The 144,179-nt window shown below is 38.9% G+C and overlaps 2 long non-coding RNA genes across 4 annotated transcripts; both read left to right on the top strand.

The window, feature by feature from the left end:
* The first annotated feature begins 36,900 nt into the window (after positions 1–36,900).
* LOC146437845 (uncharacterized) lies at positions 36,901–38,358 on the top strand. Its single transcript, XR_014851989.1, has 3 exons — positions 36,901–37,012; positions 37,303–37,458; positions 37,577–38,358. It is a non-coding gene; the product is annotated as an uncharacterized LOC146437845 (long non-coding RNA).
* A 45,501-nt stretch (positions 38,359–83,859) lies between these two features.
* Positions 83,860–141,752, top strand: LOC146437844 (uncharacterized). 3 transcript variants are annotated; one of them, XR_014851561.1, is made up of 3 exons: positions 83,860–84,224; positions 139,984–140,122; positions 141,313–141,752. It is a non-coding gene; the product is annotated as an uncharacterized LOC146437844 (long non-coding RNA). The 3 variants fall into 3 exon arrangements; XR_014851560.1 differs by lacking the exon at positions 83,860–84,224 and adding an exon at positions 138,358–138,416; XR_014851562.1 differs by lacking the exon at positions 83,860–84,224 and adding an exon at positions 138,384–138,475.
* The last annotated feature ends 2,427 nt before the right edge of the window (positions 141,753–144,179 follow it).

Raw genomic sequence — 144,179 nt, 5'->3', positions numbered from 1 at the left:
TCTTGGTTAAGTTGGTAAATGCACCTGCCACCTTATCCATTTATTAATGATTTCCTTCTGAAAATCCTGTGGATTTTTCATTACTGTCAGCATATGGAAATGGACTGATTCCTATTGCAGTTACCTTGTCTTTTTAATGGAGTGATTGAATTACAGTTTACTTTGGCTTTAAGTAGATTTTCTTTTTTCACATAACAGAAAATTCTTTTTTTCTGGGGCAATATGAGATTGCTTTTGTCTTTTTCCCTTTTGTTGAATTAGCAATTAAAACTTCATCATCCACAAAGCCTAGATCTTCAAAATCTATTGTTGCTGTGGAATGGAATACCTGTATCATATCTCTGTATTTCTAATATTAAAGTTAGTGGCAATACCAAACATGATAACATAATTATTTAATATCAATCCACATGATTAACCATTCCTTCAAGCCTATGTTGATCTCTGCGAGCTCCACTGTAATGATGGCGATAGTTTATGTTGGAACATAATAACAATTCAAGATGTTCTGTACTGGTTTGTGATAGAAGATCTCCATGTGTTGAGGAAATCTATGAAGTTTGTGCTGGGTGGTAAAAACAGTATTTGATGCTCTCTTTGATGTTTATACTGAGGGTAAAAATCTGTCCAACACATGAGATGCAGCTTGTTCTTGCTTTACTTCAGCTGTAAAAGAAAGAAAGAAAGGTGCTTAAAAGGACTATGTCCATAGTTTTGCTCACCTCAATCACTGTTACACAAAGTCACACTCATGTAAAATATTTCTTTTCATATCTCAATTTCAGGTGCTGTTATACCAAAGGTTTTTCTTGGTCCCATATAATTCCCCTATGTTCTTCACTTTTGCAAACTTCAGCTGTTTGTAGGTCTTCTAATTTTCACTCTGTGATGCTATGTATTTAATGTTTAGCTCTGGGAATGTAATCTTGTTTGTAAAGTGTCCTGTGATGCTTGCTGAGTTAGTCCTTGAAACGTAACACTTTCTGCCTTTTTTCTCTGTGTTAAAGTTTTTCTCTGTTTATTCTTGACAACACTTCCAGAGAGTGTAAACTGGCTTACTGTGACTTTATTAAGCTGATAGGGTGATTTACTATTACTTCTTTCAGCAATCATTTCAACCTCTTAGGCAGTATTATCCACATACTTCCTCCCGCCTCCTACCTCCATTTTGTGCTGCCCCCTCCATTGTCTGGGAGCCAGCTGCAACTCTATCATGCCTGTGATACTGCTATGTGAAAAAGACTGTGACATATTCATGATGCCTTTTTGTGATGGACTGGAGTGACACAATATCTGAAATCTGCTCTTCAGTTTAATTTGAAATTGCTGCTCTAATGGCTGAGATTTCAAAGCAAGGGCCGTTTTGCCAGGCTTTCCATGCTCTCATTTTGAGGATGGCTAAGTTTGTTTGTAACACTCATCTTTATTTTCCACATCCCCACCCTTTATTCAAAAATAGGTTATAAAATGCACAGTTTTTTGAAATTAAAATATAATTTATTTACTTTCTTGATTGAAGTTATTGCATTGAAAGGATAGCCACATTTTTTTGTTGCGTTCCCACAAAAGGCTGTGACAGATAATCTTGTGTAGAATACTGGCAGTACTTTTGTGGTAGTGTTGTTTGTTTAATTGAAATTGAGATGCCTGCAGTTCAGGAGTTAGATCTACAAGGCAGGGGACAGGAAAGCCATTTTATTAAATTTCAGACAAATAGTTTGCCTAGTACAAAATACAGAAAGGCAAGAAGACACAGGAGGCAATCTGGTGCTCAACATTGCTGTTAGAAATGTTCCGTAGGGTAAGGATGCCTGGATTTTCTTCTGCGTTGAAACCTGGCAAATGGCTATAGCCCACGAGTCTGAGTTAGAATGCTTTCATTTGGAATTTGTTTTAGAAATAGAGTAAGACTTCAGGGATGTGGAAAGGTGTTTGTCTGCAACATTGTTTCCCACATTTTCTTAAGAGGCCATGTTACTTGGCTAATAGCTACAGTCTGGCTTGCAAGGAAGATTAAAAACTCTTTATACCTCTTTTGACTTGTCAGTCATTCTACAATACATAAGTAAAACATTACTAGGCAGAATCATTATATACATGACATTTTAAGTGTATGACACTAAAGATTAAAAACGTCCAGCCTTATATATCATCATCATAAAAATATGTATCCTGTCTTGACAGATCTCTTGTAAGATAAAAGTGAGCATTTTAAAGGGGTTCAATGAAGTTCTAATATGCATTGTCAAATATGTTTTTGTGCTGAGAAATGACAGTTCATGTCTTTTATTATTCATGTAGATGTACCTTAGTTCCTCAAGGTTTCTTTCTGAAGATAAAATTGGTTTAGCAATACAATATAAATGGAATATTAGAGTATTTTAGGACTCATAAAGAACAGGTGAGATTCATGGGAGGTAACCTTCCCTGTCTTCACAGTGAGATTATTGTATGAAAATAGTAAACAAGTCATCCCAAGTTAAAACCCTCAGAAAAATAGATGAAGAAATAATTAGTTGATCTATTTGCAGTTTCCTAACAGGTAATTGACTAGAAAGAACAAACGTGGAATTTTCAAGATAAATCCTATTAAAGCAGTCTAATTTTCATATCTGACAGGATTCCTTGTGTAGATTAGAAACAGCATGTCACATTCACCTTAAAAACACGTTTGAGGTTTTCTCAGATGACATTCAGCTAAACAAATGAGTACAAGTTGGTGTAGATTAAATTACTCCCATGTGAATCCAGATTTTCTGGAAAGTAATATTCTATGCATCAAAGACTCCAAACAAAATGGAAAAATACACCAAGTGGAGTTCTGCAGGAATCTCTCCTGCGTTGATTATTGCTCATATTTTCATTACTAATTTGAATGATGGAATAGAATATTATATTGAAGTTCCTGTGGAGAAAATAATCTTAGATTTCATAATTTCATACCAGAATTAACAGTTAATGCTAGAATTTTAAAGTATCTTGATCAATTGCAGCAAAGTTCTTAAGTACTTAAAAGTACAATTCACTCATGGTATGTAAAACCCACTGCACTGAGGGAGGGAGAATCAGAGACTGTGTTTTTATGAGATCAAATATTGAATTATTGGTATTCTGTAGCTAAGACATAAACATAGAGCAGGTCTCAGAGTGAACCTGTTGGACATTTTAAAGAACAGGTTAGAAAAACAAGTATGGGAGATGGTTTATGTCTATCTGATGCTGCCTCCTGGCAATGGGGTGGATCAGAGAGCCTCCCAAATTCCCAATTTGCTATCAAATGAACCTGGTAAAACTGGCAGGAGTCAAGGGTGTAAGGATCTGAGTCTGATCTAGTGTCCTTCAGCTGTCTTGGGTGAGTGTCTGCTGTACTCGACTTTAATTGAGCTATGAGTAAAACACCATGTGGGGGACTTTCAGAAAATCTCGGTGTCTGTCTAATTTTCCCTGAACACAAGTTGTATAATGCCCACTGCAATTTTCTGACCTTGAGATAAAAGAAACACTTTTGAAAATCTCACTCTATTTTAGTGATCACATTAATTTCTTTTATGGATCCACATCACTGAATGTATCGATAATCCATGGTTTCTGCATCCATGACTTGATGTTGGTACCAGCAGGGATGACTTCCATTATTCTGCAGGATGCTGGTTGCTACTCTTTGTTCTGAAGGGTGTTGACATATGAATTAATTTCCCTCTATTCTTTTCTTTCTTTAATGGCATACACAGCTAATTCTTTTGCTTCTCACTTCAAAGCTGCATGCTTTCTGACTGTGCAAAGATCTGCTGATGGCAGTACTCTTGAAATGTTGCTTGTCTTGGTGGGAACAGGAGGTAAGGATACATTTTAATTTCTCAGGTTACCTTAGAGCCAGCGCTCTTGTAGAAAGGTTCTATTTCTGTATTGGCAGCTCATAAAACCACAGCAAAGCAGAGGAGAAAAGTTTGGGACAGGACTCCAGTGCACCCAGAATTTAGAGGTGGCTTTGTGATCCACTTTTCCTGTGGTGAAGCTCTCCCCTAAAACATGAAAAGATCACTGAACTACAAAATGCACCTTTTCTGTGCTGAGCAAGTTTATCTGCTCTGAGGGGGTGACACTCCTGTCTCTCCTTGACACCCAGAGACAGCAGGCAGTACAATGGGAACAGGGAGCTTTTCTCCCAGCTGCTCAGCCTTTCAAAGGAACGCAGCATAAAACAGATCCATCCCCTCCAGCACCTTTCAAGGATCCTTGTACCAATTTGTACAAGCCTCACTGAACATTTACCATTCAAAGTGGACTCAAAGCATCACACCCACTGCCCCAGATTCCTTTGAAACTGTCATAGCTCTGAAGTCATGCAGCCAACAGACTGGGAACACTGTCATAGGCATTATTTTCTCAACCTATGAATTAAAATTTCTGTGAATCTCTGCTGTCTTTCCTAAATTGTTTGACTTTACACAAGCCTGACTTCTGTCATGTATGTAGAAACAATTCAGCAAAAATTGCTGGACTTAGCTTTTTAGGTGGAAAAGTCCTTCTGAATTACCCATAACATTTCAGTCTTGCAGTGCCCTTCTGAAGCTGGAGGTGTGATTCACGTTGCTCTGAATCTGGAAATACCCATAATGTACGCATATGCATTCAAGTGAAAAACTGCATATTTTTGACAACTGCAGCCTTTCCTATTAAGAATTTATAAGATAAACACCTCTGTATTTGGAATCTAACCTCCCTTTCTCCCTCCTTGAAGAGGTCAGACCTTAGAACATGTGTGCAGTGAAATATCTAATATTTACAGGAGTACTTACAGATGTTTGTATTATAACATGAGCCCTAATAATTGAGTTCATACCAACAGATGATGTCAAAAGTCATATCCTATGATGGGGAAGGGGGAGGATTGCACAGAAGTGCTGAAGGATCCTGCATTCCCTCTCCTCCTAGACAAGCAGTACCTCCAGATGAGCACCACCACCTTTGCATAGGTTCCTTTGCACTCAGTGCCATATTAAGGGGTGCAAAATACATTCTCACGTTCCCTTTCTTCTGAGTTCCACTTGCTTCCGTGGAGAATGTGTGGGTGTCTGCTGATAATTTTGTGTGCTGGCGGCCCATGAACGTTCTTACTGACATGTGTCTTCTGAAACCTTTAGTTCGGTGGGACTGAGCCTGTCAGTTCAAAGGTAGAACGAAAAGTTTGACAGGAAGCAGAAAAATTGGAAGCAAAAATCAGTCAGGAGTATTTTCAATTCCAAAAGTCCAGTTGAAGTGTCTGCACTAAGTGGAACAATTTTTTTTTTTGTTTTGTAAATTAGGTTAGAGATATTTTAATTTGAAAAGGTGAAAGAATTTTAAAATCAAAGCTCTATTGTTGTGTGACTCAGATATTGAGCTAATGTGTAGCTTTTGAAGTAATTTTATTAAAAAAACTATCAGATCTATTCACTTTTTACACGAGTCATTCCATTTGGGGCACATGGGAAAATTTAGGAATAGGAGTAGCAAATTGTAGTACATAGTGGGAAGAAGAGTCATAATACCTGAGTTTAAAAGGCCAGTCTGTTCTGATAGTATTTTTACAATTTTAATGGGAAGGATCACAGCTAAGTACCAGTACACCAGGACTCTGTGTCCAAGGAAGAAACAGGGCCATGGCTGTGGCACATGATGTGGAATTTCAGGCTACACCAGTTAGCACTGTCAGTAGCCTAAAGCTTCCATTGCCCTCTTGCAAAGGACTGGTGATCAAATCCATCCCAGGACTGCATGGGGATGTTCTCCTCTGAAAAAAAAAGCCAGGATTTTTTCTTCTAGCAATAGTGTTTCTACGCTTTCCTGTGAGAAACTTGAAAGAAAGAAAAATAAAAAAAATTCTGACGCAAGCTACAGTGGAACTATAGTGAGTTTATGTCCCATGGTACTTTGCACGCAAAAGTTCTGTTTTCCATTTTAAGACAGGTGATTGCCAGTTGTGTTGTAGAGTCTAGCTGTGAACTTTGGCTTTGCTTTGGCCTAGACGTGTGGCATCTAGCTTGTTTCAGCACAGAATATGTAAAGCATTCAGCTCTATAAATCTCCAGTCTCTGAGGAGCCATCTTTCCATATCTGACATTAATGAGGCACACCTGCACAGTGTTTGACTATGGCACAGATCTCTGTGTCATTCCATGCATCATAGCTGTTTGATTCCAGCAATGCACTGCAACTAAGACAATAAAAAAGGGAACAGTTTGCTCATTAGGAATGCAAAAGTTTCAGTGTTTTGGCTTTCATTCTTCGTAACATCTGTTGAACAGCACTAGGTTTGATCAATGTCTAAATGTCTACATACACATTTATGAAAACAATAATGCAGTTTAAGTTTCCTCTTCAGTATTGTGAGAGGAGAGGGGGAAGTGCATAATTTCACATGTGGTCTGAAACCTGGTGAAAAGAGATGCTGTGTCAACTTTCTGCATTTTGTTTGAATTAAAAACAATACATTATCCCTGTTTAATTAACCAAGTAAAACACTAAGTTGTTTGAGTGAACATATGTCCATGTGAGAAACGAATTCGGAAGGGTCAAAGACAAATTTAAGATACACAGGATGAAGAAAGGAACACAGGACCTACAGAGCCAGCTGGTATCTATAACATCACCTGCTTTCTGTTAGGGTGAATCTTCTATCCTAATGCCTGGCTTTAGACTTCTATTTGGGCAGAAATGCTTTTGTACAGAGCAGAGTGATTCTGCTCTGGACCTTGCAGAATCGGAGACCAGGCAAACATTTCCAAATTTGGGAGACTGAAAACTGGACCAAACATCCTCAACAGTGAAGGCAAAACTGGGTTAGAGCTTCACAACAGTGCAAGCAGAGAGAGAGAGAGAGAGAGAAAGAGAGATAACTAGTAAAGAATTTGCATGGGTAAGAAACCAGAGATGTTTTAAGGCATTGTGACAGGCTGTGTAGTTACTTTTTCCCCCCTTCCTGTCTTCGTGAAATTATGTAGCCTTCCCTGGCCCTTGCATCCATGCTCTTGTTTTAAGGGCTTCCAAAATCTGTTTTAATCACCTGAATTCCCTTTTCTCCACTATGCTTCATTCCTCCTACTCTGCAGAGTTTTCTGTGTGCCTGTGGGAATGAGGGAAGGCCAGAGAGCCACAAGTGCTTCTGCTAATTGAAGAAGGGAGGCAGAAGGGAAAATCAACTCTTGCTACTACCTCTTACTGCAGTAATTGTTGTCCCATAGGAAATAGCTCCCTCATGTTATGATATCCATAGCATCAGCTCTGGTTTCCTGAAGCTCTGATGCACATAAAGTGAGGAACAGAGCTGCAGACTTTGCCTTCCTCAGCAGCATTGCCCAGGATAACTGCAAAAGTACTGCCAAAAAGGACCATATTTTGGGGGAAAAAAAATCTTTGTCATTGGCTTTGATTCAGTCAGAAGAAGGAAAAAGGTAGGGCTCCATGGAACAGAGAAGCACAAGTGCCCGTTTGCTTTGAAAGACTGCTATTGTGTGGAATGTAGCTCTTACAGGAATGACTCCATCAAGGAGTTCATTAAAATAATTAATTTATGGAAGTGTGTTGGTGAACCAAAGACTTTGTTGCTCTGTATCAAGGATGTCTGAATTCAGTGGAGTAACATCCTGTGCACTCACAGGTTGATGAGATCACAGATTAGAAACCCACTTGACCCTTAATACAGAGCAATGTAAAGGAAGGAAAACCTGGCTTCTTCAGAATTACAGTGGAATTTACCTAGGTGGGAAGAATTTAGCTCTTAGAAGCTCATGCTAGTAACTTTTGGGTTACTGTCTCTACTTGGTCGTTTCGCTGCAAATTATATAATTGCTTATTTTTAGTTGTTTATGTTTGAGTAGTTTGCATACACTTTTATTAATTAGGATATGAACAATTTTGAGGCTTTTTTGCTCTGTACTGAGACTCCTTCAATATCAACCTCTCCGTGTAGATGCAATGTATATCCTAAATACATATCCTAAATATAATACTGTGAAGGCTTAAAGAATTTTTGATTTTATTGGTGCAGAAACGCGTTTTAATAGATTTGTTCTAGTTTTGCATGTAGCAGTTCAAAGTATCTTACTATTAGCTGTGAGTTTTCTGTTTTTTTGTCATGAATGTATCTATTCATTAAAAAATTCACCAAAAAAAAAAAAAAGGAAAGAACAGGATGCCTAAAACTGCTACTGCTAGAGAGAGGCAAGGATGACTATTTGTTTTGTATAAAACTCCTGTAAGTATTTCTACAGGGAAATAGAAAATAAATGACATTTTTGTAGAAAAATGGATAACATGCTGAAGTGGAAATGTAAATGTCAATGTAGGCTGTTGCTTTTTGCTTATCAATGTGTTCTACTTAGAGAAAGAAATAAAGAAATCCCAGGCTGTGTGAACCGTCAGGGAATTGCTGTAGCAGTGGATTGCTTTTGAAGAATAATTTAAGCTGACTCTGGAACGCAGCATGCTCTCCTTTTGTTACTGTATAGTTATCCTTGCCTACCCACCTCTTCCCAACATGATTTAAATGGTTGCTGTCAATTCCAACAAATTCTTTTATATGTTTGTGCTCCAGTTGTATTTTTTTCCAAAGTCAAACAGCCTCTGTTGCCCTTTTAGTAAGTGTTTTAACTATTGTGAAATTAGGGGTAGAGACTCTTTGTCTCTTTAAGATTCTCATCTACCAGACAAGTCCCTTCCTGAAAGTTTCTGACTCCTTTTGCACTTTGGACCACTTGATTTGCACAAAATGAATAGGAAACACAAAGAGCTGACTCAACACAATAATGGTATCCTCCTGACTTTTAAAAAATAATATTTTGCCTCTTAAGCTGGATATGTGGGAGGCAGTCATCTTCAGGAGGTAATGAAGTGAATAATATGTCAAATGCTTTGAAATGCAGTACTTTTTGTTTACTCCCATAGCTTTCTTATATCACAATATTTCATATCAGTTTAAAGAAAAAGTTGAAGAAATACTTCTGAAAAGTTCTCCTTCCTTTTGTGTTACACAAAATTGTTTGTCAACAGTGACAGTCCCCATTACCTTTTGGTGAACTTGAAGCCAGTGAAATGTTTGCCGTGAAACAAATATCCAAGAGACCACATAAATCCAGCAACAAAACAGATTATAATCAGGCAGCAGACCATGTGGCACAACCCATATCTCTACTCCAGTAACTATTTGCAACTTCTGCAACACTCAAGAGACTGCTGCTATGTTACAGCCTCTCTTTCCTGGTAATGTGAGCCACAGAATTCAAATCAGAAAATTAATTACATTACAGAACACCTATAAAAACTCTGCTTTAGTCAAGGGTCTGTGAGAGGAATTTGTCCAGCCCTGGTGACCTGACAAGTCTTGATGAGGGATTATTTTCAGTATTCAGCTCAAAAGGCAGCAAAAGTGGGTTTGGAAGCTGGCCATTGCCAATAAATATAGCTGATAAAGTGAAGCTACAAATCAAGGGACAGAAATATCTGCTGTATATGATTACATCTCTCTGTCAGCAAAATTCTGAGGATTATTCAGCAAAATAATGCCTAACTGCTAGATACATTTGGGGACATGCTTTTAAATGCAATGTGTCCATTGGAACTAGAATTCTATTTTATCCAGTTTCGTCGTTTTGCTTTAGGCAACAGTGAAAACTGGTATAGCGTTCATGTATTTATCACACATTAACACTGTAATTAGTGGAATTAACGTTAATTTGTACTGTAGCTTTTCCCATCTGCTGAACTTCAGTTAAAGTGGGCTTGCCTGTGTAGCACTGAAGATGGTGCCTGGAATTCCAAACATAGCAACCCTGGTGGGAATAGCTGAATTTCTCTTTGATTTCAACTCTCCTGTTTTAAATAACAATTTTCTACTGTAATCTATGTGGAGCATTCTCTCAGCATGGTAAAAGTATTAGCAATTAAATATCTGTAGAGTTCTGTTTAAGAACCAACAGAAGATCAGCAGCATGACTTTAATCTCCTCTCAAGATTTCATATATCTGACCTTCAGAAATTCCTTTCCTTTTTTTTTCTCATATCATGCAACTGATTTTATTTTGCATTCATTTTCCTCCTGAAACTTAATGAGTATTGTATCACTGGGATTGAAAGAGGGCTTATAATCAAGATAAATCAGTTTAAAATATGTTTTAAAAAACTGTTTCTCTTCAGAAATACATCATGCATAAAAGAGGCTTATAAAATAGCAAATTAAATACATTGGGGTAATTAACAAAGTAAAATTAAATTACATTATGTTCAGATTCATATGTCAGTAAAAGGTTTTGCCAATTCATTTCCTCACTTAAATTTAACTTTGTCGTCTCAGCTCATTTATTAAATTCTGTTTTTTCTGGCATCTGCTAGCTAAGAACATAGATCTCAACAATAGCATTTTCAGGAAAACCTCTTGCTCTCATGTCACTGACTGCAAAAATACTTACACTGTATTTGGATTTTTTCAAGGTGGGTTTTTTAACTCCCAAGACATTGAAAGAAACTTTCATGGATGCCATTTCCCAAAATGATTGAATCTGATTAAAGAAAATGGACTGTTAAAATATCTCCATCCTTTAAGTCACATGTAAGATCATCAAAGGGTTTGACTTTTGCTTTATTACTTAAGAAGGATATTTGGTAATATATTTCTATTGTTCAATTTATTTTGTAAACATTCCATGAATCTGCTTTTGACACAAATGATGTGATAAGTTGTACCCTGCCTGTATCCTCATACTCCCTCTTACTTTGAGTGTTTTTGAACTCCCAAAGGGCTTTTAAAGATGTTATCTCAGTGACCTTAGTACCAACCAAATTCTTATTTTCACAGTGCACTACCCAGTCCTGTCATGACTATACTATCACATGGCAATACCAGGGAAAAATAATTTAATTTTTTTCGTTTTCCACAAAAAGAGTAGATAAGTGCTCCAATTTGTATAATAAAAAAATATCATAAGAAGATACCAGAGTCCTTGCAGGAAGGGCATTGCCACTCTTTGAAATCTCCTGCAGTTAAAGGAGACTTTTTACCTTTTTGTTGTAAATGAAAGCTGTTAAAAATACATAAAATTAAAAATCTCCTTATATATAATAAGATATATAAGAGTGTGTAGTCTCAGGATAAGAGGGCATGGCTTCAAACTGAAAGAGAATAGGTTTAGATTGGACATTAAGAAGATATTAAGAATATTAAGAATTTTTTACTGTGAGGATTTTAAGAATTCTTTACTGTGAGGGTGGTGAGCCCCTGGCACAGGTTGCCCAGGGAAGCTGTGGATGCTCCATCCCTGGAATGTCCAAGGCCAGGCTGGGTAGAGCTCTGAGCAACCTGATCTGGTGAAGGTGTCTCTGCCCATGGCAGAGGGGTTGGAACTAAATGATCTTTACCATCCCTTCCAATCCACACCATTCTATGGTTCTATGACTCTATAATATCTACTATAATAACATATACATAATAATACATGTATGTAATATTATATACAAATGCTTCAGTGATTATACAGATATGGTTTATACAGGGTCTGTGCTGTTTGTTTCTGTGTGGCTGTATCAGTAGCTCAGTCAATTCATCTGATCCTATGGAGAAAACAGATGAAAGATTCTTCAGAGTAGGAAAATGCAGATGGCCCAAGCAGAGGGATTTAGGAACAGTTGACACAAACAGATTTCCAGGGTGAAAAAGCACCCTGTTCTGATCCTTCAGTTCTCACTCATGAATATATTTGCTTTGAAGAAAATAGGGATAGTTTGTAAGACTAAGAAATATTTGAATGAATAAAAACCCTGTGATTTTACTGGAGAAATTGTAGGAATAGGCAGCTGTAATACAGGATTAGAGATTTTATGTAGTCATCAGTGAGGCTGAAATTTATTGAAGGAGGTAAATCTGATGTATGAGTTGGGTTACCAGAACACAGCCTGTATGTGCCTCCAAAATTCTCAGTCTGTCTGACATCAACTAAGTATCGGTGTATTTATGCTGATTTAGTTAAACCGAGGATATGTCCTTCTCCTTTGAGTTGCTGCCTAAGTTCCTATACTTGCTAAAATGCTCCATTCTCCTTGCACCCCCTTTCTTTGCTCCCTGCCTGACAAAGCTCTTTTTGCTGTCAGCTGCAGTGTCTCTACATCTTGGTTTGCACCAAGGAAAAACTTTAATGTTTTGCTCCTCTGGGAACTTTAAATGGTCTCATAGTATTTTTACCTATGCAATACTGCAAGGAGTAATTATTCATATTTTCCCCCTCAAATGTTGCCTAGAGGGATGTTGCTTTGCACAGTTTATAAACAGAAGTAAAGCCAAAACCTCAGCAAGCAAATGGTTTCCACTTATTTGTATGTGAAAGCTTAATGTATTTTAATATGGAAATCTTAATTTGATACTTCAACAGACAGAAAATTTGTTATTAAGTAGACCCAAAATAACAGCCTGATGAATATGAAGTTCCTTGGGAATCTTATTTTCTGTAACTTTTGGGGTGTGGTTATTTTAAGAAGCTGATGGAAGTTGCACTTATCCTGAAGTAGAATTCAGTCCTAAAATTTAGCAATTTGTCCAAAATTTAGAAATTATAGTGGTGTAGTTAGGAAAAAACAAATTCTTCTTCCAGCGTGATCCGTATGAGTAAACTTCTGAAACTTGTCTGTCTTGTTTACCTTTTCTGTAATCAAACTTTATGATACTTCAGCCATTTTTAGAAGTTGCTCTTACTGGCTGTAGAAAGTTTTGCACCAGAAAAGCAGTTAAAAAATGAAGAAGTCTTTTAGTACAGCTTAGACTAACAATAGTTTATATTTTCATGATGATACTGAAACACTATATTCCCATTTGGCACACTTCCCTATTTACTCTTCCTGTCTTGGCTCGGTAGCTGGTCCTTGTTACTCTGCATAACTTTTCTTGCTTTCACAGCAGCAAGGATGTGAAATACACTTTATTTTTCTGTTTAGTAAATATTTAGGTTGTTTTAGAACACAAACAGATAAGACTCCAGAGCTGATGCTCCACCTGTTGGTGAAAATATAAACATTAAAATGCGCTTAGAAATCGACATAAAAGAATTAGACTTTGTTTTAGACGAGAACTCAGATTAATTTGGACCCAACAACAGAAGGACAGAAAAAATTTTTAAGGCTGTTGGCTCGAGTTTCACTTACATAGGGAGGGGTCACTCCCCCCTCCCCACAATGTGCATATCCACTTGTCCTTTTTCTTCTTCAGTGCATTCAAAAGAGCTGATTGCTCAAGAGGTGTTCCATGAATCTAGAAGCCTGGAAAACTATTGGGATGAATCTCCTGTGCTGCACAGCCACAACAGGATGTTCAGCTCTATAATTTTAAACGTAACTTCTCTATTGCCCAGAAATGCACCAAGATTGAAGATTCAGCGAACCAGTCAAAACTGCACTGGAAGATCCCACAAGATTAAGTAGTTTTTAAGCAACTCCTGTAAACTCCTACTGTCCTTCAAATGTAAAAACAAGGGTTTGTATTTTCTACCTGAGCTCTTGTCTGCAGTAGGTAAAGACTGGTGAGGTTGTTTTGCCAACTAACTTCACCTTTGTGATTAGAAGCAGAACTGCTGCAAGAAAAGGAGACTTTACTGCTACTGAGTTTTCTGACATATGCTAATGAATATCCATCTGCCTAACCCCCAAACACAGGAGTTACTTGGATTTGATTTACATGTATGTGTTGGAGTAGATTAAGCAGCACCTCCTAGAGCAGATATGTTCATAAATTCTTCTGTGTCCTAGAGAATATTTTACTCAGTCCTGTGTTTGTTCTAGATCGAAATTTTAAGAATGCTCACCCTTGGGAAGAAAAGGGGGTATATGGGCAGAAAAAGAGGAGCAAACCACAAAATGACATCCTTGTTTATTCAGGAAATGATCTTTCATTGCCAGTTAAAACAGACTTAAAACCCCACTGCTCCAAGTAGCTCTCCCAACTGAATTAGTCTCATTGATATCCCCTATTTTTTACTGATAAGAAAATTAACCTGAAGGCTACTTCAGATGACTATGATTTTCATGTTATTATAATTCAAATCTTCCATTTGCTCTGCTCACAAACAGCAATGATTTAAGTGAAACCACTGAAAAATAAGATCTTTTGCGTAAGCATTAGAAATTACAGGAAAAAATGTTTTCTGCAAATAGTTTTCTGTCATGACACAGGACTTCCAAGGGTGGACCCATTTCCTTTCATTCTTCTACATTTCTCTGTACATGAGCCATACATTTGGTACGGTGAACATTCTAGGTGACCTCAAGGACTTTCATGTCACAGATAAAGGTGTTTTACACCTCTTTGAGTTAGAATAACCCACTGGGACAACCTCTTGCTATTTTCTCTAATGATTCCTGAGACTTAAAGAGAGGTTCCCCTTCCCTGGCAAGTGCCATTTTTAGAGTAAAGCTGAACTGATGGGAAAAGGATGATACCTTTAACTTTTCAATATGCCTTTCCACAGCTTGTCTAACCAGATGCAGCGTGATAAACTTGGCTTTGTGGTACCATCAGAAAAGTCTTTCCTTGAGGCATCATAAGTAAGAGTTATAAATACAATACCTAAAGCTGCACAGACCTAACAATCCAAAAGGAGCATTTTGAAATTAGTGAGCACCAACATATTCTTACTCTGCACCTCACCCCATCCAGTTTCCGGATCATAGCATCAGTTCCAGCAGTAAAGGTGTTGATATTGGTAGTGTGAGCAGATCCGAGTTCAGCAGCAGAAAGCAGTTTGTACTAAGCAAGAAATAATTCTTATTTATTTATTTTACAAAGCCAGTCTTCAGAGAGGAACTACATGTCTTCTTGTCCATGTGTGGTAGTAATGCATGTTTTTGCTTCAACTGACATTGGCAAATGGGGACAGGTTAATTGGCGAAGCTGTGCTAATTAGCTGTGCTAAGGTGATGATTTTCAGCTGAGGAACTGGAAATTTTGGATAATTATGATGCTGATAATCAGCAGCAACAACAACAACAACAATGACAGAGAATGTAAAAACCACCACAAAGCTTTCAGGACAGAAAATGGAATTGATCTCTCTCTGTCACATATTATGGTTTGGAATATGTGCAAAGCAGAGATTTTTTACCTGATCCTTTTAAAATTTAATTTAATTTAATTTTTTTATTTTTAAAGGCTGTTTTAATTTTTACAGCCAGAGGGAGTCAAATAGACCCTTTTGTGGGTGTGGCCTGACATTGTTTTCTGTGGCTTAAAACAAAGCAGTGAAAGACATTCCCTTTTGCTAATTTTCCAGTGCGTTTCTGGAAACTCAGACCATGAAGTTTGCCTCAAGAAATTGGTTCAATGTGGCTAAGACCCTTGTTTACTTGTTCTCAATTAAGTAAGCCTTAATAAGCTGTTCCATTTGCACACAGATTGCCCAGAGAGGGTATTTTTGCTCTCTTTGGGTAACTTTGGCAGTAATATATTAAACCATTGTTTTATAGTTCAAGGGTAAAACTGTATTTGAACTGAAAGATATTTAGAAAATATGTATTTTTAATTCCAGTTCTGCTTTGTTTTACAACTAGTTTCTTAGTCCCATTGAAGAATGAGTGTTACCTTTGTTACTTCTGGACACATTAGAAAAAATTAAATGGAATGTTTATTGGACCTTTAGTATAAACTGTTTGAGATCCCTAAGCAAGCGATCTGTTCTCAGTGAGTCTTTCTGCTGCACCATTCTTGGGAGTAGACATTGAATGAATTGCCTTTGACGTTGGTGATATCTGTTTATCCTTGAATTAGTTCTGCTACTTTGGATTTCCTTCTTGTACCACCAGTGTGCCAGTGGTGATCAAGCAGCAGCATTTCTGCAGCTCAGCTCATATCCTTTATCAGAATATTTTACTCTTCTGTCTGCAGTGGCACACTTACAATGCAGATGTTGGTTCGGTCATGACTGGCATTCATGCCGTGACTGGCAGCTGGCATTAATGGAGCAAGGCATTAAAATATCCATCTGCTTTTGATTGCTTGCAGGGTGTTCTTCATCTGAACTGGGGAATAGTCTCTGATTTTTAGTTTTGAATTGTCCATTTGCTGCTGTAGGGGAAGCTGCCATTCCTGAGTGAAACCTGGAGTCAGCCTGTGAGGAACCATGAAAGAGATGAGGGATGGACAAATGGAAGGAGTAAATAATTTCCTTCTCCTTGCAACACAGGGCAAAAATCCCCTGCAAATTAACTCATCCCAGTGTGTATTAGCTGTAGTGCAGGTAAGATGACAGTGATGGGGCCCAAAATCAGTAGCAGTGACTGAAGATCTGTGCACAACACAGCCTCACACCTGGCCCCTAGCAGGTATCACTCCAGGAGCTCCTGGAAGGAATTAGTCCTTTGTCTTGGCTACAGCAGAATTCATTTGGGAAGTCTCTCTTCACTTTCCTTCCCAGATGGTTCCTTATGTTCAGTGTAGAGGATTTATTCCCTCTCCTCGCTTCTGTGTCATGCCAATGTGGTGTTTATGTTATCAAACCAAGTTAGCTGCTGAGAACTTTATCTAAGCTGTGGTTTGCTTTTCAGCTTGTTGTGATGTCTGGGATTGGTGGAGATAAAACATGGGCTTTATTTTCTAGACTGCATTTTACACGGCTGACATTTGGCAGTCTGGATCTGCATACTTAATTGTCTAGCTCTTAAAATTATCTTTGTTAAGAGAGCATTTAAGAATGGTGGCTTGATGGCTAAGAGATTTCTTTGCAGAATAGTCACAACCCAGCCTTTTTTTTTTTTTTTTTGTTGTTCCTAAAATGAAGTAATAGGGATGCTGTAGGACCACGAGAGGGCACTCTGGCTCTTTGAGTGCTCCTCATTAAACTTCTACTGCTAAAGACTGCAAAAGAGGATAAAGTCTTCATAACAAAAATGCTGATTTACTTATAATAGAAAACATTACAAACAGTTACATATTTTCTAGTTTATCAATAGTCTTTTCACAATCTATATATTAATTATGCACAGAGATGATATCACTGGTTCTGGAATGCATTCATAAAACATGTAAAATGGGAAGATGCACCATGGATCTTTCCTGACAGTTACTTTTTGGATTTGAAAGCAAATGAATTTTCCAGTATATGTATTTTGCTTGACACTGTCAGGCTGATAATTATACCAAGTAAAATGCACTTAGAAACGACAGTTTGAGCTTGTTTTGTTTCGTTTAAAGACATCTAACAGTAAGCACTCGTGATTACTTCACTCAAAACAGCCCAAGTTGACAGAGAATGGTGTTTAGTACTTGCCTCTGTGTGTACTTGGCCACTATGATTTTTAGAGAAGTAGTGTGTTAATTGAGAGATCTGAAATCAACACAGAAAATGTTCATCCTGGGGATTTTCTACCTCTGTGTGAATAGGAGTGACTTTTGACTGAGCTAGTGAACTGCTGAACACTGATCACTGCTTCTCCTAATGGAAAGGTTACTGTAATAATGAACCTTTGGTAGCCTTTCTCAGTCAGCCACATTCTTTCATCTGTTTTTAGAATTGGTATGAACCCTTCTGCAGAGATTCTGCTAACAGTGCTTTCCTTCTGTGACTTACACCTTACCAGATTCCCCAATAACAAAACTTCTGACTCCTTTTCACTCTTTTGTGGTTCCAATGCCACTCAGTCCTTCCAGTGAAGGCAGCTGATTGTTTGGAGTTAACCAAACAATAAAAAAATGTCCCCATCTCATGTGCCTTTGACCACTGACACTTAAGAAGCAATTGTAATAAGATCACCACAATCTCAACCCCAAAAGTTGCAGAGCTGTAGGGCATTACAAGTTTTGTTAGGCTGTTCCTGGCTTTCAGCAGAGCATTGCCCACATGACAAACAAAGATGGTCCTGGTAAGAAAACCCCGCTTGTGTGCACGCAGACTTAGCTGCTCTTAGTGAGGCTCTGACAGGCAGAAGGCTCTCAGGCAGTTTCTGACTCAGCCCCAGATCCCATCTTTTGCAGATTATAGGCTCTCTTCCTGGCCAGTCACCAAGAAATGCTTCCCTACAAGCCTGATTCCTATTACTAGCACAGGGGGGCAGAGCCCAGCACACTGCATTAACCCATCCTTGGCTGGAGGTTGGTTTGCATATTCTATCATCTTGCTTTATTTTCTTTCAAAACTTCTGATTAGAAGTATGTGCCTCTCTGTCTTCATATGTATTGAATGGGTACAGCCAAATTACAGGAAGTTTTTTTTTTAATTGGTTTGAAAACACAGAAGATCACAGTTTTTGACAGTGGCAGAAAGTTAGAATAGCAGTTGTTGAAGAACTGGTTAAAATACATTGTCAGGGCCTCAAGTTCACAAAACACTGAGTAGGAACTGTGGGGTTGAGGGGAAGGTTTGTTTTCATGGCCTGTGGAGGGTTGGCAGTTTGAAGTTATTCCCTTTGCATAAATATGGCAACATTTGTAAGCTACTCCAGATCACTTGCTGGAATGTAAAGTCAGCAAAATTCTGCACTTCAGAAAATGATTGTACAGCAGGACTCCTGTAGAGGAAGTATTTTGTGTCTCACTAAGACAATGTGTTCAGCTGTTTAGTTGCTTTAATGGAGTTCCTTAAGGCATGAATTGTGGTGAATTTCCTCACTTTCTGTTTCTTCCTCAAACAAGAGTCTGTGTCCTGAGCTCCTTCTCCTTATTGTCATGGCTGGGCCACGCACACTGTGGGGAAGGTTGTTATTTCACAGGATGATTTACTGTATTTACCAATTTGGAGAAATCATGCTTCCATCTCAAATTTCCTCTCCTCCCTAGTATTCACTGGCAGCCAGAAGTCATGGTCAAGACTTGAATTCAAAACTCAGCTGCAAATTAAAGATCAGAGGCAACCGAGTAGCTGGTATATAAAGTGGTGTCCGAAGCACCGAGCAAGACACCAAACCAGCTACCGTGCTAAGCACAGAGCTGCCCACCACTGGCATGGGGAGAAGATAAGGACAGGGCGAATGCGATATTTGAACTTCCATATGGTTCAAGGAGGTTTCGCCCCCCACTTGAGACCTTCACTCAGGGCTGTTGCCTTTGAGGGTGAAACTTGGTACATTCCTTGTTTGTGGCACCTGGCCAGGATATATGGAGACTGCTGCAGTTCCTTTGTCTGCCCGTGAGGATTCAAACTTCTCACCCACATGCTTCAGTTCTTTTCTGTGTCCCAGGCCTGTTCCTGTCTATTATTCAACAACTGTTTCGTGCAAAATACAGAAGACCATCTGGTAACAAATGCATTCTCTTTTTTAGCTCTGCTAATTATGCCAGATGCCTTCCATGGATTCTCCAAACCACAGTAGTTTTAGTTCTCAAAAATGTTGATGATACATAAAGATAGCAGAAAGTAATATAATGTGGTAAATTGCTTTTTGGAGCGATTTCATGGAATATAAAATACTTAAAGATATAAAATGTAACAAAAACATGTGTCAGACAAATGAGAACGCAGGAAATCTGAGGTAATTTCCCTTTGGGATACTGAAAATGTTATGGGCTATGCGGCTGCTGAGCTCCCCAGGAGACTAAAGTGGCATTTGTGGAACCGCTTCTTGGTGCTCCCTTAATTCACACTACATTGTCTTTTTTAAAGTTGGACACCCTTGTTTTTTTCCTCCAAGACTAGGTGAAATAAGCCTGTAAAATATTTTTTTTTGAGGGGTAATGTCCTGTCCAATATTTGAAAGGCTGGCTGTGAGGGAAGTTCCAATTGATACGTATTTGACTCACACTTGAGAACTCAGATATTCTGGTAACTAGGTCACTTTGGCATCAGTCTTCTGAAACTGCGACAGTTTTTGTGGCTTCTCTGTTGAGTTTCACACTCAACAACTTATATCCTGCTTATACATGCCAAACATCTGCGCTTATTACTTTCCTTTGTGTTATTTTGAAAATCTCCCAGTTCTTGACATTCGAATGGGTAGCTGAGAACCTGGTGAGGTCAGTTAGTGTTCTAAGCATTGGATAAGGACTTTTGACAAGAAATAGTCCTGGCCACTGTTAGTTCAGGTTCACAGATATTGAAAGTCTAGTGTTTTGCAGAATTTTAAGGAGTGTAAACAACCTCAGGGTTATAGCTAAGCTACTGAAATCAGCAGCAAATACTGGCTGCTGCTTTGGGGCTACTGAAGACTGAGTTGTTTTTTCCTACTTCAGTTCCTGGCTGATATGGAAGACACAAAATAACATGAGATGAAGATCACCAAGCAGCTGAACTAAATCTGTATATTTAGAGGATTATCCAAAATCAAAATGCTTAAATTAGACTTTCAAAAGTTACCTGTTCCATGTGTACCTTTTCCTCCTTCCTTTCTTTCATTGCAGGAAGAAAGGAGTGTTGTCTTAGTCATCTGTAGTCAGAACACAATTATGCTGACAATCCTGGGAGATAAATATATCTGAGGACCTCTGGAAAAGGGTTTGAAGCAATGCATTCTTCTTAGGAAGAGAAGTATTGTCAAAGACCATCAGTGAAATGTGTAGATATCTCTGTAAGACTTCCAAATTTCAGCAAAATTGTTAGACCCTGAATAATGGTAGATTCAGGCTTTGCCAAAATGCAGCTGGGCAAATCTGTTACTTCCCATATGGAAAGCAACTGTTCAAGCAAGTTATATAATTATACATTATAACATTGCTTCTGTCCAAAACCTAGGGCTGCTGCAGACGTAAGCCAAGATTTTTTTCTTTTCTTGCTATAACTAGATTATATTTTTTTTGGTGTGCGTGTGTTATTCAATTAAAGCCATAAGGGAGTAAACAATTCCATTCTTTTCTCTTTCCACCCTCACCATTCCCATATCTGATGATTTACCATTCACTATTCTGGAACATGAGTTGGCAGTTTTGGCCTTGCTGCTGTATGTTGGTTTCCTGGACTGAGGCTAATGAAGCAATAAGCGTTTTCCTGGTGTAGCAAGCCTGATTTCCCCACTCTGCACTTCCAAATGTGGATGCTGAAGTTGATATCATAACTTCAAGAAGTCAACGTGAATTAAGGAAAACAATCTGGGAAACAAACAGATCTTCCTCTCATTTTGCATAAAAAGCTGTAACAGTGTTGAATGCTTGTCTTTTGAGCCCTCAACAAATATTTGCCTTACGCAGCAGAGGTCCACATTAAAAACTAATATCCCCAAAAATGGGGGGAAAAATCCTGTATTTTGAAGAATATTAGCCTAATTAACTTGGAACTCTACTAGATGTGGTAACCTGAGAAGGTAGTTGGGGCTGCAAGACCTATTCACTCTTGCCAAGATATCTATGCTGTTTTTTTAGATGGTGATGGCTGAGAGACCAAAGGACATCTGGATTTTATGTCAACAGATAACTTGCACTTTACCACAGCAGTTTTACATAAACTTTGATCTGGTGTAATTATGACCTGGGTTAAGCCTAACTCAGCAAAAAGCTGTGCATGTTTAACCTGGATCACAGGTAGATTTGGGATCAATCCGAGTAATTGCACTGCAGCCCAAAGACTTGTGCTGGCCTGAGGGATGGAGCAGTGCAGGAGGAGACCTTCCACATCAGGTCCAATTTATGACGGTTTAAAATGCTTTGTAGCCTTCAGATTTACTGTGTTTCCCTGTGATATATTTCCAAAAGAAATAAAATATATTGGGTACGGAGCTGAGAGGTAAAAAAGTGAGCAAAATGGTTTAAGACATTGTGGCAGTACTGTGCTGATTTAAGGTACCAATTTTGCTGCAGGAAACTTGGAAATTGTTTATCACTGGTAACAACACTACTGAATCAAGACATGGCCTCTAATGCATTTGGAATGTGCTAATAATAATAATAATAATAATAATAATAATAATACTAAAAAAGGAATTTATTTACTAAAAAGGAGTAAAATAAATAGAATTGCTTCTTATATGTGAATGGTTGAGGTTGTTCTCCTGTCACTAAGAAGGTAAATGTTGGGCTGTGGTGTGGATGTGTGAGCTACCTGGGGAGCTGTATCAAGGAAATGTGAGGAGCTAGCCACAGCAATTGTTTTCAGCTGGAGGTGGATGTAGTCATTTTCTCCTGACAGAGATGTTACTGGGCACATTTGCTCTGAACAGCTGGGGACAGCTGGAATTCCAAAGGCAATGCTTTGAGATTTGGTGCCTGTGTTTGTCCTAAGACCCGTGTCAGGGCATTACCAAAGTACACGGCCTGTTCATGGTGTAACGTGGTGGTTCTGTCTGTGGAGCAGGGACTGTTTTCCTCTGCTGCTCTTCTGTGGGGTTTTTCCTGAGCTTTGGCCAGCTTGGTCTGTGGGAATTCCACAGTTCCTAGCTGCAGGTCTAATCCTCATTCCAGGTTAGGATGATGAGATAGGGAATCACATCACCTTCTCCTCACCTCCGGTCTGGCTTCCCAGGCGAGTAAGGAGGTACACTGAGCCCTGGGCATCTCTCTGAGGGGCTGGGGAAGTCATGGAGGGTTAGGGACACGGGGAATGCTGCAGGACATGGCTGCACCACTGCTGGAACATGGGCAAGCACACCAGCCCTGCTCCTCTTCAGGGTGCCCCAGAGCTACCAAGAACACAGCTGTAGAAAACACCCGTGAAGAACCACATAGCATCATTTGCCTTTCTTCACCCAGAAAAACCCAAATGGGTAAGCCTAAGGAGGAATTAGTGAAGGGTTTATTTACCATCAGAAATAGAGAAATGAGTGTGTTTAGGATTTTTGTGAAAACTCCTGTCTTCTCAAATAAGCTCTTGGTTTCAATATTATTGCTGGGTTTTTGTGAGGCACAGTTTCCCTCAATTTAAACCACTGTTTTTCATAGGAAATTTAATTAAAAAACATGTATGTCTTACTAAATGGAAGCCTGTACTACAAAAACAGTGGAGGTTTTCTGAAGCCAGTGCTTGTCTGGTTCTGGCATTAGCAAAGGAATTGCTTTTAAGGGAGTTCTCATCTTATGAGAGCAAAACAGAACCAGGATCTAAAATCTTAAGATTTGTTTTAGAACCCCATGATTATTTTCTAAGTTGAATCTTAATAGAAAAATGACATCTCAGACTTACAACAAGCTCTGAAAATTATTTATCTTTAAGAATATTTCAGGTTTTATTCTCACTTTTTGTTTGTTATATGGCTACAAACCAATTCCTGATGTTGTGTATGAATTTTAATCTATTGGACACTTCCTGGGATGCTTCCCACCTTGACTCTTGTACTTGACATCAGCTTACGGATATTATGTGGCTTTTGAACTTTTCTTATGAAAGAAGAATAAAATAACTTCTATATATTTGCATTTACATTTTTCCCTCAAACAGCAAAGCCTTTTTAAATTTTGTTTTAGAAGTAAAATATATGTTCCTTTAAAGAAAATTCCATGGTATTTGAAATAAAATGTATAAAAGTACCTGATTTCCCAGCTGCTTAACAGTCCTGAAGGTCAGTTATGAAAAACTTTTTCCAGTAGCCAAGTCCATGAACAGTTTATTTTCAAGCCTCTGAGTTATTCTCTGAGCATTAATCACTTTTAATAAAAATAAAACCTCTTTTTAATTGTTGGAACTACATTTTTTCAATTTTATTCACTTAAGTAAGTGGAAGGCTCCCATGGTTCTCACCCGTGCTGGTTCTTATTTTTCTTTAAAGCAAACTTGGACACTTTAAAAGGGCCACTGTTTAATAAATTAGGATTTTTATTAAATGACTTCACAAAATGTTAAGTTTTCATAATTTTTAAACCTGCTGTTGAAAAAGAGAGGTGCTAGTGGAAAATGAAGCTGGCTTAGCACAGACCATCAGCTGGTCATGGTAGGCTGGGTGGGACACTGACCAAACTGTCTTGCTGCCATCATAGCCTACTTAGAGGCTCTTACTCCTGAAGGAATCTCCTGGAGTTCCCTCTCATCCTTCAGCTCCTGTGAAAGGTGCCCATTCCTGAAACTCTGCTTAGTGAAACCTCATTAGATGTTCTGACACTTCTAATTCCTAGACTTCTCTGTTACTGTTGTCACAGCAGAGCTTAAGCTCTCACTGAACCAGTGAGTTTAACATGGACTTCCCATTCTTCTGCAAATTGCTGGATCTTTCAACAAGTACTTTAAAAATGTTCTGATCATTATTTCCTTCTTCTCTTCTCCCCAGGCTTTGTTGAAAACTTCTGTTTAATAGAGGCCACAGTGCTGCCCAGTACTGCATCTTCCTGATGGTCTTGTCTCTGTAAGTTCCCGGTATGTGTTCCTTCAGGTTTTTTCAAGTTTGAAATTAGATACATTTATAGTTGTAAATCGTTCTATTGCTTACCTGAATCTGTTACGATAATTCATTTTCCAGTTGAAAACCCCAGAGTTATGGGGATATGACTGGAATTGTATTGTCTGGAAATCAGTGCAGAGCAGAAATGACAGTGCAGTACCTTATGGAAATGAAATATTACATGGAATCTGTCTATGCAACAGTGAAATAAGAACAAGGAAAGAGTCTTGAGAGCAAGGAAGTAGGGAGCCCTGAAGAAGAGACCATCTAGAAAGAGGAGTTTGGGCACTCAAAAGGAGTGGGGTATGATAATTTCATTTCCATGGCAATCTGTATCATAAACAGTTGTGTTTAAGTAACTGTTTCTCAGTTCCCCTGACATTATGCATCCTCTCCAACTATTGCTTCATATAGTTTTTGTTATTAGCAGAACAGAAATTGTATAACTATTGTACAACTTTAACATCATCAGAAATCTGTGTTGCTCAACATAAATTCATTCTCAGCATCCCAGACTACAGTGTGTGATGAAAGATCTGATCTGTCTGGGGAATCCAAAACATGGGAAAATAAATAGGGACTCTAAAACTCCTTAAAACATGAACAGCTTTTCAAAATCATCATTTGGGTCTGATTTTTTTCACCTAACCATTTTCTTTGTGGTTTAATTTTTTTTTTTTTGACATTCTATTCCATGTGTGTGTCTGTGTGCAGAAATACAGAAAGTATCTTCAACTCCTTTTCCCTCCTCTTCCCTATTGTGCTCTTGCAGCTGTAAAGCTGAAACTGGTTATTATGCAATTTATTCCTTCTTTGACACTTAAAAAAAATTATTTAATACAGTTCTAGAGGAATTTCCTCTGCTAAATAGCAACAATAATTTTGTGTTAAAGACTTCCTTATTTCTGAAGTTCTAAGTGTTTTTTATTACCAAGCTTTTCAAGGTCTGAAAAGTTAGTTTAAAAATCCTGAAAGATTTCAATGTAAACATTCAGCTCCAGAAGCAAGGGTTGTGTGCAAAACACTAAATTTTGGTTGCAAGTTTCACAGGAATATTTGTACTGTATTTAGTAGCTAAAGCCTGAACACTTCATTGCTTTTGTACCTCAAAAAATACAGGGAATTTGAGCTTTAGAGGTTTTTAGCTACTGATTAGCTTGAAGTTTGGTGAAGAAATAGAAGAGGGAGAGAATTTCATCCACCAAAAAGTACAAAGACAAAACCAAAGAATACCAAGGCATTTCAAAATTAAATCCACCTAATTTTTTGGATGTCAGATTCTAGTTCTAAGAGGAAAATCATTATAGTGGTTTTACAGGTAGGGGCGTAAAGTTTTTTAGGACTTTGTGTGATTGTTTCCAAAAGGGAAATAAAATAATAAATTAAAACTATGAACTGCATTAAAAAACCAGACAATGAAAAAACCTCTATGTTCTCTTGGTTATTTTTTTTACCCCCCTCTCCCAATATATCACACAGTTTCCTTTCTTGGTAAAAGTTTCTTCTGTATCCCTTTTCTGTGGCAGTTTATCTTCATACTATGAGATCAGATGTCAAACATTGTTTGGAATGCCAAGATAAATGGTCTTCCTGCCCTTTATTGATGAATTCATCACTACGACTGAGAACAGCCAATGTGCACATCATTTAACTATTTAGTTCTAATATTGATGGAATATAAATGAAAAGCTAGAGACAATGCTGAGGAGGAGAATATTTGTGAAACAAAGCCAGGAAATTTAGAAGAAAGACACTAGCATTCCTCTTTTTATATTTTATCCAAAAATATTCAACTGGATAAATATTGCTCAGGATATAGCACCAGACTTTATAAATGTGCTGTTACTGAACTTTTGGGTAGCATTACTTAGTTTGATTAATAGCTAAAACCACCATGTTCTATTTGTAGTTAAATTGCTATTATGTATCATAAAGTCATGCAATCAAAATTCTTTGCAGATTGTAATTAATTCCCAAAATGACCTTGTAAAAAAGATAGCAGTATCCTGTCCATCAAGAAAATGACTGGTTTTATGAATGGGAAAAGTTCCTCTAGGGGATTTTTTAAAGCAGAAGATTCTGGAGTGCACCAAAGAGTGTAGATCTTGAACTCCAGGTACACAAGTTATCACTCCAGGTACACAAGTTATCAGACCTTCTCTGGCGTGGTGGCAGCACTGACTGAAGTTTGAAATGAAGAACTGATTTTGAATTCATCTACGCAGAGTGCATGTTTTGCCTGGTGCCTGCTTGTTATATGAGCACCTGCCATATGGTCGTGGGATAACTGTGGGATAATGCTGTGTGAATATATGGTTCTTCTCCTATTCTGCTTTCCAAATGTTTTGCAAGAAGCCATACAGAATCTATACATTGCTGGCTTAGTGACGAAAGGTCCTGTTCAGAAGTGCAGGAAACATATCAGAAATAGAAAAAAATACTTGGCAGGCTTGGTAAAATTCTCATTTATAGGTACGGTAAGAAAGTCCACTGCAAGATTTGCCTGCAACTGATGATATGGAACTTTTGCCCCTTCATCAGTCAAACAGATGCATGACAGAGCTGTTTCTTTAATCAGTTTAAAGTTTATTTTATGCAGAGCAACCTGACAGACCGTTGGAATGACTCCAAGTATGTATGTGAGTTTAGTTTGTGTTTCTGATGCAAACATATCAAAAGTATCAGAAAATTAGATAATCAGGAGCTGCACCAAGGGCAGCTCATCCAACCTGTGCAGACATGAGAATACTGACCCTCTGTTCTGCAGACCAGGGCTGTGAATGTGAGGGTCATAGGGCTTCAAAATCTGAGACCACTATTTTCCAGGCATCTGATAAATTGCAGGGAATTGCAGTACACAATGAGTTACTATGGTTTAGTGAATACACGCTGTAAGAAATCTGGGCATTTCTCCATTGCAGATCTGTTTGGCTTAGAGCCTCTGGATGGAGCATAACCTCCCTCTTCCCCTTCCTTCCAAATCAACTCAGGTCAATGCTTTCTTTGTGGAGGTTAAATTGCACGGTTTAGTTACCTCCCCTTAAGTGAAGGTGGTTTTAGATGCAAACAAAAGGAAAAGCTATAAAACACAATGAAGAGAAAATATGAAGCACATTGTTCATCTTAAAAACATTTTTAATATGTAAACAATGCGGAGGCTGTTGTGAATAGTGTTTGCAAATCTGACAGTTCACCTCGGGGGTCCCAGACTCTTCCCGGGTTTCCTGCTAAAACATGAATGGATTTGAAAGGGGTTCTTTGAGTTCTTAGCATATAATGGTCTATTGCATCAAATTTCTATTTGGTGAGATGCTCTGATGCTCTGGTGCTCAGAGCAAGTCCCACACCTGGTGGCTTAGCTGTGCTGAAGTGGGGGAGTTGGTGATTTTTAAGGACTCCACAACAAGGCGTCTTTTCAGTCTTACTGAACTGCTGTATATGTAAAGGACTTTTGAAATTTGTCACTTTCAGTATGCAATGTTTTCCTAAAATGGCTAATGACACCTTCAACAGCCTTTCCTTTTGCTGTGAATTCCCAGGACTTTGCCCTTTATGAGAATTGGTTGTGATTCGTGATCTTTTCCAAGCAGCACATATGCTGGGAAGGAAGAGAGAGTAGGAAGCGGAATAAGCCTGTTCTATAGGTTATGGTTTGTAGCAGGTCTCTGTTTCCAGAGACTGGTGGTAGTCTTAACTCTTCAGTTGCGTTTCAGATAGATTTTCTGTCCTTCACGTGTTTCTGTCTTGCCAGTTCCAGTTCTATATGTCTCCAGGGGTGGTGACTCCACTGCTTCCTTGGGCAGCCCATTCCAGTGCTTGATAACCCATTGACATGGAAAAGAATTGAGGTGTTGAAAAAGAGGGATCAAATGTGGAAACAGATAAAACCCCTCCATTTTCCAAGCCCTTTAAGCAATACTGCTTCTTAGAGGGTATTAGTCAAATATTTTTTTCTGTGCAATCCATCTTTTTCAAACGTCTGCATAACCATTTGGGGACTTACTTTTTAGGAGAGTGACCATTACAGTGGTGTTAGGGACAACTGAATAGTCAGTGGAATTGAACAGAACTCATCATACCCTCATAAAAGTCTTACTCTCATCAAAGGCTCCCCTGACCATCCCCAGAGGAACCTGAGGGAAGACTACAACCATTCTGTCATCTGGGCTTCCACCCCAATGAAGGGATTAATTATCCACTGGGGACATCCATCTCATTTCTAAAGAGAGAAGTCACTGGAGCACAGCCCAGAATTTGGGCCAGTATATCTATTTAGACATAAACATTTACACAGAGATGAAAAGGCAAAACTCATTCCTTCTGTCAGACCACTGAAGTCCATGGAAATACAAAGGGATTCAACAGATCTGAGGGTTGCACTGGGGAGAGGAAAAGCTACCAAATCTGAAGATGAAAGTAAAAAGCCTCCCTGGACTTCCTTTTTAGATGTTTCCTTTACTCTTTCAAGACTCCTTAAATCATTCTCTTTTGTGGCTAGCTCAATCAGAAATAGCTGTGCTTACCATTTTTGTTCCAACCAAAGTATTTGAAGGAACTCCCTTTAGCCATATTGTCTGGTGAATGGGTTATTTTGGTGACAGAAATATCCTATTTTCCAAGTCAGAAATTTAAGAGGTTGCTGAGAAATCATCATCAACTAAATAGGCTCCAGTTGTACTGTTCTGCTGCTGGTAAGTTTGTTCATAGTATCTGTAGGAGTGGATGGATCTCATTTGTTAGTCAGTGGGGCAGAAGTGGGAATGATTTTCTGCAGGAAAAAGCAGTATAGGAAAGAAAATCCTATGTTAGATTGTTCACACAATAGCTCTGTCTTCTGCGTTTGGAAAGTAGGACTGGTCTTCTTCTCTCTCTTGTCAAAGGCATAAGAACTGGCTGGGTTAACTATTGCCAAATCTGAAGATCAGAGAAGATCCACTAAAGGCAAAAATAGTGGACAAGACCTGGAACCCATTACTTCTTTGAATGCTAGATGAAAGCAAATGGCATTGCCATAATTAGGTTGGGAGGCTATATCATACTTTATTTAATGGCAGTCAACTATGAATCCTATTTTCGTATGATCTGAAATCTCCCAGGGGCTAGATCATGGACTGGCATAGATCAGAAAAAGCAGAGTTGTATGTTTTCTGTTCATGGCTTATAGTTTGGAATTTCTGTTTAAAGTGCAAATTTGGCTTCTCCTAAATGCAGAAAATTTTGGATGACAAGTTTGAAGAATGCTGGAAATTTGGTAGTCTTTTTCATGCTCAAATACAGTAGAAAACTTGAAAGAACTTTTTCAGAAAGTGGAATGTAATACCTTAGAAGTAGCAGGTAAACATATGTTCCTTGATTCATACCATGGTCTGACTGCAGTGTATATAACCATTTAAAATCAGAGGTAATATTGCTGGATCATAAATCCTGTTCTTGAGTATTATGTGTGTAACTCCAATTGACGTCAATGGAAGACAGAATCTGAACCACTCTACCAGACATGTAAGAAGGAGAAATGAATAATGAAATGAAAATAATGTCTCCTTGAGTTGGCTGTAGATCTCTCCCTAAACCATGTGTCTCTTGAAATGATTTGTATGAGCTATTAAGGCGTTTTGTGGATTACAAAACCACTAAAGAAGGAGACCAAAATAGTCAGAGGTGGGGATTCGGAGTTCATCTGCCCAACCTGACATGTGGATTTGTTTCTCAGTTGTAGAAGAATCCACAGAAATCTATACATTGGAGGAAAGTACTGCAGAAGTTCCTGTTGGACAGCTATCAGTTGAACCAGTCCAAATCACGGATTCCCTCCAACTCTTAAGGGCTTGTTAACCAGACAGTCTCCTCACCTCAGTCCTTCTCAAGTTTGATCTCCCAAGCTGAGTATCAGGTTATACCTGTGAGCCAGGTTCTGTCTGTGCTCTAGCGAAATCCAAGCTCCATTGCTTTCTACTGGCACAACAAATGTCTGTTGTCAGCTACAGATATTTTTATACCTAAGCCATTGTATATGCAGCTCACATTTAAGCCTGAGAAAAAGTGGATCAAATGCTTTATGGACTTACACACTGGTGTTGAGCATCAAAAATTCATGTAAATTTGGATAATTAACAGTCCAGTACAGGCAAAGATTAAAATACTCCTATATCTTTGCCATTTCGATTTTCATTCACATTCTGAATAATTCAGCTGGTTTTCTGCAAAAATTAGAAGTTTAGGAGTATATAGTTGCACAACTTGTCTTAGGCAAACACTTAAAATTTTGTGCCTGATCTACCTAAATACACAAAATCATTTCAGAATCACTTACTGGGACATGGATGTGCCAAATGGAAAACAAACCTGTAACTTTTCTATATCTCATCACCTCTCAATTAATTTTTTCAAGTAATCCTTGTGAAGCTCCAGCACTTAAAGCCAAGTCTTACATAACTGGTGTCTCCAGCAGATCAATCCAATAAATGTGAGATATTTGAGGGCATCAGGAATTGCAAGTGTGCAATTCAATAGTGCAAACCAGTGCTGTGCAGGCTTGTTGTGCTCAACATTCTCATCAGAAATCCTTTAAATTATTATGATTAAACTATATAACCATTGTGACAGCTTTGATCCAGTTGCCTAGGCAAAACCCAAAGCAAAACATGAACTGAGGGACATCTCAGCTTCTGGGAAAGGAGATGATCTATCACAGTTGTTCCCTGAATAGAACAGACATTTAGCTATAGGTTTGAAAAGATTTGAAACACGAGGGGTATCGGCTGCTTTACGTTTCCAACCCTTGAGACAATTTCATGCTTCTCTGCCTGCAAGATTCTGGATGCACATCTGAGCACTCTGTCTGGAAGTTCTGAGGCTCTTTACAACCCTGAGAACTTAGAGAATAAAGGAAGGAAACAACATATATTTCTTGAATGAAGTGGCTAAACAGCACTTGTGAGTCATGATATGAAAGGAAATAATTTGAATTAGGTGAGATGTGCATGGCAGCGTAACGGAAAGAGAGTCTCCTCATTTTCATCAGCTAATAATCAAAACATTTTGACACAACTTCCAAAGGAAGCCAAAAGTATGGAAATAGTTATTCAGAGAAGAATACAGCAAAATGATGTATCTGCTTGTATTTTGCATCTTAAGGTAAACTGCACTTTTTTGTTTCCAGATGGATATCCCAGGCAAATATATTGACCCAGAAAAAAAGAAAGCAAGACCTCTGAGTGATGTAAACAATCTTATATGTAGAAATATATATTTTTTTCAGTTACATACTTAAGTTACCATATTAATTCCACTGCTTAACAATTGTGCTGTGCAACTGAAGAGCAGAAGAAATGTTCTTGTTGCTTACATAAAGAAGCTTTTTTAAAAGTCAAAAAGTGCATGACTTCTTTGATGTAATATTTGGCAGCCACTTCGACCTTCTTTCTGCTACAGGGTTTCAATGTCAATGGTAACATTGTGCAAATAACAGATTTTAAATATGAATTAGTTTTTTATTCGAAGCAGTGCCACCTGCCAAGTCTGAGGTTTAAAAAATCCCAGACATAATTTTTTATCTGCGTAAAAAGAAAGCATCTTAAACTATATTGTGATCTAGTAACTTAGAAGATTTCAGAATCCTATTTTGTCATACTTGGCAAAGGTCTCTCCAGACTCAGACCAAACAAAGAGAACTGCTGTGAAAAAACTTTTCCCAAAATTATGAATTAGAATCGGATTTTTATAAATACACACAATCATACGAATGTTGTATTATTGCTATTTTCTTATTCATAACTATTCATAATTTTTCATAAGTTTTGCTTGTTCATCATTCACTTGTTTGCAAAAACATTTGCTAAATGAATATGGACTTTGAATGGAGGAGGACAGACGGATTATGTGTTACTGCTGATTCAAAACGACACACTGCAGACAAAATACTGTCAGTGCAAAGTTACATTTCATATTCCTCCAAGGAACTGAACACAGCCCTCAAAGCTAAAGTTCAGTTGATTTTATTGCCAGTCCATATAATATGCCTAGTGGTTGCTGAGTCCACACCTTTTCTCTTCCTAAATTGTGGGCCATATTAAGAAATACTTTGGTACATGTCAGATATCTGCGATAAAATGCAAACATCTAGGTGCTGCAACAGCCTTGTATTAATATTGTAAATCATGGGAATGAAGAAAATGTGGTAATGAAGAGCAAGGGATCTCTTCTTTTTGCAGCACATCAGATCTCATTTTCTTATGAAGTTACCTGAATCAGCAAATGGGACACAAAAGTCCTTTATGCACAGAGCAGAAATGACACGGCAATCAAAATACTGGTACGGAACTAGAGATTTCAAAGAGTCTAACAGGAGATCGTATGAACACATAAGAAGGCAATTAGAAATTATAAGGCATGATAAAATATAGAAAGAAAGTACACAATAGGTAACACGAAGGCATTCTGCAAACACATTAAGAGGAAGAGCAAGGACAGATCTGGTCCACTGCTCAAAGAGGAAGAAAAGATAAAAATAGATGCCACCAGGATGGTTGAAGAATTAATGAATTTTTGCTTCAGTCTTCACTAAGAGTTTTCAGGTTAGAGAAGGAAGGAAGAAAGAAAAAAAGGAAAAAATGGCTGGTAATCAAATTAGTTCAATTTTCAAATCATCTGTGAGTGCCGGACTTCCTCCATGAGTACTTAGGTAGCTCGATGAGAAATGTCAGCATGAACAGTGGTTGGCTCTGAGAGCTTGCAGAAGGATGAGTGGGGTCCAGAAAACTTCTGAAAGGCCATGACAGTTCATAAACTTGTGAATTGCTGCTGACTTCTCTGCTTTATTCCCAGCTGGAAAGGGCATTCCAACATCTCTCAGGGCTCTTTTTTTAGAAAGCTTTCCCCCTCTTTTGCAAATAAAGTGGGTTTTGGTTTCCAGCCAGCCCTTCTCACTGCCTTTGGAATAACCCAGTTGCACTTGCCCAGTTGAGCCTGATGGGAGTCAACTGCACCTCATTATCTCTGCTCAGAAAAATTCACCAAATTCTAGGTTATTGTTTGTCTTGGCAGAGGGTGATTTTGTAAGAGCAGGGGCATGACAGCCCCAATCCTGAGGACACCAACCCTCATGTACAGTCAGTCATGTTTCAAAGGTGCTAAAGAAAATAATTAAAATTTATTTGAAATGATTGGTAGAGAGCATGCAGATTTGCTTCCCAAGAACTCTGCCATTTGGCTGTTTCCCTGCAATAAACAGTACATTTATCTGTGAAAACAATATGTAGGATAAAAAACATAATATGATTTATTTTGCTTCATTTCCACAAAGCAAAATCCCACCTACTTAACGTATTCCTCTTGATACTTCAGGAATGCCCTGTGCATACATTAATTAACATGGAGGAGGATTATTTGCAGTTTGTCACTTCTTCAGTATATCCTGATAACTTAGAGTTACAGTAGATTTATAAGATATGTTTTTTAATATCCTTTACTTCTGACTTTTGGTTTGCTTGAACCAGCTGTGCACCTGCTTGTGGTAAAATTGAGCTGTATTTCTTTTCCTTTCCTGGGGTGCATTAGGAAGAGCACTGCCAGCAGGTGTAGGGAGGTGATCCCACCCCTCTACTCAGTCCTGGTGACACGCCTGGAGTGCTGTGTCCAGTTCTGGACTCCTCAGCACAAGAGAGGCATGGAGCTCCTGGAGCAGGCCCAGAGGAGGGATACAAAGATGATTTAGGGACTGGAGCATCTCACTTGGAAGGAAAGGCTGAGAGAACTGGGGCTGTTCAGCCCTTTAGAAGAGACAGCTGAGAGGCAGCCTCACCAATGTCTGTCAGTAACTGAAGGGAGGGCAGCAAGAGGACAAACCAGGCTCTGCTCTGTGGTGCCAGGCAGTAGGACATGAGGCAAGGGGCAGAAACTGATGCACAGGAAGTTCCACCTGAATGTGAGGAAGAACTTCTTTGCTGTGCAGGTGACTGAGCACTGGACAGGTTGTACAGAGAGGGTGTGGAATCTCCCTCACTAGAGATATCCCAGAATCATCTGGACTCAATCCTGTGGCATGTGCTCTGGGTTAACCCTGCCTGGGCAGGGAGGTTGGATCAGATGACCCACGATGGTCCCTTCCAACCTGACCCATTCTGTGATTCTGTGAAAAGTGATGGCATTTTTGGTACAATACATAATTAATATATTTTATCAGTGCAAAAAATTACCATTATGGTTAATAAATATCTGCAGCTAAACTAAATAACTTGAAATGTGTATGTAACCTGTAAAACTCATCATTGCGTATGTACAAAATTAATAATTCAGAAAAGGATGATCTGTAATCAATAGCAATATCAAATAGAGAAAAAATAATGTTGTGCTTTGGGGTACAAGGCAGGCACCGGCTGGTGGCTGGCTCTTCTAGGGATGGTTTGGATCAGGCTTGATTGAATTTCTGATAAGAGGTTTTAGGGATAAAACTGCATTTGGGATGAAACTGATGGTCAAACCACACATGGTTTTCCAGTTCCTTTTGTCCTTTTCCTTCCTGACATTTTAAAAGATTATTTTCCTATCTATATATTTGGGGTCATCTGCTCATTGAAGTTTTTCTTCCCTGCTTATTCTGGATGTTGACAGTCCATTAAACTATCCTTCTGTTGCCTTTCACATGGAGAGGGTTGGCTGTTGAGCAGCTGCTGTAGCCAAAATGGGGAAGAGGTGGTGGAATTAGCCCAGTCTTAATAATTTAGGGAGGAAAAAAGGAGATAGTAAGGAAAGTGCCATTACAGCAGTATTTCTTATCTATTCTAATTGACTTTTGAATACATGATCTTAAAAATGCTGAAAAACAGAATTGATATTACTATTTTTTACTTTGATCCTAAATAGTTCAAACCAAAAATATAGGAATTGCTGTTAGCTGCATGTCATTAATAAAATTTCCACATCCTGTGTCCAAAAAACCCCCAATCTACTTTAGAATAAACAAAATAGAAATATTTACAATTCCTATTTATCACATTTTGGTGATATGCTTTGACAATGTTACTACATTTTGCTTATCATTCCTTGAATAGAACATCTATTTTACTTTTTGATTATGTTTGCTCTCTAGCTCAGAATAAATTAGCTCTGAGGTGGTACTACCTGATTTAACCTCTATAAAGCAGGTTTAATATGTCTTTTTCTCAAATGCCTTGATTGCAGATGTGTGCAGAATAAAAACTTTAGTTCATGTGTCCTTTTAAAATGTGTTTATTCTGCTCTTGTAGTGGATTCTGTCTGTGTTACGTAGTTCTGGAGCAGGAGTTCTAAATACCTGCAGATTTGCTCTAATGGAGCATTCCAATACTTTAAAAATGGATTTTAGTAGCTTGTTTTTTGATACTGACTGTATTATGCCTCTGAGCCCTTTGAATAGGTGTATCCTATGAGTGTTTATTACTGTAAGCCTTGTGCAAACTGGGATGCTTTTAATAGCTTCATTAATGATGTAGATGAAGGGATTGAGTGCAGCATGAGAACCTGTGTCTGGTGGAAGGTGTCCCTGCCCACAGCAGGGGGGGGTTAAAAAAAGGTGCTCTTCAAGGTCCTTTCCAACCCAAACCATTCCATGATTCTATTATTATTTGAGCCAGATATTGGTGAGATATTATTTCTGATAATTCAGTGAGGTGAGTCTGTGTGTGGAGAGGGATAGATGAAAAAAGTAAAAAATAAAGCACATGTTTAACCAGGACATATTTAGTCAACAGTAGAGTTGCTTCAGGTTTTTTTGGCCACCATGTACCTAAACTGCTCTTCAGCAAAGGAACCTGGGTTGCTTGATGGCTTCTCCTGTTGAGATGGTTAAAGATCTTGTTTAAAATGATCCATTTCTTTTTGTCGCTTGATTTAAAGGTTGACTTTGGCTCCAGAATTAGTCCCATGTGTTTTGAAATCTGAGCCTGAAGGCTGGTTGAAAGCCCATGTAAATCTGGTACCAGGTTGCTCACCTTTGACAAGGAGAGGCCACAGAGTGCAGTAAACAACGCTGAAATGTGCCTGTGTGTGACAGGAGTCACTGTACTGTAACTCTAAGTTATGAGACTCAGTGACAAGCAATGTGGTCTACACTGAGTGTGCCTAATCTTATTTTTTCCCTAAAATGGCTCTTTAAACTTACAACTTCACTGTTCATAAATAACATACACATTCTTAATCTAAGCAGAGGCAAATGCATGATACATGGCATATGTTATATTACACATAGCTCTTTTACTGCTGCTGTTAATGTTGCCCAATAAGTATTTATAAGACAGTCTAATAATGGGAAACATTTTTCATTAGTCTAAACACTTGCTTTTTAAACAATTGATGTTCCAGTCCTTAATGTTTTACCCTCTCCTTTTCTGGTGGTTAGTAGGCACTAGCCACCTAAATGGAATCGTGTCTATTTACTTTAGGATAACACTGGTAGATGTTTTTCTTGTCATTAGAGCATGAGTATTTCATTTTTTATCTGATGTAATAAAAGTACCAGTATAAGTAGTAGTAGCTTTTAATTATGAGCACTTTTTGTTTTATTGATATATAAGAAGTAATTTAGGGAACTGTTCTATGCAAGTTAAGAAGAAAATTAAAGCAAGAAGAAAATGAAGAATCACAACAATGCTTGCCTTTGTTGTAAGGTTTGTGACATCATTCTCCAGAAGAGAGTGAAAGAGTGTCACAGCAGCCTGAGCTCTCTTGTTTAACTGTGCAATTCAATGCCAGTGACAAATTTCAGAGAGTAACATGGAGATCCCTGGAGATTACTGGAGGACAGGTGATGGCTTCTGTTGTAAAATTTCTCTATAAAATAATTTTATTAGCTTTTTAGAGACAAGCTCAAGACCTTGTTCTTCTTGATTCCCATTGTTCCTAGGGAATGATTTTTGATTTGTATTCATCCAGTGGAAAGAGTAAGAATTCAGAAAACAGCACAATAGAAGGGGTTGAATGATCTTATGACAGAATTTGTAATTTCCTCATCTGAATGAAATCAGAGCAGGGTAAAATTTATCTTGTTCCTGTTCCTAGAAAGAGCAATATTGAAGACTTATTTTTGTCTTTAAGACATGGATACAACGAAAGGGGAACACCTCTGGTGAGACAGGGGCTAGAGAAGCAGCATTTCTGGACAAGAATTATTAGTGCACACAGATACTTGTAACAATTATGATAGACAAAAAGGATATGATAAATATGATACCAAAGAACACTGCTGTAAAGGTAAACCATCAGCCCATCTGTTACAGAATCACATTCTAAGTGCCAACAAATACTCTTTCTTTCAGTTAATGAATCTTAAATTTCTTTGGTTTGATTTTTCTTTTGCATCATTTTATAGTTGAGTCCATGTCTTCTCAACCAGAGCTAATTTGGAGACACCTGTTTTGAAGACCACATTTGAGGAAAAAGTCCAGATACACAATAAAGCAGACAAACCTTTTCCAAAATGAGAATAAAATAAACTAGTTCCCTCTGTGTAGTTCTTCAAGGGTGAAATCTACCCTGACCTGAGGTCTTAAGTGGGATTTAAGTGCTGTCTGAGCCGTGAACTAATATGTTAGAGAGGTGAAGGGGAGGTTTTTGGGTTTTTTTTTCTTTTTCCTACACAAAAAGAAAGCAAAAGAAGCAGTGTGTTATAATTATTGCAAATGCCCAGAGGATACCACGTCTTTGAAAAGGCCAAGATGAAGATGCCCTCTGCTGATATCTTTTATAACTATTGTAAAGTATCTCTATTAGTAAATGTATTAGTTTAGCCAGAGAAAACTTCCAAGAAAAATTGGAATAAAATATATAGCTAGTTGGCAATGGGGTTACTGAGATACTTGCTAGGAAATATGTCCCTGTATGATAGAGCCTGGCTGAACTTATTCCAGAAGAAAGAAGAGTGGACTACCTCACTGAACTATGGTCTGAACAAATCAACCACAGATGTCTCCGTGTGTATTAAAATCTAAAAAGTACAGTGAAGCAAACAAATGATTCCCCTAAATGTCATCTCAGATAACTTTTTCTTCAAGCTAAAAGCAGAAGAACAAAGCAACTGTCATAAAGTAATGAACAGAACTTAAGTTCAAAGTGACATAGAAAAAGAGAGACTGTCATGGACCAAAGCGGGAGTATTAATAACATGCCAGAAGGAAATCTATTCTTAGCCCTCATCTAAAAAAAAAAAAAAAAAAAAAGACAGAAAGGGGTTCCAGTTCTGACCAGCACTGAAAATAAGATGAGAAATGTGAAATCTGTGGAAAGAAGTTTTAAACCCAAATGCTGGCTTTAAATTTAGTAATGGGCTGAAGAACTCAAAACAATGAATTGCAGTGTGCTTTGTAGCTGCTTATTTTCACCAAGCTGTGTAGGTAAACGTCTCTGATTTCACCACACTTAATTTTCAAAGACCCCAGAGCCCCCTGTTTAATTTAGCAGACTTACAGGTTTGGAATCATATCTCATATAAAATATCTCCATGGAGCTTGGCAGGAGATGCAGAAAAATGTTCAAAACCAGACGTTATTCTTCTGAAATCAATAGTTATACTCACCAATGAATTGCATTGCTCAAGATAATATTTTTCTCAACATGGAGGAAATAAGAATCACAAAGATATTTTTTGTTGATCTATATTTAATTTAACAACTTGGCACCCCAAAGACCTTCGTAAATAGATGCTGATAAATAAATCAGGGGCTGATCCAAGCACTACTGAGAGGAATAGAAAGACTCTTGTTTTGTTTGACAGTGTTTGGATCAGTTTCTAAACCTTTTTCAGAAGTGAGATTCTTATTGTCACATTAAAATTCACACCAAAAAAATCTGGTTTTATGAAACCAGCATGTCTTTGATACATATATTCATGGTACTATTTTTAATTGGTTGATGGTGTTTCAGAAGTTGTGAGTGATGAATCAGATGCTGCACTGTTAAAAAACACAAGTCTGCTGAATCTGATATTTTTATTGGGTCAGGCAGGTAATGATGTGGAAATATTTAGCATGTAAGATGAAATTTTGAGCATTGACCTGACTCATAATTTAGGTTCCAGTTTTATTCAGTTTATGTGCTTGCAGGAGTTGTAAATGTCCAGAGTACAGGCCACTGGAAGAGCTTTTCAGTCTGCAGCGCCTTGAGTTTGAAGATGGAGTTGGAGCAGCACACCAAAGGCAGGCAGTTCTATGATGGGGCTGCTGTGGCAGCAGGGGCATCTCCAGGCCCCCTCAAGTCTCATAGCCCTCCAAGCAGAGGAGAATGGAACTCCAGAGGGACAGGACTTGTCTCTTCGGAAGGCTAAGATTGGATGCATGGCCAGAGAATAAGGGCCGAGAGAGAAGGAGCACAGGTAGTCAGCTGAGACAGGTCTGAGGAAATGTGTCAGAGAAGGGACACAAACTCACAGAGTGGACCAAAGTCTCTGTAGGCTCTTGAGAGGAATTCTTGATAGAGCAATGCACCCTGGAGGTCAAGCTCGCAAGGATCTTTGGAGTCCGATAGCAGCCCTGGCCAACAGGCAGGAATAGTCCTCAATCCTGGGTAGGCCTGCTTGAGGCTGCCCAGCAAGGGCAGAGATGTGCCCCAGGGCTTGGTGGCAGCAGCTGCTGCAGCAAGAGCCCCTGGCCCAGGAGGGAGCTGGCGCCACACACAGAGCCCTGCAGGAAGGATGGAGCAGCCTGGAGCTGCAGGGAGTTCTAGTGGCCCAAGGGCAGGACCTGGCACTTGGTCCTGCTGATGGTCCTGGGGCTGCTCTCAGCCCAGCCAGGCAGCCTGGCCAGGCTGTGCAGAGCCTGTGCAGAGCCTTTGCAGCCTGCAGCAAGCCCCACTCCCAGCCCACTTGGTGTCCTCCCCACTTTGCTCACGGCAGACTCGAGCCCCTCCTGCAGACCATCAAGAGAGAGATTCAACAGCACCAGGCCCTGCTGCACTTATCCCTGATGAACACCACTGGAGACTGGACACCAACGAGAAGGATGGAGAGAGGGATGCAGCACCTGGATTGCCCAGCATGGCCTGGACCCAGCAAGGAGCCACTTCTGGAGGCAGCCTAGAGGGCTTCCCTGATGCCACAGTGTCCTGCAAGCACCGTCTGTGGCCACCCAGACAGCTCCCAGGGCCTCTGGGGTTCCCCTTGGCACAGTGCAGACAGGGATCGAATCCAAGCTTCCTTGGAAGATGGAGGCAGGAGAATATTGCCCACTGTCTTCTTTCCAGCTGCCCTCCATACTCTTGCAAATACTGCTGGTACACTCAGGCTCTCCACTCCAGAACATCTGGAGCTCCCATGCAAACCCATCAATCACTGTGTCCCCTTTCAGATGGAATATTACGAAAATGATGCACCAATTTGTAGAAAATGTGAACTTTATTAACTTCACTACTCTCAAAATCTACAGCTAGGGATGACTAGGAGACTGCAGGGAGAAAAGTTTATGCCTTAAAAACACCAGCTTCTGGAACTGGAACACAAAGGGAAACTTGAACCTGCAGAAAAGGTGGCAGGGATTCCTACGACTAGGAATGGGGATTTGTCTGAGGCCTAAGCTGGGTAATGTCGCAGTGCCCTGGCTGAGCACTGCTCACACTTCCCCCATGGCAATCTGCACGCAGAGTGCTGCACTGGAGCTGGAGAGTCAACGCTGAGGGGAGGCTTGTAGTCTCCTCCTCTTCCAGATGCCCCCTTTGGCTGCTGTCTTGGCTATGTGCAGAGAGCAGTGGCACAGGCACAGCTGCATCAGGTCTCAGTTGTGCCTCAGTAGCTGCAGCAGCTCCCTGGGGCAGCCATGTTCCCGGGAGCAGCACAGCTCTGCATAGGCCAAGGGGCCCTGGCGCTTTCCTGCAAGACAAAGCACAGGAATCCTGATGGAAGGGGCAGAGGGACAGAGTGGGGCTGAGGCCTCTCGGGCTGCCTTTGGGCTCTCTGCGAGACACTCAGGCCTGGCTGGGCTGCCCTGGGCAGAGGCTACAGCAAGAAGAGCTCTGGCTGCCTCTGCCTGGTGGTGTCCCTGGGGTTCAGCCCCTGAGCCTGATTCCTGCCCAGAGGCTCAGTCCCCCTCTGCCACAGGGCTTTGGCCAAAGGGCTGCCCAAGAGGCCCAGCAGCCTCGGGATCTGCGCAGCTCTGCTCCTCCTTGGGGGCTCTCAGGGCTCACCAGACACCTGCTTGGCTCAAGGCCTTGGTGGCTCCCAGCTCCCAGCACTCTCCTGCTTGCTTGACCACCCTCCCTCACCTCTCTCCAGCATCTTTGCAGCCAAGGACACTGCTCTAATTTTAGGCCATTCCAAGGGTCTGCTTTCTTTCTTTGTACATATCCATTAAAGAAGAGAGCATTGGTTCAGGAAAGAACTCCTTACTGGAATGGACGATTTGTCCAAGACTAAATGTCAATAAATAGACCAGGAAAAAGATAGTGGCTGGAAAGAGAAGAGGATTCATAATGTCTGATGTACAGGGTTCTGGAAGAGCTTTTCAGACAGCAGTGTCACGAGTTTTAGGATAGAGTTGTGGCAGCGCACCACAGGCAGTGCTGTGATGGGCCTGCTGCCACAGCAATGTCAAGAAAATGTGAACTTTAATAACTTTACTCCTCTCAAAATTTAGAACTAGGGTGTGAGAAGTCTACAGGATGAGAATCTTATGCTTACAAAAAGGTTCAGCTTTTTGGAACTTGAACACTAAGGAAAACTTCATTGGGGGAAAAGGTGGCTGGGAATCCTATGGCTAGGAATGGGGGTCTTCACTAATGCCTATGATGGGGGATGTCACAGTGCCTGGCTGAGCACTGGTCACACATCCCCTGTGATGACTGCTACCATAAGGTAACAGAGAAGTGCTTTAATTTGCTCTAACTCTTTCCCTTTAACCTCCTTTTCACCATAAAGTTCTTGCATGGAATTTCATGAATAAAATCACAAAAGAATGGACTTCATTGTCACATCTGATATGCTGTCTTTGAGCCCAATTTATTTTAAATGACCTGGAAAAAAATCTGTGGTTGGCTGCATAACCACATTAATTGTAAAGTTAGGAGATTCTAGCAAAAATAGAGGATGAATATCATTCAAACAGTATCCTTTTACATTAAACAGAATTGTGGGAAGGATGAATTTTGTTCCTGTTTTTTTGTAAGATTCAGGGGAAGAATCTTAAAGTACACTTATCCAATATAAGTATTGATTAAATTTTCTTTTTTTTTCTTGCATCCTGACTAAATGAGCTAAATTGGATAATATTTTAATTCTTCAGGCCGATTAATGTAGTTATATGAGAGATGTTTTTTGGTCTTTATCTTATTTTTAGGGTTTTTTTTTTAAATACTGAATTAATAGCTTTAAAGAATAAAGGAGTTGTGAAAAAAATAGATGGTTTTTATAATAGTAAATAGCCTTTGTTTTGAAATACAAAGAAACCCAATATGACAAGCCTTCTAGTTACCGATTTGTTCCAATATCCATCTGTCCATCATGAAAGACAATCTGCACAGGTACCTCAAGCACTGTATAACAGAACATCTAAGATTTCTACTCCTGGATTAATATTTTTGGCTTTGGGAGGCATAATGCAACCATCCCCTTATTGTCTATTAATCCCAGAAAGAGCTGGCAAACTTTCCTAACGTCATAATGGAAAGCTGTCGGTTATGATTGTGTTTCAAATTAGGTGATGCCTAACAATGAGGTAATCTCTCAAGCACTGGAATTCCAAACAGTCCCAGAGCTTGTGGGAAAAGTTCCTCTTAATGAGGCAACATTTCCAACACTTGTCTGTGTGCAGGAAGTCCATCTAGCATTTGTGCCAGCATCCAGAGGTTCCAAATACAGCTGTATGTTATAGCATCTGGTTTTAAGTACAAGTAACAATTGTGTTTTAAATATTGTCCCAGACTGATTATATCCTGTGCATCTATATTGCTGTGCTGCTAGCCTGACCAAAAACAGCTACCAGTGCTGAATTGCTTGCCAAATATCCACATACCTATCCATGTGATATTTGTTAAATGCCAAGGCAGGTGCTACCACGATACCTTTCCACTTGTGAAGCTCCTGCGTGCTTTGGAGGCCGTATGAACTGGTTGATGTCAGAATTTGTTCCTGCCCTTGTGAAAATTTCCCCTCAATATTTTCAAATTTGATGTGGTTTCAGCTGTAAATAGGGAGGTTTTCTTTCTGAATTATGGGTAAATGAAATGCTCTAAAAATGTCTTCAGCAAACTGATAAATGGACAAAACAATATTACAGACTTATCTTTATATGCACTCAGGAAACAGGCTATCAAGCCAAATTCCCACTGCCACTGCCTTTTGAAGATTCATGTTATAAAGCTGAAGGGTGCAGAAATCACCCTTAAACTCACACAAGAAATGTAATTAAATTTGTTACATCTGCTGTTCAACAGGTTTACTTGTTATGCTCCATCATCTTTAATCAAAACAACTGGTTAAGTTTAAATATAATCAGTCATGATCCCTGGACTGATTTTAAGAGCCCAAATACTATCTGACTGACTGAGAGGCAATGTAATTTGAATTTTAGAAAGTCCTTAACTCCTTGATCCTTCTTTTGTAGTCAAGACAAAGAAACATGAATTCAGGGGTTTTTTTGACTACCAAGGGGATAAAAGGCTTATTGAAAAAATAGGAATTCTAGCTTCTTTTCATTAATTTCAGGCCAAGCACAATGCAAGAGCTGTTGCTGGTCATTTTTTCCTTTAGAAAATGGAGTGGGATATAGGATTTGGTGAGTAGAATTGAGGCAGAAATCCTGTTCAGTGGTGAAGGTAGGCACACTGTAATTTGGTAAAGTGCAACTAGTTTCACTTGCTTTCATGCTTGTGGGCATGAAACAATGAGGTATTTTTGCAAAGAATGAGCAAATTCTCCTAAAATAAAAGAACATCTTGGATAACAAAGGTTTTACTAGGCAATTTTTATCATAGCCACTCACTGAGCCCTTCACTTGGCCTATATTAGAGCAGTCTTATGCTGTGCTAACTTGTGCAAGTTGTTAAATACTCCTTGGAGATAAGGAGTCATTGGGATTTTCTGGATTGAAGGAAACTTTGGCCACTTTTACTTTCCTTTGATTGTACACTACTCCACCCTAAAACACTGATGAGCCTCTTGTGCCTGGTTATGTTGACTGTAAGACCTTTTATGTCAAGCAGTTACAAAATTGTCATAATGTAACCCCAAATTGGGGCTATTTCACTGAGATAATCTGTGATAATTGACATAACACCTGCTTGCTCTCAGTAGAGTCAACACTTGCATAAGGTTCCAATTACTTCAGAATTTGGCCTCAAGTTTCTGGGAAAGTGGTGACTATGTATAGGCTGCTGTACATTTGTTCATTGCCCGTGTACCTGAAATATATTAAAATGTGTTTTTCTTGAAAATCACATTGGAAAGTATTGGTGACTCCTTTTTTGACTATTGTAGGCTGGAGAGACCTGTGAGGGAGATACTGTGGAGGAGGCCAGCAGAGAGAACTACAATGAGGTTTGCTCAGAGAATGGATGATGCATGGGCTTTGGCTCTGCACTTCTTGAGGGATCAGGATTAAAAGTTGCTTGGGGAAGCTCATTACTGTTTTAAAGTTGCCAGCTCTGTGGGTTTCCTGTGGAATTGGACTAGTTTTTAGCAACAGCTGTGGCTAATTTTCGGGAGCAAGAGGTAGCCATTTGGAGGACTTTTTAAAATGCTGGCAGAGGGCTCTGTCTCTCTAGTTGGTGCAGTGATTTCCACTGTAAATTCTGATAATATCTCCGAGGGTTGATTAGAGGTGGTGAGCCAGGACTGGGCATCAGCAAGCCAGTGCTTGTTTCTTCAGTCATGAGCACAGGAAGCTCTTCAAGGACAGTGTTTCCAAGTGCCAGTGACAAGCGCAGATGTTTGTCTGAAGTGCTGAGGGATTTTATAAAGTCCTCTAGACAGTTAGTGGAGTCCCACTGAAATGAAGTGAGACTTTAATGCTTAGCTTGCAAGTGTTACTAGCCAGATGGGGGTACTTTAGAGTCCCAGGCTCTAAAGGCATAAAAGCATTTACCACTACAGGTAAGGGGTCTCACTGCTAACAGAAGATGACAATTAACCCTAGTAAATAGGGACTCTAGCCTCACTGAGGATTTTTGGTCATCTGAGATTGACTACAAGAACCATTACAGTACAGCAGTGTGTGTATGGTGAACAATTGGTGCAAATCTGAGGCAGTAAAAGGAGTGCTAGACTTGTTCTTTGTTGAAATGGCAGACAGTGGATTCCTTCTGCACCAGAGTGAAAATAACATGGCAGGACAGGATAGAAGAAATGTGTCTGGAAATTGTTCTCTTCTTTGTGGCTCACAGTAGCACTTCCACGTGTAGTCTCAGTGAGGAAACACAAAAAAGTGGAATAGCATTCAGGATTTCCTAAATGTGACTGTTGAGTGAAAGCAACAACAGTAAGCACAGCTGTAAATAACTGTCTACAAGCTTGCCCTGTGCAGGCAATTAGATTTTGGGGAACACAGAAACACTTCTGTATCCTTTCTTCTCAAGTCTTGAAAAAGAAATTTGTTTTCAGTGGCATTCCTATTCCCATAGCGCTGGGTTTCCCTGACAATTCATCCAATCTTGCTCTCCCTAGGGGTGCTCATAGAAAAATCTTCTTTAAAAACAGTACGAGCAAGTACTTGCAGGTAAAGAATCCTGTAAGTCCATTGGTAGTGCATAGTCTTCATGGTATAAACTGCATCTGTGATCACAGCACTGACAGAAAACTACAAACCAAGAGATGCTGGAATGTTTTATAAAGGCTGAGACACTGGCTGCACATACAAGAGATGAAATTGTTGAGGTCTCTTGATTAAAGTTTGTGCTCTTGCTGCATGATTTAATGAAGTAAAAATAAGTCTGTCTAAAACTTGACAGAAATAATAGTGATGTGGTGCAAAATAACTTTCCAAAGTACAATGGAAATAAATATAAATTGAATTAGGAAGGAAAGGAAAAGAAAATGTTTCCCCAGCAGAGATAAAGCGCACCATTCTAGGGGTTATTTTCACATACTTCTGGCTGTTAAGTTTAATTTTCTTTGGCAGCTTTATCTAGTCCCTTCTGTAAAGCCTGCTAGAAGAAGTTCCTGTGCAGTGTGTATGTTTGAAGTCTAGTGAGGCATCTTGAGACAGTTTGGCTGCCATGTGACAATATTTCAGACTGGTCTTTGAAGAATTCCAGAGTGTTATATAAATAAAGGTGTCAAGACACTTTGGAGAGCCTGCAAAAATAAATCAGTGAGCATTTTGAGACGTTCTCATCCATGATGTCTCTGACTTCATACCTAGCAGAAGCAAAGGTCCTCCTTTTCTCTCTGTTTCCAGTTTAAGTTTGTTTGTATGTCCTAAGAAATAAAGGAAAATACTTTTATATTTCTGAGACAAACCAGTCTCTCCTTGATTCCTTAGCTGTGACCTGGGAGATAACTATGCAAATACCTCTTCTCTTTTGTTTTATAATCCTTTATAATGCCTGTAGTCTCACTGTTAGAAAATAAAAGAAGTAAAGGCATGATTTTACTCTCAACAGACAAGCTTCTCTCTTTCTCTCCCTGAGTTTCTCTGGATGCGAGATTTTTAATGAGAACACTGTTTATGAAGAAGAGTTTTCTAGAAAGGTTTGTGTAACACAGTGAATTTGATCTTCAGTCCAAAATGTCAGGTGGAGCCTTACTGACAAGAAGCTCTCCAGCTGAGAACTTGCTGCCAATTCCCTCTTCTTTATATTCCACGGCCAAGGCCTGGGCTAGGCTGGTCACAGACCACAGTAAGTGTGTGTGTGGGGAGTGAGGTTTGTCATCCAGACATCTGAGGCAATTCCATCATTGTCTGGCTCACTACTAGTCTGGCTTTTCATTTGTCCTTCCCACCCCCCCCAAAGTTGTTTTTATGTGAAAATAAATTTTATCTTTCTGCTACAGCTGTAGTGATACTAGGATGGGGTGGTATCAACAATCAGTTGGATGATTTTCATGGAACAGGAAGCTGATATGGTTAAAAGGGCTATAAAAATAGGAACTGGCAGCTGACAAAGAAGTTTGGTATGCTTTTCATGCACTGAATAACTCACCTGTACCTCCACCAGCCTTGTCACTGCACCTTCATGGCATACTTAGGGGTAGCTTGCTGCAGGTCCTGCTTAAATCCAGCCCTATTTGCAGAGAAGATTTGCTCATGGGTGGGGCAACTCTCCTATATATATATATATATATATACATATATCCTCTCTATAGATGGAGTCAGTTTTGCAAGCCAATCTGCTGCTCCCTAATCCCTCAATTGTACTGGTTGAGCTACTGCATTTTTCCTTCCGCTTTCCAAATGATTTACCCAAGAGACATGTATGGGCCCAGTACACTGATGAGTGAGGACAGGGCAGATGGAAAGATGTAATTCAGTGGGAGGCTGCCCGACTTCTTTCACATACCACCAAATCACCAAAAGTTTCTTTCCTTCTGCCAAGCACTTCCCCCTCAACCATGCTTTCTTTCCTACATGTGTATTTTGTTTCAGTCTGTTGACATTATTACCAAAGAGCCGTTCAGTCTCTGCAGATCGCCCTGGATCCGCATTAAAAATATAAAAGGTATGTTCAGTTAAAGTTAAGCAGCACTGTGCCTAGTGAAAATGAATAGAGTGAATCATCCTCTGAAAGGTTTGAAGACACAGTATGAGAATCCTTTGACATGATTGTTTTACCATGTGTGTAAAAGGAAGGAAAACCAACACCACACTGAAGCCTGATGCGAGGAATTTCTGTTAAATCAATAACATGTTTATATTTAAATCTCTTGCAGAAGTGGCTGAATTTTCTTATGGTTTTATGATGTTCAAAAGAATGTAATTGTTAATTAGATGGTACTGTGGCATGAGGAGGAGGGAAATTTTTCTGAGTGGGATCACTTCCATTTTATAGCATTCTTCAAAAAACATTATTCCTGAGTCTGCTGTATGGGCAGTCTGGTTTCCTCATTAGGAAACTACTCAAAGGTAGTATCTTCATATCTATTTGCATCTGTATATATACATATATACCCCTTGTATCTATATACGTCTCTCTTGATCCTGTTATTTATAATAATAACATTAATGTTCATTAAAAGGATTTGTTAATAATAGTTCCTTACAAGTTTCTATGAGGTAAACAAAGGAGGAGGAATAAGATGATTTTATAGGAATGGAAAATGATTCAGTGCTCAAGAGATCTATTGTTATTGTCACCCCAAGTATGATTTGCATGTGGATTTACTATTTTACAAACACATTAAAAGAGGTGAAAGTTGTCTGGCTTCAAAAATGCTGGTAGCCTACTCATTGGCATTAGGTCATATCCAAGGTTCTCCAGATTGTTTGTTTAGGAATCATTGTTTCAGTTTTTTAGGATGTTGTTATTTCAAGCTTCAGTTCCTTGCTGTAAATATTTTGAATACAGATTCCTGTTGAGACTATGGCACCATTATCTTCAGCTTGTAAGTGCAAAACTTTCATGAATTCATTTTTTTGGATACTGCAGACTCCCTTCTGTGTGTGCTCCGCAATTTCAGAATAGTTTTGGTATTTGTATGTGAATGCAAAGACACTGAATGCTAGTGGTCATTTCTTCAGTCTCCTTGAAAGAGTGCTGAGCAGCTGTAAAATGCCAATTATGCTTCTTAAGCATCCCACCAAGCTCTGGGGAGAAGCCTGGAAATGAAATTTCATTAGTGATGTATGAGTCATTAGAATTATTGTGCTGTAGGTCATAGTTGTGAAAGAATTTTTTAAATTTCTACCATAGAGGGCATTTACTGATGCTTCTTTCTCAGTGAGCTCTAAATTCTCTTAAGATTCTCTTTAGATTCTCCCATGAGAATTTAGGAAACAGATTTGTAGGACAACTACTGTAAAATTCTGTGACCTTTTTTTGACTGAACAAAAATATCTCTTCTTGGAATTGCTGACTTATTCTTGGTGGCAGACTTAGCAGTTTAGGAACATACCCTCTACTTTCCTGCATAACCAGAAAGTTATAGGTGTATAAGTTGTTGAACTATGCTATTAAGCAGGAAATGCTTTTCCTGTAATACAGGCTTGCCATTTTTTCACAGATTAATGACCATCATGTAATCAAGATTGCTGTATTTTTTTTTCTCTTGGTTTTCTTGCTTTTTCTTGGTGTCTTATACTACATGTGCAATTTCTGCATTACTTTTGTAATGTGGAATTGACACAGAACAGAAGGCTAAATAAGATGTGTGATTATATTTTGATAAACCTGAATAAAAATATTTGTCAGATACTTATATTGTATATATGCTCTACTTTTCTACTTCTACAGACAAAGATTCATATAGCTGTAAATTTGATTTTACGAATGTGAAGGGAATTATGCTTTCAAAATATTTTGAGGATCATAAATCTTTCTGAGCTTGTTGCTAAATTAGGCTGGTGTTTACATATTATTTTTAATGACTTATCTCTTTTCATCATTTAGATCTACTCAGTCACCCCTTTGGTAATAAATTCTTCAGTCTCAGGAGTACTGCATGATTTTAATTCATACACTTCCATTTGATAATTAGTTATCCCTTACTGATGTGGAACATCAGCTTTCAAAATTACTTCAGGAAAAATGAAAAACTCACAATGAATTCAATAATGTAATGACCTATTTGTTTCCCAGCATTTTCTATGTTCCTGAACCAAATGTTCAAACTATTGCATCTTGACGTTCATACCTCTAATGGCTACACTTTACTGTGATCGTAAACTGAAAGTGAAAATGCCTTAGTGTATTCACAAATCTTTTCTTTTAAGAAAATAGCAGAACATGCAATCATTTAGAAAAGAGAACAAACTGTGTTGAGCTTGAAACCCTACACCTCCTAAATTGGGAAAATTTTCACTCAGTGTGCAAGTTTTGCCACTCAGGCCCATCTTTAAACATCATAAAACTTTACTGTCATTCACTTTTATGACACAATTATGAATGAAAAAGCAGGGATTTAATGGTAGGTAAGGAAAATGGTTTCCCAGACTCTGTTATCAATGACAAAACACTCAGAGAAGGCAGTAAAAGCAAGGAGCCAGTAGGTAAAGTTGAGGTGTGATGACATTTGGGAATATGGATCTGGCCTAACATAGGGAACAGGAGATAGCAAGAAATGGTGCCTCTTCCTTTGTGCTGAAAGAGGAAGCTGGAGTAATTGACATGGTTTCCTTGGAAAGACTTAAATCTATTCTGCAGTATCGATTGTTTTTAAAGATAGAGTCTCCATTGGATGGTGGCTGATGGGCTCTCACTTTCCATCCCACCACAGGCAACATCAGGGGTCTTCTGAGTAGCAGCTCTACTGAAAGCAGACTGAGGAACAGGAAAACTGAGGAGACCAAGAAAATTAGAAGAACTTGTTGAAAATATACTCATAGTAGTATTTTATACAAAGTATTTATTATATTTGTATAAGGATGTGTTTTATTACCTCATAAAATTCAGTCCCATGGATAATTTGAGCAATTAAACTGACTCAGCCCAGTGTCTTTGTTAGCATTGTAATAGCAAAAAACTTATTTCCACAGATGTTTCAAAAAACCCACAGAGGCTGCATGACTGAAACATTAACATATTATTCTAATAATATGATGCTCCTCTGTCTGACTCAAGAGCTTTTAACTTTAATGCTTTCCAAGTTATTGAATCACCAAAAAGGGTTTTTTGTTCATACTTTCACACTGGCGCTTTTTCTTTTAGAATGAAGTAGTGATATAATGAATAAATTACATCCTGATGAAAGCCTATCATTGGACACTTCATCCCAGGACTGTGACGGCACATGGCAAAGTAAACATTTCCCAACAATGTGCTATCTGTATGAAGGACAGGGACCTAGGGGGTGGGCTGAAGTGACATTTGATACAAGGAGGAATGAAAAAGCCCGGCTGGACAAGCAAATAAATTGTTACAGGAGCTGGAGACCAACTCATACCTTCTGGGTGGGGACTGATGAGGGTCTCCTTATGGATGGATCTGTGGTTTAGATTATTTTTAGGAAAATGAGGACTTTAAATGGAGCGCTTGCATGAGGCCACCTTGCTGTGTTATCTAGGAGGTAATTCAAGCTGACAGTCAGTCCCTTGGCTGCAGTGGGCATCCTTGCTCAAGATAAACACAAGGAAAAGGTTTGGTTGCTGGGCTTTTGCTGATTCCAGGCGCAGCTCCTAGTCCCCAGAGGAGAGTTTTCGACAGGCACGGTGGGAGTTCTCGAAGCTGCGTATCCTGCAGCACTGATTTGATTCAGATACATCTGTAACACTTATTGTAGCTGATGAAGAATTATTCCTGCTGCCAAGATAATTTCAGCCAGTGTGATGAGGGCTGATGAAGGAGGTGTGAACTGGGAAATCTTACTTGAGTTGGAAATCTTGCAAGATTCTAATGACTGTGAGGTTGGGGTGCCTCACAGCTTTCACACCTGGTGCCAGATATTTGGTTTTGCATTTGCCAGTGAGCGGGCTGCAGCCAAGATTTTCCTAATAATTTCTTTTTATTTTCACAAAGACCACCCATAACTTCTGCTCAGGGAGAAAAAGATTTTTGCTAGTAACAGTTTTGTTAGCATTATATTTTCCATATATTTCAAAGGCCAACCAGCTTGTCTCTTTCTTGGTATTTTGTGGTGCACTAGGGGCTGCCTGGGCACTACTACATTCTTTTTGAGAAGTTCAAAATCTGTTCTGTTATTTTGCCCAAAAAAACTGGTGGATATGTGCCTATTTCGAGAATTTGTGTCTGTGAGCAAAAGATTTTCAGTTGAGCAGATGAGACAGTTTCATGTGCAGGTGCTTAAAAATATCATAAATGCAAAATTTAGGAATTGAAACTCTGGAAAATGTCAACCTCCAGCGATATACATAGGATACTATAAAGAAAAAGGTAAGTTTTAGCGACAGGACAGGACAAGACAGAATGGCTTCCAACTGGCAGAGCGTAGGTTTAGATTAAATACATGGAGAAATTCTTTACTGTGAGGGTGGTGAGGCCCAGGCACAGGTTGCTCAGAGGGAAGAGGTGGATGCCCCATCCCTGGCAGTGTTCAAGGCCAGGTGGGATGGAGATTTGAGCAATCTGGGCTGGTGGAAGAGGAGATCATAACTAGATGGTCCTTAAGGTGCCTTCCAACCCAGGCCATTCCATGATTCTCCAAAATCTCCTGTTTCTACTCATGATAGAGCAGGCTTTTAGTTATTTCTCTGAAAGGCTGAGCAGTAATGGGTATTCTATGACTATTTCTAACTTTTTAGAGACGTCGAGTTAGAACTTGAGCATTGCCTCATAGTCACTCTTTCCCCTATAGTTGTTTGATCCTGATTAGAGAATTAGATTATGAATCTTAAAAGTAGTGAAAAAAAATATACTAAGCCCATGTCAGTGAAAATAGTCTACTAGAATGGCAGTTTACTGTCAAGCAATTGCATTGTTTGTTGATAGTTTATATGATTAGCATGAAACCAAACAAATTTAATCTCTGAACATGCATCAGTATTCAACCTGTCTGGGCATTCTCTTTGAGACAGCAGATTATGACTTAAATGAAGTTTTATTCCTGGTGATAAATTTCATACAAAGAAAATACTTTTTCTCTCACAGGTTGCCATAATCTCCTTTCAGAGGAAGGATGCTCAGATACTCTGTGATTAGGTACTAACTCATCTGGTAGGCCTTAAGCTTAAAACACTCTGAAATTGCAGTATTTTTTTTCTCAGAATGAAGAGGAAATTGTTGTCTTATTTTTTTTCAAAATCAATGATGCTTCAAATGATCATTAATGAAAAATATAACTTTTACATGTTTGTTTTTTTGTGTTCAGCAGGTCCATTACTAGCTGTCTGGGTTTATTCAGATTATCTTCATGGAATAAAATGGATGTCATAGCAGTGAGGGGTTACAGGGATAGTTATGGTCCATAGTCAGAGGAGAGGTTGCTAAGATGCGTGATTAAGTTATTGGGAATGCTGGATCTAATCTAGAGGCTCACATGCCAAGGGAAGGGAAGACTATTGTTGGATATTGCCATGAAGGTCACATAAAAATTAAATTTGTATTTTGCAAATCCTCTTGTGACGGTATGATTCTTAACTTACTGACGGGAAATGGAGACGCCGAGCAGGCAGATCGTGTACCTGCTTTGTGATTTCTAAATTAGCAGTGACATTTTAATAAATGGTTGTGATTCAATAGCAGACACCCTACAAGTGAGAAGATTTGCCTTTATTTCTTGTCAAAGAAAGACACTACACTAACATAACTGAAGGGTGTTAGACACTCAGCTGAAGTACCTTATGTCCTGTGCAGCCAGAAAACTGCCTTTGGTTTGCTTTGAGCCAGTGCTCTGGACCAGATAACTACTGTAAAGGTACCAGGGCTGGGTATAGCTGCTATTTAGCAAACAAAATATTCTACTGGATCCATTTTCTTATTCCTTCATTTGTTAGAAGCAGACAGATTTAATTTTCGTGTACTTTCTGTCAGAAATTATCACTCCTAATTTACTACTCAGGAAGTGAAAAGGCAAACCCCAGACCCACACAAACCTGTGTAACTGCCTGGCCAGTGAAACGTAGAGCTATTACTCAACATGTTGAATAACAAACCCCATTTAAAGCTTAGTTGACCAATTCTATCAGGAGTTGCTTAGATAATATATTGAAAGTGAAAAAATATAATAAGGTTTTATAGTTTGCAGAGAAATATGTGTTATAAAGAGATTTTGTTTGTTCCTTGAGGCTGTCTTGGATTTACACTGAGATGGACATAGCTGACTATGGTGTCAGTTTATTGTTGAGGTTATAGGAGGAGATAAACCTGTCTATCAAATTTTCTGGAATATAACTGTATGGGGAAGAAGTGAAAGGTTCTCTTGATAGTCCTGCATACCTCCTCTCTCTCTCTGAGTCACTGTAAATGCTCTTGCCACATCACACTGGCCTTGTTGCTTCTTGTCAGTTTTGAAAATGAAAAAATATTTTTTATTAGTGGTGCTGATATGCACAAGAAGAGAAGTACCCACAGATCAGCACAGTATAAGTAAATAAGTTACAGCATTTTCCTTTCACAAACGCTTGATTTGTGAAGAGGAGGTAAAACCCTCACAGTGGGGAAATATTTACCAGTTTACAGGCTTTGTACCAACCCTGCCAATCACTAGACCCACACAAAGCTGCTTGTGGTAACTTGATGTAAATCTAATCTCTGTTACCTTCCCCTCAGTATCTCTTTGTTCCTTTCTCTTCCTCTTCTAAGTCTCTTTGCATGCTGTCTGGACTGTGATGATTTCATGACATGAAGTTGCAATTTCTGCCGTTTTCAGAGGTTGTGACTCTTGCTGAGTCCTCGTGGCTGCTCTTCAAAGTGCTATCAAAGCTCTCTTGGCTGGATGGCCTAAACAGTCTGATCCTCTGAGATTAGCAAACATCAGTCATTATTCTTCATCAGCGTATGTCCCCATAAATGGGGCTTCCTCAGTGAGGCTGGGACTCCACACTAAAAATGCACTGAGCTTCTTTCAGAGTCCCTGCCCCTGTCACCTCATTTCTGTGTCTTTGTGTAGTATGTGTTCCCTCAATTGTGCCAATTTAACTTCAGTCCTCTAAAGGGAAGGTCAGTTTTTACGCCAAGCTAAAAAATATTCCAGTGTCCAAAGGAGTAATCTTGCTGTCTCTGAGGCCCTTATCTGACCTCTTCCTTTTAAGTCAGGATCAGAAAACACACTGTCTCAATCTAAAGCTGTCCAATCCCTATTTTGGGTACTTATGTCTGACTTTCAAAAATGCCGAGTGTGCTACAGATCCTGGTTAAATTCAGATGCAGTGGGGCCTGGCTGTGGTGTGTAAGGAGCCACCTAGAAAGAGAAAAACCACAGACACAGCTTTGGGTTATTTAAAACTCTTTTCTTGGCTGAGCAACAGTATTGCTGAATATGCCAAGACCTGTTAATTTATACCTACTCTTCTCATCTGTTAAAGCAATAGGAATAACAGAAAATGTTAGATTCCTATGGTCACTAGACATTAATTTTTCACCCTGGCTGGATGTTAACCCTGGCACCAGCAACCTCACCCAGTGCAAGAGCAATCCAAGTGCCCTGCTACCCTGAGAGGGTTACTGAGAGGGTTTATCTGTAATGTGCAATCCCAGCCAGCGGATATGTTTGCATTAGTAATGATCTTTCTTCTTGGACCTTCCCCTCCTGCTCTCTCCTAGCCGTCCACCCTTCAGGAGATCTCTAATGTTTCAGAGACTGAAAGGGTTATTACTAGAAGACAGGTTGAGGTCGACAAGATAAATGAAGTAAAACTGACAGAAATCTAGCTGTAAGAAAATCCTGCTGTGTGTTTTTTGTTGTTTGGGCATTTTAAATCTCATGTTGGTACAGTTTATACTTCAGCATGATTCAAGTTTATACTCTTACATCTCAAGAGTACAGAAATGTTAACAAAATAAGGGCTTGTGTTCTATTTGGCCTCTATATTCAAGGATCTTGAAGAAAAAAAACCCCTATTTTTTTACAAAGAGAACATTCTTCAGAAGCAAACACACCTTTAAACCTAGCCTTCTTCTCTGGGGTTTTCACTGGAAACATTTAGTCTAAATGTCATTTGTGTGGCAATCTGTGCAGCTCCTTAACTGGCACCGGGACAGACAGGGCTGTGGTGGTGCAGTGTGGCTTCGTTGTAGCAGCCACATGAGGCTTGAAACCCTGCGGGGTAGGAAGAGCAGCATGAAGTATTTTAGACTAGAGATGAACATACAATTTTTAAATAGGTTTGGGGTTAGGTTCTTGTTTTCTTTCTTACTATGAAACTCTTAATGGCTTCATTCATTGAAATTCCAATTGCTTTAGGAACATTTTCCACGCTGACTTTTCATGATGCATTAGAAAAGGATATATTTAGAGGTTATTTTTGGGACTGAAAGAGTTAAAAAAGTGTCCTGAGCTATTAGTTCCCAATGTTTAACTCTGTAAATAACCCTCTCTTCCCTGTTCCTGTAAAATTATGTGGTTTTTAAATTACAAAATTATGAACTCATAACATTTTGAGTATTTAAATGCTAGGAAGTGTCATAGTTGAGAGATGGCAGAGCTTTAATTTGTTTCTCTGCTGAGCAGCCATTATAGTGCTGTTTTTAATTATACTGTCACATATGTTGGTCATCTTATTGTTTAATTTTGGGTCCCTGTTCCAAAATGAGAGGTCAAGAGATCTTTGGAGCCAAATGCCTTGCCACGAGATTTCATGCAAAACATTTGATGTAAGTTAAATGGATGTTTACAATGAAGCATCTAAAGGAGCTTCATTAGAAGGCATTTCCTAGCCTAGGAGAGGTGTAAGATGGGAGTTGACCACACCTGAAAAACATGGGCTAAACTCTTTTCCTAGCAGGCTGGTGATGTAGTCATTCTGTCTTGCTAATACATTGACAGTACCCTACATGCATGAGGAGAACAAAAAAAAGGAAACCACCAATGTTAATTATTTATCCCCCGCCCCCAGAAAACTGGGTCATAGCAAGTATTTCTGAAGAAATTCCTTGCTTATAGAAAGTGTGAGTCAGTGCCAAAAACTCTGCAGGGCAAGGCAATTTTCATGAGCAGTTGTTTGTAAAAATGAGCAAAAAAATGTTTAAAATCTGTTTTAGGAGAGTAGCGTAAAATCATTATTTATTTTATTTAGCAAACCTAATGCAGAGGAAATGGAAAGACCTTGATAGATACTGTTTTCTTTTCTTGCTTGCTTTTTACCCCCAGTACCCTCTTTCTTGGCCATTGTGAAAACTACTCAGTGTATGCGTACCATGCAGAAATTTGCCTTTCTGACATCAAAGGGTCTGGTTCTGCTGCTCAGGCCATCTATGAGATTATACCGACCAGAACATAGCAGGCACATGCCAGACACTTGACCCTGCTAGGCAGTCCCAGGCCAGGCTGGATTTAAACCCAACTCACAGTATTTAAACACTGCTGTTCGCAGCCAGCATGCAGCCGAACAAATGCGCATTGTTGTCACAATTGGAACCACATGCTGAGTAATGGAACAGAGGTGCAACTTTCCCGAGAATGTGTGGACAGTTGGAAATGGGAATGTATTTTTTCATTTATGTCTGCGCGTCTCAGGGCTCCCTTACTTTGTTTTCTTAGTGAAACTCAGGCAGATCAGACACGTAGGATTAATGGAGCTGGGCACTGACAGACCAGCTCTGTTCCAGCGGCAGTGACTGTGGAAGAATTGGATCTGGACCCTCTAAACCAGTCCTCCAAGAGTAAGATTTCAGCTACCACGACTGGTCGCCAAGGACTATTTTATTTTAACCCATGTCAAATCTGAGCTTACCTATGGGGCTAAACCACAGCCTGCTGAGCCAAGTGTATCTGAATGCAAACTCATTTCACTGGCTGTTTGTTACTGCTTGGAAAATTCAGCCACATACGGGATGGAGCAAGCTCCACCAACCTAAACTTTTCAAGCTTCATCACATGTGAAACACTGCATACTGCTTCCTCCCAGCTTGCAGCCAGTGCATCAGTTCCTGTTAGAAAATGAAATGAAGGCAGGATAAAAGCATTTGGACAATGCTCTCAAGCACATGGCTGATTCTTGGGGTTGTCCTGGGCAGGGCCAGGAGTTGGTCTTTGTTTGGCCAGGATCCTTGTGTGCTCCTTCCAACTTGGGATATTTTGTGATTGTCTGATTTTATAATAAAAATATGCAATTTTCTCTTTGGGATAAACAAGGTGAAATGATGGATTTAATGCTTTGACTGCCCTTCACCCTGTAAACCAAAGGGGCTTGTGAGTGGTATAAATTTATATTTAATGGGATATGTCCACTTGGTGACCTTAAGTCCATAGTCATCTATTTCTTGGCATTAGTAACCAAATCAGGGTTCTTCTGAATTGAGATAACTTCTTTCGACAAAAAAACCCACTTCTAAACATCTTTTCCTTTGTGGGTAATGCAAATACAATAACAGTGATCACAGCTGAAATGGGGAATAGACAGTGAGGAGGTTTTCCTTAAATCTGTTGATGTATACTCTAAGTAGGAAGCAAGTCGAACAGAAAAGAAAGCAAGAGAGAAGCAGCATTTGTAATGTTCTTGACATTAATTGCATGTATTGGAGCTGCCCATGGTGTGGCCAAAGCAGGCAGGGTGAGTATTCTTGGGATGTATTTTCTCTCACGGAGGCAACAATACAAACTATTGAAACTGTTGTCTGTGTGCTTGTGCCTTCATAGAATATTTCTGTTATTCCATTGTCTCTGGACTTGTAAAAGCATACATGCACCTAGTGATTAGTACTAATGGACTTGGTTTCTTGATCTCAGATCTCATGTGTGAGTCACACTTAGGTTTTTTATTCTCCTAATTTTGATTTTATAGGTTTTTGTGTGCCTGATCAGCCATTCATTTGCCGTTATGTTTGGTACTATTAAATGAAAAATTCCTATAGAAAAAAAGGGAGAAATGCTGAAGTGGCCTCATGGAAACATTCTAAATAAACCACCACTACAGGTTTGCAGCCTACATATTTCTTTACCCTTAAGCCCACACCCATGGGTAGGAAGTGAGGCCAAGCTAACTACAGGGGAGGCCAAGCTACTGTACTTCTTACTTGCCAAGATGAGGAATGGAAGGAATGAGGCTGGTTGCAGCTTTTTAACTGTGGGTTTTTTCCCTTTGTTTTTGTCTTTGCTTCTGGTTCCAGAAGCTGCTGAGAGAAAGATGAGCTATCCTCAAAATGCTTATTTGCTTTTTCCGGACTTTGCTCGTTAGCTGCTGGGCTGAATTCCTGGGGCTCTGCCATCGGGTAGGAAGAATAATATGTGGAGACAGCAATTATTTGTCAAGTACTGGCTGTGTACTTGGCATGCTAGAAAGCATGGATAGGAAAGCTTTACCTATTCTGGAGAGCTACAGTTTAAGTTACGGACCAAAGTATGAAGACAAATTGCACAGGAAGCTACCACAGATATTTTAGAAATCCTTTAACTTGGTGTTTTCAAGGAAGAGTTAAGGTTTGCATGAAGAGAGGACAGGTCTTTATGTACTGAGGCTGTGTATTTGCTCACTAGACAGGCCTGGTTGCAGCAGTTTAAAATTAAGAGAGGGCAGTTCTGAAGCATTTAGGCAACTAGGAGAATGTGAGACTAGTGGAGAAACAACTCCACTTTTACCTTCGCCATGGATAAACAACCCAGGAATTAGAAAGCAAGGCTTAACTGTCACACAATATGAATTGAGTTGTTGAGAAGAGGTGCAATAAGTGAGAAGATTGTGACAGGACTCAGAAGGAAGACAATGATCAGAACACTTAACTGTTTTTTAATCAGATGAGAATTAAATTTTCCAAAATCAAAATCCCTCTTTTCCTTTTTCTCCCATCTCCTCCCCTTCCGTCCCCTTTCATGCACTAAATGATTCTGGTGGAACTGTGCTGTAGGTACAGCATATTGTGATTAAATGCTCTGTAATGCGCCCTGAGATACAGTGGACAAAAAAGTATAAATGGAATGCCAGTTGCATAAAATAAATCTGAATTCTTGCTGCACCATGGTGAGGCAGCTCAGTTACAGCTTCGACCACCCATGAATGCTCAGCACACAGCAGGGGCACTTTTGGACTTGCATCTCACCTATTATCTTGGTAGTAGGGTATGAATCTCTTTGAATGTGAAAGCCTGGTTTTGTTTAAGTGAAGAACATAAGAAAAGGCTCTTTCCTTATTTTTTTTTTCCCTTGAGCAGATGAAAGGTGGATAGAAGTGACCATAAATTTTAGGAAGGAAAGAAGTGGAAAAAGGCTAATGCTTGCTGAGCAGGAATTTTATTTTCCCAGCCATGCTACCCAAATGTTAAGATTGCCCTGTACAAAAGTGTCACTGCTTGGTCTATATAAATTCACTGTCAGAACAAAGGACACTTTCTGGAAGGGAAACAAGACTGTATTATACCATTCAGCAACAAACAGAAGAAAGAGAATAGCTACTTCCTGCCAACATTCATACTCCAAAGATGTATGCATGAGGTGGTAGGTGAGCATTCAGTTCTTGCTACAGTTGGCTCTTGGCGGTGACTTATCCATCTTGTGGGTAAACTCTATAAAAGACTCAGAGACACAAAAAAGGGAGGCTGGCAGGTTAGCTCTAGGAGGGTGATAATGACAATGACTGCAGGGGTCACCTGGAAGCAACTGAGCAGAGCCAGTGTGGCTGTTGTGACAGCATGCTAAGATTGCTGGGAAAATGGGAATATGCCTCTAGGTCCCACTAAACCAGCTAAGCTAGGAACCATGTGCTGGTCCACACCGACTCCATTCTCCAGTCTATATTAGCTCCACATTCATTGATTGCAGTTACTCTGACTTCTTTCTGTAAGGCTTTTTTTTTGAATGGAAATTCCATTGATTATTTACCCACCCCTTCAGGCCTTCTTTGCTTTCCCAGCAGGAGGACTGTTCTTGCAATCAGTACAGGGGTTTTGATTTCCCCAACACCGTGATACTACAAGTTCCTTGCTGTGATGTCACCTCTGGTCACAGCAGCTGATTGCCTGCCCTGCACTGACTCTGCTAATTGAACATGTGCTGTAGTGACTTTACATTCTTGCTGTACTCTGAGTTGTAGTGCTGCAAGGTACTGCTGTGGATATTTGCTGTGGAGAGTTGAACGGATGGGACTGTATGTGGGAATTATTTCACTGCTCCCTCTCTTGCCCATCTGCTGATGCTGAGGTTTCTCTTATGCTCATCCTGAGAGATTAATGCTGAACATATCATCATCCCCACATTTAAATGAACTGTTTCCTGAGGATTTGAAATGCCTTGGCCTAAAGTAATTTAATGAGAACAATAATTGCCTCATTTCCCACCACATAAGATCCCAATCCTCTTCTTGGCACAGGTATGGCATGTAGCAAATGCTTCTATAGAAGACTTAAACCATTCTGCTATTTGAAGCCCTGTCATTGCTGGCTGTCTATTGCTGGAATAATTAAAAAATTTCTTAGTAAAATGTGTTTGACCAGAGTGTAATTTGATACACTGCCTAGTCTACACTGTTGAAAATGGATGAGGTTTCATCCTTCCAGCTAGAAGAATAAGACCTGACAGTCTTTAGCTGCTTTGTGGATGCTGCACAAACTGTCAGGAATGTCCTCCTTTGCTGTGTGAATTACAGGCTGTGTGACTTGGAAAGTTGCTTCTGTTTCATTGGTTAGGTCCTTTCATCTCAGGCAGCTGACTGTGGTTGTCAATACCATTTACCTCCTGTGCTCTTTTTCTTGTGATGCCAGTTTGGCCTCTTTATTTTCTTCATTTTTAGCTGCCTCCCATTTTCTCATTTCTGGCCTTTAATTTCATCTGTGATAACACAGAAATATTAATTCTATTTCTTTGTGCTATTTCAGCTTGAGACCAACTTCTGGCACCATCAAGGACATGGAGAGTTTTTACTTTCCCCTGCAGCACATGTGGTAAGCCTCTCCCCTTTTCACAACATTGTTTCAATCTTTATTACTATTTTATGTCCCATGGGACTTTTGAAATATAGTTGTTGCCTTGCTTGATGCCCAAGAGCTCTCTTGGCCATCAGTGCTCACCCCACAGACACATTTTCCCTGTAAACTCCCTTTTCCAGAGGACTCAAGCAGAGCCTGTCACTTGCAGAGACACAGAACCTTGTGCATGTATGGGAACACACAGAGCTTGGTGGTCACCTTGCAAACATCTAAGACACAAATTTTCAGGGTGGCCATTCCCAAGGAGAGGAATGCTTTACGGCTCAACCCTCCTTGGAATAACTCCTAACAAAAATTAAGCTACAAGTCAGTAAGTATTTATTTACAAACCCTAAACAGATGGCACACATGTATACTCATTTGAACAGAAGGGAATGAAGAAAACCCCAACATATTCTCCAAGCAGCATTTAATTCAGATTTGATGGTTTCCTTTACTCCGTATGACTCAACTGACAAGTTGGCAAATGCCTGGCAGCATTTATAACTGAGGCCTCTGTTTTCACTAAGTCTTTAAGTCTTCAGGTTACACTCACTGAGTGGAGCCTGAAGCAGGCGGATTCCTTTTCCGTGTTTGGTCCCTGTACACCTTTTGAATCATTTCAATGGAAAAGATTTTCCCCTGACCTGCTAATTTATCATTCATTAACTCAAGCAAGAAAGGTTTTGTCGTTCTTCCCAACAAGCCATTTCTTGCTGCCTTATGCTTTGGAGGTGCCAATTCCTCTTGTTCATCACTTGGACACTTCTTAATTGCCCAGCCAGGTAAAAATCTTTTCCATACTGATGTTGTTAACTCTTGAGGGTGTGACTCTGCTCCCTGATGCATGCTAGAGCTTGGCATATCCAAATCCCAGACACAATAATTTTCACTTAATTTGATGGCCATATTTTGTAGACTACTACAGTTGTAATTGATTCAAACAACTTGTTACTGGCCCTTTTTGAGGTCAAGCCCAAAGGTAATCAATAACTCAGTAGTATTAATAGATGTGAGGTGCCTTGCCTACTTCCTCTAAATTTAGGAACACTAACAAATTCCTGTCCTTCCCCCCCCCGCCCCCCTTTTAACATACTAATAACCGCTTTTCTGCTAACTCTCTTTCCTTTCTTGCACTCACTTCTTTATTCTCTCTTCTTCCCTATTTCCTGTCTTACTTCTTTTTCCTAATCTATCCCTGCTGTCAGACTCTGATTCATGTGATTCATGATCTCTGCGAGATGTAGCTGCATTGGCTGGGGAGATGTGAGGGAGGCCACCTCTTGAGCCACAATGCCTAACTCCAACAGGGACTGTGACTCGGAGCTCTCTGCTGCTGTGGTTCACTCTCACATGGTAATGTAAACTGGAGCTGATGGCAACTCCATTAACGTGACAGCCTGAAGTGCCTCAGCTGAGGAGTAGATGTACCACCTGTTCTGCTGCTGTGGTGGGGATTGCAGCCTCTGGCAGAGTCAAGGAATAGGTAACCATGCATCATCCTCCCTCTCCTCTATGAGCTGCTAGAGCATGAGAGGCAGGGTCCTTGGACTCTCCATTCTTTCTTTCAAAAATTGATTCTACAGCCTCTTCAAAATGATCATTACTTGCACAATCTCATGGTCCCGGAGCACTGACTAAAAAAGTCCAGTCTCACCTGAAGCCACCCTACCTGAGCATGGGAAAAATAAATCCATTGGCCAGTCTACTGCTTTGTACTTCCAGGGATGGAAAATAAAACCAAGCAGTGTTGCCACGTAGTGGAGCTGCAGGAGTGGGTGAGCCAAATGTGCAGTGTCAGGGACAATAACAAGACCTGATGGGGTCTTCAGAGAGACCCTTTAGTGAGTCTCAACCCTCCAGCTGCACAGCAGGAGAGGCAGCTGGAGACTGAGGTCTTGTGGGGAATGAGGGACCTCGGAAGGAGGTGACCTGAGCAAGAGAAGGCTCAAGTTGTTCATCTGCCTGTGGATCCAACTGCAGGATGGTTATGATGCCCTGGGAGCCGACATGAATATGTCTATTTGATTTTCTTATGCATGGAATCTGCCATTTTCCTTCTGAATCTTTCTGTGTGTAACAGAGAGGTGGGGCAAAAAATTGAAAAGAAAATTTGAACATTTTAATTTTGTTCCTTTGCATGTGTTAAGGTGCATTTTCCTAGGTATGATTTGTACAAATAGGCTGCTGTGGTTTTAATTTTGTTCTGAATTAAACCGGAAGTAAATGGTATCTGAGTTTATTTTGTACTTTGTTATGTGTGGGGGCAAATAGAAGGAGACTATTTAGGATACGGTTGATGTTCAGCATGCTTCATTTTTTGTAATTGTTTTGTTTTCTAAAATTTTCTCCTTGCTCTTATCTATCATTATTTCTGATACTTTGGCAGAAAAATGAGATGGTTCAGCTCCCCGTTTATGCAGTCAGAGACACATCTGAGTATTTTATTTTCTAAAGAAGAAGAAAAAAAGAGAAAGTACCAAGAATTAAGTTCAGATGACAGATGTTTATGTGGCTAAACTCTCAGTTTGGTTTAAATAACATAGCGAGGAGTAGGAAGGAATGTAACCTTTTAAGCTTTTCTTTGTTTACAGATACGAGGAGAGAGAACAGTAAATAAGTCCGAGTTACAGTATGCCTTTAAAAAATCACATGATATATCACCACCATATGGAAGCTTGCATGCCCTTTCCCATAGGGATATGCCACCGAGAAGGGATTTATAGGCTGCTAGCTCATAATGCAGTAATATTTACAATGGGTTACCAACTTTGCCTGTAACTGTTGCTAAAATTCCCTCTGGAACAGCACCCATGTCTAGCCAAGGGTGGCACTGGTCCTGCTGCTTGATTTTCATTCAGCATCTCAGTCCTTACACAGTTTGCTGAGCACAGGACTCCAGTAGCACAGGGATACGCAAGGAATCATGGTACTCCTCTGAAATATTTATTTCATATTTCCTTCGATAAGTAAATTGGAAAAAGGATGAAGTAAATACTCCATATTTACTTCAATGGCTGTTTCTGGGAAACATGAACCATAAACAGATCTGTATTGTCAGCACTATAAGGAAACAAGGTGAGGTGAGACTGCATGCAGGCCTTGGCTGTTAGATAATGAATATAATCTAAAGGCAGGTGTTTGGAGTGCACTTTTGTAGGGAAAATAAACTTTCTAGGTCTGCTCTAGCATTTGATTTGAGATTGAAATGTCAGTGCTCACCAGCAGTGAGGTAAGATACTTAGTGTCACTGCATTTTGGGAACAGCTGATTTTGACAAATTGATCACTGCTACTTGTCAGGAAAGTTTTCAGAAATTGGTTGAGGAGCCAAGAGCAGATCTATTGTTTTCATGGTGTAAAGTCCTCATTATTTAGTTATTTTTACTTGGTTTTTACACGGTGAAGCCATGTCTTCGATTACAGGAAATGGTTCTTTTGCTATCAAGCTTTCAAATTGCAATTCTAGTTTTTAGCTAAAAAAATTATCTCTGATAAAGAACATGCAATGGTTTAAAGGAAAACCAAGGATGCAAATCCGAACTGCAACAGCTGAAACTTGAAACAAAAGCATGGCTATAACAGTTCAAATAAGTTGTTGATGCAATGCACGTATAGTAATTCAGCTTTGTGAAATAAATGATAATAAATTATGTCCCAGATTTCCTGTGATGTGGGCTTTATACAAGCTATCAATGGGATGTAAGGTTCAAGTCTGAGTTTTATTAAAGGGATTGATAAAGGAACAAAGTGAGCATGTTACACAGCAGATGGGTTTAGCCACCTCCTAAGGTCATTAGCATCTAATGCTATAAACAAAACCTTGTGACTGTGAACTTTTGTGGTTCTAATGATTTTATGTGCCATGTAGGCTGCTACATGAACAAATTAATATAATCTTGGTTTTTTATCAATCAGGTGTGAGTTTAGAAGCCAGGTTTGCAGAGGGAGGTAATAGCTGGAGGGATAAAGTAGGAAAAGCAGCCAAGTGTGAGAGGTCAGAGACTTTTCATTTATAGCTGAAAGCTTTTCACATTCACAGTGTTTGTACAAGTGTTCTTGTACAATACGAAGCCCTCTCTAGAGAACATGATTCCTAGCTTTCTAATGAGAATTTCAATTTCAATTTTAAAAATGAAAAATAAAATTGAATTCTAATTTCAATTTTTAAATAATTTGGCTAAATTTACATTGGACTTCTTTCATGGTGATGATGATTTCTACCATGGTGAAAAGGCTGCTTGAGCCAAGTTATGATTTTGTGGGTGTGGGAACCATACTCTAGAAGCAGAGGTTTGTACCTGACTCCATTTGAGCTACCTTTTTGATAGGGTATAGGATCTACCTTTTGGATTGCAATTCAACACTTTTTTTTCCTGTACTTAGAGTTGCTACTCTTACTGCTTTCCATACCACACATGCTCTACAGGCAGATATTGATAACTAACATTCTCAGCTTTTAACTCTTTTTGCATTTTAGGTTTGGTGATGATTTACTATCTAAGTGGTGGTAACACTTGTGAGGGCTAGAAAAATTTCTTGCAGGTAACTTCTGGAAATGGGACAGGGAAAGGGGGAGAGTTCCTTCTGAGCTGCTTCAGAAGGAAAATGGAGATAAAGATCATCTCATTCACACATGGGAGAAAAGCAGGGAAGGAGGACTTCAGTGCACAGAGAGGGCTTTAAATGGTCATTTGAGGTAGATGTGTATACAGATGAAATTGAAAAGAAATCACATGTGTAATATTTATTTTATATAGAGTAAGGCAAATTAATCAGCAACAAAATAACCTAGATGACTGCTATATTGTATATATATATGCTTCAAGCCTATAACTCTTGATGAAGCTCTTTTGACTCCATGGATAAAATTCCACAATGTGCTTGGTGGCAGCGGGACAGAAAAGTGTGATGGCAGCACAGTGAATTGCTTTATATGGCAGAAAATAAAACTCTGGCTGGAGAGGGGATTTTCAGAGCATCATGCCAGTGTATTTCTGTGATCCAGAGCCCCAGTTTAGCCATCAAAGGTAATTCCTGATAGCATTTCTGCTATTGCTGATACCTATACTTGCCAGCAAGGGCCCAGGACACTATCATATAATTTTCCCCAATGAAGAAAAGCCTGTGAAAAGTTAGATAGAGGTGTGTGATCAGTGGTTGGGTTTTATTGATTATTATGGCATATGAGCATTCATGGGGCCAGATCCATGGCAGCGTTTTTCTTGGCAGGGTTAAGGCTTAATGTAAATGAGCCTGTAATTTGGTTTGGGACACACATTAAACAATTCAGTTCAATAACTAAAGAGTCTGAAGTCTATCACTTCAGCACACCTTTAAAAAAAAAATTGATTTTCCTTGCAATAACCCTCCACCCCAATTCTGTAACCTTGGTAGTTCTTTTTCTCCTGTATTAAACAGATCTGGTTTTCACTGCCCACAGTCCCTAAACAATTTGACCATTAGAACTTATTTCCTAGACTCATTATATGAAGGTATTCATTGGTTCTCTAAAATACAAAACAACTCTGCACTCTGTGAAGCCATCTTTGCCTTACTGATTGGTTTCTTTAAGGAGAGTGTTTCTGTACTTGTTCTATGGTATTATAACCTAGAAGCCTTGAAGACTCTGGAGGGAGTGAAGAGGACCCTCAGCTGCCACTATTTTCTCATCTCCATCTACAATGAGGATTTGTAGTATTGTTCTGTTCTTCTAGGCTCTAGTAAGAGAAAATCAAATGAGAAAATCTGGAAGGAGATTTGCTTTTATTATCAGTTTGTTTAATTTAACTGTACTTTTCCAGGGCTTTTGGGAAATTTCATTCCTACAGTCTATGTGGCTGGTTAGTCTCAAACTCAGTCCAGACAGCCAGGAATGCATGTTTTGTCATCCTTCCTGCCAGTTCATGGTATTTGTAAAGCACTCCTCACAAGATTCCATGAGTAATACTTTCTTTCAGATTTTCAGTCTCTCTTGGACTTGACCTGTGGTGCTGTTTTTATACAGTGTTAGTAACCTCTGTTTTGCTAAGATAGGCAAATAATTTGCATGAGCACAGAGGTGTGTGTTTTCCTCAGAACTCCTAATTCAATTTGCATGGTGGAGCTTAGCTTGGATTTAGATGCTTAACTTGTGTGGAATTACAAAATCTTTCCTTAAAAAAATTAACTTCACAACTGTACTTATCATCAGAGATTGTCAGTAAAGTCTGACAGTTTTGACTTCTCCGAAGTGAGCCTTGTTTGAGTTCGTCTGTGGATGCAGTGAAATTGAGGTGGCAATCCTGGATTTGCCTGGTTGCAAGGCTGTACTTCCATGAGATGGTCAATCTCTTTCCAGGGCAGTCCTCTTAGAGTAGGTTTTCTTGTTTGTTTGTTTTTGTTTTCAAAAGCTTCTTGATGCAAGGCTTCAGACTGCTAAAATTCTAACTTTCCCAGCTACCTTTAAGGGCTAACTTTTATCTTGAAAAAAATTTTTCTTGATCAACTATATTTCACTACTCACAGACAGCATAAACAATGACCTGAATAACGTGAAGTGATTGCAGGATGAATGTAAACAGGAGAATACACTCATTTGCTATATGGGTTATTAGATACTTAGAACTACTATCAACGTGTACTTACAAAAATAACTTATTTTCTTTATCTTTTGAGGTTCTGTGCTTCTGTGAGACTTTCCATAGATATTTCCTGGATGTACCTTAGAATTACAACCATAACTTTCATGGGGGAGTAAATTATAGACAGTTTACTGACAAGGCAGTTGCTTTTATTGAGTAGGACACATGCAAACAATATTATTATCTGTACTTATATGTGCTAGATAGTGTTTAGTGATGTCATCAATTAAGTAATGCAAGTGGTTAGTAGTGGATTATACAAATGTATGGTTTTATTGTTTTAATTTTATAGCTGATAAGATTATGGACCTTCAAATGGTGATAAATGGCTCTTAGTACCTCTGGAAATGTGAATGTTCTTTTTACTTGTGAAAAATACAGTGTTCTGTACAGTAAAAGCCTAACTGAAGTAAACTAGTTAAGCACATTCGGTACCTCCAAGATTCTGAAGGTGCTGACTAAACAGAGCTACACAGCGTCTATGAGTGCAGGCAGTGCCTTTGGTAATTTGCCAAAAGTGTGAAGTTAGTAATTCCCACTAGGATTTCTAGAATTTCTCAGTGTGGCTTTCTCGGTTATATTGCATCTAGGGTTTTTTTTCCTAAATGAGAGGCTGGCCACCACTTAAATGTTAGTGTGCTGCAAAACTGATCCAAAATCCTGGATTTGGCTTTATTGTACTCTTAACTGCCATTGGACAGCATTTTTATCTTGGAGAAGTTGCTTTGGTTCAACAGAAGCTTGATTATAGCAGCAAATCTTTGAATGTTGCCTATATCAGTTAAGTTTTGGTAGAGGAGGTCAGTCCTGATTGTATCGATGGTTGATATTTCTCTGTTTACAGCACAGCTTTTAAGTAAAAAATAGTTTTAGATGATGATGAATTTCCTGAGTAGTTGTACAGCTTTCAGTGTTTTTATTCATCACACACATTTTCACTGAACTCTGGTAGGGACCAGGAATTAAAGGTCAGAAGGCCATGAAGGCTCTTCAAGCTCAGATTGCCTTCACTGTCTTTGCTTGTACCAACATGAGGCCCTAGCACCCATGAAATCTCTCTTCTCTCCTGCATCAAGCTTTGAGTGAGCTTTTCCTGACTTACAGGTCTTCTACTTCCCCTTTTACTCTCTGTTCTGTGTATGGGAATGTCTCAGTTCCTAAACATTTTTCTTCATTATGTTTGGCTGTAATATGAGAGAAAAGTATAATTTTGTATATCTCTCAGCTGAGATAAACCCATTTATCTTGAAAAATATTGTGTATTAAGACAATGATGAGCAGCAGTGCTACCCTGCAAATTACTTCTCACATTCATTCTCTCAAAATTATCTTGAAACCCTCCTTTAAAGGATTCTTTTGTCAATGATAGGAAATACTCTAAGTTTTTCTGTCTTTTCTACAGGACATCTCTATTTCCTTGGAGCTTTCCTGAAGCTGAGTCAGGTAATGACAATTTACTTTTACTTTGACGCAGTCTTTTCATGTTGGTCTATCTGCCTCCCAGAAATGAGTGGGTTTGTGGGTAAGCATTCCAAGCATAAGCATTCTGTCTCTTTCCAATCATCTGTAAGGTATGGTTCAGAAAAATCCTCTATGTTATGTTGTTTATCAAATAACCTGTTGTACAATGGGGACAACGGTGTCAGGTATGTTGGATTTCTTGATAACCATGAACAAAAAGCCATAGTATAAATTCAAAACTATGGATAAGTATGTATATTGGATAAAGATACTCTTTATTTCAGAATATACATAGCTTTTTTATGAGAAAATGGTAAAAAAGGAGGTTTTCCTTTTGCCTTGGTTAGTATAGAAGTGAAATTGGTAGTTATGAGTGGAGGGATATATGGAAAGATAAACTGTCTTGTTTAAGTGGTGATGGATTTCAAGTTTTTGCTTGAAAATTTTCCTCAAGACTATCACAGTGACTAAATGCCATCAAACCACAACAATTCTGAACCTGTTGCCTTCCCCTTCAGGAATACACTGAGAAAACAGGTATGTTCCCATTCTTGCTGTTGAAACTAGTGGTTAGCTGTTGCCATTCCTTTTCCTCCTGTTCATACCAGCAGAATTCAATATTTTTCTGTCATATAGAAGCTGGAAATAAATCTGACATGTAAAATCCCTTCCCTGCCAAAGTCCAATCTGAAAAAAACCCCTCTGAGCAGACACTAATTAGATGACAAATTTAGAAGCCCAACAGAACGTATAATCTAGTAAAGACAGATTAACTCAGTCTTTGATGCTGCCTAAGAGTCAGTGGACAGACACCTGTGAGGTGTGGCATCCTGCCTGCATTACCTGCTTTTATTGGTCTAGGTGAGAAAGGAAATGTGTCATTGTACCCTAAGAAAGTACCTTTCACAGTATTCATTTTACAATAAAAATGTGCAAAGCACCATATATTTTTCCCTCAGGTTGTGAATGGAAACTTGTTTTATTGTTTGTAATGGTTATGTTCTTGGAGAGTGACCTAGTTCCCATGGATGGCTCTAGGAGTGAATGGTGTTTTAAGAGGCAAGCTTCTTCCTTATTATTCTACTTCTAAAAGGTATCACAATGGATTCAAGGCAGTAAAAATCCTTTTGTGATCAGGTTTTACTGTAGATTAGCTGCACAGGCCTCTTTACTCATTCAAGACTCATGACTCCAGTGAGTCATGCCTTTGTTATCCTTGCTTTTTCACAGTTGGATTCTTTGTCTCTTCCGTGTTACTTCTTCATTTCTTAATCCATCTGCTTATTTTTTTCTTTAAGTTTTAGTTTTGATCTGCACATTTTAAAATTATTTCATTTTGATTTATCCAAAGGGTCGAATGGAAAAACTCTTATTTTTGTGGGATAGATTAAGTATGCAAATGGTTAACAAATCACTTAATTTATGCTCATAGGACTATCTAGGGGCAGAGAGCAGAGCATACAGTCTCAATAATGAGCAAATTGTCCAAAAAAATCCATTGACATGTTGTTTTTAAAGAGAAAATAATTATGGAAAGAATGACTTTCCTTGCTGATCTCATTCTGCCAAAGTTCAGCCTAGGGTTAAAAACTGTCTCATTTGGTTAGTGGTGTGTTTGGTAATAACAGTTCTGTCTGATACTCAGTTTCTATGGAGAGATGTTTGCTTTCGTTTGATAACTCACTTTGTGTTTAAGTCAGATTGTCTGAAAAAAGTTGGGAACTTTTGTCCTGCCCAGGGATATCTGTGGTGAGCTTCACCAGTAAGTGACGGGATCCCCTCTATTAACCAGTACATCTACACTGGAGTCTGCAAGCAGCTTCTCATAGTGACCCTTAGGGATTTCTACTCTAATATTAACCATCAAAGAAAAAAAAAAAGAAAATCAGGCATAAAGGAACATTTCATCCAAATGAGTTTGTTTTCCTAGTCTTTTGAATGGATTCATGATTTAAACTGTTTAGCAGATTGACTTGCTTAAGAAATACGACTGGTTTCTAGCTCACACATAGGATTTTATGAAGTGATTGATCACAGCTGCCAATCGCCAAGGTCGGTGGGATGTTCTGTCTTGGCAGTCCCCATAGAATGTGCATGTGAAAAGGTGGGGGTGAGGGGAGTGATGGTGGAGGGGGTGAACAGATCTCAGTTCAGTTAATGTGATTTAAAAAGTATCCTAAATGCAAATGTGTGTGCTTTATTAAGACAAACTTTATGTGTTGGTCAGGATTTTTCGATATCTTGGGGGTTTTTTTGTATGTGTTTATTCTGTTAAGTTTTCAAAATAAAAATCAGAAGCCTGGTCTAAGAATGGGAGCAGTGACTGTTGTGTGCATTTTTTTTCCAGTGTTATTCCTAAGTGAAATAGTCATTTAACTTTTGTGATTTGTCAGCTTCTATAGGGAAGCTGGTGGGAGGCAAGAAACCAGGGATTTAATCTTGCTCTTGCTCAACTCAAAGGGAGTTTACCATTAATTTCTGTTGGAGAACAATCATGCCTTAAGTCAGCAGATGAAATAAATAATGCTTAAGTCTTCAGCGTGCTATTAATTCATGATTATTTTTCTTGTCATTCAGTGGGTAGGCGACTGGCAGACCAGATGTTTTATTCCCAAACATAGCTGAGGACCTGCAGCAAAAAACTCGAGTGACTACTCTGTGATCACATTTACCCCCATAAAACAGAGAAAATAATTTCATCTGATCCTCATACTCAGAAAAAGAGCTTGCAGAAGACATGGGTGTTTGGGAATGTTGCAAGATGGAATGGGAATGCCTAGTTTTGAAGGGTTATGTTGTGGCCTAGGCATATTTAATCATTGGAAGGGCAGAAAAATAAGGAAGATACAGACATAGATATTTGAAGTATGTTTGACCTTTGCTAGTGTGAAAATGTGCTCCTTAGGTGGTGTGGAAAACTGTTAATATGACCAGTCTGATAAAATATCTGGGATTTCAGCAATGACTCTCTCATAGGGACACTATGAGTTATTCAATAAAACATGGTGCACCCATTTAGTTTACAGCAATTTATGAAATGAGGTTGCAAACCTCTCTCTGAATTTGTTCCAAGGTTAAATGGACAGAATTTTTTTGTCCTTTGCCTGGAATCCTTTGATACAACCAGAGCAAGGTGTTCTATGAGAACTTTGGTGTTTTCTGCTCAGTTCTGTGTAAGGTAGTTAGGTGAATGCATTGTGTCTTGCATTGATGCTTAAAATGTTATTTATAAGGATGTTTAAAATGGGGAAGTGTTGGGGAAGAATGAGTTCATAGAGACTTTGTCTCCTGAGATGAGTGAGTGATGGAACAAATGTTCATTACAGTTTGCTGATGATTTTATGGTAGTATTTGTAACTCTATATGTCTAACTATGCCCTTTTCACTGACAACGTCAAGAAACTTGACGTGATATTCAGGGATTTGAGCCATGTTTGTCATTCTCATGGCCTCATCCATTGCTATTTGAAACAAGAGTACATCAGTAGGCTTCGCTGTAAGAATGGAAAAGTCAAATGAAGCAGTGACAAAACTATAAAGTAATTTTTTGCTGTTTACAGTATTTTCTTGAACTGGGAGATGCTTGTACTGTGGTTTGAAGACTCCTCAGACTCCTCATATGTTTGGTCTCAGTAAATCCTGCAGGAACCAGGATCAAAAACTTTAGGAAACTCCCTATACACTTAGAAAACTCCCAGTATTTAACAGTTATTAAAGCCCATTGAGTTCCCAGAATTAAAACACTCCCAGCAAAATAAATTTTATTAGAAACAGAGCTTCTTGTAATTCTGGCCTTAAACTGACAGTCTTGGTGGAATGTACATAGGGCTAGGAACTGGCCAACATGAAAAAATCCCAAACATTTGATATACCACAATTTTACAGTAGCTAAGAACATGCCTGTGTGTTTATACAAAAAAATGGGATAAAGGAGAAGGAGTATCCCAGGCTCTTACTCCTGTTTTCTGGGCATAAATGGGGATAGAAGTATGGCAGTTGTGTATCATTGCTAAAATAACAGCAAAGGCATAAAGTTAAGGAAGTTTTATCTTTGTTCTGAGATGATTCAGTAAAGACAATTTTTTTTCTATGACCAGTGAGATGTTGAATGGTTATGCCACTAAGAACCAGCCCTTGCAGCTTTGTGAGCACCTGAATTTTCTGTAACCCTTCCTAGCTGACTCTGATCATAACTACATGAAATTACTTTTTGCCTAGAGCTGCTGTTTATTTTTCAAAGAGCAGACAACCCTCCCTATGTGAACCATACAGTTATTCAACAGAATTTACTCTGAAGGGAGAGCAGTAGAACCCCTGAAGGAAAAGGGAAGTTTTAAGTGGTCAGGATGGAAGCACATGATATATGTGGGCCTTGTTCTATAGGGACTCCACACCAGCCTGCCAAAATTAGGCAGGAAATGGAAACAGAGAAGAGAAACTCTTGGCTTCTGAGTGAGACTCGAGGTTTAAGTCATAGACAAGCCATGGATACCCTCTAAATCTTTCTGGAAATTGGATGTGATAGAACAGAGCTCTTGGTCAGTGGAAAGCCCTTGTCTAGAGTCATGTGACGTTTTATCTGAAAGGCTTGTCTAAAATACTGATGTTTTTCCAGTCCCAAGCTGAACTGTAGAAATGTTGCTTAGTTGATGTTATTGAAACCTAGAGGAAAAGCTGTTTTACAGACACCTTAGAAGATAATATTCTAAGATATTTGTCCTTTTGATGGCTTGTTCTGAAACTCCTGCTCCTCGTTAACACAAGACACAGTGTGCCTGGAGATCTGTCAAAGACAAGGGTCTGCCTTAGCTGGGAAATAGTGTGAATCCATCATGTGCGTGTACAGGCTTAAAAAGCAAAGTAGGAAAAGAAAGCCAAGACTCAAATTAGTTGTCTGTTAGTGATTTGAGAGCCACAGTATTTAAGAAAAGAAATATGTGAGCTGATTTTCATGAAACCAGCTACCCTGACAGATTGACCAATGCAGTGTGACATGAGAATGCTGTCTCCCAATACTTCTATTTAGGAAAATAAGTTTTAATTCTCAATTGACAGTCAGCGTTCCCATGAAACCTGTCAGTTGAAGAATGAGAATTTTTTTTAAAATTCCCCCAAGAGAAATGTTAAGGAGTCTCCGTGTTGGATCTGCAGGGCTGTGTGGTACTACTGCCTAGAATATTCTGTTTTACTGACTAGCCTAAGTGTATATTTCTGTTTATTTTTGGGCAACATATCCTTTGTTGGTGACATATTACAGTTTCTGTGTGGAGGAAGGAAATAAAATAGCAGAGTTCCTGAATCCTACGGTACCAGTATCATACAGTGTAACCTGTCATTTGATGTATTGCTCACTTTCAGCAGGTCTGGATAAATGGCAAGATCTGTGTAAAACTTACAGCAGTGTGCTGTCATATATCCAGGGCAGATCCTGTAACAGAAAAACACATTGTAATTTGACAAATGAAAAGAGAGTAGCCAAATAATATGCAACATAATTTCAGTATATGAAACCAAGTATATAATACAAAGGCTTAAAGGGTTCAGTAATTTTTCTAACTTCCTTTAGAGATTTTTTTGATGCCTCATTATTCTTCTGAAAGAACATGAAATGACCGATTTGTGTTCTGAAATTAAAAAAAACTTCTTAGATTAGTGACCTTTGCACTCATTAAGTATTTCCTTAGCAACTGTTTGGTACATTTTGAATCTTGGGGAGTTTGACCTACCAAGGACATTATAGTACCCTACCAAAGAAAAGCCTCCTCAAGTATTTATACATGGTGCAAAACAATTCTACTGCTAAATGCCAGTATTTGTCTATTCCATTCTCCAGACCTAGCAGAAAAGGCTGTTCTTAACCTGTGGGTGCTAGCATAAGTTTACTTGTGGTTTTACTACCATCGAGTAAAATCGTAGTGAAGAGAAGGGATATTTGCTGACTAGGAGAAGAAAACATGGAAGTATTTGCTTTGATTTATATCTACAAGTTTGAATTAGAATGATAACTTTAGTATCCCTGAAGATGAGGCCTTGGGAAAAAAGCTTACTGTCTTACGGAAATGATTTTTTAGTTTAGAGTAACTTGATCTAATTCTGTATAGTTAATTCACTTCCTGTTCAGTGTGTAGAGTGGAAGAAAGTATGAGTTCTTATTACCAGATAGGTCAGAATTATCTTTCTGTCTGGTATCCTCTCTGAACTCACAGAGTTTTTATGTTGGAAAAGACCGTTAAGATTGCTGAGTCCAGCAGTTAACCCAGCACAAGTCTGTCATTAAACCATGCCCCTAAGTGCCATATCTACATGTCTTTTAAACACCTTTAGGGTTCCACCACCTCCCTGGGCAGTAATTCCAATGTTTGATAACCCTTTCAGTGAAGAAGTTTTTACCAATATCCAATTTAAACCTCTCCTAGTGTAACTTGAGACCATTTCCTCTTGTCACTTGTTACTTTGGAGAAGAGACCAACCCCCACCTGGCTACACCCTCCTTTCAGGGAGTTGTAGAGAATGATGAGCTCTCCCCTGAGCCTCCTTTTCTCCAGGCTGAGCTCCCCAGCTCCCTCAGCTGCTCCTCACAGGACTTGTGCTCCACACACTTCCCCAGCCTTGTTGCCCTTCTCTGGACATGCTCCAGCACCTCAATGTCCTTCCTGGATTGAGGGGCCCAGGACTGGACACAGCACTTGAGGTGTGGCCTCAACCACATTGTTATAGACTAAATATATGTCCTTCCTAATGAAGGATTTTGTGTGCATCTGGAGTCTGCTGCGTCTCAAATCAATCAGTAACAGGCTGTGTTTTCCATGAATTTTAATTACAAGAATAATTACACTGATGTTGTGTCTTTTGATGTGTTGCATTATAAGAGAACAACTCCAAAGGGACCTGGCTTGTTCATATAATGCTGCAGTAATGCAAAAGACTATTGTACAGCTAAAGCAGTAACGTGCTTGCTTTATTTAACATCTGCTGTACTTCATATGGGATTCATTCAACTGATGCCAGCTCTTTCAACTTGTCACTCTCTTGAAGATGCTTTAAAAGATAAAGAAAAATGAAGTTTTTATGAACATACCCATCCAGAAACCGAGGCAACAAAACTTCACATATTCTTACTGTTTCTTTCCTTGGGTAAAGTGGTAATATTATCTGTTCCCAGAGATTCTGATGGGAATAGGGAGGAGCTAATAATGTAGGGTATGAAGTGCCACATGTATGTGAAGGTGTGAAGGGAAAGGTAGTATCTCATGTTAAATCAACTGATATAATTGCAGAAAATGTCAGAAGAAGAAAGCTCGTCAGCCTTCCTTATTACTTGTAGTTTGGTCTAATCAAAGACATTATCTCTTCACACAAATGTTGCTTTCTGTTTTCTCTCTGACTTGTGGCAATGCCACCACTGTGGCTACACAGTGCAATGACAAATGCATAAACTTAGTTTGATTCATTACTTGCAAAGTCACTTCTAGTGTCCTCATGCATTTCTTATTTCTTACACAAGCACCCCTGTGCTTGTTGAAATCTGATAGCAAAAATCAGTTAAGCAGGAACTCAGCTGAGATCAGAACATGAAAGAGGCATATAAATATACTTGTCTTGTACAAGGAAAAGACGAATGTACTGCTCTTTTTTTTCCCTAAATAAAAGCAACCTGTACTTGTCGCATACAACCTTGTAGCCATTTGACAGAGCTGCTGCTTTTGCACCCCAAGTTTTGACTCTGAGGCTCTGAAGTTCTTATCAGCCCCCACACCTTGTAGATAGTTTTAAAAATCTCAGTACAGAACATCTTCCCTTAATTTGAACTTGCTGTTGAAGAAGTATTAAAAAAGGCAGCTTTATGCAAGTGTAAGGTTTTGTTTTCATTTCTCTGGATTGAACTGTACATAGCTAGAATTGTGATTTAAATTAATCTAGTGCATCTCAGACCCGCCAGAAAGAGGAGAAATATAGATTTCAAACTAGAAATATCCCTCTTAAGATAAATTTTCAATTATAAAAAATTCTTCCTGATATTCAAAGCACACATTTTATTCAAGTACACAACAGTGGTAGTGTCTGACTGCTGAGTTTGCATTTTGAATGTAAAAGCTCTGATTCTCATTTACAATTATGGCAGATGTAGAAGCATCCAAGAAACATGGAGATGACAACCCCAAGCAAAAGGATTCCGTCATCCTATGCTGTGTCTCCTACCACTTCCTAATATTTATCTCTGTGTGCTCTGTTACTTACTAATGACATGGTCTGAATACATTTTTCTGTGGAACATCCTTCTGTGTTGCCCAGGAGCAAACAGGGATAAGTATCCTTCCCAGATACCCTTTCTGTTCCATTTGATTTCCTTGCATTGACCTGTAGCTGGACAGCTTGTACGATGTCTGTTGAATTAAGAAAGCAACCCACATTAAGCACATGAAGACTGCTTAATTTAGTTATTACATGCTATTCTTTAGGTAGGTAGCAAGTTTTGTGGTTTTATGAAATCTCCATGAGGAAAGTGATTTCTCCTAAGTTTTGCTTCCAAGGTAGCCATACAAAAATAACTTAGGATAGCAAATTCAGAATGAAGTCATAAAATACTTTAACTTTCTACAACTGCCAATGAAAACAAGAACTGTAAACATCATTTCTCTGACCTACTGTCTTGCAGGCAATCTTACCCAAATTTACTAAAGTTACTTCAGAATAAAGCAATTACACTTGGTGAAGCACACATGGAATGTGAGCCTCCTGGATCTGGATCAGAGTTTGCCTATCTCATAGCCTTCCCCTACTCTCCCTCCATCCCTGGCACACATACCCAAAGAGCTGCTCACTGCTTTGCAAATAACTTTGAAAAATAAAATACGACAATTAACAATGAAAATTACCGTGTAGCATTTTGTTTAAGACCAGGAACTGTGTGTCTTACCCCATGAGGCCTAAAAACCACTATGGCTATGCCAGGCTTTCTGCTGGTGGTGTTTTAGCTGTCCCTTGTACCTGTGTCTGACAACAACAATACCACAATCACAAAGTGCAACACCTGTGTGCCTAAACCTTTCCTCGCTGACACCAAAGAATGTGGCAGTTGTGATGCATTAGGCTTTCCCTTGAAAAGGTTAAGGCACAATAATGAGATGGCTGCATGGGAAAGCTTGGAGAGGTAATCCATCAAATCTGTGTTTTAGTCTGTTCATGCTTGTAACTAAGGAGCTGAGACTAAAGGGACAGGGGAAAAAAGATGGTGGGTCATAACTTTTCTGTGTCTTCTTTTTAATCATAGGTTAAAGTCACTGGATTAGAAGACTGACCTCCAGGCAGGGGAGAACAGAGAAACTCCTACGCACAGCCTCAAGACTCATATCCTCATGTTTTCCTTTTCCCTGAAGCTTTGGAAGTGTTTTACTGTGAGGCTTACAGCAGTACACACTGCTGCTTCTTTCCCAGCCCGACTCCTGTTCAGTTCCTCTAACATTCAGCGGTTGCTCTTGCTCTTTTTCTTCATCCCCGTTTCATTTTTCTCCTGACTTTCATATTGCCATTTACCTTTGTTTCTGCTAAGGTACACCAAATGCTAATAATACTATTTTATCTCCAGTACAGGTCAGTGGGACAATGAGCTCTGATTATCATATTCCATATTATTTCTCTTTGTGAGACAACATTTTCGTGCAGATTTTGTACTATATTCCAGTCAAATACATTTAAATAATTACTGTTGAAATCTCAATTTACCCTTCTATCCCCTCAGAAAATATATTGAATATGTTTGGGTAATTAAATATTTTATCAATGTATTTTTATCTACTTTTGATGCAGCATTCTATAATAAAGGGAAGTATATTGTACAACAGAAACCAAAGTATTACAAAAAATAAGAATTAGTACTTGAGGAAGTAAGACTTGAGGAATCTTGACATACAAAGAATGTCAAGCAAAAGACTTGTACATAGGTTGAAGAAATCTTATATGGCATGAGGGGCTGAGAAACTTGTGATTTCATTTGATCTACACTGGTGTTGGCAAGAGCTCTTGCAAAAATTACATGTCCATTTAAAAATTATTTTGTCCTTACTGGAATCCAGTTCTTGGTGGTTTTCCTAGATGGATTGTGGTTGCTGTGTAAAACTTTCAATAGCACAGTCTAATCAATACCATCAGGGTCAACATACTTTCCTTATGCCTCCTGTGATCCAACTGAGGTTTGAGATTATTAAAGGGTACGTTTTTTTGGAAACAACTTGATATTTATTTTCTGAACTTCCATGTGATATGGAGCCTTCTGAGCTACATTAACATTTCCATTTCATTGATCATTGTGACCTAAGATGGGCAGGTCCTTATGTAATTTCCCAATATTTTTCCCTTTTTTTCCCCTTCTCAAGTACTTGATCTGGGAAAGTAGATGCACATAAACCGCTTCCCTGTTAATGAAGATCAGCCTACTTTCTCAAGGGAGTGTAACAAATTCAAACTAAACTTGATTTTTCATCTTTTCCACTATTAGGACTTTTTTGGGTAACTTCTAACTATGTTCCACACTGATACTCTATGTACACAGTTGCTGCCTAGGAACATTTTTTTTTAATGCATATCTGGAAAAAAGATGTTGTGCACTCCTAATTCCAAACATAAACCAAAATTTTCAGATGGCACAGTGGTTTTATGAAGGAAAAGAACAGTGGTTTTATTAGGGAAAAAAGTACTTGGAAAGCACAATCCTCAGTGTGTGGGTGGGGCAGAGTAAATTTGATAGATAGGAAGTGATCTTGGAATGTTCCTTGCAAGCAACATTTCCTAAGTTTGTCTGTCTTAGGGATGGCAGTCCCCATAAGCCATAGGGGCCCTTTAATGCCATTTCATGGTAGAGTTCATGTCCAATGCAGAAGAGTTAGGAGTTCCCAGGTTTGGTGACATGATGTAGTATAATTTAAGAGATAAAATTGAAGTTCCAGCACAAGCCACATATGCAGGCAGAGAGCAAAACATTTTTGAAACACAAATGGTTTTGGGGATAATGAGCAATAACATCATTTTTGCTGTAGATGCTTCTTTATGGTTCTTAATCTGTACCATTTCTTGCAAATAGGGATGAATTATTAATATTTTTCATAAATATATTCCCCAAAACTCACTGAAACAGCTCTAAGGCTTGATTGCAACATGAAGTTAATGGAGAACTTGGAATTGAGAACCTGGCCCTTTTCTGTGTTATAATACCATTTTCAATTATATGGTAGCATATTATTTTTATTATCAACTGCTTCTTCAGTTAATTCACTTATAAAGTGCTCTTTGTGTGGTGTCCTTTCTGTAAATTCAGTAATCTTTCTCCAGACTGTTTTTACATCTTCCCAAATTTATTTATGTGCACCTCCCTCAGTCACCCTCTCAACTTATAAGTTTTAATTAGATCAAAGCTAAAGTCAGCAATACATGCATGGCCTCATGTTAACTTATGTATTAATTGTCAGTTTTAATTTTTCTGACAGCTACTTTGCTGTTGAGCATATTTTCATTGAAGAATTCAGCAATGTCTAAACCCTTTGATGCACAGTCCTGTGCATCCTCATTTAGTTTCATTCATTTCAACATATATATTCACTTGTCTCTCTAGAATGAATGATGATGTTTTTCACATCTTCTTTTTTAGCTCTTTTAGAAACTTTTGAGTTTTTGAATTTTATTTCAGTTTTTCAAATCACATATCAAGTTTGAAACAATTAATTTTGCTTGCTTACATGTTATAGTCAAATAACCTACTTGTCAAATTTTTGGTTGGGGCATCCAAGTATTAAAGCCCATCTGTGCTGCGGTTACCTTTTATCCTGTGATTTTATGCTAACACCAACTAATTTGGACTTTTGAAGTTTATTAAAAGGATCTGAAAACCACCAAGTTGTATCTTGGAATAAGTAATTCTAAAGAACTTGGTACCATGTAAAGCTTATCAGGAACTGTTTCCCACAACAAAGAATTTTGCATGTTATCCATGCTTCCAGGGCCTCTTGCTGTGTGTTGAGTGTTTTGACTACAACAAGAAATAAAGAAAAGAAAATTTATCTCCCTCACATTTGGGAACTGTATGAGAGTGTCTACAGAGAGTTCAGGGAAAGCCTGTAGCTTTGTTAACTCTTTTAGTTCATGGGAGAGGATCTGAGCTGGTACAACATAATTGTGATGAAAATGTTATCTCAAAGGACAGGTTGCTCTCAACCTAATTTCTTTACTCAGACCACTCTTCCTTTAACTCCTCTGTCTTAACATTTGAACAAAACCATTCTCTGAATGCTTTTGGACTCCTAAAATAAAAGACTACTTAGAAAAGTCTGTAAGGTGATTTTCCAAGCACGTGTACCAGAACCATAAGCGTTGGTACTTCTCTGCCTGTAGGAAAATAGAAAAGAAGTGTATGAATTATGTTTGCAAGTTAAACTAAGGAAGAAAGGATTTAAGAAAAATGAGTAGTAAAAAAACCAAACCAAAACAAAAACCTGAAAAAAATTAGAGGAAAATCTTTTACTGGGTCTCTATGATTTTCAGACATTTATGGAATTATATAAATGCAGGTTTTCATGATTCAGAGAAAGATTTTGGTGCACAAAAAAGATCCAGTCAGAGGGGAAATGCAGAACAGGAGTTATGACTTCCATTGAGACAAACCACCAGTATCACTCACAAGTATTTAGCTTCCTTGATGGCAAGGCTGAAATAAATCTCCATAGTGGTTTTTCCTTATGTGGAAAAATGTCCTAGTATACTTAATGAAGCTGACTTCAAAAGAAGTAGCTATGGCCTCACCATGTAAATATTTGCTGTTTGGGCAGTTCCTCTTAAAAGAGTAAGCTTCATGTCATGACTTCCAGTGCTCTATTGTTTTCCACAACTTTCTGTACTCTGCTTCATTTTGTTTAAGTGCACAAATGCCATTTACAACAGGTCATGATTGCTGATGCAGTTTTGATTTTGAGTAGGGCAAGAATGTTCTTACTCCATTCCTACTCCTCTTATTCAGCCCTTGAACAGAAAAAAAATCCACCAGGACAAGTCAGTCACAACGGAGACCTGGTTATGTTTACACTTTGACCTAGGAATAGCATCATGCTTGTGCTCCAGCTTCTCTAGCATCCAAACATTCAAGCCTTCCTCAGATGCAGGTTTTAGATAAACTCTGAGGCAGGAGGGAAAAGAATACCTGAGAGCCTTGGATAGACCTGGTAAAGCACCATGTGATGTGGTGTGGGGAAACAGCAACAGGCTGTGCTTGCTTCAGCCTAACCCAGGGTATTACACTGCAGCACAGAGTTCACATGGAGCAGTCACATCTGGAGTGCCCACAAGCAATGAAGGAGTAGAGGGCAAGTGGAAAGTGTCCTTTCTTGACACTGTGAATGCAGGGAGAGGCTTAGAGGGCATCTCATGCCATAGTCTGCTTTCTGGGCTGTGCTCCCACACAGCATGTAAATGAGGCCAGAGTTCTCGAGTGTTTTTCTGGGACTAAGGAAATGAATATGTGTGTGTATATACATGTATGTGTGTGTTTATGTAGATTTGAATACAAATACTGAGTTAAATGTCTTCTTCATATTAGTAGAGCAGCTTTGCCTGCCTTGTTCATGATGTTCCTATATAACTTTGTGTGCAACAAGGATGGGAGGAGATTATAGTATTACAGCCCTGGGAAGCATCCTGAGAGCTTGCCAAGCAGAAGAGCAGTTGTTTAATATTACCTCTGTTTAGAAACAATTATATCCAGGAAAATGCAATTCAGATCAGACCCTTCTAGAGCTTCTCAAGTTCTCTGTTAACTGTTTCAAAGCCAGTTGATGTGTTTGTCATCATTTGCTATTGTACTGTTGCCATCACTGTGCTGGTGCTGGGCAAAATACCAAAATTTGGGGGCGAGGGGGGGATGGTCAAGGAAAAGGTCAAGTGAAATGTGATATGATTTGGGTACTCAAACTTTCAGTCCCTCTAATTTCAAGCTTTAGTGATTAGGTTGTTCTGTGGAACCAGCAGGTCACATTGAGCAGGAAAGTTTGAGTGATGAGACGGAGGCAGGACTCAGCTGGGGTTACCTGGGAGATGACAGCACAGGTGAGATCCCTTAATCCACTCTGGTGGAGCAGAAGGACCAATCAGCTGGTGATAAAAGGGAACAGGGCAGGGGTTTTGGGAGGAAGGGTAAGTTTTACTCCTGAGGGTTATTTTGTGTTTCTAAAATGGATTAAGAGTGACAGAAACTGCCTGCCTACTTGCTTGCAGTGTTTTTCTTCAATTTATCCATTGCTTTGGCAGTTTTCTGCTGTGCATGAATCAAATGTTTACAAGAAAAATTGTTGTTCAAAGTTGACACTTGCATAAGAAGGTAAGTCTTGGAGTAGTCCATTTTTCTATTTATATATGTGGAAGGGTGATTCTTGCATGTGTTTTTGGGAATTCAGTCTGAATCATCTGGTTGTAAAATATGAGGATGATTGAGAAAGTACACTGGGAGATTTGCAGGTTTAAATTACCATGTTTTAAAACCAGAGATAATGAAATATGTGATAGGCTTATATAAGAATATTTTTCTAGATAACTATAAAAACAATTATAGAGTTGTTCCCAGTTTCTACTAATTTGTAAAGAGTTATTTAAATATTGTTAAATTATTACCACTGTTGTCAATTAACTCCAGTAGCACTGGTCTATCCCCTCCCTTCTGAAGGAAGAAAAATGCTCAAAAATGCTGCACTGGTAGGGAGCTGAAACAGTTATTTGCTGTGTGGGGGTAAAAGGAAGATGGGAGTCTCTGAGCTTTTAATTTCTAGGTCTGTTACCAGCATTGCATAGGAAAATGTCAGCTCAAAATTGAAATGTAGTAGCTGGAAGTCATAGATCCTAATTGTGGAACATGTAGCTGAGCAAGCAGTGTGCCTCACCCATGTGAAGTCTTAGGGAATTAAAAGCTCCAAAGTATTTTCTAGAAATCAGTTACTTCCTTTGGAACAGAAAAAAGAAAAAGGAGGAGGAAGAATCTTAGTGCTCCATTGTATCTTGTGGATAGATGACACAGTGATATACGAGACCAGCCCTGCTTTTGCTATTATAAATTCCCAGCAGTGGCAGGGAGCTGGAATGTGCTCTCCACAAGGCAGGCAGTCTGCCCACACTTGAGGCTAGGAAGGATTGGGCCCAGAATAGTGTTTTTGCTATAAGAACTTCTGCAGTTCTCTTCGGCTAAAAATATTTTTCTTTATGCAGAAAAAAAATTGTAAATAAAATTTAAGCTGAGCTACAGTAAAAAAGTGTGCCTTTAAAGATGATCCAATGACCTTATTGCTTTAAATTTAAGATGATGAGAAGACTTTAGGTGGAAAGATTTTGATTGATGATTCAAGGTGTGTGTGAGTAGGGTAAGTCATAAAGAATCAGAAAGGAGTAAAGAAGGAAAATACAAAAAGGAAATGAAAGGTGAGATTTGGCAGATATTTTTGGGAGCAATGGAAGAAACAGAACTTGGAGATGAAGAGGATGGAAGGAAAGGAAAAATGGATTGCAAAGAAAGGAAAAACAAGCCAAACCAAAAAACCATGAAAGGTTCATAAGCTTCTCTGGTGCAAGTAACAAAATTGAGATCCTAACTGCATAGAAACACTCTTAATATATGGCATGGGGTGTGGAATTGGGATGCTGGAAGTGGAACTGACTGTCCTAAGAATCATCCTGTATAAATGCTTTCATCCTCACTGGGAAATTTAGATTTTTCTTGTCTATTTTGTTCTTGCTATTTTTTTAGATTTTGTCTATTTTACATCACTCAAATGTTATTTTGGTTTATGTGTGGCTCATCGGATTTTTCCACTGCTTATATCATTTACAATTGTCACTGAAGATGGCTAGGTATAGTCTAGTAATGTTGGTGGAGAGCCTAGGAAAATACAACTTGACTCTAAAATACCCATTTTTTTTTTCTGAAATAAAAAAGCTTTAAGGAAATGGTGAATAATGGAATAAATCATGAGCTATAACAAGACTCTTTTACTGTCAAAGTCCCCATTAGACACACATACCACTAACAAGATTGGTAAATTAAGAACTGTGTAAACTGAGATGCTGCTTTCCTTTAGTGGAAAAGAAAGATATGCACTGAAGCCAGCTTGACATTGGCAATGCACAGTGCATCGTGTAACAATTATTATACTCAAAGCCCCACTACAAAAATCTAGTTTGGTTAATCTGTCATGTGGAGTGACCAGCTGTGCTCCAACAGCCCTTGCCTTAAAAGGGAAGCATGTGGGAAGATGCTTTGCTGTTATTTCAGGCTAGTGTTTCAAGGAGGGATGTAAAATGGTGCCAGGCTAGATTTTGGTAAATCTTCTTCATAAAATAAAATGTGGGATAGTGTTGTGTGGTGGGTGGTTTATTTATTTTTTTTTTTTAAATTTATTTATTTATGTTTTCAGCAAGCAGTCATTCAAGAGCCCCAGGTTTTCTGGGGTAGTACTCTTCCGTACTAGGCTGTTAGGAGCCAAATCCTTGCCCAAGCCTCCCTTTTGGTTTGGGAAGCCCAAACTGTTGAGTGTCAAGTCTGGGGACTACCTGTGATCCAGCAGTACCTCCCAGGGAGCAGTGTTGCTTCCAGTGCTGTGTCCTTTCATCTTTGATGTCTCTGTTGTGGATGAATTCCCTTCCTTCCGAAGTGTGGTCTCTGAAACCTACTTTGACAAAGAAGTTTTGTAGGAGCTGAGCAAAATCGGGTTTGGTTTGAACTTTCCGAACTTCTGAAACAACTTTAAACTATTTCATTTTTATCACTTATCTAGAGGGTGTATATCTTAAAATCTGTCATGAAATTTCAGGGACAAATGCTATAGATTTATGTCCCAGTCTTCCACCCATCTCTTTGAAAATGAAATCCTAACTTGTTTTCATCTCAGCGTATTGTTCACATTTAATGAGCATAAAACTACAGTCTAAGAGTAATTCATTATTAACAGTTATGGTCAGCGACTGGTATGGAATTTTGTAATATTTTTTTGGTATGTAGGGTGATGGTTGTTATGGTGCTAGAGATAGTCTGTGATTCAATCCAGAGTTAATTAATGATGACCAATAACACAAGTGTTTTCTGTTTCGTGTACCACTGTAGCAGATTGGTGGGATGGTCTTGGGAAGAGGGTAAGGCAAGAGGAAGTCCTGCCCTTAATTTCAAAATCTGAGCCTTGTTGTGCTGACAACTGACTCTCACCTCCACATCTATAGTTTAATGGATTTGTACTGTACAAGGGCAGATGCTTTTGGCATGAGAAAAGGAGAACTATTTCCCAGGGGCAGGACCAAGACCTGTGAAGTTCTCCAGCTGATCTATCTCTTGAACTGGGCCCTTGCCCTAAGACAAACAAGGCAATGTGTTAGGAACAAAAAAGAATTGTTTTGATCAAAGAGAGGGAATTTAACATAGCAGGTGCCTGCCATGTTGTGTAGAGAACTGTTGGAAGATGTTCAGATACTTGGATGATGAAAGGAAGGAATGCCAGATAAAGAATAGCTGGGTGACTTAAAGCTTGTTATGGGGTCAGTTTATGAAGAGGATTTTCTTGAATATAAAAATCTTGATAAATAAAGAAATATTTTAGTGCAGTTCTGTGGGATGGACTTAAAATATGAATAGTCAGCATGTTGGCAGAAAAACTGGAAAAACTGAGCTATATGTTGATAGAAGGTATAGTCAAATCCTCAGAACAACTAACTTTTTTTTCCTGTTTGATTTATTCAACTTTAAAGTGTAAGTTTTTAGGAACCACACTTTATTTGATGAGATTTATACCTCAAATAACTTCATTTCAAGGCAAACACATAGCTGCACAGCAGAGGTCAGGAATCTCCCACCTAAATAACTGAGTGGTCTTGCAAGTAAGATCTCCTCTCTGCTGCACACGTCTGTGCTAATGGTGCTGTTTGGCTGAGTTCAAAAGGAGATCATCAGGGAATATTGAACAACCTCATGTAGATGAAAAATGGTGTGTTAAAATAGGGCTAAAAGAATAGAGAAATGTCAAAAAGGTAGGAGAGTTCTTGGAAATTTTAGGAGACTCTTGGAAGAAGTTGAGGATCACAATCTCTGAGGAATATAAAGAGGGGAGAGGATGGAGTTGCAGGAGGAACCAGGAAATGGCATCTCTAAAAGGTTTTAGTCCAGAAAGTTATTGTATATACATTGTACTGGGTAGGCTCTTTGCTACTCTCCACCCTGGATGGACATTGACTTGGAGCTGACTGAGGGTGGGAAGATGACTGGGAATGTGGAGTGAGAGGAGACGATTTAAGGTCTGCTTGTAACTCTCCTTAATCCATGCTTTCGCTGATCATTGCAGTATGAAATCCTGGTACTGTTGATGCTTTGGTTCAAACAGCAGAAATGTGCACAGTGTAAGATAGGCACATCCAGAGCTTTATACAAATAAAATAATCTATCTTGGTTTTTTTTTTTTGCATATTCGATGCTTATTTTCTCCAGCTAGTTTTGTTTTTTGATCTCACTGAATGAAGCTAAAAGATGATAAATATGCAGAGGGAAAAATGAAGTAAGAACACCAGGAAAGTGAGCAGAATAGGAGAGGTTTACTTGTCTGAAGAATTTTCTGCTCATTAAAGTAAAATGAATTGCTTGATCTTATTTTCCCTAAGCCTAGTTCTATTTCCACTGGAATTGGTAAGAGGTTTTTCTGAGTAGCATGTGAGAATGAAGCACACTGTTTGCAGAAGCACCATTTATCATTTACTGCAATTTGAGTATCAGAGACCACTGTTCTGTATCCGAGTGAAAGTAAATGGATTAACACTTGCTGAGCTTAAAGCCTACATCCTTTAACCTTATTATGCCAAAATGCATGTAGTTTTTGCATGCATGCATGTAGCATGGACTTATAAATCCAGTTGTGATTTTCTGTGTGCTTGTTGTGTGGGTACATCATCATGTTAGCCATGTTATAATGATAACTCAAATGATAGTGCTGCTTCTGGTAACAAATATTCCTGTAGAAGAAAGATGCAGGCTTTTATAATTACAATGCAGAAGAGCAATTTCTGAGTTCACTAGGGAAAGTTGTAATTAGCTTAACCAGCCATCAAGGTTAACTTGACAGAAGTCTGTAGAAAAGCAATCTAAAGGAATATATTGGAAGTCAGTGACTTCAGAGATCTTGTTCCAGGGATAAAAATTCTATCTTCAGGTGAATATCTCTGAATTCCCCTTCAGCATCCCTATGGGAAAAATTTATTCCCATACTTTAAACTATTAACCTCTCTCCTATTTTTAAAGACCTAGGGTGGCTGAGTTTATAAGGGAAGAAGAAACAGTTAGGAAAACAAGAGGAGCTTATTTTTCCAATGTAACAAAAAATTAGTACTGTTGTCTGCAGTTTTACCAAAGGCTCTCATGTGTCTGTTTATGTGAGATTCTCCAAACTTTTGTGGTTTCAGTGGAACAAAAAAGGACCCGAGATTTTCAGATTTCTTTCAGCCAAAGAACACGATAGACATCCACAGGGGCAGGGGAGCAAGCCATGAAAAATAAGCTTCTGTGAGGCTTGGAAGCCTGACATAATTTTTCCCTGTCAGAACCTTTGGGCTTAATTCTGCTTTGCCTTGCACCCAGTAGAATTCCATTGATTTTTTTTTTTTTTTTTTAGTTCAGATGCTTCCGGTGTGAGCCACATGAGAGTGTGGCCATTTACTTTCAAGTTAGCAGTAGGTTTGAAATACTCAGTACTGAAGAAACTGGAGATACTATGATTATGAATGTGGGTGTTACTGATACTCCAGGAAGAGCTACATTTCATCAAGTCTGCTTAGGGAATAAGAGAATGAACTCCATTACTTCTAGGAAAATGCCAGATGTTGTCATAATATGTCACAAACTTCTGTCACTGAAATGTTTAACAACAGTACTAATGTGTGGTATTATGCTGATGTTGAACAAATAACTAGCTGTCAGCCTCCATATCCTCAGCAAACTTTTATGTCTGTGTGTCTGCCTAACCATTAGAGTTATTAAATTTTTTTTTTTTAAAAAGGACGCGGAAATAGGAACTTGCCGAGGAAGCACAGGTTACAGTGTTCTCCTCGTTTGAATCAGCAGGGTGGAATTCAGAAAACCAGAACAAGGAAGGAAATCCTTGAAATCCTTTTTATGGGGGAATGGAAGGACATCAGCATGCCTGTTCAAAAGTTACTGCTCTGTGTGTGTATATACATACATATACACAAGTAGCTCCAGAAGATTACAAATACTGGTTATGTAAAAAGTTCCCCCCTACTTTCATGGTGAGAAAAAACGGCCATCATCATTGCAATTTCAAGTTATGTAATTTGATCATTTGAAAGATTGCAAAATGGGCAAGGAAGATGCATCCATTTTTCTTGCAGAAGAAAATTGACCATAACCTCATAAGTGGAATATAGGACATTTAAGGCTGTATGTGTTGTAATACTGGCACATAGAATATATTCTAAGTACTTGGACAGAGAATTATTAGGAATTGCAAAAGAAATTCCCTCCTTTTTATTATTGGTGCTACAGCCATGATGCTGAGGGTTGCTCTTACCCAACTGAATTTTCTACTCTTGAGGATTGAATACTTGCATAGAAAAGTAGTGCTGTTTATTTAGCTAGTTTAGGTGAATATCTTAATTTGTAAAGACATTTTTGGAAGGTGGTACATTTTGCCATACTGAGGATTTTTGGCAGGGAACTTTGTATAAACACTACAAATGTAGTGGTTATACCAAGGAGGTGTTCTTGCTATGGCATCACCCAAATCAAGGACTCACGATTTGATCTCAAGACCTAGATCTGTGAAAATACTTAGATTCAATACTTATCTTGAAATTACTGGGAACTGCTTCTTTATTCCTTTGTGCAGCTCGTCCTAACAGAATGGTAGAAAGAAAAGAAGAATTAAAGATGAGGCAAAAGGAGAACATGGGAAGTGAACTGGGGAGGAGGCTCAAATCCCCACTTTCCCTGAAACCCTGGCAGCTCTTCACTGTCACAGGACCATGATTACTCTGTTGTGGGCTGGATACTTCACAGCTCATCGTCGTTAACTTTTGTCAGATAATGTTGGCTGTGCTGATCTAGCTCTCTTACACTGCTTCATGCACCTTCCAGCATGTTGACATTTGTCTTAAACCTTTTCTGTAAGACCCTCAGAGCAGTCTTTCCTGCTTTTAGCTTCTCACATAGAATCTGAGGCAGTGCAACCATTTTTATGTGCCCAAAATGCTGAACATCACAACCAGTGAAGTAAAAAGATTTGGGCCTTTTGTTCAGCATTAGGGATACAAGTTAGTGATCTCAGATGAAAGTTAACTTTTTTTACAAATTCCAAGATTTGTTGCCTATAGCTGAAGAGCCAAACCCCATTTTAAGGCCTAATTGTAATTTAAGTAGTTCAATCCTGCTGACATGCTTGTGTGGATAGCAATCATATTAATGGTTGCTTTCATGAATCATTTGCATCTAGGAAAACTCCTCGTGTGGGAATTTTGTATTGTAAATAAATTATATAGTCTTATCCAAAATAACTTGGTTAATCCTATCTTAGGTTATAGGAGAAATACTGTTCACTTGGGGAAAGCAAAATGATCACAGAAATAGAATCAAGGTAAACTTAAACCAGGATCATATTACTAGTTGGTTTTGGCTCGAGAATTGTAATTTCAGGAAAACAAAGGAGAGACAACCTTGGACCCTTACTAGATAATTGACAAATCTCAGTAAGTGATATTTTTATTTGAGTCAATATAATTTGAGAAAATTGCTTTGCACATGTCTCCCTGGAGATGATTTCTTTACACTGCATTCCCCTTTGACTTTAATGTAAAAAACTCGGTAGATTGAAGCTAAGCAGATAACACTCAGACTAGATGGGCTACTTGAATGTTTTGGGAATTACAGCGAGGTGCATCTGAGGTGCTTGGGAAGTGTTTTACTTGTGATAAAGCCAAGGTTCCCTGTTATTGCCAAGAAAGATTTGCAGTTGTAGATTTATTCTCTTTTTTTCATGTTTTTAAGCTTTCCAGAATGCACATTTTAATCCCTTTTGGTAAAGTTTCAGAGAGCTGGTAAAACATTTGAACTTCCGCTTTTCTTGATTTGCCAGGCTTCACTTCCAAATTAATGTGGTGAGCTCATTGGCATTGCTGATTTCACATTAGTCCATTCTTTCTTTTATTTATTTTTTTTTTTTTTTGGGTTTTTTTTTCCTTTTTTTTGTGAGGAAGAAATAGTTTTTTAATATGTATTATGGGTTGGGCTTCCTCCCCGCCCCCATGTTATTTTAGGCTGGTTAGTTTTTAATTGTGGTTTCCTTGTTTCTGCTGTGAGGTTTGTTAAGCAATGTTTCATGAAAAACAGTAGTGTATCAAGACTCTTAATGGAACCCTTGTTCCCTGTACAGATGTCTGCAATGCTATTTCTCCATGTCTAATGCATAGCAAAATATTCCACAATTTAAATATTTTGATCTGGATATGCTCGGTACCCTGTATATTCAGAAACAATCCTGCCATACTTCTGGCTCTTCCTTGAATCTGGTCACCTACGATTTTTTAGGCCTCTCTGTCAGATTGGAAGATGCTGGGGAGAAGAGTGTAGTGAATATAATGCCACTTCTCAAAAGAGTCCTCTGTCAGCTCTCAATTTAGGGAATTTTAGAGGATGTTGACCCAAGCAAAACAACTAATTTTCTCTTGTGAAGATTGTCTTGTTTCTGTATGGTGCTGGCAGAGGGAAAGGGTCTGGAGCCAAGTATGGGTATCCTGAAGCAAATCCCCCACCAAAACCCTCTATGTTTGGGAAACTTTCTCCAAAACAAAAATTTTAGAGAAATCCTCACATCACGTTTTTTCAGAAGTTTTACTTCTGCCACAAAAACCTAACATTTCCATTGAGAAAAGTGTTTTTTTAGTGAAGGTGACAACAGCAATAGTACAAATGGAACTTGAAGAACTTTGCTGTCTTGGAAAAGTTCCAGCCTTGTATGATTTTATGATTTGCTTCCTGTTGCTCAGCAGGAACTCATCTCAGATACCAGGCTTTTGGAAAATGTGCTGCTCCCACTATGGTTGGTTTATCTAATTTCTTATAACATTGAGATGATGTTTCACTTAAGACCTTCACAACCAGGAAAAGCAAAGCTGGGTTGACTATATGATAGTGGAAGGCAGTGGTGTGAAGTCCCTTATAACAGCTATGGCAGGATATTACTTTGAAAGTAATACCTTCTTCCCCCTACATGCTACAAGTGACCATCTAGTGAATGTTTCTATAGCAGTTCTGCTATTACCGCCAATTGTCTTGATCTTCTCTGTGTTTCTGAGCCCAGTCTGACCGAGCTGGGCGATTTGGAGAAATAAAGATTGCTAGTTATTGACACACTCACCATCAGGCATAGTTGATCTTGTCACTTCACTCCTTTTCTGTTGCTTCTCTTACAAATACTCTTCATGTTGTTCTGTACGCTAGAAATTTTTATCTAATCCTGTATGCTATCTATTTTCCTGATTTATCTTTCACGTTTGTCCTTAAAACTCTTCAAATTGCGCACTCTTGCACTTCAATCCAGTTCTAGGGATTAAACAGGTTTACTTTGTTTAAAAATATAAAATTCCTGACAATTAAAAATTTTCCATCAAAAAGTTGCTTTATTTTCCCCCTGGACTTCTAGCTGGAAAACAAATATTTTTTTCTTGGACTAAGGTTTGAATTAGAGGGAACTGTTGAGTTTGAACCAATAAAAATTTGTTGGTTTGCCTGATTTGATACATAAATTCAGTGCCTTTGTGGGACTGTAGTTTGGAACCTGCATCCACCATTGTTCTCCTCGAGTTTAGGGACCACGGAGAAGAATACAGGCATGGGGTTCTTCACTGAAACTTGCCTATCCAGGGCAAAAGAGAATTCCCCTCAAGTGAGAATTCAAACTGCCCTTTTTACAGGGACTCTGAGGATTTGTCAGCACACTATCTGTGTTTCTGTTCCCAGCTGGTGAATTCTTCATTTTTTCTTCTGGAATTCACCAACAGCTTTTGAACATTAATAGGTTTCTGGATTTTAGTCAGGAGGCAGTTAACTTCCCAAGTATTTCCTCCCCACTTTTATAGTTTCTGAAAGAACCTTCTACTCCTCTTTCACCACACTGAAGACAAACGGTTTTGTGGCGTACTTGAACAATACGGGACCTTCCAGGATGAGGAGCTCTATTTGCCAGGAAGTCTGGCATGGAGGACACAGCTGTAGGTCCATTTTTTGGGTTCAGCACTTTCAACCACAAAACCGGCAGTCAATTGCTGCAGCATTGAGCCTTAAGCCACATTTACCCTGACGAAGGGGAGCACTGTCCAGCTGGATAGTCCATGCTTTCAGCTCAGAAAAGAGGAGGAGTCTGCAGCAGGACAAAGGTTGAAACTGGTGGGAAAAGCAGGAAGTAGTTGTTGCAGCCTGGGCTATTAGTGGCTCTTCTGACAAGACAGTGCACAGGGGCTGGACCAGGAAGAGGGCAGTTATGAAGAATTATATATGGAAAGATTATTTGGCTTGACTTGTCCCGTGTCTTTTTCCTTACCCAGATGCTTTGACAGGAATGTGTGTGCTGCTTGCATTCCAATTGCACTGACTGCTAGGAGATAGTGTTGGTTTTTTCTTTTAAAGTGGTGTTTCCGCAACCGTGGAATTTCCTCTCTGGCATATAAACATTTTAAAAAAAAATTTATTTTTCATATATTTATATGCATATTCTTCGTCGGGTTTAGCCCTTACCTCACTGAAGTGTGATTTTGAAAGCTTCTCTTCTCTTGTCCATCTTGCCATGAGCCAGGTAATCAGAGCCTTGCCAGTATTACAGTGTCAGTAACAAGCTGTAAGCAGTAGATGGCACAGGAGAGGTACGAAAGAACCACTTACAAGTTTCTGCCTGTATCTTTAAGCAGTTTAAGAATACAAATAACCAAATTAGGAAGGTTTGTATCTAGCCTGTAGAGTGGCTGTTATGCTTGTTAACTTGATCTTTTATCCTAGATTAACTGAAGTCTTTGAATTGTAAGCATAATACCTTTTCACGGTGGGATATTTTGAAAATGAGTTTTCTCTTTACGTTGTACCATCTGCTAAGTGAAAACTAGACACTGCATATGCATGGAATAAAAGTTACAGGAATCATATGCTTATGCACTTTTTATCCATCATGACTTTCCCAAAGAGTACATGCTGAATTCTTGTAGCTGTTGTGTCAGGAAACAAATCTCAGGAGCATAAAATTTACACTATTTTCTTGCTTTGTAGCTCCCAAGGTTATGATCAAAAGCTTTTCTCAGTTCGTGTGCCATGGAACGTATGTCCCAGGAAGTTAATAGGTATTTGCTAAGGACGCAAATGCTTGTTTAATTTCCTTTGATTGGGGAGTGAAAAGTTACAGTGTAAACAAGGCTCCAGGTACTGGCCTAACGATCACAAAAATACCTCCATCTGTTTCTCACACCAGATTTCTTTTTTTTTCTTCTCCTTTTCATTTGTGTGGGGGAACGTCCTGGAAGGGAGAGGCCACAAAGGGAGCATGGTCTGTCAGTTTGTGTAAGGTCAGGAGCAGGGAACTCATCTCAGTTCTGCTTTTGACCTGATGTGTGACCTTGGGCAAACCGCGTTTCCTCTGTGGGCTTTGCTCCTGCTTGCTGTTCACTGTGTGTCATTCAAAATTGTGTAAAATGCTGTTCTGATTTGATACCCTATTTAGCCACTCACTGTGTTGCATAGATGTAGAGAAAAGTCAAATCCTATTTGCGTTCTCTCGTTCATATCTTGTGAGGATGATTTCTTGCTACTGTTGGTGCAGCCTTAGTACATGGAAAAAAAGAGGGTTCTTTTGTCTCTCAATGCACAAGATAAAAAACCCTTAGAATGCAGGAAGCTTTCTCATCTCCCACTGTGCTTTTAAGGTTAAACAGGTCTAAGTTGTTCTATATTATAAGAGGCAAAAAGGACCTTAAATTTCTCAGATATTTACAGCAAAAATAGTATTTTATGAGTGCGAGAGAATACAGAAACAAGGCACAGCATTTCCAATTTCTTGTTTAAAAAAAGAAACTTAAAAAACCTCAGCCTCAAATCAACAAAACCAAAACATCTTCCCACTATATACTAGCAGAGGAATCATGGAAGGGATGGAGAGATTTCCAGATTTTACAGAGGTTTAAAATGGGCTCTATTTTCTTCTGTCAGTGGAATACTCAGACTGATCTGAGCGTCTGTTTACCATTAACTGCTGTGGCTCTGCGATTCCTACCTCCCACCAGGACTTCCACGAAAAATAAGATGATGCTCTTGGCCAAACAAAATTCCATGGTGGAGGAGGGGGAAAGTAAACAATTAGCAACAGTGTAGGGCACCACCAGTATTAAAGAAAAATATAAACAGTAATGGAAAAAAATGCCCTGAAATACTGTGTAAGAGCAAATCAGTTGTTCACAAACAAAACACAACCAAAAAACCCAAACCCCAAACAAAAAAAAAAACCCAGCAGATGGAAAGTGCTGTCCTGTCTGAGAGAATCTGTCTGGTCACACAAGCACTCACCTACCCCATGCTGGCTGAGAGAGGCTCATTTCCTTGCTTCCTTACGTGTTGTCCTGCTTCCATATGGCTCATGTTTTGGAGTGTGAGCCTTGGCCATATTGCCATATTTGGTGGAAAACCAGCTGATTTGGAACATGGTAGATGTTTTGATTATGTCAAAATACTTGTAACAACTGATATGCTGTGACACTGGTTTCTACATAATTGCATTTATAGCATCAAGTGACCAAGCATGTTTTGATAAAAGACTTTTCAGAATGAACTTTGTACAGTAGATTGACACCTTTTATTCCAGGTCCATTTCTGGGTTTTTTTTTTTTTTTTTGGAACACTGGGAAGAATAAAAGAAGCTAGATGAGAACAACCCTTAGACTTCTATTTTAGTCATGATGGAGTATTAGGAAAAATACACAGAATTGAATTCCTCAATGAGATTGACTGATGATATAAGTTCTTTGGTTTTCCTTATATGTTATTTAACCAAGACTCAAGGGAGATAGTTGGCCAAGTTCAATCACTTAAAACCTTCCCAAGTGTACCAAAGTTAAAAAAACAGCACGTTAAACACTTCTGGTCAAAATGCTGTGACTGTAGCCTCTTCTTGGATGTCTATAGTCTATTATAAATGGATTTTTCTCTTGTGTCTTGTAGCTTTAATGCTGATTTGGTAGTTTTATCCTGAAATAAATTCATTAAAAGAGTGTCCTAAGAGCCAGCCCTGCTTTCATGCACCTAGATATTATTCCTCTGCTTCCCTGCATGCTACATCTATTCCCATTTATGTAATGCGCCCACATAACCATTAATAGCCTAGGCTCAATATCTGGATTCTGGAAAATTCAGATTGACTCAACCTATCAGCTCCAAAGGCGAATAGTGGGCAAGTGAGACCTGTGTTTCTACTGTTTCTATTTTGTCCCTACAGCCCATTAGCAAACCTCAAAGCAATTTGAAACCTATAAGGAGCTTCACCTGACTTGTATGTGGCGACACAAATTGAGATGGTGCCCATTACCTGTGATGGCTGTGGAAGTGTAGAGCACAGTTCTCTTGGCTCTGCTAATTCAGTGATGGAGGTTCTCAGCCTGGGACTGACAGTGCAGGGTCAGACCAAGAATTCACCCATCTGTGAACTGTGCTGTTCCTGACTAGCTTTTATGTGCCATTAAGGAATGACAAAATAATTTCTGTCCCCACCTGCCTGGCTTCAACAAACTTCTGCTTAGCCACTATTTAACAACTTAGAGACCTGTCTGGTTCTTTGTGTTTCATAACTACCCACAGACCAACTCTCTGTGAATTTCTTGTCTCCCTTTTGAGTCTATTTATGTACTTGGCTTTTTCCACCGTCCTGTGGCAGTGAGTTCCACAGTTTATGTTGCCTGAAAATTGTTTTCTTCTTTTTGCTTTGAACCAGGTATGTGATAATTGCATAAATGCCCCCCAGTTCTCATTTAATGAGGACAAAGTAAGTATTTGCATCCTATGAATTTCTCTACACCACTTTTACAGACTTGTGACATGATCCAGTAAAGAGCTGCGTGTATTCCATATTGAGTCCTTACCTTTTATAGCCTCTCCTCTGACAGGCAAAGACGTTTCATATCTATGATTCACAAGACCACACTTTTCTGTGCTTTTTGGACTAGATGAAATAACCAAAGTGACTTCAGGTCCTACTTGGTGATTAGGAATGGCTTAGAGCCCTTTATTAAGGGCATGTGCATTAATTTGCACTTCTCTACCATGCGGCTCAGGATTGTGAGGTTTTTTTTCCTGTCAGTCTTCTCAGTTAGCTTTAGTTCTAGAAAATACTTTGGTTAATATACTTGTCAGTAATGTGAAAACTCAGTGTTTTTTTTCCCTCATGGCTACTGTATTGAGCAATTAAAATCCCAATTGCTCCCACAAGGAAGCCCTACAGTTCACTTGTCACGAAATATAAGCATTATACCTATTGTTTATCCTTAGTGTTTAATACACAATCACTCTGAAAGAGTACCTTCTCTCTAGTTCCATTGTCTTTGGTGCAAGGTTTGTTTAAAAAAAAGGGTGTTTTTTTTGTTTTGTTTTGTTTCTTTCTGGAAACTAAAAATTATATCTACTGTGTGATCCTTGCATATATATTCATGTGTCCTTGAAAAAACTCTCGATTTTATTGTGAACATTCCACAATATATCACATTCCTTGATTTTTTCTTTATTACAGTTTCCATACATATAGTGTAGAAGTCAGACTTAGTAGCCTGTAAGTAATAATTTTTCCCTGTTCTGTTACTGAAGATCAATGTTCTTGAATTCTTGATTGAGCTTGTATGGTACAGGTTTGGAAAAGGAAAGACCCACTTTACCAGATCAATATAATTCAGATTTGAAATGGGGGAAAATTTGTTATGGTTTCAAAGGTAGTTTGTGTTTTCTCAATCCTGCTCTCTTGGGTTCAGTAGCAAACTTCATCCCAACTTTCATCAAAAGCAGCAGTATTAGAACTATCAAGCTATTTCACCAAAGCCACTGATGTTACTACTTGAAAAGTGTTGTGGTACAGAGGGACTGATGTGTTCATCAGAGCCCAAAAATGAAGATAGTTCTTGGACTAATTTTAAATAAAAGCAACACTTTTTTGATGCAATGATTTTTGAATAAGGACAGGTAAGCTAGAAAGTTACAATGTTCTATCTGCTCACATACTTGTGAGTATGGAAAATACCAGGGATGCTAATAGAAGTGGAACACATAAAAATGATTTTTTTTCTTCTAAGTTGAAGAAGCAATTTGCTTTTGCTTGTCCTCCATTTGGCTGTAGATGAGAGGCATTGCTAAAAACGCTTCATTATCTGTGAGCTAGTAAAGCTTTTCTTTCATCAAATAACACTCACTTGATGGCGGAAAAAATATTTCCCTACTTTGAAGAAGATGGCAACACACTGTCATATGGCTTTGGGAAGTGACAGTGCTGACATAATGGGTTTTTCTTTGTGTAACTTACTTTCTTTAGCAGGAGCAGCATTTGAAACAAATAGTTCTGGGTTTGTATATATGGATGAATTCAGCTCTTTGGATGTCAAGTGAGAGGCAGCAGTTTAGGGGTATTATCCAGAGGTGCTACAAATATGCAGAGTACATTGATTTAGAGTGGTTTTGGAGGCTAGACAAGTAAAATGATTCTGGCAAGAGTGAGTGTCATGAGGCATGGGGGAACAAGAAGTTCTGAAATGTGTGCTTTGCAGTATGGCTGTTTACTACACTGGCTATAGCCAAGACACTTCAGTCAGATGCTAGTCAGGCCTTTTTCTTGGCCATCCTCGTTCTTGCTCTCCGCCCTTGTATTCACGTATAATCAGAAAGTTTTATTCCAGATTTGTAATGAGTTCATTAAGTTCCTGTTCTGGAGCCTTATACCTGTCATCACATAACAAGTTGCTCAATTAAAAATGTTTACTAAGGCATGTGGAAGTGTAGAAGGATCTAAATGTACCAGACTTCTCTTTCAAGAGCTGATTGTCTAAGAGGAAAGAGCCATTATTTTTTCTTGAAAATCACCCCCCCACCCAACCAACAACAAAACAGACAAAACAAAGCAAAAAACCACAAACAAAATGAAAAAAAATCCACTTGGGCTGTTCTTTTGATGACAAAAGCACTTTTGGTGTTTGCTCAATCGGCAGCACAAAAGATTGATACTCACTTTGTCTTCCACTTAGGTTTTCTACTTGAAAATGTAGAGGCGCTGGAGATACATAAGGCAGTCCTGAACCATCTAATATATTGTGGCATACATATTTTTTTGATCACCAGATTATTAGGGAGAAATAAAACTGTTACAACAACTAAATATCTCGGCAGAAAGCTTCTGAAGTTTCTGTGTCTTTTCCTCAGTGCTGGAGTTTCTTAATCTCGTAACTCCTAAAAAGCAGTGTATGCTTAGAACGTGTCAAGTCCAAACTTATCTTCATGTAACAGAATCCTGTGACATCCCTACTCTGAGAATACTTTGTTCTGATCACATGAAAGTGCATAGAAATGAAAGGTTTGTACTGATTTGTCTGTTGTTGTTGCTAGTTAAGACAACTATTTACTTTCTTGTCTCATGTAGGTATAAGTAGGTGTTAAGGTTTCACCCGGGTCTTGAAGGCACACTCTGTAATGTCTGTGGCCAAACTGAGGAGGGATGGAAATTCTAAAATCCATCTGCAATCTGACTTTCAAGGTTGGGCAAACAAAGGTTTATCATCGTAGAGGGATGGTTTGAATAAACAGAAGGAAAACAAAGCAGTCCAATAAGAGCAAAAAATGTCACTAACCTTTGAATCGAAAATGAGCAAGTCCAGTTATTGTGTTACCTCTCAAAGAATTGCCTTCCTGACTTATCCTGCCCCGCTTTGCTTTTTAGTCTAGCCAGCTTCCTATGGAGGAGCAACCTTCTCTCCTTCCTCTTGGCTGAATCCCTGTTGAAGGCTTTCAGCTGGAGATCCTGGGGTTTTTGGAATTAATATACTCAACATGGCTAGTCAGAGTACCTAATGACTTTCTGCCTGAAACCAGCATGGCCTTAGTTTTGGATCTCATCTCTTTAGGCAGGAGAGCACTGCTCAGATCTCTGGAGGGGGCTTGCCTAGCCAAGATGAACACTTCTGCAGCTGATGGGGAAGATAAGCACATGTGTAGCTCAGGATGTTGTATGTACATATGGATGGGGTATATATGTTTAGCTGCCACTGCAGAAAGGGAAATGTAGGGAGCAGCATTCTCAGTCTTGGTCGTTCATGAAACAGATTTTCAGGGAAAGTATATAAAATAACTCCATTTTCTGACCTAGTTTGAGTTAGCAGGAGCAGACTTGCTTAATTATTATGAGTTTGGAAGCATCCCTATCCTGTGTTACTCATTGTGACAAAAACCCTCTACATTCTCTGACAAAGTCTAATTATATTAGAAAGTCAGATTTTAGTTTAAAGAGAAGGAGATCTTATGCCTGCTTTATGCCTCCTGTTGTTTGTATATAGTAATAATATTTGATCTTTTCATCTAGGTTTATATTTGTTTTCACTGCTAACTGAAGGGAGATTGTTTTAACAATTGTGTTCAGAATGCCTGTATAAAAATTGCAGGGAGAATGATCTGTGCCTAGAGGGTTTATGCCAATATTAAGTGACAATTCCAACAATTTTAGTTTTGTGTGTTGAGGCTGATAAGCTGGTGGAGTAAACTTTTTTTCACTTAAGGCTTGAGCTCAAAGGAAGGAGAACTGCATAAATTACATGCAGCTTCACTGTTCTCTGTTAAGAGTTGGTAAGAGCTTTTTCTCTTCCTTCTCTTGGAGATTCAGCACTTCTCTACTACTCCTTTCTTTGTGATTGTGGTGGTAGAGTCTTTCCTCCTGCATTTAATTTAGCTGATGGCACAGTGTGTCCTGATAAATGGTGAAGACTGCTATTGACTGTTGGTTTTGATTTCCTGAGAGGATGAGCCTCCAGTTTAGGTACTTAGTTCTTTCTGTTCTTTTTCTCACCCAGCCAATTAACATGGAAGCTGTGTGGGAACTGGAACATCCATACTGTGGAAATTTTAATGTTTCCAACTAATTTTTCTTCGCAAAACTGAGCTCAGGATGTCTGCCAAGAAGACTACCCCCTTGGGAGCTTGCCTGTGGGTGGGCTGGCTAGTCTTTTGGATATGGCTTTCATGGAAAGATTTTTGACAATATCAGTTCCTGTACAAGTTTGTTTCTACAAATCAGCATTTTTCTACTGGAATAAAAAAATTCTGTCTAGAATTTTTGATCAGCCTTAATGAAAAAGAAACATCAAAGGGAAACTGAGGTATTTTATGACCTCACCTGACAATGCCCTCTAAATGTGGAGTAAAATAGCCTGTATCTGAATGGTCCAACTGGCAGGCTGTAAGCCTAACACTGCCTGTAGGCTGATTTCTTCTGAATCAGCTGCCAAGGCAGATAACTGGAGAAAGTGCCTTCCTTGCCCTCATTTGGTGTAGGAGAATATGTTGCTGTAGGTAAAAAAATAAAAGAGGAGGAGTGAAAAGAGGAGACTGAGTTCCCTTTTGCTCACCCAGATCACCAGCTGCTGTGTAGAGCATTAGTCTTGGCAAGGTTTCTTGTGTAAAATGGCGAAATGGTCCCTGATGCCATTTTCTTTTCCCTACAATTCTGCTGCTAGGGAGGGAATAGCTCTGCCTCTCGGAGGAGTTCTCTGGCCTTCAGGGTGGAGGTGTGTCCTTTAGCGTCTGGTCACGCTGTTCCCCATTGTCTTACAAAGGGGCTGTGAAATTCCTTTTTCCGCTGTCAGTCCTTGGAACTGACATGGAGATGCCTTGGAACTGGCTCCACCATCAAAAGGCTGGGCCATCCTGCAGTTTCCCAATCCTAGTAGCAGTGCTGCAGGCTCTTTCGTTCTCCTGCTGGCAGGTAAAAGCTAGTAAGGCAGCAAAAAGCTTCTATTTCTAAGGTTATAAGAAATGAGTGTGGAAAGAAATGACAATTTTTAAAACCAATAGGTTAAAAGAAACTTTTGAATCCGTCATAGATCGGAATACTAAGTGAAAGAATAGAAGTAGTTTGATTACAATTAAATCTGTCAAAAAAACCTGCTTGTATTTTGACTTTATGTTTTTTATTTTTTTGTTATGGTCAATTTGTATTTAAGAACTTTCAGCACCGGAAGAACAGTAACTGGACATAAACTCTCCCCTTTCTTGTTAAATAAACATAAATTGCATGTTTCTTTGACTTCCATAGCCTTATAATAAATTACTAGCTTGTGAAGGATTGGGTCCAATGTATCCTTCATCAATGAAATCTCCACAAGTGCCCCAAACCATAATATATTTTCATGCTGTTGCGCTTGGACCAAGTCAAGCTGTGCTGGTAAAGCTGTCTTTGGCTGCGTGCAAGCCTCATAATCCATAGGTTATGGCTCTGCCAAGTCTAATGGGACTTGGGCACAGCATGAAAACATACTGTTCCAGCAAATGCCTGGCTGGAAGAAGGGAACCCAGCTCCACAGGTCCTGCCCAGTAAACATTTGGAGCAGATTGCAGCACCCTTTTATCACTGCGTTAGTGAGAAGCATCAGGAGCTCTCAAGAACTCATTAATTACTTTTTTCTGTGCATAGTGTTTTGGCATTTTGAGTACAGCTAATTACAAGCAGATCTTAATCTTGGAGTTTTTTTCCTTGTAATTAATTATTTCTTCATTATCTTTAAAGTATTTGACTAAGCAGTTTACATCCTGCTCTCACTTCTTTAGCAGATGTCTTGAGAAAACAGATGTTTCTGTTTTTAAGAGAGGAAGGTTCATCCTTTTCTAGACGGAAGAAAGCTCTGCAGTTTAATTTTTAGCATGGAAAATGTAAGGGAAACAAGCACATTGGGTTTTTTGTGCTAAGCTAAAAATTTAACACTAATACTGTGACTGGAATATATGTATATAAATACATATATAAACCCCATTTTCCAGAAATATATATTTACCTTATATATGCATACATAAAATATATATGGTATATTAAAAATATATACCTTGAGGTTTTTCACCTGCTGAGTTCTTAAATATTTTGACTAGGGTTTTGAAAAGACACATAGGTGTTTGTTAATCTAGTCTCACTGAAGCTGGTGGCAGGCTTGACGCTTTAACATCTCTGAATCTAGTAATTTGTTTGGAATCTTCAAGTGTTGTTTAGACAATGTTAGACCATGTGCCTGGTGAATGCTATTTTATTCTTTGCTTGATATTGAAGGTGAAAGAGTTAACTTTTAAAGAAGATTTTCTTTAAAAATGTTGCCTACAAATAATTCCTGATCTTATTATTTAAAACTGCTTTTACTGACAAATTAGCTTCTGTGGCCAAAAGATAACTTAGGTTAGTCCTTAATAGATATTTGGAGATAATCTTTGTTAATTAGGATTTATTAGCCTTTAGCCAGACTCCAGCTCTTGATTTATCTAAGGTAATTAAGCTCTTTTAAATCTGTCTGACTAATCAAGAGCAGCAGTTCTACTTAAAGCTGCAGTTCTTCCTAAGTGGAATGAATGGGCAGTTAGTCTACCTTTGGATTTCTGGATTGAATCCAATAAATTGAAATTCACTTGTGTAGATTTTTTGTGTTTGGATAACAAAGGCATCAGATGTGCCATGATAAGGTCTGTTTCCATATGCCCCATTTTGTGAGGCTATGAAAATACTATGGATTAGTCCAGTCACTGACCTGACACATAGTGAAAATATTTTCATTAAAACCATCCTATTGCAACAAGGAGTAAAGATTATCCAGATCTGAAAACCAAGCAACAGTTGACTGCAGCGTGTTGGGCCATGGTGAATGAGAATGATGGGTGTTTTCTTGTATTCCCTAACGAAACAAACCTTAGGTTGCTGCCTTTTGTCAAACGCAGGATGAAATGTACTTAAACACTGACAGTATTCCCTTCTGGCATACATGTTGTACAAACATTTTACAAGCTTGGGTGTTAGCTGTGATTCAGGTGCTCAGTGGTACACATGGTAACTCCTCCTTTGACCTCAAACTCAATAGGAATAACATGTTTAAATGCCTCAGTAGCTTTTGCGTTTACCTTTTGAAGTTTAGAGGGGTTTTGGTTATACTGTTCACAGATCAGTTTCAGTGGGATATCTGGAGACAAATCCACTTCAATTTTGTCTTCAAATTGTCAAGAGACAAAAGGCTTCTTGGCCTCATGTAGAATCTACAGGAAGTTCCTTTGCCTGATGTAAGATCACAGGGATTGTCACTAGCAATGGCCTCACCTCTAGGAAAAAGTGTATGGTTGTTTTATGTTGTGAGTGATCTTTCCTGCAGGCAGGACATGCTCTAGCAGGGGTTAGCACTGTTCAGCTCCCATTTTCTCTATTCCCTTCTCTTCTGCAGGCGTTTGAGTATGATTAAAGACTTCTTAGTTGTGCATGTTTCTCATGCCATACTCTTCTATGCAAGTGTGTCAGAAGAGAATTTAGTCAGTGGTACAATGGAACTGGATACTCTGGTTTCATGCATTGTTTTGGTTTTGCCTGTTCCATTGTGAAATGTTTTCCAGGCTTTTGATTTAAAAAACACTTGGAAAGGGATGAAGCAGGGAGTTGGTATTTAGAAAATCTCCTATTAGATTGTGCTTATAGAGTATTATTAAGGAAATAATAATTTTGAGAAATTGCTTTGCTACTCTCTGAGAGCCAGGCCTTGACATAAGGTTTGCAGTCACCTGGACAGCAGTCCCTTGTCCTCAGGCCCTCTTTAAAATGGGAAGGTGGGTGTATGCAGTCCTGTTGGATGAGGCTGTGGATACCATGCGTGACCCCAGGTACTTTGTTGGGTTGGGAATGATCTGATGAGGCCTGCAGCTCTCAGAATGCTCTGGGAAGAATCTGTCTAAAAGGTTAGAGAGGATTGCTGCCAGCACAGAGGGAGAGTGCTCCTCAGAAGGGATGTGTGCACACAGATGTTTGGCTCTCACTGAAAGTTCACTTGATTTAGTATTGAAATGTGGTGTTAATAAACTGAGCAGTTTTAGCTGATGTGTTGGCCAACTGGTGGCTTAATATGATCCTAATTAGCAAGGTCCATTGTCAGATAAATGTGGCTAGGTTTACTCTAATGTATTAGCTCTATCATCTAAGAACAGAGGAATCTTTTCCTGACTCAGAGAAATCTTTTCTCTGAGCTTGCCTCAAATTAAAGTGCTTTATGTGGGTCTGTGCTGGTTGGTGCTGTCCTTAAATACAGTGGAAAAAGACATGGCATGATCCACATGAAGATCTTGTGCCTGTTTTTACTATAACCCCTCTCTAAAGCAATTTGAGAAGATTCCTCTGTCTTTCCAGACCTTCAGCTGGAAATGTTGCCAGGTCATTTTGTTAGTTGCTATTATCATTATCTAAAAATGAATGAAGAGGAATGAAAGAGTTGTGAAGAACGTACTGGCACCGTGAAATTGTGGCTTAGGTTTACATGTAATTTCAGTAAATCCTATAAAGCTAAAAGAAGGACGTTTTAAAATTGTTTATTCTTAAAAGCTGACTGACTAATTAAAAAAAAAAAACAACTTATTTTTTTTGCTCCATGTTGTGGCTGAAGGTGTTTGATTTCCCAAAATAAGCACTGAGGCTGCTTGTCCACTAGTGGTCTCAGGTCCTGTTGCTGATGTTTTTTCCTTATGTGCTACAGGAATGTTTTCTGGTTTTAGTTGCAAAATAAATTGAGAGGATTTTTTAATAGTTTTAAATCAATTAAACATTCTCTCTAGATTTTTATGGACTAGGTTGTATTCCTTTATTGGCTCTTAAGCCTGGTATTTCTTTGCTGACTCCTTGGAGCCCAAGGGAGCATAGAATTTTTTTCCCTTAAGCAACCATTTCAAGAAGGCAGGAGACTAGACGATGTGGAAAGCAAACCCTGTATTTACTCAGCATTGCAAATTGTCGTTCCTTATTGTTTGAGAGAATGTGGCTAACACTGTGTTCATTATAGACTTACCTTTTGTCCCCTCCTTCCATTTTTATTGGCATCTGCAATGTTAGTATTTCAGATATGTTTTGCAGAACTCTGACTTAAGAGTTGAAAAAAAACTTTAAATTTTTCATGCCTTTTTTATTTGGGGAAAAAGCATGAGAAATTGACAGGGTACTCAGCTCAAGTTCAGGAAATGGAACAGGAGACCTGAATCCTGGAGTTTATATTCTCATTCAGGACAAAACTTCTACAGCTGAGGTCAGTTTCTCTAGTTAAACACTACAGTCATACTCATCTTGCCTTCTGTTCTGCCATGCAGATTAACTCTCTTACTGTGGTTATGTCCCCTACATTAATGTCCCCTACATTAATGACTGAAAGAAATTGAGAGATATTGGAATACCCTCATATATGAGTCTTTGTGTGGTAGCTTTGGAAACCACCCAGAACAGAAGCAGAGTGTTTCCACCTGAACCCTAGATACTGTGATACATGAAATCAAACTAATATTGACAAAAAATCAGCCTTCACTTGGTATTTTTATTTTGTGCCTAAGGACTTGTACATGACTGAATGCAATCCAGGCAATGTAAAGCTGGTCCATGGACCCATCCATCATTTCCTTGATAGCTTATTGCAGGAATTTATAGATGCTTGTTGCCTGCCTTTTCTTTGTGTTAATCTTGCCAGTTGATATTTGTGTCTTCAATACAGATACTTTGAAGGACTGAATATTCCCATGAAATGAAGGGGGATCCTTCCAAATCTAGGCTTCACATACCTGAATAAAGATTATATTGATCATCCAGTGCCTTTTGTGTGGGGAAACACAGGAATCAGAGTTGCTGCTCTTGCTCTCACATACTTCATGAGTAATAACTTGAATAAGAGATAATTAGAAGCTCCAAAGTAATATGAATGCCAAAGAGGTGCTAGAAACAGAGAATGACATAGAGTGACTCAAAGCTGGAAGTGTCTTGTGTTTTAAAATGTGGTTTTCCTGGGAAAAAAGCCACCAAAGAATCAGTTCTGAAGGATACAGTTATGGTTAAAGTTCATGGCTTTTAATATTTTTTTAAAATTTTCAATATTTTACCTCAGGAAAAGAACCCCAACCTTAATCTCAAGGTTCTGTGTCTCTCCTGAGCTGGAAATGTAAAAACATTATTCTTATACTGGAATCAAGATCTAAGTCCATGATTCTTCTCCCAGAGAGAAGCTGCACGTTCATTTATTTCTGAGGAAATCAACAATCCATCAAACTGTATTTCATTAAATTAGAAAACCCATTCTTTGAGTTCCTGTTGCAATTTGATATGGCAGCACAAACCTGTCAAAGTTAACATCTGTTTCAGTTGCTTTCAAAAGTGTCTTGCTTTTCATCAGAAAATCTAGGGAAATTAGTCTAAACAAACCTAACCTTGTTTGTTTATTCATTGACATAAATCACAGTTTTATTTCTGTTGAAGATATCCTTTATGAAGTAGGGGAAAATGCAATTTTTTCACCTTAGAAAACTGAGTTTTCATCTTTGCTCCAAGAGACATTTTGAAAGGCTGTGCTGCCCATCCATATGTTATATAATAAATAGAATTACTCTGATTGGGAGCATTTCTTGTCATGCTATTAATACTGCTTGTTGCAGCTAGCATTAGATGGTGCAGAGGTTATACCTCGAAGTTGACTGTAGAGAAGTTTTTCTTCTTTGTTTATGTTTTGGGATGTGTTGTTGGTTGAGGTTTTTGTTTCGTTCTTGGCTAGGTTCACAATAACGCTTGAGACCAACAGAATTGCATAAGGAAGTGAGTAGAGAAAAGGAACCCACAGTACTTGGCTCGAGCCACCTTACTCAAGTCTGTACCCATTACATCCAGACACATAACAGTGTCTGATATGTAAGGAATAAATAAATTGATAAACCAAAGCCACACTTTGGAAAAGCATTTTAAAAATATGGGAGTTGATCTCTCAGGTTTTGTTAGTTTTGTATATATTACCTCATTAACTGTAAACATTCTGATTCCCTTCTGTGAAATTCTGGTGAAATTCCAGTTAAACTGTTTTAATTATTTTGGCTTCCTGTATAATTAACAGCAGTTTTCATAAAAAGATCAAACCTTATAATAGCGTGAAACAATGATATGAAGGTATTGGTCAACATGTAACTCAAGTATGTACTTGTGGGCTGAGGAGAAAGGAATTTTAGTAAAACTGCATTTCTAATTAAGAGTTTTTATTTGTTTATAAGATGTTGTAGTATTTACCCACAATATCACTAAATGTAGCCCAAAAAGTACCTGTGTAGTGTTTGCATTGTGGTGCATGGGGCTCTGGGTGGGAAATTATGTTTTGGCTGGCTGCTATTACTCAGACCTCATGACCTAATACTAATAAATGCTCCTCCTTCTAGTTTTTTTGATGCAAATACGTAGTTTTAAAAAAATATTCTGCCAACCCCAGAACTAACTAAAAAAAAGAGCAAGGCAAAAAATTAATGAATATAACACTGCCTGGCATATAACTCTGCCTAGTTTGGGTAGAATGGCAAAAGAACCCCTAAGTCTGTTGTGACAGATGTTCAGGGAAAAGAAATTTACCAGCAGCTTTTTTTTTTTGCTAACCTAAACTGGGATTATACAAGTAAGATAAGATTTATCTCTACTAACTGCTTGATTTACCACTTAAACCTATTTAAAGATTTTTGAAGATTTATGAAGATTTAAGAAAAATAACCCCAAACCCCACAACAAATACCATCTCAAAACCCCAGAGCCTAACCCAGACATTTCATTATTGCCCTGGTAGACATAATACAGCATAGCTGCGCCACTAACTCCTGAGACGCCCTTGGAGGATCTGTGGCCTCAGCCTAAAAAGCTTGGGAGAGAGCTGATGCTGCTGCACATGTCCTCACAAGGTTCTGCTCAACCCATTCTCTTTTATTGCAACAAAATGAGCAGAGCGCTCAGTCGCAGACAATTAATGTAGAATTAATGCACAATCCTATTATAACATGGTTAACCTTTACTAGATCTCTTAATTTAGTTTAAATCAGCCTCAATCTGCATTTAGATCAAAATAATTCTTATTTGAGAGAGGTAATGAGGAAGAACATCTTATGTTTGGTAAGATACAGTAACGCCAGTAAGCGTACACTGGAGTGTGTTTCTCTTGCTGTGACTACTCTGTAAATAAGTACTCTCACAATAATTTTCCTGCTTTTTTTTTTAGTTGAATAATATATGCACAGCACTTCAAGATCTTATGAGAAATGTACTTCCGGGGTCTGGTTCTGGGCTGGACCTCCTGAAGACCTTTAAAGGCATCTGAGTATGTCCATTTATGTTGCTAGCCATATGCACTTTATTAAAGTTAGGGTTGCTTTCCAGAGACTCATAGACTCTCAAGGAGTTGGAAGGAACCTTAGAGATCATCTAGTCCCAACCTGTGCCCCACCCCACCATGGGCATCATCTACTAGACCAGATTACTCAAGGCTTTATCCAGCCTGGGTTTGAACACTGCCTGGATTGGGGCACCCACAAGCTCCCTGAGCAGCCTGTTCCAGTGTCTCCCCACCCTCACAGTAAAAAATTTCTTCCTAATATCTAACCTAAATTTCTCCTCTTTCAGTTTGTACCCATTACTCCTTGTCCCATCACTACAGCTCCTGATGAAGAGTCCCTCTCCCAGTTTTCCATAGCCCCTTCAGAGACTGGAAGGTTACTCTGAGGTCTCCACTCAATCTTTTCCAGCTTTCTCAGCCTGTCCTCCTAGGGCAGATGCCTCAGTCCTCATCAACTGTGTGGCCCTCATCTGGACTTGCTTCAAGAGTTCTGTGTCCTTATGCAGGGGACACTGGAACTGTACAGAGTGCTCCAGGTGGGGCCTATCAGAGCATGATTTCCCCTTTATGAAGCCATATTGGCTGCTACCAATCACCTCTTCATTTTCCATGTGCATTAGCATGGCTTCCAGGAGAATCTGCTGCATGATTTTGCCTGGCACAGAGGTAAGACTGGCTGGTCTGTAGTTCCCTGGATCTTCCTATTTCCCTTTTCTAAAAGTAGAGGTTATATTTCCCCTTTTCCAACTGTCAGGAACTTCACCTGACAGCCAAGATTTTTCAGAAATTATGGATAGTGGCTTAGCAAATTTGCCATTTCCTTCAGGACCTGCAGAGGAATCTTATCAGGTCCCATGGACTTGTGCACATTCAGGTTCCTTAGATGGTCTCAGACCTCATCCTCTCCCACAGCAGGCTCAGGGTCTTCATCCTCGCAGTCCCTGCATTTGCCTTTCCCAACTTGCATGGCATTGCTGAGTCCTCATCCTTCTCCAGGCAGAGTTCCATACTCTCCAGCTGGTCTTTGACACAGGGGGCTATACCCCCTTCAGGTTTCCCTTGCCCCTCTTTCCTGAAAAGCCTAAATCCTTCCATTCCAATGCTCCAGTCACAGGAGCCACCCCACCATATCTCTGTGATGCCAATGACATCATACTGACGCAGGAGTCTCTAGTTGCCTACTTTTCCCAGTGATGTGTTTGTGTATAGGCATCAGAGAATAGGAATGGTCAGGGTGGTGTTGGATGAACAAAGAATTCATCCAGTCTTTGAGGCAGTCATTCACTGAGCTGTGTGAGTATGTATGTCTACAGGACTCCTCCAAAACAGCTGTGTAGAGTCCTGTATCCTGTAGCAAGAATCTTGTTCTTGGTTGAAGTTGTATTGCTGAGTGTGCCCTGGATAAAATATCGAGCCAATAGGGAGAAAAGTGATTTCAAAATAGGCTAAAAGTGGTGGTTTTTTTCTTTTTTGGGGTTTTTTTTTTTTTTTTTTTTTTTGAGAGTCAATGGTCGGTAGTCTGGTCATCAAGCCCAAAATGTTAGTATCTCAGAATGAACAGGAGAAATTTGAGCAGATAGTCTCTAGAGATGGAGAATGTAACAGGTGGTTACATTCTCCATCTCTAGAGGTTACATTCTCCTGCCCCCTTTGAATTTCATAGGGATATACATCTACTGGGGCTAATTATCAAATAGTTGGTGCTGTCTTCCTGCTGCAGAGAGCTGAGGCAGAGATGGGGAGCTCCCTTTTGGGGGTTCCCTAGCTTTGGGGTTTTACCATAATCTTGGCTTGCGTAACAGCCATGTGAGCAGACTGGAGAAGATCAGGCTGATGAGGATTTTTTCAAGCGGTGTTACATTCTGTGCCCTTTTTTGTGCTTCCCATGACAATAAAGCTGTCTGCTCTCACTGTCCAGAAATACTAACACAGAGCAAAGAGATTCACTGTGTTCTCAGTTGCCGTCCATTGTAAACATCCTTAAAAACCATGTTGTGTCTTTGGATGAAAAATTATTCTAAATAAACAGACTGCTTAGGAGACAGAAAAAGACTTCTTTAACTGACTATGATTTAGTTCCTACCAGTTCGTTTTTCCACTCCAAATTGTGTTTACCCTCATATGCACATGACGCAACATACCACAGACTTGTCTCTACTCCACCCCATTCAACATAAACCAGATATTTTGGAGATCAAAGTTATAAAAATTGCAAAAGGCAGTTATTTAAGTCATTGAAGCAATATGCCTTTCAAGGTAGGTTTATTCCCAAATGTAGACTAACTATGGGGTTTGAATTTTTTCTTTATAAATGATATTTTGGAATGAACAAATCTTTGCATTCCAGTTTTAATAGGTGATTTTGATAGGGAATTTAATAGACATCTGCAGTAGAACAAACTTCTGGCTAAATATTGAACGTTGTCTGTTTGGGATATTTGCTGAGTCTGAATTTCTCATCTGACTTTTTCACCTGCAGCCCTCTGTTCCTAGGATTTAAGAACAAAAGGCACTGGGCCAGATTATCTCCCATCCTTCTCGAAGTTTCTTCTTTTCTCTTGTCTGTCTTCGTTTTTCCTGTCTAAGGAGATCTTACAATTTGCATTTTGCTTTTACCTTCTGGGGTCTGTTAGGCACTTCTGTGGAATTTTGCATTTCTGCAAGTAAGCAATGAAGACATCAGTGAACCCTGCAACCATTCAATTCTTTCATTCCTTTCTTTCAGCAGCATCTTGCATTTTAGCAATACCTTTTACAATTGAAAATGCTAAATGAAAGACACTACAAAATCAATCTGCAAAGCCTCTGAGGCTACAGAGAGGTGATAGAGGAGCAATCATCTGCCCCAAAATACCAGTTTGAATTAGGAGAGAGCAAGGGGTCCTTATAAAAAACAAGGTAGAAGAAAAGTAAGCATATTGCATATAGAAGGAAGGAAGGGCAACCTCAAAGACGTCCTAGCCTGAATCTCTCAAGATCATCTTCAACCAATGTTTTGAACACTTGCTTTTCTAAGGCCTTCACTGTGCTGGTTTTTTAATGCAAATGCAAGCAGGCGATATTCAAACTGCATGAGCATATGACTGGTGTGGGGTCACAGTAAGTGAAATGTGCATGTGGTAGCTATAACTCCTCAACTGGGAACATAACCTGATGGCCACAGAATAACGATTAATAACCTGCAACTACCCCTGAGTAGCAGGGCCCCATGAGTAACTTAGTCTTTGAAACACAAAATGAATTTTATGTTTGTACTTTATGTATAAAATTGAAACAGAAAATGAATTATAAAAAAGTGCTGATCAGAGAAATGTAGAACATCAAATTAATTGAAAAATACATTTGATATGTGGATTAGTAGCATGATGGTTCTCTTCATCTGTAGACCATTTGCTCAGTTGCAACACCATGAATTGCAACACCATGCTGTCTGTTGTACAGCAACCTGCATTAGATAAACAAAATTAATTTGCATGTGTTTTATAATGAAGAGGGACTTCTGTCACTGATTTCAGTCCTTGCTGTGACAGCACTGACAGAATAGATGGTGCTGGTAACCATCACTTCCTGGTGTGCCTGAAGAAGGCAGCTGTGGTGTAAAAGGGCAAACAGGACGATTCCAACACCAAGTATACAAACTAAAAGGCATGTGAGAATATTGCTTTAGACTTAAAATAAAATTTTCATGACTTTCTCTTGGGCATATGTTTGCCTATATCTGCCATCTAGCAGTCACTGTGGGACCTGGAGTTATGCTGGTCGCAGCTTCCCAGGGGAAAAAGGGAAGATTGCATGTACCAGTCTCCTCTTCTCTGGTTTCTACTTGTCCATATTCTTGTTTCTGTTGAAAGGGATGGAGGTTTAGGGCACTTAAGTCATGTCTCAGCCCTTATTTAGAACTCATCAATCAATTGTAACAAGGTACAGCGATATCAATCCTGTGCAGTGCAGTATCTGTGCACTCAAAGATGACACCATGAAGTATCTTGTGATGCAGAAAGTGTTTTGGCAGATGAGAAGGATGGACTGAAACATGTTAAAGACTGTTGTAGTATCAAGTGATGAGTATCACTGTTGGGTATCAAGTGATAACATCTCTGTAGTGTGCTTTGGTATGTCTGTAGACACATATTTTAAAAATTTTAAAAATTATTAAATCTCAAATCCCTTGGTTCTAATACATATTTTAAATACTGCTAATGCAGTTTATTAGCATTTTGAGAAAAATCAAACAGACTTTTCAGCACTCAGCAGCAGAGTTTGGAAATATTCGAATATTTCTATGTTTAGGGGTGTCTGTGGCTACAAAAAATATGCTAATTTCAACCAGATCTTTGTGTACTCGGCTGAAGTAGTAGCTAATATATTATAGGCACATACAAAGCTGTTCTCTTCCCAAGAGATATTATAGCTGTGGATGACTCTTGGAAAACAATATTAACTTGCTGCCACAACCGGATGAGCTATAAAAATGAGTATAGATAATACTGTGTAATGTTTTCTTGCTTCTGCAGCAGCCAGCTTGCATTTTTGTTCCTAGTTTTTTACAAATAGCTTTCAGGGTTTTGCTTTTAGAAGTTGTGGTATAATTGCTTTTATGACCTCTTCCATTTTCTTGCTGCCATACATCTGGCAGTCAGGCGTGAGCTGCTAAGGACTCTGTGGACTACACTCTGTGTTACCACTACTTTTATGATTGTTATAATTAACCTCAAAATATTTTCTCTTTTTTTTCCCCCTGGAAAACAAGCCAACTTATTTTTCAAAAGGATGGGGGTTTTTTTGTTTTGTTTTTGTATGAAATATTGTTGTTCCTCTGAGTATAATGGTCATAATTGTACTGTGGGGCTGTACAAGATTTACGCTTCATGCCACCACAGAAGTGTGAGCAGTTGTTCTGATGGAGCCCCTCCTGAGAGATACAGACCTAAAGTCAAGGTATGGCTTGTATTCCAAATCTAATTGTAACTAATTTTCAGTTGAGTTTTCCTTTGTTCCCAGTAAAACTTCCTGTTCAGTTCTGTTCAGACTGAAAAAGGGACTTCCAGGGAGCTCTGCAGCAGCCTTAGGGAATTGTACACCTTCCTGAGGAGCTGGCTTGCTGCTCTCCTTCAGGGACCTGTCTTGGACACAATGCTTGTCATGCCTTTGCAGTGATGCCTGTACAGAAAGCGTTTGCTGTTTACTTTAAAGAACCTTTCAGAAATAATTTCCCCCTGCCTTGTATTCTGGTACTGAGTTACAAGCACCTGTAATACCCTGTGTCAGCAGCCAAAGTCTCATCCCAGATTTTTATTTCGGGTGAGCAATTCAGTGGGACCACTGTGGGCAATGCAAATGGAGAACTTTTTTCTGTTCTTTCTGTTCTTAACTCGTCATGTGTTACGACCAGACTTCCTCAGGATGAACTAAACTTCAAGACCAAGATTTAATTAACTTTGGTTAATACTTTCCTGTAAAAGCTTATGTTTGTGATTGAGCTTTCCCTTCAGTCAGTAAGGAATGAACTTTGGAGGACAGACTCCTAAACTAAGTGACAGAGTGGTCACCTTCAGTTGTCACCAGGAGCTTGATGTCTGGCAGATTAACAATACTCTCAGTTGCATCTCTGCCATTAAAGCTGCCCTGGCTGTGGCCTTTGTGTGAGCAGCTGGGAAACCTCAAACCACAGTCAGAGCCACGGCGCTGTGCTTCTGAACTCCCTTGTGATGAAAGGAGCTGGGACCAGTGTGTGGGACCTGGAGCTGAGCAGCCAGGCTGAGCCCTCTCATGATAGGGACAGAAGGTGGGGGCCCTGGGAGCCCCTAGTCCCTTGGCATGGGCTGGGGGGGTAGTTCACTTTCTACTATTTATAAAAACATGTATTTTTTTTTCTTGGACACAGTAAGAAAGCACAAAATTAACACTCATTAGTGTAAATCTTTTACTTCTGGAATGAAATTAGAATTTATCATTTGTATCTTTGCCTTGTGAAGGGAAGTGTGGGAAATTCAGCAGAGCTGATCACATTATGGTTTAGTCCAAATGAGACAGAGCCATGCTGTAGTCAGGCTGCCTCTCTGTCTGCTCTGTGGCAGGGAATATTCCTCTTCCCCCTTTTGCTCACAAGAGAAGGCAGCCTGTGACCCATGAGGTTTTTTAAAATTCACTGTGAAATCATTTTACTAAAGAGAATAGGTGGTGATGAAGACAAAGCAAGAAAATTAGCATTAAGTATGTTTCTTTTTTTTTTGATTGTTACAATGCAGAGTTTCAATGACTTTTCAAATCTTGGAACAATTTAGGGAAAAATCTCTCAGTTCAACATAGGTTTACATGGGATTTTGACATCATTCATTTGAACCCTTGAACTTTGAGTACTGACATCAAAGTTTGGCAGACAGGCATATTCTTAAGAGTAAAACTTTGGTTTGGTTCTTTAAGACATCATGCTACAACTTTTATGGCTCAGGTTCATCTTTCCTCGAAGGAGTGCTGAATAGATGGCAGTGGCTGCAAAGCTGAGTTCCAGAGAGCAGAGTCTCCAGGGTCCCACTCCTAGCATCCCTGCGTCTTGCATCAGCTCTGAGTTTTCTCCAGTGTGTGTGCCACAGCTTCTGTCCCAAAAGCATAGTAAGGTTACTTGTAGAGTGACAGTGAGATTAGTGCAGCCTGAGATGACTGCTGAGATATCCTTGGCAAGGAAAGCCTTATTTAGTGGAAATGAACTTTTTCCACTTTGTAGGTGCTGTTAGGGAAGCAATGGAATGTGTATACCTCATACATTGTTTTACTTCCATTGTACAAGATGGTGCCATTCCATTCAAAAAGGTAATGGAAAACCTGCCTGGATTTTGGCTTTCTCATTTCTTGTTGCTGTGCTAGGAATGGATATTCTGGTAATTCCTTTTATTATTATTATTACTATTATTCCAATTGTTTTTATTATTCCTTTTATTTCAGGGTCATTGACCTAAAAAACTGATCAACACCCTTCACCCCCATGAGTTTGTTTCCATGGAGACAAATCCTTCATGACCACAACAAAATAAAAGCTTGTAAATACAAAGAAAGCAACTTTTTTTGCACACTCTCTGTGAAATAGGGACAATATGATTCAGTAAAACATTTCTATCTTCTGGAAAGCTGCATTACTGTCTTAAAGCTATGGCCTTCTAAACATAATTTTCTTGCTATTGCCCTTACTTTTAAAGGTTGTGAAGACTTTTGTGTCTGGGAAGTTGAGTTCTGTCCTTCAGAGCAAAAGCTGAGGACCGAGAACATTACTGAGAGATTTGTTGTCCACAAGATTGATGGCTGCAAGTTCTACCTGAGATACAAATGTGTTGGTCCTGCTTGACAGAAGGAACAGGTAGACGAGGAACTTTGCCGCTGAAAAGGCTGAATTATGTAGTGGGAAGTTTGCCTGGAAGTGAGACCAAGTGCTCCCTGTATCTTTTGTCAGGGTGGCATATAGAGCTGTTCTTACTAGCTTATCTCTTGAAACTTTTTCTCTTGAAAGTCTGAATACTCCATAAGAAATACAAATGGAATAAAAAACTAGGTCTCATTTTTGTCTAAAAGAAAATTATTTTTCCGTTTTGTAAGGAAAAACTGAGCCATGGAACAGCACATGGATTTTCTGTTTCAAATGAACAGTAATAGTCATTACTGACTGTTTTTGTGTGTGTTTTTTCCTTCTGTTCCTTGAATATTTTAGATTGTCAGGATTCCAAATATAAGTATTATCTTAATAAGAATTTTGATCTATTTTCCAGTTTACTTATTCTTTCCATTCATCAACAGGCTTAAGCATTATATGAGAATACTGAGCTCTGGCACACTATACAGAGAGAAAAAAATTAATCTCACTATATCTTCAAATTCAAATGAACAGGGTTTTTTTTCAACTTTAAAAAATGCTCTTGGCATAGAATTCAGATTTCTCTCATTATAAGCTGCTATGGCTCTGAAAGATTTGATGCTTTTGATAAGAACAAAGGTGCAATCCAGTATTATTTTACCTCTCTGGATTTCCGAGGACATGCAGCTTTTGGAAGTGGCGCTGATAGTGGTTTGCGAGTGAATGCTTTGGTCTGCTGAAAACGTGTGTGATTTCCATTCCGAAGGGCAGCAGAAAACAAAAGAGCACTGAAGCCTTAATCAGTGACATTTCCCCCTGTGACAACAGCTGTATTCCTTCAACTGCTCTCCTTCCGTAGGAATCTCACTAGGATGCCAGGATGCCCTGCCGGTTTACCAGAAACCGCAGACACATTGTCTGTTGGGTTAAGAGGCAAAGAGTGTGTCACTGGCTGTAGTTTTAAGCTTCCGATTGACATTTGGAAATATCCAGTTATTTTCAAAGTTGTAATGAAATTAATTCAGCAGCAATTTAGTTGCTAAGTGTATGAGAGTCTGCATGTCTGTTACTGTGTTTATAAAGAAAGGCTTGTTTGTGTATCTATAATCTTTTTAAGTACTTGTATACTTAAGTATAATTTACCTTTTTTATGTGTGTGGGAACGTAGTGATCTTTCATTACTTTACAGTTCTTTTTAAATGTTCAAGAGCACACCAGAGCCTTGGGAGAAGACTTAAAAAAGCCCAAAACCAATCCACAAAGCACCCAACAAATCTAAACTGTATTTTATTTGTACTTCAGAAGTTTAAACCTGGTCTCAGGCTTATTGCTCTAGATTGAGTGCCACTTTGTGCTGATGGCTCTGTTAACCACACTGGATGTGGCAAACTGGCTTGTCAGAATTCTCTCTCCAGAAAGGTGAGGCCAGCAATAACCTTTCATATAACAGAATCTAATTTGCAAATAGCCTGACCTTATATGGAGAGTGTAAATTAGCTGGCTACAATCTTCGTGGTGAGAGTGGCTTACAAGGCATGAAAGCACAGGAGACCAGGGATATATATGGTCTCAAGGGCTCCTAAAGTCATCTTATAAGCTTCCTTTTCCACAAAACCAGTCAAGATGGTTTTCAGTATTGGGTCGGGGTGATACCCTTCAGACACCAGAGTATTGGGTTGGGCTTAACTGGATTTGAACCTGTTATTAGAGATGAACAGAGTTCAGGAGGTACAGCTGATGGAAACTTTGAAACATTCCTACAGAAGGAAATTCTTAATTAGGGGTCAGCCCTGTGAGCCAGCCAGTTGGGAAATGCTGCTGAATCATGTAAGTGGTACTTAGATCTGGTTGAAGCTATTAATATTCTCTGTTCTAGTATATTCAGGGATTCTGCACACTACAGTTATTCAGCCAAGTGTCTTCCTTACTTGAATGTGTACTAGTTATTGCCTTCAGATTTTGGCTGAGCTTCCTTGTCGTACAAAATGCACTGTTGTGTTTAATTTGTTTATATTTTTTTTAATCTGGCAAAACTCTGGCATGCGGAGAACTATAATTCATGTCATCACACTGACATCTAACCCCTCCTGCAACAGCACCACAGTGTTCTTGAGAAACACTTTTGCCTCTGAGGGCACAGTGTAAGGGAGAGGCAGAGATGTGTATAAAAGGAGGAAAAAGTATATGGAGGCAAATCCAGGATGAAACTAAAACCACATGGTATTAGGGAGTGAGAGTTACAGCAGCAGGTCTTTGACAAGAGAGTACTGATCTGGACATGCAGGTAATTGAAGACAGACAAAACGATGGTTTTAAGCATGGTTTTATTAGGTTAACAGACCAGGAATATTTCTGATAAGTCCAACATGGTGTTACAGGATTCTTACCACATAACTCATAACTCAGGATCGCTGTTCTTTGGTTTACCCACAGGATTTAGCTTGTAACTGGAGCAAAAGCCGGAACATAAAGAATATGGCCTAAAATAGCACAAAATCTAATTTTGTTGCATGACCAAAGTTATACTTAAGTTATACTTTAAACTGCAGACACAGTGGAAAGTACAGGTAGTGGAAAAGCAGAGTAACAAATGAGGAAATCTCAGGTAATGGTATTTTTATTTCACCTCTATATGGATGTGCTTGAAGCAAAACCTGATACTAGCTAAAAGTCAGAAAATCACATGACTGAATAATAAGCTAAATTATGCTTAAGTAGTGATAGGCTACTTAGGCAAAATATTTGTGAATAGTTGATTAAGAATGTGACTCAGGGATTTCAGTGCTTTGCTAACAATATAAAATGACTAACTAGGAGGAAAATCAGGGTCTTTTGTAAACAGTGTTCTCTGAAATCTCATTTTTTGCCATCTCCAAGGTGCTTGCTGAATTGTGTATTTGTTTTAGTTGCTGTTCATTAAGGAAAAAGATAATAAACCAAAGGTTTGCATTATAAGTCTCACAGATTCATGTGCAGTCTTAAAAAATATGGCTCTTTAGAACCAGGTTTCATCATTTGGAGAATTTATTAAAATATGAACAATAGATCTGCAAGATCAGTCTTTTGGGGTCCTTCCACATTTATTTAAGAGTTAGAGTATTTTCAGGAAGAAACAACAGTTAAAGGCTTGAAAAGCTTGTGTTTCACTCTTTCCTATCTCCTTCTTCTGAGAGAAGATGCATAGGAAAAATTTAGATAATTAGAATAGATAAATATAGATTAGTGGTATGAATAATTAGTAAACCATCAAGTACCATATTTCTAAGTCCATATATCTCTGAACCTCCCTGCCTGTGTTTAACTGATGGCATAAGAAATTTACTAAATTTTTTTTTTTTTAGGCTGTTCCAGTGGAAGAAATTCTTGATTCCTAAAGCAGGGGCTGGGTTCCTTTAAGTGGTGCTGAGAAGTTGTGTTGTTTTTGACAAAGGAAAAAGATAAAAACCCAAGCAAACAGATCTGCCCCTGCCCCCCACATTCTTTGAGCTCGGTAGTCAGAGCCTATGTCTACATGGGAGAAGCTGGAAGTGGTTTTAAAGTTTGTAGATCCATTTAGGTTTCTTGCTCAAGGCAGTGGGAAGAGCTTGGACCTGTATGGGAGCTGGATGTCTGTGAGATGACTTGTCTTCCCAAATATTAGTCATTCTGGACTGCCTTAGGATGAGTGGAATCTGAGTAAAGAGGGTGCACCAGTGCAAGTACAAGTAAATTATTGGAAGATAAAATGACCCTTGTGTCTCAATTTGAAAGATGTATGGGAACATTAAATGCAGAGATCTGAGATTAGCAAATTCCAAGCCTCTCGTTGCTAATCAGTGATTTGAAAACTTCTGTTCCCCAGAAAAACTGAACATGTTGTCAAAGACTTTCTTTTAAAAAGGCATTTCTGGATGCCAGTCTGCCTCTGACCTGCCTGTTATTTACCCTTTCCTGGGGTGAGCAAGGAACGTTTAGTGAATGTTCTGGTTTCCTTCCAAACTAGAAAGGAACTACCACAGGGGAACCTGGTTAAATGTTAGTGATCTGCTATGGTAATTGCAAGAGGCTGTAAACATTCAAATGCTAATCTTTACAGGCTCTAAAATTTTGATTCATTACTCATTATCTCCAAATCATAAAGTCTTTTGGATTCCAAAAATTCAGAAAGTAGTTTCTGGTGTGAATGGAAAATTATTCATTAAAACAAGATGAGAAGTGTGTTGTCCTGGTCGACTTTCAGTTACAGCCTAATTGTTGGGAATTATTTCAGTTATAAACATATGAAATATTAACTTTTACAGAGGGCTTGAGAATTCCTTGTTAATTTTGTGCATTGTGTGAGAAGAGCAACTTTCCCAGAAACTTTGAAGCTGACCATACACATGGCAGCTCTGTGAAAAACTGTTGCTACTCAGTTCAGCCATTTGCAGCGTTGCTTTGAAGTGGTCGCTTGGGCCACATTCATACCCACTGGGAAACTTATTAAGGCCATTAAACAAGGAATATGGCCCTGAGTTCTTGTGCAGGTTTGCTAAGGAATGGTGCCATATGGGGCGGTGTGTTACCAGTATGGTTTAAAAGGCATTAGAGCCAGAGCAGGGAAAATAAAAATCCTTGCATTTGCAAACTGATTGTGAATGATGATGTGTATGGGTCTCTAGATTTGAAAATAATTCACTGTATTCCCTGTTGCATATTATTAGTTCTCCTAAATTTTCCATATCCATTCTTATCCCTTTGATCTGAAATAGAATAAATCTAATCTGAATGAAAACTATTTGTCTCTAGAATGACAATGAAAATATCATTCTTTCTGTAGGAAAGGCTGAGGCTTTAAGTATGAAAGCTTTTGGGGTTTTGTATGGTCCAGATTTTGAACTTGCAATAACTTCCTCTCCCTGACCCCCCTTTTTATTTTTATTTCTCCATTTTATTTTTTTGTAGAGCCTTTTTTTTAATGCTGCTTGGGCTTCTTTCAATGCACTTTTGCAGAGTGTGTGTGTGTAGTTAAGAAGATGATAAACTGTGAGAGGAGGGTTATTTATCAATTTTAGTTACTTAGTGGTCTGAGGTGCTCTAAACTGTATCATCCTCAACCTAAAAATGAATCCACAGTTATTAATGAAGGAAACATTTGGAAGTGCTTTTATCCTTAGCTGGTCCTAGATGCGACATTCAGTGCAGCATAACTTTAAATACACTGTGCTGCTGCACCAAATGTATTTAAAGTACTTTTCAGTTAGTTTTTGACTCTTTGGCCATAGTCCACCCAATGTGATATCCAGTTGCTTGTGAATGGATCCAGTGTTTGTACCTGCAGAAATCTGCTTCTTTGGCTTTTACAGCTATTCCCGATTTTTTTATTTTGCATGCAACAGGGCTTCCTGACATCTGCTTCAAATAAAATTTTTTCTTATAATATTCATATATGCCCCCTTGTCCTGTCATGTGTGTTAAACTGAAAATAATTCTTGAATAGACATCCATATCATGTAGGATTTTGTGTATTTTTTTATAAATGCCATCTGGATTTGATCCTTCTGTAGGGAAGCAGGATGCTTTGTTTCTTGACAAAGTTTTCTATCAGAAACACTGTCAGGAAGGAATCCATGGGCCTTTCTTCCTTTCAAACCTGAGATAGTGCTGTGTCTGTCTGCAGCTTTGCTTTGGTGGCTTTTTAAAAGTCAGAAATCCACAACCTTGAAGGGCTTGCATAGTTGAGCTAGCTCAGGAAGGGGTTTCAGTAATGGTGCCACAGACTCTCATTTATAGAGTCTGCAGAGCTGTAGCAGGCACTTTGCCAGGGCAGCATATTCACATTATTTAACATTTCTGAAACTTTTAATTAAGCTTGTTTTAGGTTTGCAGGCAAACTGGAGCATATATTCCCATCCCCCACTTAAGAATGTTCCTGGCTTCTTGATGAGCTTTCCCAAGTGGTCCCAGTTCTTATAATAATGTCATCCTAACAAGCTGTGCAAAACACGGTGTGTTTTGTTCTGGGGGCTTCATGTGCAGCAGGTTTGCTTTCAGTCCACGTGGGTCTGCACCCCATGATTTTTATTTTGAGTTTCAGGTTTATGGGAAAAGAAAAAATAGAAAAAAGCAGTGTTTCATAGGGGTTTATGTGGGTTCCATAAACTGGCCCATATTCTCTCTAAAGATGTGTGAATCTTAGTTAACCTTTTATGAAAAGTTTTGTATCTGTAAAGAAATTCAAAAGGGGCACATTGTATAGTTTATGACCTCATTGTGAACATATTTTACAGCTGTAATCCTTCCTTCTGAATGTTATATTATGGCTGCTGCTCTTGCTGTACAGCTAAGGTAACAAAATGATTCCTCTTATAAAACCCTATTTGTAGATGGCTTGTGAAATGTTCAGCTTTGCAGATGAATTGTTCTGTATCTTGGATTGTGGCCACATACATTTTTTGGAAGGCTTGAGCAAAATGGGTTCAATCACTTGTATAAGAATGGGGAGGAAAACCCAAGTACAACCTTTAGAGCAACTAAGGTTGGAAAACTACTTTTACAAGGAAGTATTTTATACTCTAAAAGAAGTGCCTGAATATGTTTTAGAGGGGTTATTTCTGGTTAAATTATAAGCCAAATCCAGGCAAACCTGGAAGATGCACCTGTGGAGTGAGAGTGAGCAGAAAATCTCCAATTCTTTCTGGATATTTTCCTAACCTTCAATAAAGCTATGACTTGGTGAAGGAGGTACTCCTCATGTTACATCCTTCAGCAAAGTAATCCATTACTTAAGAAAGGTGCAGGGAGCAATAAACATAGGGTAGCTTTTTTCTTGGTCAAAACATGAAGGCTTGTCAAAGCCAAAGCTTTTCAAATGTTTCTGAGTCAAAGCAGAGTCCAACTGGAAATGTTTCAATCAAAGGAAGAATTGCATATGGAGGAAAACAGATGAAATCCCTCTCCCTCCTGCCTCATTCTGGGCATGGATTTATATTTTATAAAAGCTCCAATTCCAGTCCTTTTTCTAAAGAATATGTTATAACAAGAAGAGAAGCTCCAAAAGAAGCAACCGAAGTTTGGTTTCAGCAAAATGAATTCCTTGAAGATGATCAGCTTGCTTGTGGCAGAGCAGTGGTGGCCTGCATCAGGAACCTTTTCAGGGAGTAGCCTCAATAACAGCCTCCAGTAAACCTGGAAAGGTCTGTTCATTCCTTAATAAGGAAATGCACATTTTTGGAATCTGGTTTGCTGAGTGGTACAGAAGTACAGCTTACGCTATGGTACTGCTCTTTCTTAATTTTGTGTCTAGAAACAGCATTGGTGATGGGGAGCTGATTTTGTTTTCCATATGTGCTTTCAGTTGTGTTTTATTGTGGTTCTTCAGATGATATAATTGAACTATGAATGTAACAGTTTGTCTAATAGCTTAGCAACAGTCCTTGACAAAAAATAATGAAAACATTAGTTGTCATACAAAGTACTTTGAATTCTCCTGCCTAGTAAAAGTCAGCTAGATGAGATACTGAAACTTTTCAAGTTTAATTAGTGACTTATGGTCTGATAATAGGACTTTGTTAGCAAAACATGCAACTGGAAAAAAGTATTTTCATACGGATGGTATTTTGATTATTTTTTATATGATTTTTAGAAGTGTCTCTCATGTTAAAAACAGAAGAAAGGCATTATGGTATTGCTGTCTTGGTTAATGCAAAAGTTGGTAAGCTAAGGAACTCGTGGAGCTTGTAGTGTTTTCTGCTGGCTTTTCCAGGAAATTTTGCAAGAATGCCTTTTATGAAGCAATGAGTAAGCAGCCTCCTGGTCTTGTGCTGTAAAATTCTAATCCATTAATATTTCCAATAATTATCCATTGACATTACTACTCTGTTAACTAGCTATAGAAAGGTTTTGGTATTAATTCAGTTTAATGGGAGCAGTAATATTTTTTATGTTGTGGTGATGGTAGAATATGCATCTTGGTTTAAAGGATGGGATAAATGACTTCAGCTTGGCCAGCAAATAGAAACCATCCTAATTTGAGAGAAGCCCTGTAAAACAGGAATGCACACCTCATTTTAGGTCAAGGCATTTGTAAGGAATGTGTCCAAGACACCTGCAGAAAATTAAAGCATTAAGTCCCCTTGTACACAAAAAATTCAAGACGTAATTACCTTCAGTGTGAAACATAATACAGCTCCCATTAGATGGAGCACACAAAGTGCAAATTGACTAGATGCCTTGTCAGGAGTGCTTCTGAGAATTAATAGGGCTGTTGAAAGCAGTAATAGGGGTGTTTTCTTTGCCTTTGTGTACAGCTATTCCTATCCTTATCTTTTGGAGTTTATGATGAGGCTGTTGTCATTCAACTCAGCAGACAGACACAGACTTCCTCCATCTCCCAGTCTCCTGCCAGCTGCTTTGTTTCTGCGGCGCTGGCTGCTGCCTTTAGAGGCTCCCCCTTCTCCCCTCAGCCCGCCCGGCTCCCTTGCGCTCTGTTCTCGGTCTCTGTGCCAAGGGCTGGCGCGGAAGTCTCTACTTTTCTGTGACTGCAAGGATGAGAGTGAGAAAGTAGGGCTGCTGGGTTCAGCATCTCACTTTGTTAAGCCCTTCTTTTATCCTTCAGGGAACTTCCTCTGAGGAGATGGAGCTGAAAGTTAAGATTTCATGCTTTGTTCTGGCAGCCGAGCCACAAATATCCAGTTTCCTCTCCTATTGTTTGACATTTTGTTTATGTCTCTGTTACAGAAATAGAGCAAATGGTCTTTGTGTGCAGGTTTTCTGCTCCCTCTAACTACTGAATGACAATCAGGTTTGGTTCGAAGCTTGTGCTGGTATTTCCTCTGTTCCTGCTAGTTTTGAAGGTGCCTGCCAAGTGGGAATCATGTGCCTGCCCAGCTGTAGTAACTGCTTACGCCCAGTTTTGTAGCTGTTCAGTTCCATCTGATGGCTGTCAGGTAAACAAGGTGTGAGATGTGCTGGCAGCCTTTGGCACTCACCGAGCCCTCATTTGTAATTGAGGAGGCAGATGGTGCCTTGGCCAATGGCACACTGTAATGGGGGTGTCCTGGAGTGCAACCTCCTGGGCCACCTTGGCTCTGCTCCGGAGCTATTCACTGGAATTGCTTTGGCTCCTGCTTGATTTGAATGTTAAAACCTATTTAAACATGAATGGAAACCTCTAGCCTGCAGTAGTGACCATAAGTTTGCCTGTGTGCTTCAAGTTGCAGTGAAACTGTGGAAGAGCTTATCCACAGATTCACAGATGTTTTCAGAAGCTCTGTTGTAGAGTTAATTGTCAGTTTATAGCCCTGTCAGGTGGGATTTGAATTGTCCCCAAGCCTCCCAGGAGGGAGACTACAATTTCAGATGTCATAGAAATACTTCAGGTTCTGTCCCTCTGGCCAAGGAATAAGCTGCTATAGTTTAATATATAGTGGCATACTGTTGGTTGTGTTTGGGATGGGTGAAATTCGGGATCCATCCAAGCCTTTCGCTACCTAGGAAGGAGTAACAATCCTATGATGCTTCTTTGCTTTTTTCATTCTCCCCTCTCTTTATTCCCTGCCATTCACATAATGATTTGTCCCAAAGGATGGGGAGGAAGTGGAAGTCATTGTGTACAGTGCTTTCTGCTCTTTTGGGCCAAGCTTATGGCAAGCTGAGATCTGTCCTTTTACCAACATTAAACATTGGAATAGCCAAAATGCCTGCTTCTGTTGGTTCAGACATAAGTCAATAAAATACCTGCAGTGCTTTGCACTGCCTCAAAATGCATTTCTTGTTCCACTGCTAGCAGTGACTCTGGGTAATTTGCATTGCAGAGTTGCGTTTAATAATTTCTAGATTAAACTCAGTTCATTTGAGAGCAAAACCTTGGTTTTGCCAAACTAGACTTACCAGCTAAGTGTGGAACTGGAAAGGTAGATGCTAGCTTTTTTTGGTGTGTCCTTCTCACTGGTAATCCCCAGTTGGTGCATATTGTGTATATAAAGTACAATTTGGCATGTATGACAGCTCTGGTACAAATCAATTCCCATTTAGAACAAATAGGTTTTTAATGTGTAAGTTCAGTAAATGATAACAATCCACCATTCCATTTCTGTAGTTCTTCCCTCAAAACTTCTCAGCTACTTTGATTAATATCTTTACTTTTCTTACAGAGTTCTTCTTTCCATGTGAAATTAGAGACTCAGACATTTAATACGCTTGTAATTCAGCATTTCCTTTTAAATAGTGGTTTAAAGATCAAAAGAGCTGTGAGCCTGTGTTGTCTGTATTTTCCCGGAATAGGAAGCTTTCCTTACACTGCTTTAATTGTCAGCTTTTCCTGTCCTTTTCTTGCCCTCACTTTATTTCAGTGTAACAGTGCTTGTATTTAATTTAAATGGTCAAGTTACTTGTATAGTTACCTATGCTTTTGACAAGCATTTGGGTGTGGTAAAGGCTGTATATATCAAATAGAATCAAGTTAGATTCTGAAATTTTAGTACAGATTTGAACTCAAATGTTCCCCAGAATATTCAGTTCTTGGAAATTTTGAGAAGGGTAAGGCCGTGCAGTTTTGAGCTTCTGTATCACTTTCTCTGGTACTGTTTCTCTTTCCATTAATCACTTTTTGTCTGAAAGTGGACAAATAGCAATTCAGATGCCCTTCTGGTCTGTATTCTGCTCCTAAATGAGATTATTAGTGGTGGGTTTTTGCCTCCTGTACTTTTTTCTGTGGCATAAAAAAGATTATGCTTGACATTCTGGCATGGCAGTTACTTGCAATTATGAGGATACCCTTCAGGTTTTTAAGGTTCCTGAACCAATATTTGCTGAAAAGTTACTTTAAACTAAAGAAGTGATGAGCATGAGTGAGAGCATGGCATGCTCTCATTGCTGTAGCCATTCAGAAATGTATTCTTGCAGTTGAAATGCTCTCATCTGGGAGGATCCAGAGCTCCCTGTACTATGGTTGGTTTCTAACTGAACTTAAAATTAAGACCTTTGTTCACAGAAAGCTTTAATAGCATGGAGTTTTCCCTGTGCATCAAGTATAATAATTTTATTTACACTAGGTGGTGTGACTCTGTTCTTGCCTGTAATGAGGGTAGCGCTCTGATTTGTACCTAAAATATCAATGTAGGATGAAAACTGCCAGGGGCATCTCCCATGTTTCTTCTGATTTTCAGCAGCCCAGCAACATCTTGTTATCCGGACATTAAGGCTTTCCACTGCTCGTGATATCATTTCTATATCTAGTTATCAGTGCTCAAACAGTTTGGAGGTGGTTGAACTAGATTACTCCTATCCCAGCTGCTCCAGGAAAAATAAACCCTGCTTCTCCCTTTTATTTGTGGTTCTGGGGAAATGTTCTTTGTGTGGATGAATACACACTGCATTATGGTGCAGGTATCTCAGGTGGTGCAGCCTCTACAGTTCCCACCTCAGAAGCAGCCTTCGAATAACCTCCTGTGAGCATCCAGTTCACAGCATAACATGAGGCTTGTGTGTTTAACATGGGTATGGATAGGTCATTGCTGGAAGTGGCTGCCCTTCCTGCAATGCCTCCAGAATTTTTACTTCACCTGCAATTGCTTCTGCTTCAGAAGCTTGTTAAAAAGATTCTGATGTAGTATCCAGCAGAACAAGACCCTAACCTGGGTTTTAGAGAGACAGTCATACAAATAATAATGAACTATAAAGCATAATCTTGACAAGGAAGGAATGCTGGCTAGGACAACTTTTCCTCTCTGGATCATAGACAGGTGCTATCCTAATGGAAAGCCCAAAAGTGAGGGGGGACTGAAGAATCATTTCAGAATCTGATGTAGGAACCAAATGGCTGCAGTTCAGCGTTTCTTCAAGAGCTGGAAAGCTAAAAGTAATCCCAAAAGCTGAATTAGTGGGCAAATAAAATGCTGGTCAAAGATGCACAGTAAAATTGTTACAGAGTTATACAAATTTCCATAGGAACTTGCAAGAATTTTGTGGATATGATTTGTCTTTGTGTGTACATGTGCATATCCTTTAGCTTTTCAATGTGGTACCTTTCCAACAGAGGAGTAAAAGCAGTTTTGATAAATGGAGTTTTCAGGGATATGGTGTGTAAACCATCTGAGTGTAAGATTTCTTAACTACTTTTACAGGATCTATGAAAACCAAAGTATTTTGACCAAGAACCGATTTGAATGTCATGACTGGGCACTTTCTGAGCCTGTCCTGGTCATTTGTCCTAGCACAGAGAAAATGACATTCCAAACATGAAAATTTCAGTCAATTTTAGTATATATGGAAAGAGCAAAAATGGAGTTTTCCAAGTTTTTTTTTTTTTTTTTTAAATTTATGGCATGCCAGCCTTTTGGTACTGCCAATGTTATTTTTTTGGTGGTTGTTTTGAACAGCTTTCAGAATAACACACAAGGTGTCTGTGTCTAAATATGTGTATGTAGTTGTGGTGCTTATACTTATATATGTGCCATCCACCAGAAAACAGACTTGCCCCCCACAAAACCCATACTCTTTTCCATCTCTTGCTACTGTTTGTTTTGAATGACCCCATTGTTTTTACCTGACTGTTCTGCTGGTTGGTCCCATGATAATTTATTTTTTAATAAAGACATAGGGGGAGACCTTCCAGACATCTGTTTTAAATTTACATTGCTTTAATTTCCCCATGTGCCATCTTCTCTCCATCATCTGTGCTAATCTTCAGCCAACATGTGCAGGATCTCATACACTCTCACAGACACATCTTTCGCTTGTATTTTCCACTAATTCATAAACATGTTTGCTTTAACATGCAATTCTTAGATTGCACTTATTGGGTTTTAAATCCAGAATCAAAGACACAGTGTCCTTCAAGTGTCATTTCAATGTGTTCAGCATCTTTTAATAAAATACAAGTTAAACAAGCCCAGCTGGCAGTTCACAGGATATGTTTGGATATTCTTTCTACTTAGACTAACAGGACTGAATCTTAGATGCAGCTGTAATTGTGTAAATCCGCATAAACTTGAAGCTGTCTTTCAGATGGTTTCCGAAGAGAAGTGGTTGCATCTCAGTATATCAGCAGCACTGTCTGGTCTTGATGTACCTTAAAATTTTCTCCCCTTCCATAACCATGCTGACTAGATGATAAATTAAAGTTGGGCAGTATTCTGCAGTAAGCCATGCAATAAACCTTGTCATTTTTAGATCTGTTCTGAATTGATTGGATGTCTAATTGTCTTTACAGGGGAAGGTTTTATTTCAAAACAGCAAAAAGGTCTGAGTTTTGATTTTGTGTTCTACTGTAGGAAGGTAGTACTTTTTAAAATATATAGCTTGGCTTTTTAATGTTATTGGAGGGACAGGTGCTAAAGTTAGGACACACACAATAATGCCTAGGTATAAAATACAGCCATTGTAACACAATGCTCTATCTAGCCAGGAGAGGAAAAATTTGGCCACACACAGACCATGGGATGTGAGAGCAACTCCTTTAGGTGAGTTCCAGAAGTGATCTGAATGTAGGCATCCGTTTGGCCTCAATGAGAACATCATGTTCATTGGCTGAATTGAGAGATAGTTGGATGTTCTGTAGGAATTCTGAATGAAGGGCAATGGTCAGCCAATGTTGTTTTATCAGGAATCGCTAAACTGGTCCTGAATTTCAGCAGTTTTCTTAACAGCTAAAATTCAAAGATGAACATTTTGCTTGCATCCCTTCTCATTAAAGTGAATAACCGAAACTTTTAAAGTATTTGAAAGCTGACAGTGTGAGCTGAAGAATACCCTGGAGTTTGCCTGGGAGCAGAGGCTTGCTAGCCTAGCAGGCTTAGCTCCTGGAAGTTCATAGAAATGCAAATTACATGCCAAATTACAAAATGAAACAAAAAGAAGTGCTAAGCTACTGAAGTGGCCCAGCATGCTAATGACAGGCTTCATTAGAGTATCCTAATAGGGACAATTACTGCAACTCTGAGCAGAATGGATATAATGACTCTTCATTCACAAGAGAGTAAGCACTGTGTATTAGGGAATTACTCTGAGCTGTTTTCTTCAGGGTCTGGGTTGGACAGACTTGACAGAATGAAACCTCCTTACAGGGTATGGTTTTGAATGATATATGCAAACAAATGTCTTTTTTTACTGCTAGTTTTTTGTAACTTGACATCCGCAATGATTTTTTTATGTGCAGATTATTTTGGAAAGAGATCAGCTTCAGAAAGCAAGGAAGGATAAAAAGATTTGAGACCCATGAACAGTAAATGGGAAACCCTTTATGTATCATACATAAAGTAGTGACTCATAGCAGGAGGCCTATGTGATTTGCTGTATGAATTACTCCAGCTTTCTGTTTTCTTTGGAGTTATCAGATAAAACAAAGTGTTGAATTTAGCAACTTATAACACCAAAAGGAAGTTCTAGTAGCGGAAAACCCTTTCCTTCAGCCCCCAAAATTTCAATTTCATGCTAACTATCTTTATTATGACAAATGCATATTGAATTTATTACAGATATCTGTATTTAAACTATATCTCATGCCTTGTGTAGGTCATGCATGTGGGTGTGTGCCTATGCATATTATAATTTAATACTGACCTTTTTGATTCTTCTGAAAATGAGCATGACAGTATTCCAGGCACAGGAGGTCGTCAAACATATTCCAGGTGCAGCCTTGTCTAATAGAAGAGCACCAGCACAAGGGTGTTTATGCCTCTGAAACAAAAGTGTGATCTGTTTCAGATGTGCAAGAGAAAATGAAGTGTCAAACTAGTTGCAAGTAATCGTCATTTTCTTCCCCCTCTGTTGAAAAATGAAGGTGCTTTGGGCTTTGTACCATATTCTAGAGAGGCACACAAATCTGTTTTGCAGAAATCTGGAGTCAAAAGCTGTATAACTCCTCATAGGAAGATAATGAACAGTAGGAGGAATGCAGTGTTTGAGGACTAAATGGAAAATTTTTCTCATGGAAGAACACTCAGTGTGTGTGCAGGTTCTAAATCACCACAGCATGCAGATCTACATGATCCACATTGCCTCTCTCCTTTTTTCCTTTTATTTAAAAAACTAAATAGGTTTTATAACCAGTAACTAGAATAAACACGTCTTAAAAAAATGGAAAATTGCATTACAAAAACACTTATTTTTTTTTTCCCCTTCACTGCAAAAATTACTTACTTGTTTTTAGGCCTTCAGCACTGTAAGTAACAGTGCTGTAACATGTAACATGGGGCATCTGGTGTATGTCTCCAGGTAATGTTCTCACCTTGCTATTTGTCTTTGAATGACTGTCATGCAAAGACAGTCTTTTTAAAACAAGTTTATATTTTGGCAAATCTCAGCTTGTCTTGATACCTCTCCATTCACTAACAGTCTGGTGGTTCAGAATGCTTGCTGTGTCCTCCTTGACTTTGGGAACATCTTTGAGTGTTTTTCAAGTGTCTCAAATAATGGACACCACAAATTTGAAGGCACTTGGATAGGTTTTAAGATAATCTAGTTAAAGATCTATATTTCTTCTGTTGTTTTTGAGAATTGTTCACCTACTCTTTCTTTGTCTTGCTCCATATATTTGGAGTGATGAATGATACTAAAAGCATGAAATCATCTGCATTAGGATATTAGTTACTAGCTTGAGTAAATGGGCTTTGGGGCAGCAAGTGGTGTCATAGTTTGTATTAAAAGCACCAAGAACCCAGGAAGGCAGTTTGATGCTATCAGGTGTATGGTTCTACAAGACCTGGCAGAGGCAGTTGCTGCTGCAAGCATAAAATTAAAAAAAAAACCCCAAACCTGTGCATGTGCAATAAAATAAGTTATGTCCCTTATAAATCAATATTAGAGTGGGGCAGCTGATGGAATGTGAATCATTGTAGGGAAGTGAAATCAAGATAGACATGTTTACCTTCTTTTCTTCCACTTTGTTTTGAAAGATCAGTTTTTTTCATTCTTATCTGTTTGTCTAAAATGTGTTGTAGTAAATGCTAGGTGGAAATGAGTGACAAAAACACAGATGTGTTTTAACTTGTAGCAGACCTTACTGGCAAAGTCTCTACCTATGTGCCTGCAAACATTAGCTTCTAAAAAAACCCCAAAATTAATTATCTGTTGATCATGAGGTATTTGTACAATGATACTGTACTTGGGGCAATGAGGAAAAAAGGATAAATTAAGACAGTAACCTTTGCATCTGGGTTTGTGTTAGGTTTCCTGATCTGCTTAACAGATCAGCTATTCAGCATATTTTTTGCAGTAAAAAATGGTAACTCCTTGAATCTCAGAAAAGACCCAAATTCTCGTATTTATAAATTCCTTTCTTATCAAATGTGGTGGTCATTGGTGAATTGGTATTTGAGTTACAGGATTATGACTAAATAATCCACTGGACTTGGGAAACAAGGGGATTTACCTTGCTGTACTTTGGGAGAAGCAAAGCAAACTGTAACCACAAAATCTTTTAGTCAATTGAAATTTATTTTGTAAAAGTAATTTATTATTTTTTACCTGAACTATTTGATTTTATCATGATACTATTTGAAAAATTTTACTGGTATATGGAGATAAGTCTGCAGATTTTGGGGACCGTGACTGAATACATGAAGAAGACTAGGAGCCTGTTTGTTTTAATCTGATTTGTTAAATTCCAGGTGCTTATGAAGAGCTGAATATGTCAGTCAGTCCATACAATGTCTTTATAAAATTGTGAGGTTCACAGGCAGGAAAATGATGTATCATTTCCAGTCTCCAAGGCCTTTTCTGTAGGGAGAGTTAACTTTTGTGGAAATAATTTGCCATCATAAAGACATTAAAAAAAAATACATAGTTTGCACTGCTGAATTCTCACAGTTTTTGTCCAGATGATATAGCTGTGCAATGGATTGGGCTGAAATAAAGGTGATGAGGGACTTTGTACCTAGGGCCTTTGCGTGCTTGACTGCTATTCATTCCTCTTCATGGCTCCTGCCTTGACAAGTGAAATGTAGCTGCCTTTGCTTTCCAGACAGCATCCCGTGTGTTCCAGATGAGATGAAGCCAACTCCTGAAAAAGCATGTGGGCAGAAACAGCCAGGTTTTATGATGATCCCCACCCCAGATAATCCCCTGTGGCTGACAGGCCAGTTAAAGTTGTATATCAGCACAGACTTTGGATGACAATTTTTCTCTTCTGTGCAGTTGGGTTACATTTTCTCTCAGCAACCTTAGGTAATACAGTATGATGAATTATGCTGGTAGTTTATTATCTTTATTGTTTCTTGTTTTGCTAAGTCTGATTGCATTTTAAGCTCTCCTTTATGCAGGCCATGGTCTTCTGCTCTGTTCAGAGAAGGTATTCCAGGAACTCTTGTAGTACTTCATTCTCTGAACCAGGCATGTTGTGTGCCTTTTGAATAACATGAGCTCCTTTTCCTGCCAAGGAGGGCAGAGAAAAACCACCCTGAGGATGTCACAGCAGGGCTAAAACCTTCTTGGAGACTAGCAAGTACTGTTATTTCTTGTTTAGGTATGATTCCTACCTGTCACCGACAAGATGGTGTGGGATTCTTATCTAAACAATACTGACAGGAAAAATTTGTTGCTGTTCGGAATGGACCTTTCAGGTTATTACCATTTTATCTTTCTCTCATATTTTTACAGTTCCAGCAAAGAAAGTGCATTTCATTAGAAATTCACTTAGTGCTATATTTAACCTTCACATTCTTTCCCCTCTGTTAGAGCTATGTGTAAACAGCTGAGGGTAGAATATTCTACCTGAAACGACATGTATTGTGGATTTAATAATGAGAATACTCTTCCTTTCATGTCAAGGCTCAGTAATAGTATAGTTTGGTCACATGATCCACCTCTGGACATGAGTCAGTATGAGAAAGCCTCTGTGGGAGTCTAAAACGACTGGAAAATGTGAGTGGGAGTATCAACAAGAGGCAGTGATGCACACGTGTGCTTGTTCTCCCTAGCAAGCACCAGAAGCTGATCCCTTCAGGACTGATTTGCAAAGTTTCAGGCTGCAGCTTGGTACCCAGTTGCCCCTTACTAATCCCACCATTTACCTTTGAAATGCTCTTATTAGAGTGTCTGAGGGTAGCTCTCTTCTCACCCTGTTCAATAGTAACATGCCTGTGTTTTTCGGAATTTCATCTTATGCCTGGATTTTTCTATTCTAAGAAAGCTTTTGGTGAGGAGCAGCTTTGAAAAGGGTTGAGTACTTTTCATTACAGTGAAAAAGGGAAGGTGAAAAGGTCAAGTCAGCTGAAGGTGGATGCATAATATCTGAATTCACCAATACTCTGAAATTAAATCGCTTTACATCCCAAGCAGCTTGCTGAACTTCACCTAAAATTCTTCAGTGATGAAGAATTTTGAAAATGGTTCCATTTGAAATTGGAAATTTTCATTTCAGCCTAATGCTCTGAGGCAAAGTTTTTTGCAGATTTAATATAAAATGTTGTCTTAAGAATAATTTGAACTGCATCTTAAGGCTACGTCAGTTCTATGAACGCACACAGTAATTCTGTTACAACCGGTAACTTTGTAGTGCTTTTAAAATCCATTGCAAGACTGTGTGATGCTAAACAAAAAACCACAAACAAACAAAACCAAAAAAACCCCAAAAATGAAAAACCACATCCCTTCTACAGAGAAAATTTCCATACAGAAGACATGATTTTAAAAAGTGCTTCTAATAATTATCAAGACACTCTTTGGACTGAAAGACATAGATGAGGTTTTTTGATAAAGGAAGAGAATAAGAACTTTAAAGGCTCATGTGTGTGGAAGAGAGAGAAGGGAGGGGAGAACTTCTGACTATTAATTTCCTTTTTTTTTTGGTCATTTTATGCCACAATATGTGGTATTTTTTTCTATAAAGATCTTATTGCTGTACACTTGATGTATGTCCATGAAAATGCAGTTCTTCCATCAATATTCTGGATTTCTGAAATGTTTGGTGGTTGATTTCTGTATCCCAGCTTTCATGTTTTCATAACCTTGTGATCAGTCTCTGCCCATGCGTTATACCATATGTTACCCTTGTTCCTTTTTTATTTTCTCCCATTTTTTTGTCAGCTGGGGAAGGAGTGGCATACTGTTGTCACCTTTGACTTTGCCAGCACTGGAGAATGAAAAATTCCTCTTCTACCTCCCTAGTGCTTGGAGAAAACAGATTGTAGTGTTGTCTGAAAGGTGTAAGAGTGTCATCTGCTTGCTGTCCTTTTCATGATTTAGCAATGAAAATTCTGAGTTTTTGACATCTTAAGTCCTCTCAAACACTAAGAAAATAGTTTTTTGTGTTCCCTGGAAAAATTTTAAGTTTCATTACTTGCCCTACTTTAAATATTTTGGCCTGTAAATCACTGTGGGCCAAACTCTGAAATATTTCATTTGATATAGCAATTGTAATATTTACAGTTTAGCAGATAAAACCCCAAACCTGTTGGTAGATAAGCTTAAGAGTGTTTGATAATGTTTGGGCAATAGGATGCTTCGAATGGAGTGCTGTTTGTGGTATTGTTTACCTCCTCCCCTGCATCTTCTATACCCTGGAGCACAAGCAGTTTTCAGGACTTAACACTTCAAACTTTTATAGTGTGTGGCATTCCTCTGGCTGACTACTGAGTAACAGTTTGCCTTGGGCAAAACATGCAATGTTCTTGATGAAAAAAAAAGTGAGAATTTCTCAGTGCTTTTTATCTTAAAAATCGTTCCAGATGAATGCACAACGGGCTTACCATACTTTTAAAGCAAATTGTGCCGAACTGATTGTATGAGTTGTTAGTGATAAATAACAGCTCTCTGATGATGATCAGTTGTTTGGGAACTTCGTAACATAATGAGTGTATAAAAGGGGTAGCATTTCCCATTGTGTAAATTCTGAAGACCTGGAGGGGGGGAAAACCCCACCCCCTAAACCAGAAGTAATAACAAGTCAAAATAGGCAGAGGCATTTCCTACATAGTTTAAACTTGGCAAAATTCTACACCAGTCTCTCAGTGTAAATAAGTGTTAGCCTGTGTTTCATGGTCATTTATGCCATGTAATGCCCCTCCAAGCCACAGCTGCCAGGTCAGGTGAGCTCCACTCCTGTGACCAGCTGGTGGAGGTTTGCTATCTTGATGGATTTGTTACATGCTAAAATAATTCATACTGTGTTAAAGATTAGTGCTAGGCAAAACACACAAATGCTCCGAAAAAACAAGTCTGTGTAGCTGTAGGCTGCCTGCAGCCTGTTATCCTGCAGCCTCACCTGGGTTCTCCCAGTGCTGAATACACAGGGCAGTGTGTGAGGGCTGGAGTGAGGGATTCTTCTGCAAGTGGCTTACTTCTACAAAGATCTCTAACTCAAACCAAAACTAATGTGATGTTTTAATTTAGCTTTTCCCACAATAGTGAGTAATAAATAATAAAAGCTGCAAAGCTGCTTTTTTTTTCCCCTAAGAAATGAGGGGGGAAAAGTGCTTTTAGATTTTTTTCAGTATTAAGTGTTGTCGGTATCATAAGTTTTATGTTTATGTTCATTTTTCATTGTCTGTTTTCCCTTGGTTTTGTTCTTGAGAAAGATCCTAAACCCACAGCACAAAATAGCTCATGTAAAGGATATGCAGACTGTTAAAAGGAAAGCATGAATTGTAAATGTGTTTTAGAAATGTTCCCACTCTTCCTTATTCTGGTTAAATTGAAGCTTATGGAGTTGCTCAGAACTCAATTACCTGACAAGCTTCAGGTGTGCACACTTTGACCACCAGCTGTAACTCTTTGAAACTGCAGCTGCTCAGACCTTTTGAGCTCCTGTGGGAGCTGTTACAAGACTCTGCTCAGGCTCCTGGGACTTGGTGTGTCCATGATTGCTCCAAGGTAGAGTTGGAGTATTTGTGTTTTCTCATCAAATCGAGATATGCATACTTGGCTACCAGGTGAGTTTAAGCTATGAAAATAAGAGCAGCTGCATCATGGCAAATAATATACTCTAATGCTTCTTTAAAAATGCAGAACTGGTTGTGAAATCTTTATTGTTTTTTAATGCTTGCTATTTTCTTTGAATGCTGTGCATGAGCCAAAGAAATTGGAAAATGTGAATGTGCCGGAAAGGAAAGGATGCAAAGTATTGAAAGGACATTTAAAGCTAGGGTAAAATATTGCTTAATGTTTATAGAAAATGTGTGGGAAGTTGAGTATTTTTGTATATAATATGTTGATGTATTTTACAACAGCACATATAAACTATGGGAATGTCACTGAGATTATGCAGACATAGGCCAGATGAATAGTGTGGCTATACTTTTGTGGATTTTCTTCTGTCATGTATAGAAAAATGCAGGCTTGTATCTTTTGCTAATTTCTGTTGGAGTTTTGAAAAGAGAGAAAATGTAGGATTGAATCAATTTAAATGAAAAAGGCAGAATTGTGGAAGAGCAAATGGCTACATATATGCTGTAATTATGTGTCAACACTGCATGTATAACTGCTTTTATTACATAAAATAAACCTAAAAGAGCAGTCCCTCTTCATATGCACCTCTGAGGCCTTCTAGGATGCTGATAACTGATGGAAGTCTGCCCGAGGAGTATTCTGGACAAATTCTACAAAGGTTTTGGAATTAGGTTTGTGGCTTGAGGGATTTGAGAGGGAGGGGAAGTGAAAGACTATTCAGTGAGAGAAAAGCAACTATTTAATAATATGTAAAAACAAAAGGTTGGCTTACTGAGTGTATCCTGGACTTTAGAGAGAATGGCAAACATCTGTGTGTATGAATCTGCCTCCCCCCTGTACTCTCTCCTCCCAACAGTGGGCTGATAAATCATTTTGAAGTTGAGTGCCAGGTACATGACATAAGTTTTGGGAAGAATTAAACACTGTGTTTTATAGCAAGGAAGACTGAAAACCTTTCGTGAACATCTGACAAGTGCCATCTTTAGTAGTGATGTCTAACCTAATAATACTTTACGTCTTCTCTGTTTCATGTGAAAAAATAAATCCAGGCTTTGCTGTGGTACAACAAGTAATTGCTGCTTTTGTTATGTTCTGACAAACACCCGCAGCAGACACGAGACAGAGCAGTTTCATTTTTGGCTTTCTAAGTTCAAATTGGCTTAGTGTTGGATTACTGCTTTGCAAATGAACAGCATTTTTTTTCTTTCTTAAAATTTCTTTTGTGTACTATGGTCTCCCGGTCTAATATTAATACATTTTTGAAATGGAAACTCGATGAATTAGATCATTTTTCCTCAGTCTTTATCCCTTGGGATATCTAACCTATGTTGCTTGTTTTAATTAAATTACCACATTTTCCATATGATTAAATGCTTGAATAATGAAAACTTATGGGACTGAGTTGTATGGATACGAGCACCAAGCGGAAACATATGATTTTACTCTAGGTGAAATCTTTTAGTAGCAAGCATTTCACTTCATGTCTTTTCAGATCAAATCAGAATTGTGGAACAATGAAATAGAAAATGTGCTATCAGACAGTGGGGTTCAATGGGTTCTCTGAAGGAAGAAGGCTGATAGGAGAAAAATAAAAACTGGGGATGTGCCAGGCAAATATTTTCCCAGTTAAGGTATAGTATGCTTTGGGTTTTGGAGCAAGGGCCTTTTACTGCTAGCAAGGTATGTCTTGGAATTTTGAAAGGCTTCCATATTTTTTCACTTAGAGTTGCCTGGGGTTTAAATCAGACCAGGATTTGGCTTAGCGTGCATACGTACTGGATGGCTAATCTAAAAACCCCACCAGTCATTCTTAAGCCCTCAGTGGTAATTTGCAGGCAAGAAGTCAGGAACTTCCAGTGGGGAAAAATGCATTTAGAAGTCCGTTTAATTTCAGTTGTAGGGGAAGGTAGCACTGCAGTTTGTTTGCTTAGTAAGCATATTCTTATTTCACCCTGTTGGGACTGATAGGGAGAAAAGGGTTTGGTGCCGTGATGGAAGTGGTGCAGACACTCATCCTTGCACCAGGTGAACTCAGCAGTGGTGAAATTCAGAAGTAGTTGGCTATCATGCAGGACCAGCTTCCTATCCTGGACTTCAAGCTATTAAATGTCTGGTTTTATTACTTTTTAAAGGCTGATAAGAAACTGCTGATGAGGAAACTGAACTTCAGCAGAACTTCAGGATCTCAAACCATGCTTTTACCTAGTCTGTGTCTGCCCTAACAGTATCCAGGTCGTTTCTTCCTCCATCTCCAGAAGGTTACTGAATATTCTATCTACTCCCAGGCTGCTGGACCTATTTCTAACATTATAGTGTGAGGTTCTTGGGCTGGCTTGTTTTTTTTCTTTCACACTGATCTACCACATGAGAATTCTCTCTAGTTTTCAGTCATTAGCATGTTCTTGTTTTGAAACGAGGTGTAACTGATGATAAATGTAAAACCAATAGGCCTAACCTTGAGAAATTTAATTTCCAAATTTAGTTCAAATCAATATTATTTAACAGCACATCTAAGTGACATCTCAATTTTAACAATTTCTTCATGTATTTTTACATTTCTGCAATTTTCCCTATTTTTCAGCTTTGAGCTTGTCCTGTGATGTGGTCCCATTATTTGGAGGATTGATTAGATTGATACAAAAGGATCTCTTTTATACTGCCTGTTTTTAGTGGACACATGTTGTATCTGATGAAGTCATTCAACTACTTGTCTATTTTGAGTGTGCTCTGTCCTTGTTTTTTTTTTTCCTGTTTAAATTTTTCATACTGTTGAAGCCAGGCTTGTGTGTTTATAGGCTTATTCCTTCTCTGTCCTTTTTAGCTATAATCACTCCACTCGTTGCTTACAGCTGTGATTTCACTGATCCTGGGTTATTTTATTGTCATGCTGGATGTAAGATTTCAACTTCTCCAGTCTTTGAAGGAGTTGAAGACAGCAGTAAGTTTAGAGGATTGGGTAAAAGAAAAGGGATAAAGAGAGGTGCTGCATAATTTTTTGAATATGAGAGGAACTGTTGCTTCAAAACCTTGGCATTTCAAATCTTCCCTGACAAGAAATGAAGAAAAAACTGGTGATGGTCGGGCATGTATTGAGTGAAACTGTTTAAATAGTTTTCCCAAATGGTCACCCCATATTTTGGTTCTTCTTTCGCTGTGATGATTCTTTGAGATTGTCTGTTGTAGTTATTTTTCAACAGGGGTTGATTGCCTTCTCTTTGTCAGTGATGATGAAGAGTGGATAGATTGCTTTTTGTTCTGCTATGGCATATCCTGAGTCTTGCTTTGATTCCTGAAGGATCCTTATCCTTAGAATCAGGAAAGGTAGCTTATTTTCACCTTCTAGATTAATATTTGATGTTTCATTCATGTTCTGTAAATGCTGTAATGTGTTATAACTGTTTGTTCTAAATTGACTTTCTCTGCCATGGTTGGGAGAATTGCTGCTGTTGCCACACTTTATGTGGATTAAGTTCTATGTAGGACATCACTGTTGTGAAGTGGTGGGGTGGGCTAGGAGAGACCTGTTTTCATTTTCTGCTCTCCACTTGCTATTAACGAGTTTGTTGGGTTAGTCAGTCTCCTTTTCTTGTTCTTGCTCTCTTTCCATACAGTTCACATTTTCCTTCCCACAATCTGTCATTCTACTTTTCTACTAAACAGCAAAGATCCATTTGTTACAAATTTAAAAATAAATGTTAAACAACCAGGAGTAAAGAAAATTAACAGACAGCCAAATAGTTTTTACTGATGATCTTTCCTGATCTCTGTCTCGCTGCATAAATAAGGGAATAACTAAATTACCACCACATTCAGAGATGAGCAAAATGCATATGTGAATGTTTATTAGCTTTCCACTTTGGAGATTTATTTCCCTGCTTGTTTAAATATTTTGAGAAACACACTGCAACATTTAAACATGAAAAGTATACATTTCATATAGCTTTCCAGTTTCTGCTCTTCTATGGATGAAATCAAAAGTATGCTGGCCTCAAAGCATCAGCATTTCCAGCCTGACCTCTGGATGCCTACTGAGCAGTAGTGAAAGAATTTTGAGGAGAAAAAAGCATGTTCCATACTTGCATTTAATCAAGAGATGTTGCTGTCCCCCAGGTTTCTGCATCTCCACAAAATACTGATTTTAGGGCCAAACTTTAGACATTGCTTCAATAGGTAATCACTGACTCAAAAGTTACAGTTGATTATTTTAAGTAGAAGACAACGTGAAAAGCTGATCATGGAAGATAACTTGGGTCTAAGTCATTCCTGGGTGATTCAATTTGATTTCTGTGTAAGGATTTACTGAAACAGATAAATGATTAGAGTAACTGAAAGAGACTTAAAGTTTTCTTGACTGGTTGAAGAACTGAGGGGCACAAGCTTAATGAGAAGGCAACTAGTAAAGAGTTTACTAGAAATTTTCTGTTGTGATGGAGAGGGAGGCAAAATGGGAAGCTCAAACAGGTGAGAGCTGGGTATCTTTCACCTGGGATGATGAAGGAAATATCAGGGAAATGAACACTCAGGTCCAGATTACCAGAATTTTTCATGAATCTCACAAATTTGTGTAACTCCACAGTTACAATGTCAATGTCTGTGCTATAGAAAATCAAAATGAATATGTAAGTATTATTCTGCTCTCGGTAGTAAGCACTGCTGTACTCTTTCACATCCCTTCAAATGTTGATTTTGAGCAGAAAGGAAGCCCTTCTATCTTCTTCTGTATAGCTGTGTAAGAACAACTTTTTATCTGGTTTTTTGTGAGAAACACAAGATCTAGAATACTGCCTATAAAAGAGGTTATTTGGAATGACAGATAATAAACCAGCAAATGTTGGGCTTTGGGAAAGGAAGTAAAAGATTAGAGGGAAATTGGTTGTTAGAACTCTTCCTGCACTCAGTTTTGGACATTAAAAAGAAAAAACAAACTAAAACCTTGGAGGGACTTAAAACACAAAGGAAGAACAAAAAATGGGAAACGGAAAGTTAGGTTTTTTTGACTGGAGCTTGACTTGTTTGCTGTGGCAAGCAATGACTGAAAGCAATAATGAATTCTTGGTATCGAAGCTTAAAGTTTTTCCTATAAGAAAAGAAATTATTTTGGCCATAAATAAATTCAAACAAGAAATGAGAAGATTATAAGCATCACAGAGAGATTTTTCTGTAAAAACTCTTAGGTCTAGGCTAGGCATTGTGTACTTACTTTGAATCGCGTGAGATTGTCTAGACTGAACTCTGTGACCAAAGTCATAGGACAAGTTGAGGTCTTCAGTGTTTGGGGATTTTTTAAATATATTGTAGTCTGATGTTATTGGCATGTCTGCCTTTTCTTGTGATTCATTTCTGTCTATTGCTGTGTTTACATCACTGGCTCATTTGGGTTTGAATTTTTTTGTTGTTGTTGTTCAGCAGGATATTTTTCAGTGTATTGGGTGGAGGTGGTATCAGAATTACTGAATGTGGTATTTGCTGGGGACTACCTCCCAGGATATGAATGGACTGCCAAAAATGTAGGTACTTCAGGAACATAGTCATGGTTAGTATGTCTCTTTCCCCAAACAGACAGTTTGGTCCTGACCTTCCAGTGTAAACAGCCAGAAGAACTGTAATCTGTTATTTTGGAAAAGGCTCTGTCCTACAAACATTTATCCTCAATAATAAACTCCCCCAGAGATGAAGTAGTAGCATAAA

The sequence above is a fragment of the Lichenostomus cassidix genome, chromosome 4 (genome assembly GCF_008360975.1).
Source record: "Lichenostomus cassidix isolate B80296 chromosome 4, HeHo_3.0, whole genome shotgun sequence".
NCBI lineage: Eukaryota > Metazoa > Chordata > Aves > Passeriformes > Meliphagidae > Lichenostomus > Lichenostomus cassidix.
The sequence above is the reverse complement of the archived record's forward strand: the minus strand, read 5'-3'. Positions and strand labels throughout refer to the sequence as shown.